The sequence below is a fragment of the Scatophagus argus genome, chromosome 22 (assembly GCF_020382885.2).
Source record: "Scatophagus argus isolate fScaArg1 chromosome 22, fScaArg1.pri, whole genome shotgun sequence".
NCBI classification, from domain to species: Eukaryota; Metazoa; Chordata; class Actinopteri; family Scatophagidae; genus Scatophagus; species Scatophagus argus.
Window position 1 is genome coordinate 9,767,560 of NC_058514.1, and position 121,896 is coordinate 9,889,455.

Consider the following 121,896-nt stretch of genomic DNA (forward strand, 5'->3'; position numbering starts at 1 on the left):
ACATTTGCAGTTCACTGCAGTTGCTTCACAGTAAAAACGCTGCAGCTGCAAGCAAGAAAGAAACATTGTCAGCAAGTGACATACACATATGCTTTTTCAAGTCAGCAAACAAGAGTTAAGTATTGAAGAATGCATATTGAACAGGTAGAATATTGCAGTTTTGTGAGGTAAGGAAAATTAAGAATGACTTTTATCTGATTACATGGCACACATAATTACTTATTTCCAAACTTGTGGAACACATTTCCTCATACATGCCCTCACACAAAGACACACACACGTTCATGCTCACACAACAAAGTCACACTCAGCAGGAGCGTGATATCATTCCTTTGCACTTTTGACACCTGTTTTGTCGCCACTGCCAAACACAAGCAGAGAGAGAAAGAAAAGAAAAAAAAGAGAGAGGCTGAATGAACAGGAGATAAACAGCAGGCAGGACACTCGTGGTGACCTAATGGCGTCCGTGTCCTCTAAAAAGCCTCTCATTTCCTCTTCTGGCCCTAAGGCGGCCCCATGTGTCACGGCGACGGCCGTCGTTACTGACCGAGGGGCGGGGTCATCATTTATCACTGTGCTGTTGCCACAGTTTCCTTTTTCTGAAGTAATTACACACCTCACAGATCGGGAGAGGGTGGTCACTTTGGCTGCAGATGAAGCACAATGCTCACACTCACAGAGAGTAGAGAAGGTGTTCCAGTGCACAAAGGAAAACAAAGCAGCACAGAAGAGATGATCAAACATTCAGACAGGCGGTTGAGTTGCGTCTCCGGGGACAGGGGCCTCAACAGTCACACACTCTCCCCATCGCCTCACCTCTCACACTAGAAATTAATGAAGCCCAGTGCAACTGCAGTCAAAGGCACAAAATGGCCACTCATTAATAGCCTGCTGTCACGGAGGCCATTATGACACAGCTAGATATTAGAAAAGAGGGATGCATTATTCCTGAGGCCACTGGTGATAAACAAATGATGATGTGAACGGTTAATTTCTGAGAATCTGCTGCAGCATATTTGAAGCTATTGTCTTTGTAGTGCGTTTCTAACTTTATTTGCATAGCTTTAAAATCTGCACGCAAACAGCACAATGCTTTTCTGCGATGCTGCCTAATGCAAAGGACTGTAAAAGCGAAATAAAAAAAACAAAAAACATAAAAAACAAAGAGATGCAAACTCAGACAGACTCTCATACAGTAACACATGCACATGTGCACGTACAAACAACCCTGGAAACAAAGTAAGACTTTTCATGTCTCTGTGGAGATAGGAGCTGGCATCGTACTAAGTGTTTGGTTGCTCACCGAATAAACTCATTAATTTGCTTAATTATAAAACTCCCTATCAATTTCCCTTCGCTGAGAACTGCTCAGTGGAGCTGTGCTGCAACATAACACATTTCGAGGCTATGTTCTCACTATCACATAATAAACAAACAGAAAATACACCAGGGCCTGATTAAAGGCCTTTGCACTACAGAGGAGGAGACAGAGGAGACGGTGTTTGTTTCTCCCCTCGCAGATGAAATTGTTTCAGCTTGTTTTTGACAGCTACAGCTACAGACGTGCTGGCTATTATTGAGGGGGGGATAGGAAGGCTGGTTGTAATAATTAAAGCATGCCACTAACCTGAATAAATTAAACCTTCCTCTGTGTGTGTGTTTATGCGTGTGAACACTAATGTGCCACTGCATGTTCAGACAGGCTTTGTTCGTCTTGATTAATTTTTTTGTTTCTTGTACTGTTTGCGTGCATGTATGTGCATGTATGTGCGTAAGTGTGTGTGTGTGTGTGTGTGTGTGTGTGTGTGTGTGTGAACATTTGAGTGTACGATAAAAGTGATGCACGCGGTATTGTGATGGGGGAGCTGTTTGCCTCCTTCTCATGGCTCACAATGCTTATCTCATGAATACAAATGAAAAGTTTTTAAGCCTTTTACTTTTCATTTTTTATTTTCCATTCTAATTACTAAGAAATAAGGGTTAGGACGAGAGCACAGCGTTTTATTAGACATACTCCAGTCTTCAGATGCAACTGCAAATACAGCTAAAGCCTAGCCCTACAGTATATTCATCTTCTATACACTGCAGTAATTCTGCATGAGTAAAATACTACCAGGAATTTTAAAACAATTGAATACTTAACATGTCAGTCATAGTATGTTCATACATGTGTTTATCCTAAAGCAGACATGTTACCAAATAAGTTTCAATCCACAGTGACAGTATTCCAAAGTAGTCCTGGACCAAAATAACTCCTGGCATGACAGTACTAATACTATTAGTTTTCTAAAACTTTAATTCTGTAGAACATACATGCATCTCAGCTTTTAACCACATGGGCAACAAGCATTTTTTTTGATGACATCCCTCATATGTTCAAGCAAGCCATTTACTCTGTAGTCCATTTAGAACAAGCTCATCCCTTTAACCACAATGGTGGTGGAGTAGCAGCGCATTTAGCCCTGGTGTTGACAATGATAGCTGAACTGGCAGAACAAAAGGACATATATGGTAAAACACATTCACATATATGCACGTACCACACTGTATACATACATGCATACACATGCCAGTAACTACACCCATAGTTAGTTTTATGTATGAGATACCCGCATTCACCTGCACACACACACACACACACACACACACACACACACACACACACACACAGAGGGGAGGGAGGGAGGGAGGCTCTCGTCAGACAGGGTAAATCCCATTATTTGGCCCTCATCCCAGAGAGTGAATTGAGAGTCAAGTAGGATGCATGTGGTAACCACAATGAAATTACAGCTGCTGTGAGGCCGAGCGCCGCTAATGCACCCCCATTGTGTCCTCGAGTGCATCTAAATAAGCAGGGGTAAAAGGCAGCCTGTGCTAGGGCTGCCAGGGTTACGGTGTGTATGTGTGCGTGTGTGTGTGGAGGTAAATGGAGACCTGCCCGTGATAGAGGGCTGTATTTAGGCTTGATGATGGGTAACCTGCGGGGACCACCTGATGCAGCTTTGTTGTACATGGGTTTATGAGGTCGAATGTAAGTGCAGGTGTCTAAATGTGTGTGCAGGCCCAGGACATTTTCCCTGTCCCACTTAAAAAGGAAATGATTCACTGTCAAGGTCTACCTATAACTCACAGCACGACAGTGATGCCAGACAAATGGACCAAAAGGCCCTTAGTGATATTTTTACCTGTAATAAACCTGTAAGTTTCTTATGTTGTGCACTCCAACAGAACTAGGCCATAGATCACAGGCCTTTGCTCTAAGACCGAGACAAATTCCACTGGATTACAAACAGCCGCGCTCTCCTACAGCACAGTAACCAGGACATCAGCCTGGGGGAGGGTGAAAAAAAGAAAAGGAAAAGAAGGATGAGAAAAAAAAAGAAAAACACTAAAACTGTCAGTTGAAGATGCAAAACAGAGATCCGGATCTATCCATTATGAATGAGACATATTTGAAAGGTGGAGACTGAATATGAACAGTGTGGAGGAGGAGGAGGAGGACACTCACTTACCCCACAATACCTGGCAACACTTAACCCTCACACAACCTCCCCCACACACATACACCCTCACCCCTTTCCCTCTCAACACAAGCTCCGGTTCATCAACAAATGCCTTTATACAGTCAACAGTGCTGTTTTTATTCATGTTGCATTTATCCTCAGAGCTGTCCATCAGGCGCGGCGGGGACGGCTGATCTAAAACAGAGCCTCACACTCATGACAGGAGGATAGAGCCGTAACTCTGGAATGCTAACCTCCGCCGTTATTTGGCCTGCGGAGAGAGCTGGAGATAGAGGGTAAAAGGGAGAGGGAGATACACAGCCTAATGACAACTACAAACACAGTCGTGCCTTTGTTCCCGCTCCATACAACAGCAGACTTCAGTGGGATTGCTTTGGCTTCCATGGGCCTAATCAAACTTGTGTTATTTAGACTTCAAACATGGCCTCCGAAGAGAGACAGGGAGCGAGTTAGGTGTGTGTCTCTTGCTAATAGCTGCTAGCATGATTCGGTTAAGCTGCTTATTTCCGACATAAATAATGCATCCAGGCAGATGCGCTTGACTTTAGTTGAATATGAATCGCTTGCATGATTGACACCAAGGTTTGTTGAGCGCCGAGCTGATTCCACAGTCTCACCTTTGGAAACAGGCCTGTCTCTTTTAATATCCCCTATGTTAACATAATTATGACAACCAGCACTGATTCATGCATGTGTCTGTGTAATATCCATGACAAAATTAGGCTACTATTTTTTTTTTTTTTTTTTGAGTGGGGGGGTGCAGGCAGGAGAGCTTTTCGTAGAGTATCAAAGGCAACTAGATTGTCTGCATGTTTAACAGCTAAGCCAAATCAAATCAGAAATAAGAGGACTATCTTCAGTTAAATTCTGGATATTTTCACAAGACACCCTACTTAACCACCCACAAACCCTGCCCCCTCTTAGCAAGCCTCTTTTTTTTTTTTTTTTTTTTACAGTCATTGATTCTAATCAATCAACGTTAATTAAGCAGGCACCTATACACATATATGTCATATGCTAATAGGGTAATGATATGGGCATTTAGTTGCTGCTTTAATCTTATGCTACTTGCAGCTAACAAATAATGACACTCTCTACCCAGCCATGGGAATATTTATAAGAGACCACTGAGAGCATGTGAACGCACGCACACACACACACACACACACACACACACAGAGGCTGGTGTTTCACTGGCTCACTGTATTAAACCTTATTTACAAGCTAACAGCTATAACCATTACAGATACGGCAGTGGAGAAACCACATTAGGTTCAATGGGCCAACAGCGTGTAATCCAAAACAATAAAATGTAAATTTGAGGCAGTCTCACACACACACACGCACACACAAAAAAAGGCACACACGGCTCATCTGTAAACAGATGAACATCTTCGCGATACAAGATGTTTTTCACCCCATTCTGTCTCTTTTAAGACCTGGCGCATCAAAGAAGGAATGTTTCTCATTTCGTTTTTAATCCCTCCTCAGTGTTAAGGTGCTGTGGATAAATATATTGCAGCAGACTCCTTCCCTTGCCTAATGCACGGCCCTCCCCATCCGAGCCAAAGATTAGCACAGTGAAATGGCTCAGAAGCAGCCGAAAGCCAGCACTGAAGAGGCTGTGTATAAACAAATGTCCTCAACTGGCCAATAGTTGAAATGTTTTGAATGTTAGCAGCGTATTTTATATACCTGTAAGTTACTTTTATATGCATTTAACCCCTAAGGTTTTCCTGTGCACCTTGCAGTAAACACACACTGACAATCACAGTGGCTTAGCCAATATCTGACCCCACACTACAGCACAGTGGTCAAGTAGAAGCTCACAGGTGCTCTGTACATTCTAGTAAAAATGTTACTGCAAACTGCTGTATTGCTGTTTTAATCTTCCTGTTGCTCTTGCTGCATTTCTGTTTTATTAGTGCAGAGAGTCAAAAGCCGTGAGCTGGATTCAAACTCGTGACGTCACAAACACAGTGTATGCTCATTCCCCTGCTGAGCCAGCAGGATGCCTCAGGCCGCTGTACTTTTTCCATGACAATATTGTGGAGGGGTTCAGGAGGGAAGGGAGACTGAATCTGTTCCAGCAGGAAGCACTTCACCGACTACGCTGACTTGTTATGACTTACTGGGGCCTTGCATGGAAGACAATTTTAAGTGCACGAGTTCAGATTTACTTCAATTAAAATGAATGGTTCAATCCAAATATTCACTGTGATGACATTCGATGTTCTAAATTGTCTAGAAAGCCTTACTTTGTTATCATAATTCATTAACATTTGTCCCTTCAGGTCTGGTCAGCCTCTCCTCTTCCAAGGTTCCTGTTCTTGTGTGTGTCATTTATATTATTCTCATGTGTGGTTTATGTTGTCAATTGAGGCAGGTCAGAATTACTTGCTTGCAAAAAAGTGAAATTACAACCGTCAAGGTTGAAACTCACCCTGATATCAGAGGTTAAGGAGGCCGGATGCCGTTCTTTCTTGCCATTCTTCTGCTTCTTCTGAAAGACAGTCAAGGTTACAGAAGAGCAAATGTAACATCATCTTTGGACAAGCAATATCATATTTGAATGAGACAAGCATAAAAGTTTTCAGACTTCACAAACACTAAAAACTAATCACAAGTTCTGTCCTTGTCTTTGCCGCTGATAACAACCTGCTTTCATGCAGCTAATCTCCTGCATCACTCTGTTGTGTGATATGCAGAAAGAACCTAAGGTAAACTCAGTGGTGTTTGTAAGGGAGTTCTCTCTCACACTCCCAAGTGATCATTATTTGATCTTGTTTAGTTCATTATTCATCTTGAGGGAGCCGGTGGTGACTTGTGGATAAATGCCATATGAAAGGCATTGTGCGCTGAGGATGCATCCTCACTTTCATCCTGGCTCCCAAAACAGATCAATTAGTAAAACTAAACAGTAAATTATTAATCACATTGCTTTGTGTCCCCGTTCCATCACCGGAAGAAAACAGTTCATTAGAGAGGGAGAGGGAAGCAGGGGTGTAAGGGGAGGGGAGGGGAGGGGGGGCAGCGTGATTGAGAGGGGCTTTAAACCGAGCTGATGCTGTGTGAACATTTGAAGGAAAAAAAAGGGAAGAATTATCAAGCATGTCCATCATTCCAGGTAACTTCCAAACCACCCCCCCGTCCTCCCGTCCCCCCGGCCCCCCTCCTAAAATGACGTGCACTCATAAAATGGGGTCAAGCAGTGGAGGAGTTCAATGTCACAGCCATCATATACATTGCCCGTTGGGGTGCGTGTGATTAAAATAACACACAGGGATGTTTCATGTCATGGTGAGCAATCAGACCATATTTGCAAAAAATATTCAGATCAGATGAATTTTAATGAGGTGTACACTCGAGGGGGATACCGCTGCCAGAGCGCAGGGGATAGAAGGTGGAAGCAAGCCCATCCCCTTATTTGCCAGAAGATAGCAAGGTACATAAACTTTTTTTTTTCTTTCTCTCTCCCTCTACTCTTAGATGAAAAAAAGAGAGACAGATCCAAATTCAGGGGTCCACTTGGTGTTCAGATTGTTCTGCTGTTCTGAGTAGGGCAATTTGAATAAATTATTCCAAATAAAAAAAGAAATCGCTCAGTGGGGTTCATTTTGTGAGAAATTATATTTTCGCAGGAAAGGTTAATTTTGAAGGGAGCTTGAATGACTGAGAACCGGTGGGGGGGCTGCAGCAGGAGAGAAGGTAGGAGAGAGAGAGAGAGAGAGAGAGAGAGAGTGAGAGTGAGTGAGTGAGAGAGAGAGAGAGAGAGAGAGAGGAATAAGCAGGGATAGAAAGAGAAATGGGGGGGGGGGGGGGGGGGGGGGGCAGGAAAACCGTGCGGCACAAGGAGTATTGGACGTCGAGGACGAGAAGGGGGTGAGATAGGGATGGAGGGAGGAAGCAAAAGAGGGAGGCAGTTATTAAAAGCGATTGCATTGCCTCCTGGATGTCTCAGGAGAGCAGAATCAGTGGAGATGTTAAACCTTGCTTGACACCCCAGTTGGATAATTGTGGGTGTGGGAGCTAATCAGCGGAAGATGTCTCCTCAATTTAAATCTTGTCAGTTAGTGAAGATTAGGCCCTCCTGTCCCGGCCACCATTAGCTTTGTTGCATGTCAATGCGCCGGTGAGGGCGTCCGCCTGGTCCGGCTGCAAGGGTAAAAAAAAAAAGGCGAGCGTGATGGAAACCAGCAGATTTATTCCAACTAAAACCAGTATGGCATTTTCAAGAAAACCCATATGAGAGGAGGGAAAAGGGAATTTATGCAGCCTTTTTGAAAATGCATTTGTTACTACTGACCTAACAGGGGGACCCTGTGGAATAAAAAATGTAGTGCAGGGATGTGCTCCAGATTTTTCTGCAAGAAAAACATTGGCGCTGTAGTTAAATAAAATGTTGTACACAAACTACAGGCCAGGGAAGCAAATTAGTGAGTGTTTTTTAAAAGTACATAAAATTAAGGGGATTTATAATTTCAGTAATGCGCAGACCAACCGAAGTCATAAAATGCATGACCAGGCTGTCCCTGCACACATGCTGTATGCTCTGTTGCTCTGAAACGTTGGGTTATGGACTAAATTTCGGTTGAAGGAAATCATAGGATCCTGATGTTAAGGCTAATAAATGACTAATAATCTGTGACAGTGTGCTCTCATTAACAGGAATGTGGGGGTATCATTTTAACCCTGGCTAAAAGGAACCAAGGGTGGAGGTTGCTAATTCAAAAAATGCACTGTAGTCAATTTTACAGCTCAAGTCTGGCTGGCTGCAGGCCACAGGCTTTGCATCCCCCTCCTCCATGGTAAATATTTGTAACAGATTTTTCCTGCAGGACAATGGCCCCTTTCACTAAGCAGGTCCCATAACCTGGGAGTGAATGCAAGGTCAGGGCAAATAAACAAGGCGGCCGTGCCAAGCTGAGCGGCTCCACCGATTCCCGGGTCGGGCCTGCCGCATACCGGGGCCCTCCGCTCTCTCCTCCACCACCACCCAAGTCTGAGTGTTGACAGATGTTTCAGGCCCAGCTTAAAAAGGAAAAGGGGCTCAGAGAGAAAGAAAACGAAGGAGGTTTACTCTCCCTCGTTCACATTTTTGCATCTTTTCCTTCTTACTTCATTCCAAGTAAGATTGGGTTTTACCAACGCAGCCTTGGCAGCTTCAATCACCTACCGCCTCAAAAAAAGAAACAAGAAAATGATTCTGAACTGCCTCTGTATAGCGCCAGCATGATTCATAGCAAGCATGTGTGTAACCTGTGAACCAGGTTATAATTAACAGCTGCATAGCCCCTGCAGTCAGGGGTCAAGAATCCCTTAATGTGTGTGTTTAAATGGGCAGGAGATTCAAAATAGAAAATGAAACTATTTTCTACAATTAGTGGTGTTGTCTACAGGTGTGTATGTGTCTGTAAATGCACACATACACACAGACCAATGTTTTCCAATACTAGCCAAAAATCCTGATGTTTCAATAGCACCAACCCCCAGACCACTTCAGTTCTGTCAAAGCAGTTAATATCAGCAGCCTCAAAGAGCGAGCCGCCGCCGGCTACCGCAAGATGTAACGAGTTCAAGACCCAAGGCAGCAGACGGTAAACAGTTGTTACCGGCTGTTTTTTTTTTTTTGTGGCTCCCAGACAAAGCCTCTCTGTGTGAGAAACAACAGCTACAGCTGGGCCGAGCAGAGTGAGACATCGATCCATAAGCTCGTTCCTTTACACCCCTCCGAGCACTCGCCTGGCAGGCAGGCAGGCAGGAGCAGCAGTGCATGCCATAGCTGGGCATCGCTCTGCAAAAATATCCTTCTAACAGCTCATTTAATCTGGTGCTCTGTTCAGTCTTTATACTTAAAAAGAAAGAAGGAGGAAAACAGAAAAAAGGAGGAAAAAATATATCAGCAGTCAATAACGTGGTGTTTAATTTGAATTCAGGTAAAACTGCATTGGAAATGATTAAAAATAATTAATGGCAATTTCAGCTATTGCCTGACAGCTTTACGGTGTTGCAGTAAAAGAAAATGCATCTCTTAAAAGCTGACAAAGAAAAAGATATCAGTGGTGATCTCCTTCCAAGCAGTGGCAGTTGACAAAATAAAACTATCTTTAAAAATGCATTCATATATGGAGTTTCCTCTTGAAATCACATTGGCCAAGAAAGGCCCAGTTAAAAGTATCAAAGAAAGGAGACAAGAGACTGGCGTTTAATCTAATCTACGTTCTAATAGTTGGGGAGCCATTAATTATTGATAAGGCCGGCAATTGATTGGTTAATAAGATAATGTAATTGAGAAATGAAAATCATCAGAGTTGAGTGTGTGTGTCGGCTCCAATCTGAGCCGCATGGGGGGCGGGGGGTTGGAGGGGGTTGTCTTAGGGGATTGCCCCTACATAGGCTTCCATCATTACTGCCACACTATAAAAGCAGAGTGGTGATTAAAAGGACTTGATTGATTTGACTCTCATTGGGATAAGTTGTCCTCGTTCCGTCAGTGGGCTCTGCCTGCAAAAAAAAAAAAAGAAAAAAAAAAGAAAGAAACAGAAAAGAAAAAAAGAAAACTGTGTGTATGATGTCTGTGCTATAAAAATGTACCCGGTGTGTTGATGCATAAAATCAAACATAATATTGAAGTAAATGTGTATGTAAATTTGAGCAAATTTATTATTATGTAAATCTGTGAATTAACAAAAATGCGAACAAATAAATAAATGCCTGTAAATCTTTATATTACATTTAAATTCAAAATATAGGCGTGCATTTGTTAATATCTAGATGTATTTGAGCATGTGTGTGTCTGGACTTGCAGCCCAGAACGAGGACGTACTGCGGTGCATGTGAGTGTGTGTGCATGTGTGTGACTGTGTATCCATGTCGTCAAGAGGTGGCCCCACTCCCCCAGTTTTCACTCGCCTTTTGTCTGCACTCTGTACTGTACTATGCTGCTCAAACACACACACACACACACACACACACACACGGAGCTCCAACCCACCCTGAGAGACGGAGACAGACCCTGCCGCCTGACACAAAAGCTATTGATTTTACTATCTGCTGCAATGAATGATCTTCCTTAGCCAATTTCTGAATTTAAAAATGAGTTCAATACTAATAACGATAGTGGAAGGATTCTTTAAACTGTTCGAGTTGAGAAAGGGGAAATTGAGAGAGGAGAAAAGAGAAGGAGGAAGAGAGTTGGAGGAGAGGAGGAAGGAAGTGAAGATTTGTGTGTGTTTGGCTTTGGAAAAAGAGAGGATATGATTTCTCGCCACGGGTGAGATTAAATAAAGATGACACCAATGGTTTTAACAGTCTAAATTACTACCCTCAAATACAATTACTCCTATTTGGCTTTCCTCACTGGGCTGAGAATGGAATAAGTCAGTGCTGGGATTTGTCCTTTTTTCAATATATACTTTTAACAACTCCCAACTTTTATATGAACAGTTTTCATCCACCTATTTTCATGCACCGCTCTTCTGCTTTTTATGATGCAATTTTCAATGTGCAGCATTCTTGCGAGCTTGCTCCTTTAATCCATTCATATATTTCATGCGCCATAAAGACGCAACTAGTTCAGTTTCTATTTTGCGTCTAACAAATCTTCCATAAAGTAAAAAAACAGGCATATAAATATTTAACACTTCCTCTGTTTAGATGGGGGGAAAAGCAATTTATGTCAAATTAAACAACAGACATGAGGAGCTGCTCAACAGGAGAGCCGAGCAGACTGGGACATTTCTTCTAATATTTCATTTCTGGATGAACATTATTTTCCTGCTTATTCAGAAAACTGCCATAAAACATGTTCAAAAGCCATGTTAAACCATGCATACGTTGATCCTGCAGTAAAAAGTGTGTGCGTGAGTTCTAAAAATAAAGAGAATGATGTGTGTAAGCATGTAAAGTTTGTTCATGTGACATTATATATGAGTTTGTATATGTCCCTTGCATTTTGGGCAGGCAGATGGTGGCTTGGCGAGGTGATGTGTGTTAATCAGAAGCCCCCCCCATTCCCCTTTTGAGGTGTTAATTCAACCCCCCCGCCCGCTACAGAGAGGTGTAGATTAATAGATAAGGGAGGTCTGAGTGAGGGTCAGCACGAAACGGCCCTGGCTGTGTTCGCCTGCTTGTCAGACACCTGCCTGGATTAAGCCGCTGGCTTCTCTCTCCGTTGTGCGCAGGTGAGAGGTCAACCATTTACCCAGTTCATTGGTCTCTCGTTCAGTTTTTCAAGGTGGGGTGGATCTGCATAAAGACTCTAACATCTGTATGCTTCGCAGGGTTCGTCTGCACGGGGGGTCCTGCACCGTGAGGTGGAGAAGCGGACAGGCGATGCAGGATCTGCCGCAGAGGATTACTGTAAATATGCTCTGAGACTCAGGAGGAGATGAGGAGTGGTTACAATGCTGGAAGTGCAGCAAATTTATTTTTTTATTTAATTAATTCTTGTTCAAATCTGATTCCAGCTGTACGGCAGCATCAACCTTAACACGGGGGGGGGGGCATTTCCTTCTTTTCAGGAATTTTCTTGGAGTAAAGGACAAGAAGATGCTCGGCAAACAGGAAAAAAAAAATAATAAAAGGTGGGGGGTAAAGCGGGTTGTGGGGGAAGGAGAAAAACGCATGAAACATGAAACTCTGCAAATTTGACTTATAACAAGCAAAATTACACCCTGCTGTCATTTAAATTATGGCTGTCCTCTATAAAGGTGTCTTTTAGGTGCATTAATTGAATTCGGCACTATTTCCCAATAATAATCTGTAAAGTTCAGCCGTCCATCCTTCATGAGATCCCTGCCGCGTACCAGAGGAGTATCTATTTCAGTGGCTTAATTTATTTTCATGATTCGCCGATAATGACGGCCATGCAGGCTGTACATCAGAATTAACCTTCATTTCACTGAGGTATATTACGATGACAGTCCCCGACACATTTCACCTACACAAAGGGCATTCTCTCCCTCTCTCCCTCACACTCTCACTTTCTCCCCCTGCCTCCTCTGTCTCTGCCCCTGCTGTATAATCATCCTCGGCAGACCAAGATTGTTTGATAGCCGATTAATTTTCATAGGAAATCAAGTGGCCAGCTCTTTCTCTCTATCGCTCTTTCTTTATTTCTCCCTCTTATGCGCCCCCCCCCCCAACCCATCTCCCACCCCTTCCAAACACATTCGCACGCTTCTCTGCAACAATGGCGAACAGCTTGTGCTTGGTGACTTTTCCTGTCAATTAGGTGTTTTATTTAATCTCATCTAACTTTTTTCTCTAATAAATTGCATCCCCGCCCCACCCCCTCTCCGTTTCTGATATCTCCAGCATGGTGGTTAATTTATTTTGGACGATGCAGACGTAACAAAAGTGCTGTAAATTAATCAGGGGACATCAAGCGAAAGGGGGTCCTTCACTCGCTCTTCGTCTCTAATTTCTATGCAAACCATTAAGTGTCAGATATAGATTCCACCATTTGCTATGGTCTCAGTCAAAAGATTTCATTAGGGACCTGACGTCACATTTTGAAGGCAGCGCCGGATCATTTCTGTCCTATTTTCTCCCTCATGAGCTCTTTGTTCTTCGCCCCTCTGTAGGATTCTGCCACTAAAAAGGCCCCTATGCAAATGACAATAATAGATTTCGCTAAGCGCCGCCGCAACGGCATGATAGCCTATTTAGAGAGAAACCAAAGAAACATTCAATTTGAGGCATTAACCACAGCACATGCAAAGGTTGCCAAAAAAGTGATTAAGAAATTACAGAATTGGTCCTCTGTGCTTGAAGTTCCCTCTTTTTTTTTTCCTCCCTCTCTCATTGACATGACATCAGTAATGAGGAGGGCTGGTAATTAGAATATTCTGGAGAGGTGAGCCCTGCTTGAGCTGGCAGCCAGAGGACTGAGCTCTCTCTCTCTCTCTCTCTCTCTCTCTCTGTCTGTCTTTTCTGTATTATTTCTTTCCTCTGTCATAAGGGCCTGGGCACCGAACAGACAGAAAAACAGCTGTCTGATGACCAGACTCTTTATGGATGTCTCTCACTCTTCTTTGTGTGAGTGTGTGTGTCTCACAGACGAGCTGTTCGGAGCCCCTCTGCCAGCAAATAAATATAATCAATCTCCCATTTACATACAAATAGGCTTCTCCCCTTCATCCTAATAATCTGCCCGGCATCCTCACAGAGGGAAAATAATATTCACTCCACATGGCAATTTCGTATTTATCATTAGATGGCTTTATTGATTGTTTTTTTTCTTTTTTTTCCTTCTCAGATAAATTTTTTTTCCACTTCATTTTATTAGGGAGATATTGGAGGCATGTAAGGCTGACATGGCACATATGCTTCATTATTTCCTGCCCAGGGATGATTATAGTTATTGACACTGTCACGTCTTCCCCCTCATCATCAGTTATCAGTGCTTACCGCACAGAGATCCAGGAAGCAGCGTACGGGGGTTTGTGGGGTTGTGTGTGGGGGGCACAGGCGTTCAGAGCATTATCATGGGCGTTTAATGGGTGTAAACTGCAGGGGTGCAGGCACGTCTGTGGCTGCGTGTCGCTAATGTGGCTCATTCCACTTTGTGTCATGTCGATGATGGGGGGGAGGCTGAGGACGCTGAGGCCCTGACTGAGTGTCAATCCCACTTTGGACAAACAACCCTTCTGTCAGTGTGATTACCAGCACCAGGGGCATCCAACATATCCATCATACACGCAGAGAAAGAAAAGAGAAGAAACAAAGACAGGTGTCGAGCCTGTGAAAGTTAATAAATGCTAATTACTTATTGCTATCTAATTAAAACTTGTCTAAGTGGGAAAATCTAGATAGAATCGGAAAGGAGAATGCTGACAGGATTATGATCTTATCTTGTCTCTGTTATAAAATAAAAGATCTTAAAGGGACACTTTGACATTTAGGTACAAAGTGTGTTTTTTCCCCTCTTTAACACAATTTTTTTCCCATACTGACCATCAGACATTGTTACATTTTCTCACTCTGACAAACATTTGATTGATTTGACATCTGATTTTAAAAAAATAAATAAATAAAAAAAATTCAAGTATCTACATGCATATAGAAGGCAGGGGTACTCTCACTCTCCTTGCAGTCAAAAATAAACCATTGCATTGTTCTCTGCAGTATGGTGACAAACATCATCACAACATATCCTGTATAATAAAACAACTGCTGTTAACCAGCTGTGGTAATGAGCGAATTAGCTGCCACAGCTATTCTTGGGGACTGCCATCAATAACAACATCTGTTAGCCAAGTTGATCTTTGGAACACAACTTGTCACATAATTAACTTGTCACTCGTTAGTGTGATTACTTTCACAAATAGGCCTCCTACACTTGGCTGGATCATGCACCCTCCTTATTTTCACAAGCAGTACAAGAAAGAGTGGTGGTGTTGCTCGAGTTACAGTTTCCACAATCCCCACTCTGCCATGTTAATTAGGCATTAATGACCATTACTGACTCATTAGCAGACATCTGGGGATCGTTCAGAGCTGCACTGACCTCAAACGACTCAAATGTCATTCTATCAATGATGTTCAACCATCTGACTGTAACCAAATTGAAATTAGCTTTTGCTAGATTCAAAAATTTTTCTGAATAATTATTCTGCATGGCTTTAGTTTAAAACCATGAACTACATCAACCCTCATGCTTCTTCAAAACATTGTTCAGTTGAGGTATTGTTTTTAGTGAGCTCAGAGAGCTTGCCTCAACAAAGATCCTGTGTTTTGCTTCACGGCATTTGCTCAGGGAAATGTGTTCAGGTCTGGAGCATGAGTAAATAATGAAAACATTTTTTTGAGATATTCAAAATGACATCCTTGAAAGCAGCAAACTCTGCGGATGAAAAATGAAGCCAACATAGAAAACTAACAACTGTAGTTCCTTGAATGGCCACTTGAGGATGGTGCCAAAAGAGAGTCATTTCTCTTAAAACACTGAATTTATCTTCACTTTCGCAGTGTATTTTGAAGTAGACAAAATACATGGTGACATGTTATTGTAATTCTCTCTTAAATGATCAATAAATTTAGGAGAAATGTATTTTACTTCATGAACATACAGAAAATACACTCCAGGATAACAGAGTGTCCTTAACCAGCTTGGTAACTTTGAGCAAGGTAGCCAGGTTTCAGTCACCGGCTTGCCTCATCTCCACACTTGCACCACCTGTTTGCCCATTTTTGGATTAGCTGGGAGTTAGGTCAAGTCAGGCAAAGATAAGACTGACGCAGCTAAAACTGCTCACAATGACCTCCACATACGGCTCTTCAGAAACCCATGGGTGACGTCAAGGTTGCTCTTTCTGCCATTTATTATACAGTCTATGGCTCCTTTCTAAGAATGGGCTCTACTTCAAAACTGATCGTGTAATCATGAGTTCCCTTCGAGATGAAAAAAGCAGTTTGATCAGTATCTAAGTCGTTCCAGCATGCGTGCCGACTAAAACAAAGACACAGCGGTGAAACACTGAGTGAAGGGTGCGGTAAAAGATCATCAACAGGCGCTGACAAAGTGGTGCAATTAAGATGAATCGGGATCTGACAAAATGTTTGTCTGAGGTGTAAACACACAAGTCAACAGTGCTGAAGATGTAACAGGAGAAACAGCAGAAATAGATCACAGCATTTAACAGCTTGTCATAATCAAACAAGATCATTAAAAATGTAGAATTTCCACGGGAGATTAGACTCCTGTTTCTCGGAGGGAAACTGGGCGTTTGTGTTGACGGGGGGAACAAACAAGCTGTTTCTTTTTTTTTGCAATTTGACTTAATTTCCTCTGTGGTGATGCAGGGGACGAAAACATGTTGAACATTTCACCCTGGAGGCCAATTCTAAACAGTGAATAAATACTATCATTGCTGCAGCCTGATGTTCTTTGACACACTAACGAACTGCTGATAAAAACACTTAAAAGAAGAACAAGGAGATACACAATTCAAACCAAAAAAAAAAAAAGAAAAAAGAAAAAAAAGTCATGCTTCTGAGTGTCTGTGATGGTGTGTGTGATGGCGTAAGTGTTGATAATTTACCTGCTCACCAAGGGCCACGATCACCTTCTGCAATTCCCCACCTGGCAGACACACACAAAAAAAGCAAATGAACATAAACTGTCATTTAGGAATTATGATGGGACACTGTGCTGCAAAATACGTATGTTCTTTGAAGTCCTTATTTCAGCAAAATTATACACACACACACACACAGACTATATATATTATAAAAAACTTTATATCTAATTAAAATGATAACTGCATTCTCATTTTTCAAACTCTCATATCCTGAGGGCCAATTGGGATGAGTGCTTTTTTTCCCCCCATGCAGCTGCAGCTTCCCTCTCTTTCTCTACCAGTCTCACCCTCTCTCTCTCTCCCTCTCTGTCTATCCCTCTCTCCCTTCACTCCACTGTGGCTCAGTGAACTGCTCCTACAGCAATATCCCATCATTACCATCTCCCCAGCTGAGCTTCAGCCAGCCATTATCATGCGGCATTATTAATCTTCTTGTCTTATCAACTTGCAAATCACAAACCATTGAGCCTTATGGCACGGTTTGGGGTGCGCCGTTATTCATTTTGTAGGTCTACCTAGCCTCCGAGTCTTTCTAATCACCTGACGATTGTCACTCTCTCACTGTTGCCCTGCCCTTCTTCTGGCCCCGGTGCTCTTGTAGCACTGGAAAGGATCCAAGTGTTTCACTCCATCTTCTAACTCAGACTGTCTCTCTCTCACCCAAACCTACAATGGCTCTACGCCTCCTCTTTCAACCATTCACACACACAGACTCTGCCTTTTACGTATCTCGCTGTCTCGGACAAACAGATGCCTGCTGGGTATCAAACCTCAGTATTTTTTCATACTGATACATAATGTATCTGTAGCAGTCTAGAGCAAAATGTTCCCAACCTCTTTTGTAAGTTGTACCCCCACAGCTTCATCTGATGAATTCAAGTACCATCACCATCAATATAACCACTTCAAATTTGTTTACTTGAATTCATTTCAAGCTGGACGTTATTTAAATAATAATCTTAATAATAAAAGTTGATATAACAGCACATGTTACAAGATTTTTGCAAATGAAGAAGTTTGCAGACAAATTTTTATGTTCACTTTTGCTTTGGTTGGAAATTTTCTGAAGTAGGCCTAAATAATAATTTTGCCTTTTTCAACACTGTTCTCAATTTAGTCAAAAAACATTCAAAATTAGACATAAAATCTGAAACAAAAAGATTGTTGTGGGTGAGTACTGATTCACTGAAACAATAATCAGCCGGGAAATCTAACTTTTAAGAATACTTCTATTTTACCTAATTATTTCCTTCAAATGCTACTCCTTCTTCCACTCAACTACATTTATCCTGTGGTTACTGTACACACCTGTACTTCATATAAAAACCACTACTACTACTATCAGTTTCTGAACTCTAAAAAGTTCACAGTTTTAGTCTGAATGAAGTAACACCAAAACAGTTACAATTAGTTAAAATCAGCTCCACTTGCAGCAGGTGAAACATTAAAATGCTGCATACATTTTAATGCATCAGTAATAATAATAATAATCCAAGTTCCATCTACCCATCATTATAATGTATAACAGCACTGAAAGGTGCCATTTTGCATAATGAACACTCTTTGACACTTTAAGTACATTTTCCTGACAAGATTTTTTTTACTTAACATTTTTAATGCAGAAATTTTACTTGTAATTGAATAATCTGAAACTTCTTACACCAGTGACCTGCTCCACATTGCGCCACCGTTACTCCCCTTTGTGTCAATCTACATTTTCACATATTATCCAATTCATTTTCTTTTGTCTATATCTACCTCTCTTCTCTTATATCGCTCTCTAAAATAAAAAAAAGACAATTTTTTAAACAGAATGCATCTTCACAAAACGCACGTTTGGTCCTGGTGCTGACAGGAGTCGACAGCGAGGAGGATAAATTTTATTAACAGGCAAGTATTAACAAGCGTCTGCCCAGAACTGACCCTTCTCCCTGACACATACGTCCACAATGTTTCTGTCATCTCCCCCTCTCTCGCTCTCCCTGCTGATATTAGTATTCCAGGGAGGAACAGAGCTGAGTAGAGAGGCGAAGAGAGGGAAAGTTTCTTTAAAGACACACCATTGACCCCTGATTCTTGCTCTCGCTCGAGCCTGCTTTTCTTCGGGGCTAAAATATTCACCGTCGAAAACGCGGCGTGGCTATGGCTGTGTTACTTGAGGAAAAATGTGTATAAGAAAATTGCAAGGAAAGTGTGTTCCAGTGTATGTGTATCTGAATTAGCATTTCCTTTGAAAACTTCACATGATAAATCACAGTTTTTCACCCCCACAGCTCATTAAGCAGCATACAACAGGTACCAGGCATGAAATATTTAGCAGAAGACAAAGTGTTTCATGTGCTCCTATGGACCCAGCTATTACCCGGGCCTTTGGCATAACATCCGCTAAAAACAGCCCACCCTTTGATCTTCATTAATATCGTTTGGTTAAATATTTCAAATATGCTTTCATATGTTTGATTAACATCTTTCAGAATTATTCAGTAAAACAGAGATTAGCTCTGAATTTTCAACTTCTAATGATGAAATTGCGATTACCCACCTGTCACTATGAATCAATGAAGTTCAGGGGTTAAATTTTATTTGATCAGTAATACATGGCAATTGATACTGGACAGTTCATGAAACTTCATGGGCAAACTTCCCCCATGCATTCAAATATATGCTTATAAGCCCTGAGAATTAATATTCACGTTGGGGTGTATTTTAGAGCACATTTCTGAGCACTGCGTGCTCAACATTGTAATTTCCAAGCTTATCTAATCAATTCTGCAAGCTCCATCGGCCTCATATCAGGCCTCATGAAAGAAATCAGCTCAGTAGCACCTTCAGAACACTTATAAATAATGAAAAACAGCTTTTAAAAAGAAAGAAGCGCTTAAGGAAAAAAAATGTTGATTAGAAAAGTGCCTTTTATCCGTGCCTTCAAATCTTTCACATTCCAAAGATGCAGAGGACTCCGGGCAAAGCACGACGAATAAAGTACCCCTATCTGACCAGGGAAAAAAAAAGAAGTATTAATTTTTGAGATAAAAAGTGCTGACAGCACAGAATGAGCCAGGTGGTATTTGGATATGAGCGGTGAAGATGAGATGAGAGCCCAGAAGATCACTTTCATCTTGTGTATAGAGCTGTCCTTGAAAACTTTACTGAACTCTGTGCTGTCTAGAGAGCAGCATGTTGCTTGTCTTGGCATTAACATCAACAGTCATTTATCTTTCTCTGTTTGCCGAGTTTGTATGTGAAACCCTAACATGTCAAAACCAGAGGTTGACCCAGGTGGTGTGGGTCAGTAGATTCACCAGATGAGGACCGAGTCGTCATTTACAAGCAGAGGGCATACGTGCAGCTCTATTGTCATGACAGGGTAAAGGAAGTGAAACATGGGAACAAAGGAAATGGATGAGGATGGAAAAGGATAAAAAAGAAAACTTTTACATGGTTAACAGCATGTGTCCCATTTTGTCATGCTGGTGCTATGCAGGGGTAGGCGGAGGGTGGGCAGGGTGAGTGAAAATACAGAGTTTTTATGCCCATCTATAAATTAGGAGTGGTGGGTTGATGAGCAGTGAAGGAGACTCGTGTCTTGCTCAGAGACAGAGAGAGGGGGAGAGAGAAAGACACTATAGCAGACAGATGATACATATCGCACGCGTGCGCGCGCACACACACACACACACACACACACACACAAAATGATACACTGAGGTCTTGATGACAGTTATCCTGTAAGGCTGTTATGGAAAAGATTGCTGGGCAAGACACGCACGCACACACACACACACACACACACACACACACACACACACACACACACACACACACACACACAGGCACTGAGGTCCTTGTGCATCTCCTCCGGTGAGGATTTGCATTCTGCTCCTGGCAGGTCGACCGACAAATTGCCCAGGCAGCCGCGGGAGACGGAGGCTCTGGCTGAGGGGAGAGACTCTGCTCAGAAAGCGCCTCATCTGTCTGATACTCTCTGTGGAGCCACTCCTGCATCACACCTCACTTCCAGAAGCAAGGCTGATAGGAGAGGACAGGCAAGGACTGTCTTTTGGAGACCGGAAGGCCTGGCGGCCATGGCCGGACCTTCAATCCCTGGGGCCAGGAGGGGCTCGGAGGCCAGTGTCCCCCCCCGAGCTCGCCCTAGGCCAGCAGCCCTGGGGCTATCGTTCACAAATCAGCTCCCGTTTTCCCAATCAAAGATGCCGACTGGGGGAAACTGGTCCAAAGTGCTGCTTGGTGCTTTGAATAATTCACCATCCGAAATGTCGTCAAACAAATGGACCATCCACAGAAATTACAGGAAAAAAAAGATACCAGGGGACGACTGCAACCCTTGTCCCGCCCACATTAACTTCAGAAATACTATATAAAAGCACATTTCAATCTTTAATCAAATGAGAATATGATTGGCAGGGAAATGGATTGGGAAATGACTAAATAGGAAGAGTTGCAAGCACACTGTAACACATCAGGATCAAAGTAATTTTTTCTAATTCATATATTTTTACATGATTAATGATTGAGGGCAGTTCTGCAGCCCTATTAACAAGCTCAAGTTAAGTAGGGGTGATGTAAAAGGACTAATGTTGAAACTGCTAGTAATAGACCGAAGTCTGTTCTTGCAGTGCTGCATTTAGTAGCTACTCCCCATCAAAGGGCGAACTTGAGGAAATACGTGCTCGGCCCTCAAAACAGGAATTATACCAAAATTAGGTTTCAAAATGATTTAAAAACTAGATACTCAGCATTTAGAAACTTAATACACTCCACACTGCGTGTACGTGAACAAAATGTGCATTCGGAAACACACACTCTCATACATTAACACGTCGAGGTCCTAGGTGTATGCTAATTAGGTGGTCAGATTGTTGCCTGCTCACACTGGACCAAGAAGTGTGGTGTGCTCCCTGTGCTGCTCGCCAAATTACCAGTTGATGGTTTCTCATGTGTGCCCAGATCACCAGTGTCAACAATTATCACGCCCAGGTGCCCACGGCCTAACATGCCTGCCTGCCAGACCGAGCAAACCGCACCTATGGACCCCAGTCAGGGGGAAAGAGAGCAGGAGAGCCGGAGCCACAGGGGTGTGGACAAAGTGCAATAGAGCCTGGAGAAAGCAGTACAGCTAGTTGACTGTTAAGAGAAATAATGAGTGTGTGTGTGTGTGTGTGTGTGTGTGTGTGTTGGGGGGGGGCAAAGGAAAGGGGAAGAGAAGAAAAATGGGCAGGCACCTATATAAGTGCCAGTCTCTGAGGTGCTGCAGGTGTGTGTGTTTGTGTTCAGTAGGTACAGTATGTATGTTCCTGGCTTCCCCCTTGTGTTTGTTGCCACACTGCCCTCTCTCCCTATCCTTAATGAGGCTGGACGCGTGGCTGCCTCAGCACCTGCCGTGGGTGGCCACAGGGTTAATCCCGCCTGACTTCCTCTCTCACTTCGTCTTCCGTCTCTCTCTCTCTGCTATGCCTCTGGGCTGCTGACGGCAGCAGGCACTGTACGACAGGGCGATGAGGAGGGAGGGGAGGTGACAGGAGGCGCAGATACCCCGGGGTTCCCCCCTCCAGCACAGCAGAATGAGTTGTACCAGACGCCGCTGGATACCTGACAAGCGGACGCCTTCATAAATTACCAAATGAAGATTGATCGTGCGCACCTCTCACCTCTTTTTGTGTCACCATACAGGCAGATGCACGCATGGACGCGGAGATGCTCAAACACACCTATGCATGCATCCAAAAAAGACAAACAGTGACGCTTGAAGAACAAGAAAATAACCCCACAGACACAGGTGTACACACACACACGCAGATTCATCTGCAGCTACTCTTGCTTGTTGTCAAGCTCCAGGTAAAAGTGATACGGCTGTTTCATGCTCTACCAGTTAGATAAAACAACCAGTCAAGTGGGCAGTCAGTTGGTCAGTCAGTCAGACTGGTGATGCAGACTCCATTACAGGTCCTGTCAGCAAGGCCAAAGGAAGCTGTTTCATTTATGGACGGCTGAAACATCTAAAGAAACTGCAAGGATGGTGTGGTGCAAATGTGTGTGTGTGCGCTCATATCAAGAATAAATGTATGGAAAGGGCCTCTCACTCTCTCTTGCACACATGGACACGCATGGACACGTAGGCATACACAAACACACTACGGCAAATGTTAAAATGGTCTCTGCACGACTAACCCTGACGTCAGTGTGTGCAGTGCTGAATGTACAACACTTCCATCCTTCTTACTCAAGTAGATACAGGGGTGGATCTGAGTGGAAGGACCAGGGCCATTCACCTGAGATTGATGCCTCTCCATCTGATGCGTAAAGATCATCTACATCAACCCGCCCCGCCCGTCAGTGTCCTGCACTGTCCCAAAACCATCCGCATCAGCAGAACGGCCACAACACGCACACACATAGCACTCACAAAAGTTAATGGACTTGTGAAATCACAATCAGAACACTGTCTCCCACTCTCACATACACGTCTCTCTCTCTCTCACACACACACACACACACACACTCACACAGTCTCTCTCCCTGATTTCTCTAACACATTTTTCCAGGGACAGTAACCTTGCCTTGTAAGTTGCTTACTCAACAGACCTTGTTACAGTGTGGGTGCTTTACCACTCCTGCCTCTGCCGAAAGGTCAGCACTGTCGCAGCCGATCTCATTTCAATGGGGCCCTGCTCCGTTATGATCGGGCCATTATCATAAGCTGATTCACAAATTGGTGCGGTAAGCGATGATGGGATGGTGGGACGTGAAGTGCTTGGAGGGTGAATGCAAGATAGAGGCTAGTGGAGAGAAATGGTTACGCAGCGCATACACACAACAAACTAGCCTTGCTCTCTGACACTGCCTGTCTTTCAACTCCTATCTGAGCTCCTCGTCATGGACTGTACCGGTAAATTGGCAGCGCTCCAATGAGAGGCAGAGACAGAGAAAATGAGGTAGATAGGGTGGAAAAAAAAAGAGAAGAGTGTAGCCTCCTAACTCCCTCCTTAAAGGGGTCTTTTACATGTGTAGACACACTAGAATGACTCGAGGGCCTGTCAGCAAGCTGAGAAAAGAGCTGAGGAGAGGAGGAAGAGAGGAACGAAGAGTCAAATAAATCTGAGTGATACTCTCCTCCGTCGGTTGGCCAAAATGCCAGATGCCGTGTAAATCATGATGCGCTGACTGTCCATCCCGAGCCGATCTGACATTACCGCACCAGCTGTCTCCGTTTTACGATTTGGCCAATCATCTCATCCAGAAGCGCAGGCACAGAGATTGATGTTTATTCAGAACCGGTGGACATATTTCAGTTACACAACCAGTGAAAAAGACACTCTAACATTAGTCAAGCCCCTGTAACTGAACCCAGGATAATTTAATATTCCATATAGGGGGGGGGGGGGGCACAAGGAGACTGAAAAGCTTTCCAGCATATCCATTTATTTCTATTGTAGCTACAGTGGCCAAGAAAGTTTAGAGAGGGTCAAGTTCGTGGTTCCTAATGGTCTGACATGCTTTAATATTCCTCTTAAATATTAATACTGTGCACATTTGATTTCCACACAGTTTCTCTAATGTGCCATAAAGGGCACCCATTCAGACCTTATGGACTGCATGTGTGGGGTCCTACTCTTGAGGTGTGCAGTAATGACAAGTTATGAAAATCTAGCAAATTTGGTGCCAGAAAGTCAACATTGCCTAAACCTCCGTCCAGGTGAAAATGCAAGAGAGCCTCAGAAAAAGAAAAAAAAAAGCTATTCTGAGAGCAATGGAGGGAAATGGTAGAATGTATAATGTCATGGCCATAATAAGCAGTATTATTACAACTATTAAACTGAAGTCTTAAGTCAGGTTCAAATAGACAAAATGGGAGGGACAAGGCAGCCAAGGGAAACAGCAAGGAAAGGACAAATTTCTTTGGCTTTTTTTCCAAGTAGCATATATTAGCAATAGTGTAAGTACTGTTTGGTGCCCCAGTTTTGACCCTTGGGAGTGCAATGACTTCATCCAGCCGTCAAGACTATGCAACCTCATGTATATTTCCACAGGTGAGCAGTTAACTGTTCCAAAAGCTAGGCTGTCCGTAATGAATTAGGGGCTGCTGTCCTCAAAACATCTCTACATAATCAAACCTCTGAGTAAAGAGACAAAAAAGACAAGAAAGGAATACACATATATATATATATATAAACTCCACAAAGTCAGAGTGTCTCCCTTCCCAACACAGAAATAACGGCAAGTTTAAATAATTCTGCACAGCGGCTGGCCAATAAATTTCCGAGCAGAGGTTAATTTAGTGAGGGGAAACCTCGCCGCAATTACCTTGTTCGATGCCTCCCCTCCGAATGCCCTCAGGGCCCCGTCTGAAATGTCACCCGGGAGGAGGGATGGAGGGCTGGAGGTTTGGCGGGATGGCGACCCACCTCAGGATGCAGCCATGAAAAACAAGGTAATCAGGACAGACTAAATGCTAACAACAATGGAGTCCTATTAGTGTCTATCACCAGAGTGGGTGAAATTACTCTCCTTCGATAATCATCCTCTCCCTTATAATTTTCATCAGATTTTCTATCTAAATTAACTTTAAGGCACACAGAGCCAAGGAGGAATAGTGGAGAAAAATGCAAATAAAGACAGAAGAAGAAAAGAGGTGAGGCAAAGCTGTAAAAATGACTAAAATGTATTCTATTTTTCAACCGGCTCAGCTAATATGATTTTAATAACAGCAGCAAAAAAGCTAATACTGACATCATAATCACATTAGTAATGCACACAGAAAAACCTCTTTCTTCTGTTTCAAATGGCATACATTTATTTTGGTACCATGACAGGAGATGTCACACAGTTAGTGACTTACCATGGGTCCTATTTCATGTGATTTTGTGGATCAGTGACAGAATGACTCCCCACTCCCTTCATCATCCACCACGCTTGCCTGCCAATACACAGGACTTCTATCTTTATCACACTCCCATAAGCTCTGGGCCTGGCGTGCTATATCTACTGCTGAGATCTGGGATGCCTGTAATTACCGCACTATCTACTCAAATCAGCCCGATCCAAATCTTTATTTCCCCGAGGTCCCAGCCAGGCTCCTAGCTAGCTCTTACCTCCCAGGAAGACATAGCCCACGTCTGTGCTTTTTAATCAGGCCTCGACTCAAGCTGTTCCAGCAGAGAGGAAAAAGACGGTCAAGCTGCGCTAGTGGCTTTTAGAAGGTGAAACTTTCCAAAATATAAACACTGACCGGCTGTTAATTCAAACGTAGCACAGTGTGGTTAGTCAGCTGGAAATACTTTTTTTTTTTATAATTGTCTCATGACACATAGTTGTCTTACTTTTCCATCTGGACCTTGTTGTTTTGAGTTCTCAAGCCATTAGTTAGCTATGGTACCCTGTGATATTACACACTACTAATGGCACAACAAGGAATTAGCAGAACTGAGATCTATTTTGATTAAGCACCTCAGTTTTATAGGGAGAAATTCTCCTATTAACCGTAGTTCTGACACAGATGCTAATATTAGCTGAAATAAAAATGCTTCCCGTTTCCCATGTTTCAATGTCAGCAAGTTATAAAAAACACATCATCCAGAACCAAGAGAGGAAGAAGCTCATTTGCACTTCAGAGCTTGATTTAGCAATCTCTGCAGGCTTTTGCTTATTTGCCCATTGCTTCCCCGCCCTTCTGTATTAAATGCTAACAACCCCAAAACTGCAGGAGTCCAAAGGCCCCGCATTAGAATTTATAAACAGTTTAAAAGAGACATAAGCAAAGGCATTTAGACAAACACCATCAATATTTCACAATTCATAACATTTCCCCTCTCGTGTGCGGTTAAATCCTCATCTGGAAATAAACGGTGCTTTAGCTTGATCCAGTTTCCTAATTGATTGTGACTGTTTGTAAAAATTGCACGAGCAGGATGTGAAGCCGCCCCCCTCCCTTCTTCCTCCTTTAGGAGAGAAAACATTTCCACTGAGACTTTTAATGATGTATGTACAAATAAAATCAGCCTATTTGATCAGTCTTCAGTGTATTGGTGGGTACATTCAATGAACGCGTCACTCTGAAGTCTTTTCACTGTCAAAGAAATTACTCAGAAAACTAGGAAGAGATGTGATATATTGCAGAAGCTGTAGCCTGTCTTGTGCTTGAGGAGAAAACTTGTTTTCATTTTGTGCTATGCAGAGTTAAAACAGAAATTTCAAAGGGAGAGCAGGCTGATTTTAGCTACAGGTATGGGCGAAACAAAACCTCTTTATCTCATGGAATAGTCTTGTCTCTCTGCCTGGAAGAAATAGGGAGAAAAAAACATAAAAACCCATCCTGGTTTATAAAAACATCCCAGCATTTACTTGACAGAGAGAGAGGACAAAAATTGCATGTACCTCAGTGAACGTGTGCCAAATAAATTAGACAAGCAGCCTGAGCAAACCCAAAGGTCTAATTAGGTACACAAATTCAAAGGACATAATGTATGAGGTGGATGAGGGAAATGGTAGGTTAATGCCGCGCAAAGCAGGAACTCACCCGCTGATTTGGGCCCAGAGTGCGGGAGAGCGTGAGAGTGTGCAGCATCCTGAAGGAGCTTTTGAAGTGAGCATTGTATTAGAGGCCCCTGCAACAAATCACCTCCTCGCTGCTCAGCACTGCCCAAAACACCCACACACAGATGCACACACACTCAAGTACATGAATACTTATAGCCAGACACACACAGAGTAATATTAAGGAGAGAGAAGTGAAAATAACAAGAGGAGAGCAGAAGAGATGAGAGAGAATAATGGAAAGAGTGGGTACTCTCTGCTAGGTAGCCTGCTATGGAAGACACCTATTTGTTTCTTTTTTTTTAACTGGTATGGAAAATGGTAAATAGACAGCTTGTGTGTGCTGTGAGGACAGTCTCCTGTGTGTGTGAGGGCATGTTTGGATGTGTGCCCCCTCTTGCTAATGCATCACTTATTTGTGTGTGTGTGTGTGCATGTGCATCTGCTGTGTGACTGCAATGATAATCAAAGCCAAACGTAGGCTTTCCGCAGAGGGATGGCGCCTCACATCTCTTAACACGGCACAGGTGGCACCGCCAAAGAAAAAAAAAAAAATAAAGACCCATGAAATTCTTCTCTTCCTCCTCCTGCTCCTGCTCCTCATTCCTCTTCTCTCAGGTGGATCGCTCATTAAAAGATTGCTGTACAGCAGGTGTTCGGTCACAGAGCATTGAAGGAGAGGGTGCTTGAAGTGGCAGAAATCACAAAGTGGATCGGAATGAATAAGGGAATGCAAACACACACACACAAATATGCGTTTGTGGGAATACACACACATACTGTAGCAGGGGAACACAGAAATATTTGGTGTCAAACACACTCAGGGAGGGAAGTGAACATCTGCTTGGAGCAGGTCCCAGTGGGTCTGACCGGGTCCTCTCCGGCCTGCTTGCAAGGGCCTGCTGCTGCTGCTGATTCTAACGTGCCAACACACGCATGCACAGAAACACAGGCTGGCAGCAAGACCAAAGCAAGAAAGAATCCCACAAAGACTTAAAGAAAGAAAAGTAGGAATGAAATAAAGAACAACAGGAAGTCAGATAAGTCACACGTGAAGGCCCATGCAGAGACTCTCCGACACACCACAGATGTCAGATGACGCCACAGCCATCATGCTCTCTCGCCACATTATGATAATGTAATAAACTCTGTAGAAAGGAAAGTCACAATAGTTGTAATTTCCTCTCTCCTGCTCAGCCTTCATGTAAATGCTGCCGTCTGGCTCCATAGGGGGGCCGGAGTGCAGCCCGCACTACTTGGCGCTGCACCAACGAGATAATAGCAAATGTGTTTGCAGGGGATGCTATTTTTACTGAGAGATGCCAGATCCCATTCCTTCAGCAGATTTCTATTTTTTATTCCTTTTAGACCCGATTATTTCCTTGCCTGTCCTTCCCTCCTATCCCATCCTGCCCGCCTGATTCAATTAATATTCAGCCAAAGTAAGTATGAAAGTACAAAAATCAATTTATCATGCTCCAGAATCAAGTCTGCTTTTCTTTTGTGATGGCGTAACGGAGGTTTACATACGCTGGTTATATCGGTGAAACCCTGTCTTGCACTACTCTGCTTTTGTCTTGCTTCAGTCCCAGGGAGGATGTTGTCTTGTCTTTGCTGTCAGGGCACTGACACCCCACGTGTGTGTATGTGTTTTTGCAGGCATCCCACGTGTGTGTGTGTGTGTGTGTGTGTGCACGCTCGTATGTGGGGACCACTTGTTATTCCCAGGGTTGGAGCTCACTGAGGCCTGTGTCTCTGTGTGTTTACAGCTCCGGGGGCTTGTTGCCTCCTGACTACAAGAACGACTGATGAATAAATAACATCCAACTCTCTCTAGCTCTCTCATACACACTCTCTGAGGCCTTGAAGTTTGTGTGTGTGTCTGCGTGTGTGTGTGTGTACATATGTGCCTGTACCTGTACATGTGTGTGTTTGCTGTTTGTGACCGCATGTGTCACAATGTGTGTGTGTGTGTGTTTGTGTCTTCGGCATCTCTCAGTGGACCAGGCTTTCCTTCATCTAGCTGATTCCTGGCCCCTCTTGGCAGGGAGCCGTCATAGAGCATTCCCTCTCTGCCGGAGCCAGGGACAAACACACGGATGGAGGGAAAAACATCCTCTTTATCCTCGGCATCAGTCGGAATATGCAGACGACTCTGTGTGTGTGTGTATGTATGTCTGTGTATGCACATGCACATGCTATCGTACGTGTGTGTGTGCCCAATTCTGTGTTAGTTGAAGTGAAACGCTCCAGGAGAACGAGAGGATAGAGAAACATCTAGAGTAAAAGAGGAATGTATTAAATAGTGTGTGTATTCTCCTGAGCCACACAACCACAGGGCTCACTCCTGGGAAAGGTCTTCATTAACCCTTAGCCTGCTAATTAAACTCCCAGAGAACTGCAGTGCACTAACTAAATGCCATTTATTTATCCATGCTGGACACACATACACATAGTCTGCATGTTATTGCCTCGGTGGAGGAAATCACATAAAGGCAATGAGATGTTAATGCCCCAACCAACAAATAAAGGCCTCTTTCCAAGTATTCTTTAAGTGATTTCTGCAATGGCCATAAAAGAGTCTCTTGTTAGTACTACAGCAGCAAGATATTCATTTGTCTCTTGCGGCTGCTTATGAAACGTGAGCAGGAGGGAGAAGTGGTTTTATTTACATGGCATTATGTTACATCAAGTGGTTGTGCTCAATTAGGGAAGCCGTCACAATGGTTTTAAGTCTCTAATACAGTGTGCTGAAAGGGACCATGACTTGCTAATAGGGTGTAATTCCTTTTGTATCTGTATCCATGTGCAGCGGTAGGGAGGGAAAGAGAAGAGGAGGGGGGCAAATCCGTATCATCAGTAAAAACAATGCATCAATTAAGCAATTAGCGAGGAACAAACTGGGCAGCTTTCCAAACCCTCCCAATAAGGCACTGTGCCAAGGGGGCTTGTAGCGTTCATTATACCCACATCACAGAGATGGAGAGAGAAACAGGCAGAGAGGGAGACAGTGAAAGAGAGAGAAAGAGAGAGGCTTGCCTTTCATTTGTAAAGTGGAGGCATTTGTCTGCCAGCATGGAGACGTTTTGTTCCGCCAGATGTGCTTTTTAGCGAGGCCACATGGTCGGTCAAGGCTGGGGAGAAGGTGTGTGTGAGTGCCAGCATGTGAGTGTGTATGTGTATGTGTGTGTGTGGGGGGGGGGGTCGGGAACGGCCTCTTCGCTGCCATCTGATTAATTAAGACTTGAAAGGGGCCCAGTGGCAGCAGGGTTTTAATTGTGGTAATTGGGGTTAATAAGGTGCCATTACATGCGCTGATCACAAGTATTGTTTCATCCAGACGGGCAAATTGAGCGGGGTTAAACACTGATGGTAGAAAGGATGGGAGGAAAAGGGGAAAGAGGTGGTGAGAGGGAGGAGAGGGGAGGGAGACTTGGCAGTCATACATGCCACTTGTTTCTGCATGTTAACACCATGTAGCTCCTGTCAGGAGCTGAAAGGCTAATACACCGGAAACACCAGTGAAGGTTTTAGATAATCAGCAAACCTGTTGATGGTCTTCATTATGGAATTACAGTTTCTGTGTTTCCGAGTTTAAGACAACACTTTTAAATACACAAATTAATTATCATTCAGAATGGCAATGAATGTTTAACTAAACCGTCTCACTACCAACTGTATCGCCAGCATCAGCGTCGTCAGGACCATCACGCTTTCACCTTACATATAAATATTCATTCAAAGGACCTTGAACTTAATGAATTCTGTAAAACACACACAGGTCAGTTTATCTTTCAACATTTTCAATAGCTACAATACCTGTGTAAACACTCCAACACTAAAATGCAGTGTTTTCTGTTGTGTTACAACAGCCTGCCACTTAAAAAATGTATTTGTATCGTTAATACTGTAGTACCGAGTACCTGAGATTTGATGAACAGTCCAAGTGTGCTCACATCGGACTAAAATTTAAGGACAAAACTATTTCAAAAGTTTCATGTAGTTTTTGATGTTCCTGCAGACAATACTTCACAAGCTCATGAACCTTGAGCTACTGGCACCCCTCTCTTTCAAGCCTCAATAAATTCCCCTCTTCTGAACCAATGGGTGAAGGTTCCAACCATGAACCACAGCGTCCATAGCTGCATCTGGCAGCAGACCTTCATACATGTTGTTCCCCATGTCTCTCTCACTGTCCCTTAATTTTCTGTCATCTCTCTACACTGCCACTGTACAAACAAAGCCACAGAACCCCTCCAACTTCAATGAAAAAAGTATTCTTTCCAGTTAGACCACAACTGCTGTAGTACTCTTTACTTTCTGACAACCTCAAACATGTAAGGTAAGATCAGCAAACGTCAAAAGAAGCAGCTCTCACCAAGATCAAGAAAAAAACTAAAATTACAGTACTACATTTCATAATGTGGCTCCACTATACACATTTCTCTCTTTGACTTTCCCATTTTGCAACAATTACACAGAGTATGTGTTTACTGAATGAGTGAAATTATGTGCAATACACAGAAATGAGGCAGTTTTTCTCTGCTTTTCACATATAAAGCACAATAATTAAGGGAAAGTGGAGGATGATAAGTGCTTTAAGATGTGGAGAAGATCCATGGTGACTCTTCTTTCAACAGGTGTGTACTTCTGACTCTGATTTAAAGTGTGAACAGTTGGGGCTTCTTGATACATTCTGAGACAAGAAAGCAAAAACTTTTTGTCTCCGGTTCACCATCAATCTACTGTGGACTTTTTCCTGTAAGTCCATTTAAAAGCTAACACTTTGGAACTAACTGTATTAGTGTCTGTTGATCATTTGTCACAAAGGCATAAAAAGAACAAAGTTCAGTTGTGTCTGATGACAAAGTGCAAAAACTAAGATTTGCTTCCAAACAATATGCCTTCAAACATTAAACATCCTTGATGTGGTCTTAACTCGTTTCTTTCTTCTGCTGCTGGAAAGTGTATGTCCCGAATTTCTTAATGAAAACAATGAACTGCACCCCCCACCCACCCCCAACACACACACACACACACACACACACACACACACACTCCCCTGCCGAGACAAGTCATTTTTTGGTGTGCCTGAGTGATTTGAGCTAACTTGGCAAAGCTCTGTGGAGTGTGTCTTCTTTACCTGCTGACAGCCAGCAAAGAGAGAGAGAGAGAGAGAGAGAGATGGATTTAGAGAGAGAGAGAAAGAAAGTGAGAAGACGGATCATCCCTTGTGGTGTTGTGCTGTCCTGTGGTCTACCTTTCTGTCAGGTTGCCCAGTGGAGAGACAGAAAGAACGCCAGGCCAATTAATCAAAGTCAGATGTGGCTGGATGCCTGGAGTCACTCATGATCCCTGTCCTGCCTCCACCCCCAAAATCCCCCACAACACACACACACACATACACACACACTCTTTCTTCCTCTCTCATGCCATTTCTTTACCTGTCTGTCTCTGTCTGGCGACCGCATGCACACAAACACAATCACACTCTTGTAAATGCAACACATGCACACACTCCAGTAGCATTTTTGCACGTACACACACAACAGCATGCAGTATCTCCACTGTATGACATTCAAATACTGTATTACTATACTTTAAGGGATCTTCAGCTGTTCTTATATTATCCATAAAATCAGGTCTTATATGTGAATCTAAGAACACACAGACTCCCGTCCATCCTCATCAAGGAAAAATCAAGTCAGCCCAGCAGGTGTGACTTGAGTGTAGTCTTTTCAGTGGGATGCAAAGCAGCGAGAACCTGTGACCTCAAAACGTACAGATCATCTCCCTCGCTTCTCCACCAATTTGTCAAAGTGGCACTTTTGCTTAAAAAACGGAAGTTTAAGAAATAGCAGATCTCACCAGACAGGGCTCACCTCCGCATTTTGTTCATTCAATCAATTACGCATTTACACTACTGCAGTCCTCACACGCGACAAAAACACTTAAACTATATAAAACTTTTTTTCCCATTTTTTCCTGAATGTATCCATTTTTCTCCCATAAATTAAATGCAATATGGCCCTGGAGAGACCTGGGGATGGTGTGACAGGGGGGTAGCACAAATTTCTGGAGCCTGTCCAAAAGCCCCTATGTGCCCCCGCTCAAATCCACAATTACTTTGTGGGCCCACTTCACGTCTTTTGCAGAAAAGGGCCCTGGCCAACTCAGGCCCCTTTTCTCCACCAGCCCAAAGCCCTTGGCCATGTGTTTCCTGCCTCAAGACGCTGCACCAGTCAACTTCCTTTCACTCTGACCTGACTGCACCACCATGCAGCATGTGATGTTCAATGGGTGTTCTGAGACAATCAGAAGATTTTATTTAACCACTAATCACAGAGGAGGTGGGTAAGTGCTTCATTCAAGACAAATGTGATTAATTGATCTTGTATTGACAATAACACAAAGGCACACTGTCCAAGAGGGGACTTAAATATGTCAAAAGGAAATATTTATTGTAAAAGTGTATTATTGACGAAGAAAGACAAACAACCTAACATCTAAAACTGCAGGACACACATTAACACAAAGGCATACACATGAGAAACGTCAGGCAGTTTGTTTTATGCTTGGCTGCTGCCCTGCTTGAAGGCTTGGATCTGCTGACATGAAGAAGGAAGTTGGTGATTATGGACATAAAGGAGAAGATAAAAAAGTGAGTCCTGGACCTTCCTGTAGATCCAATAAGTGTTGCTCTTTTACCTTCCCGCTCTTCTTTCCCTTTCTTACACCTGCCCCCCCACACCTACATACACACACACACGACATGGGAGCCACACACAGCTCTAATGAAGTATACAGGGAGCCAGCGTTTACCACATCTGATGCAAACAGGCAGGTTTTCTCTTTTGGTTTCTGTCCCACTGAGGGCCTTTTGCTCACTTCCTCTCCATGCTCCTCTCTATTACTGGATTCATCCACAGAAAGCCCTCAACGCTCCATCGTTTGCCTCGGTGACCTATGCTAGCCAAGCCTATTGGCGAGTATTTTTCTGGATCTACTTGATATGTGCCAGTGTCTAACATGCTCTATTCTTGAGTCGAGGCACATCATAGACCAGTGTTTCCCAACCATTTTTGAGGCGTGACACATCTGTAACATTAGAAAGATCGCGAGGCATGTCGTTGGGGAAAAACGTTTGGATCAGTTGGCGACTCCACCCGCCACCGCATGCTGCCCGCCCAGACTGCCGATTGGGTGAAGCCGACAATTGTTGGCACAGAGATTGGGAATCACTGTCGTAGACAACCGATTTAGATGGAGATAAGAGCTTGCACAAGGCTGGTGGGGCTTTCCATATATATGCACTTTTTTCTTACCAAAAAAGGGAAGAAACAGTGAAGGGACAAACCCCCATAGGCTGTGACAGCATTCCAAGATCTTCCACAACAGAGCCAACGGGAGGCTCCAACAGGTGAACAGCACCTAACTTTTCTGGATCCTCCTCTTTTTCCAACTCTTCCTCAACCAGCAAGTGGTACAGAACAATAGCAAGTGAATCTGACGGCGACCTACTCTAGATAGAGTGGGGCCGTGCAAAACAGACAATGACCTTTAAAAGACAATATGCTAATAAATAGCTGTGGCGAGGGCCTCGGCTCTCCACACAAAGGGACCTTGGGAAACCGGCAGAGTTTTAATCAGGTGTGCCTCTTTTTAAAAGAGCCTGTGGCCACATAATTGATCCCAAAAGGTAGGTCCCTGCGCAGAACCTTGGGATGCCATTCCATTACTATAAAGAACTAATAGCACTCTTTGTTTTGCTCTCTGGGAGGATGGGGAGATTTAAATCTACTGTATATTCTTGTGCTACAAAGGCCACAAATGGTAAGCATTTTAATGATGAAAATGTTTTGATGTCTTACACCTACTGAATATGGAATAAGAACGTGCGTGTGTTTTGCCCCTCCAGTGACAATGCATAGGCAAACAGCCTGGCCAAGATAAAAAGGCAAGACGATGAAAAAAGTCACTGAATCAGTGTTATTACTGATTCGGCTGGAAAAAATCATGTGTGCGCATCTGTGTGTGTGTGTTTGGGGGGGAGATGGTGAACTATAACACCAAAAGTGCCCTCCTTAGCTAAATGTGCTGCTACTGCTGCTGCAGCCATTTTGCCCAGAGTTCTGAAAAATAAGGTACCACATTAGAATTCCATCTGCATCTCTGTCACCTCCACGGCAATAAAAGCACCAATGCATGCACATACAAACACACATAAACAAACAAACACACACCCACACACACAAAAAAGCGGAACTGATTTCAGTGGTAGAATACGATGTTGTTCCACAGGTTAAAGACAAAAGCAAATGATCACCCATCAGTCCTACGTTAGACATCAACGTAAAAAAGAGAAGGCAGATGAATGACCCCAAAAACAATTAATCTCCGCCTTCCCCTATGAGTGCTGCCACTGATTTAGCGATAAAGATGAGATAAATGAGTGTGGAGCCTGCCAGTGGTTTCAGTGGCTGCCAAAATGCTGTTCCTGACTACAGTTAGTCAAAGCTTTTGTCTGCCACCGCAATGTAAACACATGTGAACCCTTGGCAGGGGAAAACACATCTTAGCTAAACTGTGGTTTAGACTGATTACAGGCTTGCAGATGCTGCAGATTCTGTCGGAGAAAAACAGCACTTGAGGAGGGATCCTCTCATTTCCAGTTGTCAGGTGAAACCACGGCGGCCTGCTCCTGGCACTGCTTGCTCTGGTTACATTGGCTCTGGTGTAAAGTGAGCTCAAACGTAAAGCTGGAATCTACTGTTTATGAAAGAGTGCCGCCACAGTTTCTATGCTCAGTTTAACGGTTTACGAGATTAAACTCCAAACAAAGGTGGTTTTCAAGTTTTCTATTTTGTTATTTTGATTTGTCTGCTTTGGTTTGAAAGGACAAAAAACTTCCTTGTCCAACTATTGTACAGAAAAAAAAAAAGATTACGGACTGTGGTTTTAAATGTCTGCCTCTTTGTAACTGAGGTAGTGATCTCTGGAAAATAAATCAGGTAATTGCATTACGTTTTCCAGTACCATAAAGAGATCATCTTTCCCAGCTGGGTAAACACATCACACGCAGCACAAACATCAACTTAAATGTGAAATATTACACCGATCAAAGCACGATACTCCAATTTATTCCTTCCAAGCGCAGCATAAACATGGAGAAAAGAGCAGGGACAGAAATCAAAAATATTTTGCAGTGGTCCTCTCTGAATAAAGATATTGAAGCCAGCACTGGAAGAAAGGCCCAAAACATAACTTTTTCGATTTGGAACAGTTGGATCAAATCAAATTACCTTCTCCCAGAAAAGCAAAGACTAAGGCACGCTTTCAGCCTAATTCATCACACTTGAATAAATGATGTGAAGCTTAATAAATATCACATACCAAACATTTTGTACCAGGTCGACAACTAAATGTTCCCTTAATTGTCACAGGATTGATGGACAATATAGTTACTCTCGCAATTTTCAAATTACTCAACGTTCCTGTTAATTGTCAGATTGAAAATCCAAGGACAGAACTCTTTTACAATGCCTCCATAATGCTAACATAGCGCCTTGCCTCCAAACCATCCCATAAAATCCCATCGCTGCACTTAATTGTTCAATATGAAGCCAAAGCATCTGAGGTAATTCAAATGTCTTTCTCCGATGAATATGTGCAATTGTCCTCTTTTCCTATTCTAATTTAATGCCATCTGGGGAAGGTGATTGGCTCTGTGTTGCCATTGCTGCCAACCGGGGTCAGCCTAACCATCAAGCGCTGTAATTGAGTAGTTAGTGGCAATTTTCTCCCCTAATTTCCATCTGCGAAATCCGGGCCTGGCATGGCAAATAGCGCATTACACAGGCGCGATTGTGGCAAAGTGTAATAACATCGTTTCCACAGTTTGAAAACTTCCCCTGAACAAATGAGAATCACTGCCGTACATGTCATTTTCAAAAACTCCTTCCTTCCCCCAGCACTCATCCTCCATCACACACATAAACATGCAAGGAAATACACACACACTGAGTTGAGACACCGTGCGGAATAAAGGATGTGGTGACGTCCCATTAACATATAGATAATTAGCTGCTCCAACCGCCGCCCTCCCTTCAACACTCTAATCCCCTGACAAAGCCTTTGACTACCACTATCACAAACACCATGTTGACGCCGACGCAGCTCTTAGGAGGCCATCTTGTTTGGCTTATTCACCATGACATGCTTCTATCGGAAGAAGATGAAAGAGGTGATGATTTATGAGGGTGTAATCCATAACCAATGCCATTCCTTGTGTATTTTCTGGGAGAAAAAGCCGGGGTGGAGTTGTAAACTAATGGACCGGCAGGTTTGAACGCTGCGACTTGATAACTTTGGCTTGGAGATTTATGGTGATCGTAAAGCTACGTCAGGGACAAAGAAGAGTGGAAATGTGAGTCGGACTACTAATGGCGAGGTTATCACACAGAATTTAACTTGATGCCGAACACATGCAAGCACACACAAAGGGGTTTATATTCCCATTTCATCATGTAGATGTGAATGCTTTATTCAAACTCTAATGATCTTTATTCAGAAATGTGAAAGGGATGATTTTAAGAAAATGTTATTTGGAGTAATACATTAAGCTCTGTCGGCTTGAGACACGATTCTCCCACTAACATAAATTCGATTTTATAACTCTAGAAGGAAAGACTCTGTGCTTTTCCCTCGTCTCTTCTCTTCGCTCTCTTTTTTTCAACATTTTGTAATTACTTTGACGCACTACATCAAAAGCCAAGTAATAATAGTTGTAATTTAATCTATTCACACAAGTCATTTTCATGAACTCCTGCCTCTCCCTGCTTAATGTGCATTTCATTCATTATTGATCACGCACTGATGATGTGGTAATGACAACGGCATTGTTTTTTTTTTCCCCTTTTTCCTTTAAATGTAGACCTTGTGATTCAGGGTTTTCATTACGGGAGGCACACAGGGTCTCTGGATTATCAAGGGCAAACAAAAGATAATTAACATGGGCAGGAATGCAGGACATTCGCGCCCCCCACCCTGAGCACCACCACCACCAATCCCACCTCCCCCAGTTTAACACCATCTTTCCACACAGTGTTCTTGAGGTTCACCACCATCCCGGTCCTTTGCACAGACCCCACAGTCAAACAGCATAATTACCGAGTGACTCTCTACTGGTTTTGCTCCTTTCATTCAGTCGCTCTGTCGCCTCCCTTCTCTACACCTCCATCTGTTCTTTATGAATGGAGATCAAGATAGTAAGGTTGTAGACCAGAAACCCTCTTCAGCTCAAAGATGTAGATGAAATGGAAAACTAGGACTTCAATGCATATTGTGATATGTATGGATGACAAACAGTTTCTTGTTTCCGGTTTTTGTTTGCAACTCCATATACTACATGCAGTGCGCCCCCTAGGGTTCAACTTGAAGAAATGCAATTCTTAATGGAAGGATAGAAATGCTACATTGGACATGGGAGAGCAGCTAATTTTATCCTCTAGTCTCATGGACTTTGTACATGGAGCATTATCGAAACAAAACCAGGAAAAATACTGCATGGCAGCAAATGAGGCTGGCCTGCCGGTCGTGTAGCCAGTTATGTGAAATATTTTGTCAGCTGATTTGTTTTAAACTTCCAGCGGTCTACATACCGTGTGTCCAAACTCTGCCACAAAAGTTCAAATTTTTCGATGCACTCAAGTCAAGTTCTGTAATGATAAAAAGGAAGAAGTTCCCCAAACGCACTGAAGATCATGGTGGTTACCACAGAATTGAATGGACCTTTGATTGATATGCACATGTTGATGAGCTATGTGAAAAGGTGAAACCGCAGAGAGAAAGGAATAAAGGACTAAACATTTTTGCTTTTCTCATACCTGGAAAGGTATGAGCCTTTGGTAAGTATTGAATCTATGTGGACAAAAAGAAAAAAAGAGCATAAATAGATGGTTTGCATCTCCCTATTCACTCGTTTCTTACTCTTTTGTCAGGGGTGTCCTAACAGAGCACTGTATGAACATTTTAAAAAATTCCAGGAGCTAGCTCTGTGAGATGCAGCCTGTCCATCCATCTGTCCACCAGTTTGTCTACCGACTTGCCTTCCTGTCTGCTCACCTCACTCGCTCCCTCCTGCCACACAACCAAAGACCACAGTAGTGTGTGACTGACTACTCCGAGTGAAAGTCAAGGATTTTTATTAAGGAGTAGGGACAGCATTCATTTTTTAAAACCTCCTCAATAAAATATTATACGGTCGCTCCACATTCCTCAGAATTATAATGACATGAATATTTAAATTTAAATGCATTCCGAGCACGCCGGTTTTCTCTTCTTCACGATGGCATCAGATCTCATTTTCTACTTAAGCTCCTCCATCATGTTTATGCATATCCACATGCATGATACATATCTAGGTTTTTTTAAAGCTCCTTAATGCAGGCCTGATAATTTTGCTTGACTTTAATGGGGAATGACTCCTCATTGGCAAGCTTTTCTCTTTAAGACAAAAATAAAAAAATATGATCAAATGCCTCTTTCATGTGGAACAGAGGGTGTTTTTGAAACTTCTCACTCCATCTCTGTCCCTCTGTTGCCTTGGCTGCGAGTAAATAGATCAAAAAAGGAGGCGCAACTTTATATTCTAGTTTTGAAGCATTCTGTAATTGGACGCATTTAATTGATATCCCTCAAGCCCATAATTATAATGTAACAAAGAAAAAGAAAAAAAGAAGGAAACAGTCATCGATCATCAAAATTCTATTTTACTTTTTTTTTTTTTTAAATGAATGAATACTTGATGAAAAATATGTCAAAATGGAAGAGAATTAAAGTTTATGATGCACTTTAACTCGAGAATGGCAAGTATTGATTGATAATGTCGGTGCGTATCATTATGTTCGATAACAGGAGTCCTTGAGGTTGGAATGGACCCTTGTGAGTTTCGCTCTCTGGGAGCTCGCGCTGTCTGATCTCTCCTCCTCCCTGACAAGGAGCTATCACTTCCTTTGCTGATGGAGAGGGGATGGTGCGCAGATAAGACTTTGTCATCTGCAGTATGTCTCTTCTGACATGCTGCAGATGACTCGCTTGGACTCTGAGAGATAGTTAATTGAAGGAGACATTAAAAACTCACCACTGTCAATCTGTATCTCCGGTTTCTTCTTTACAGATAGAAAGGGTTCCTCGATGGGCGCTGGCGACGCACATTTGCAATGAATGTCAGTATTTACAATGTGGGTCATATTCATTTTAGATTCACTGAGACAAAATGAGTTCTTAATGGAGATGGTATTAGCAAGGATACCATATCTTAGACCATATATAAAACAAGGAAATAAACGTGTTTTTCATTTTAGCTGATCTCTTTCACTCTGTGGTCGGTGCAGTGGGTCATATATACTGAAAGAAAAATAAAGTATATAAAGATTTAAAATCATTTGACCTCCTGTCTGGCAACCTGTTGAGCAAAAGAGTTTCTTGTCACAAAAAATAACCTGTTTGGTTTGATTTCTCTCAATTGTCAGAGCCGTTACATTTGAGAGGAGCGATGTTAAGGCCAAAATTAAGGACGGAGCGCCCATAGCGCTTCAGCCACCGGAGCTGTCACATATATGCAAGAGCCCAACGACTACATGTGTCGGTCAGAACAAATCAGGACTTAATTTTTACTACTCTCCTGAACGGATCCCTCTCTCTGTGATGCTGATGCTACACACTGACAAGTGACCATGGTAAAAATCTGAGAAGAGGACAGTCAACTCCATAATCACACCACTGTGCTCTTTATCTGTCACTGTGTCATGAACAAGAGAGAGAAATTTTCACGTGGGGAGACAGGGAGACAGAAATGACATTTCTTTTTTTCAGTTCCTCTACAGGTACCATGATACCGGACTTCTTTAGGGAACTGAACATGATGACGAGAGGCTAAAGAGGTACGAGCAGGACCAAAGAGAAAGGATCAATTTCAGTGCTCTTGATCCCGTGACCCCACAGCCCAGAGAGAGTCTCTCAGGGAGTCCTGGCCGAGTGCGCAAAGGCAGGGCGACTTTGAAGTTAGGTCGGGGGAGCCTGGGAGGATAGTACTGCAGATCGGCTGAGGACTGGAAAATAACTACCACTGTGAGTGTGTGTGTGTGTGTGTGTGTGTGTGTGTGCCCCCTGGTGAGTGTTTGTGCCTGTGGAGAGGAATGGGAGGGTTGGAGGTAAATGACAGTAACATGGCCACATCCTTGGATGAAATGGGTAGACTGAGGCAGATGGGGGTACTTGGCATTTCCTGCGCCGACAAGGCCGGCTTGTTTGTTGGTGCCTAATGAGCTCTCGGACTACTTTAATGAGAGGACTGAATCCATTATCATCATCATTTCAAAAGGAGGCCCTGGCTCTAAACAGCTCTGCACATTAGCAGGACTTACCCTTGTTGCACCATTTGATCAGCAAAGGCAGCAGGGGTTTTGACACACACACACACACACACACACACACACACAAATCCTTGCTTTTTAACACTACACACCTTTAACACGGCCTTGATGCGAACACACGCATGCAGATACAAGTAAATTACCCAAATGGCAGACAGAATGAGAAGATAAATTCACAAACAGTCGTGATGACCATTCATTTGTTGTCGTTTCTGCACAGAAATCAACACTGAAAAAGGAGAAAGAGGAAACTTTGAAGTCGAGCTATGATTCAAACTAACAGCCGGACGACGGACTGAATAAAGGACAGCGAAAGTGAGAGAGAGGGATAAAGAGATGAAGTAAACGAGAGAAGAAAATAGAGCACCTTCAAGGAGCACTGAAAGAGAGAAAAGAGCGAGAGAGAAAGAGAGAGGGGAAAAAAGGTTGTGATTCATAAATAAACACAGAGTGCATAGTGATATAATGGCATGCCAGCAAAGAGGGACAGATTCCATTTTCATCGCCTTCACCACCTTTTTCCAGCGACATCAAAGGACCAATTAAGGTCCCAGTGAAGCTGGCCGTCAAGGCTGCAATGGAGGTCCTGTCAGCGTTAGCCTGCCCTCAGTGCTCACTGTCTCTGTCTCAACCTCACTCTGCTGACACCACTGACAAGGACCCCTTACTGAACCTGCCCGCCTGCCTGCCTGTCTGCCTCAATACTGGTTACCCAGTATGTGCATTTCCCTTTCTCTCTCTCTGGCTTTGTTTCTTTTGCTCTTGTGCTCGTCTTACTCTTTACGGCCTTCTTGCTTTCTTTTCGCCACCTGCACTCCCCTCTTAAAAGTTTTCTCCTCTTACTTCATCGTTCTTTATCTCCTTATCTCTCTTAAAAGCTTTTAATTTGACTGTTTCACAGCGCCACCCCTCAGTGATACAGCACAAGGATCAGCAAACAGCTTTCTGAGAACTGAGCATCAGTGTAAGAGAAGAAGAAACACTCCCTCTCACGTTCCCCCTCTCTCTCTCTCAGTTTGATAACTTCTTCACTGCACCATTCACCCTCCCATGTCCTCCTCATGTATCTTTGGAATTACTGAAATGTTAACGTGCCTTTGCTGCCTTTGATATTTAAGACAAAAGGGTACAGATGTGCAGGCTGCACGCACACAGACACAGGGCCAACTGGAAATGGGGAAGGAGCTTTAATCTCACTCTTTGTCATGCTCCAAAGAGTTCCTCCTCCCTGTGTATTTTTCTGAATCTCTTTGGTTCATCCTTCGCCTACCTCTCTGCCCTTTTCCGTTTGCAATTCCCGCATTCATAATGGCACAGCGCAGTGCAGCACCGAGGGGTGGGCAACAATTAATGAGTGGCTGTTTTCGATCCACTGCTCACATTGTGGCTGCTACAATTGATTGCATCTCTGAAACAAAACCATACCAGGAGGTGTTATATTTTTGTGACAGAAGAGGAAGTACAAAAGAATGATTTGCAAGGAAAGATTTTAACTCTCATGGATTAAACAAACCAAGGCCAATATGGTTGCGAGACTGAAGCCTTCGGCCTTCCTGTGTGATGATATGTGATATTTAAACTTTTTATATATTTAAAGATTTCTTTTTTTTTTAGTTTTTGGAAAAGCTGTCAAAATCTTTACCTGTTTTTCAAAGGCACATGCAAACAAACATCTGCCAGCCTAACACTGACACACCATAATATCTGACATCATTGTATCGTTGTCAGTTGCCTGGCATAGTTTCATCCTGAGGACAACAATGATACCATGGCACAAAGGCAGCTGTGCTAGTCTCTCTCACTCCCTCTCTTCCTATCTCTTCCAGTGATTCACCCCCTTCTCCCTTCCTCCCTCCCTCCCTCTGGTATCTTTCTAGTGCAGTGGCCCCCGTTTACCACCATAACCCAAATTAGCTGGGCAGGCGTTATCCTCTCCATCGCTCTGTGCCGTTTGGAGAGGGGTGGTGGTGGTGGTGGGGATGTGGCAGAATTTCCTTTCTGCCTCTGTGACAGCGCTATCTGACAGCGTTTTACATCTCCCCTGCTCTCCCTTCACTACACTCCACTGTCAGACAAAGAAATTAATACCCCCAGTGACTGTGTTTTAATTAAGCAATTTCATGCAAATTACACATTTTAGATTGTCAAATAATATACTGCGCAAAATTGTAGGCAGGCTGATCTGATATGCATGGAGTGTTATTCTTCCAGGCACTGTGCATACATGGAAAATGAACAAAAATGCTAATTTCTAATCTATTATGCAAACAGTGGAGATACTTACATAGATTTGCACGCCATTCTCGGATAAATACAGCTCTTGAATTCTATGTATAGAATGACTGGGTTTCTTAAGCAGTCTGCCAATGTTATTTATCCTATTTTGTCTTTATTTTAATATCTGCTTTTTACTTTCCAGGCAATGTATTCCACTGCTCTCTGTCCCGACAAGCTGTGGTCTGTGTAGCAGGATAACATAAATAAATACATATGGAGCAAATCTGAGTCTGTCATTAAAAACGGTTTCAAAATTTCATTGACAATGAATAATGTAGGTGAGGGCTGTCTGACAATCAAAGCACAACTTGACATTCGGTAGGGAAAAAAAAATTTCTATTTGAATATTCTCTGTCCTAATACAGTCTAATGAAACATGGAGCCCTAACTAATATTAGTAATCCACACTACTCTTCATCTTTTCCCATTAGCACATTGAACTTATTTGGAATTCATTATAATCCACAAGCCTTTTAGTACACTGGAATCAGTAATGATGACAAAATGAATATAACATTATACTTTATTATAACCGACTTGATTTAATCTGGGGTTGCCGCCATATGAGAGTCCTCAGAAATACCCCTCTTGAAAACCACGGGTGTCAAAAGTCAGCGTGCGCAGGTACCGAGTGAAAAAGCAATCCTTATTAACTGAAAGCTTGAGGAGGGGTCTTGCTGTTTCTTTGTGATTCAAATTCATTTAATCAAAGGTTTGTTTCTATATGCTGCCACTTAATAGTGTATATTACCGCATACAATGAACCTCCAATGAATTGCAATCCATCCAGTGCCCCCTTCCATTTTCTTCTAAAGAGAAAAAATAGCAGGATAAGAGCAGGAGAAGGCGAGACTAATGGTAGGGTATGGGAGAGTTGTTGACGTGCTTCCTGCATATTCAGAACAGCGTGCCTTTCAATGGTTGCAGATTCATACAATAACCAAGACTTTTTTTTTCACCCAGCAGTATAATAAAACGTGGATGAACAATAGGGAAACATGTTCACCACACATTCTAAAACATTGTGGGGCAATTACAGGAGCTCTGAATATTCCTGCTCAACATGACGCTGCTCGCAGGTCCCTCGACAGCGTGCTCCTGCTGTGAGATCCTTTTTATTTTATGCCTCTCATCTCGCTGAAGTCAACTCAGGTCCAGGCCACCGGAAGACGACGGTCACAAAACAGCTTCTTGAACTCCCACGAGCTTCATCTAAGACACAGTATGGTGGCTTAAGGCTTGGTGAATACTGTACCGTGGTGGAGGTGAGAGAGGACAGAGGGGGGGGGGCAAAGCAGAGGACAGGAAAGGATGAAGGGCTTCAGGAGATGGAGATGAAAGAATAAAAGAGAGAGAAGAAAAATACAAAAGTAGAAACTGGTTGATATGACTGTTTACTTCCAAATTCTGAAAACATTAACTTTAATAAATACTTTTTACATTATTTGCATAATATACTGTCCTGTCTTCTGGACCACCTTTTAACCTCCTCTCCTCTTTTTGTTTTTGTTGTCTGTCTAGTCTCACATATCTTTTTTTTTTTGTCTACTTTATCACCATTCCAAAGTATAACTTTCTCACCTGCCACACTGAGGCGCTACCCTCCTGTTCCCTCCAAACTAAACAGTAACCTGATAGAAATTCAAAGCCCCCATCATCCCTCCGTGACTCTTGGGTGAACCTATGGAATCACTTGAGGCCGGGGAGGCCACCCGGAGGCCGCGTCCTGCAGTCAGGTCCCGTGCATGTAAACAGAGACTCTGGCGACGCACGAGACAGGAGGAGGGGGGGGTCAGGAGCTGCCGGGAACCATCAGCTGCACACTCCTCACCGGGTATTAGACGGTGATTAGAAGATTCGCTGTGCCATCTGATTACCACATGGCAACAGCCTTTATTGATCCCAGGTGGGCAGAGGGTAAATGTTTATAGTAAATCGCCTGGGTGAAAGGCAGGGGGAAAGGGATTCAAACACAGCAGTCAAACAGTGAAGCTCAGGCCAGGGACAGAGTGAGATTAGAGCTGAAAATGTGGCAGTGACAACAATTTGGCAAAGAAATGTGAATGATGCAATACGATATACAAAGAGGGTTATGGAGTGTTGGTAGGCATCACAAGGCTCCACCATGACATTATATCCCTGTAGTGTAATTACTGCAGTGATATTTCATAGATAAGGTGCCATGCAAGAGTTGTCCCACTCAAATGCCAAAAAAGGTTTTTAAGACAGCTTTGCAAAGTGAGTAATGAGGTATGCTTATTGAGTACGAGATTACTCAGAAGGTCATTAGTCACACGAATTGTTAGGCAAAATATCACAGTAACCCTCTGTTGTCGTCATGCACAAGAAAGAGTGAAAACTAAATGCCCTCAAATCAGGTTTGGTTACAGGACAGCCTCTGGAAACTGGAAATCATTCTTCATCATTTTTCCTGCTATTGAAGACTATGAAGCAAGAGGAAGACAACAACAGGCCTCGGTGTGTTGTGCTTGCTCATTAAGTCTGCCCAGAGGTAAGCCAATTGATCTCCAATTCATTCTCACAAACGTTAAATCGATGCAGAGAGACATGAAAAGCCCCCAGATTTTTACGACTTCAGTCAAAGATTCCTGAAACGCTTTGTAACGGCAGATAATGGTAATCTGCCTTGTTTGTGACTCACATCTGAGCGATCAATATGGTAAAAAGGAGGGGAAAAAAAACTCATGTGCCCCAAGAGGAAGTTGATTTCAATGAAAACAATGGAGTGCTTTTCTTTCCCGAGTCTATGTTGTCTATACCACCAAATAGTTACATATGCATGCACTGTGCTCTCCTCATTTCTCAATTCATTTATGGGGCACTGTAGAGCCATCCTCAAATCTAAAATCAACCCACTTCAAGATAAATGATGGTGCTCACAAACCTTATCCACTTAAATACACCACACTAAACTAACCCGCTAATTATAGCGAGTCCTTCTGAGACCTCCATCATGTATGCAAACGCACAAACAACAGAACTCCGCTGCTCTAAGTACAGTATGTGACACCTGAGCGATCCATTACTGCTCGTTCCATATTGATTGACAAAGCAGCAACATAAAGTAATTATAATTGATTCCAGATGAGGCTTAGCCTGCCATACACAGATCATCCTCCTCCTCCTCCTCCTCCTTTTCTTTCTCTCTCTCTCTCCATCTCACTCACTGCTTGGAATCTGAATAGGGAGCTCGGGTAATTAGGTCACGCTGTTAAATTTTTAATGATCTCTGAAATCATATTCATGCTCACAGTGTGTCAGGTACACGTACAGCCAGCCTGGAGTGATACATCACCATTCTATGACATGAACAGAAGGCCTTAGCCATTTAATTGTGTGACCTTTTCGACCGAGCACCGGGTGAAGCCATCAGGAGGGAGAGGTATTTAGTGGGAAAATGAGTGATTGGGTATTGGTAGGATGTACAATGCACAAGCTCGTCATAATAAAACAGAGTCAGACATTTTGTGTGTGTGAGTGTGTGTGTGTGTGTGTATTCTTTGCGAAGGAGGAGTCTGTGTTTGGGTAGTTTGATGGTGGTTTTCATGCTGCATTTTTATGAAGAAGGTGGTTCAGTCGGGGTCACAGTTCAGGCCAAAGGGCATTAAGGTCAGACACAGAGACAAAAGCTGGCAGCTATCCCATAATTTGTAATGACAGATGATCATCATCTGTCTGATGGAACATGTGGTGAGGAAGCAGGAAGGAAAAAAAAAATCCACCGCTTGTCCTCAGCGAGTCATCAGCAAACTAGAAGAATATGCCTCTACTAAGCCCTGAGTACTCTATGAACTTAAAGTCCCGGTTAGTGGCAGCAAACTGTCATTAATAGTAAAAGTTTATTTTCCACAAAAGCCAAATATTGTTATGGAGTACACAAGGATTACTGTGTCCACATTGAAGTGTATTGGAAATGAGTGATGAGATGATTCAGTGTGATCTGGCTGTGCAAAAACTGTGCTGCATACAATATTTTTAAAATGTTTAACATTTTTTTAATTCTATTTACTTTATTAATCCCAGGCTGGGAAATTACTTCTCTGCATTTAACCCATCACTGATTGAAACACACACACATGCAACATGCAATGAAACACACAGGAGCAGTGGGCTGCCATGGGGGGGTCATGTGCCTTGCTCAAGGGCATTATTATTAAACACTCTATCTCACCCAAATCTTTCCTGCCAGTCCGGGGTGGAATCAAACCAGCGACTCTCTGGTCACAAGCCCCTTCTTCAACCTCTAGGTCATGGCTGGCCCCCAATATGACTTTGTTGTTTCTACTTGACATTTACTCATTTATTTTATTCAATCATCTTTAAAAATGTTTATTGTTCTATGTAAACAGTTTCACTTGAGGTTTAAAGACACTGTTTTACTTTGAAGGAGGCAGACGTGCCAGTCTGTGTACATTCACTGTGTGTACATAGTGTGTTCGTAAAGTATTTCATATCTTTTTTTTCCTAGAGCTGATTTCAGGGTGGCATGATTGTACATTGTCTAAAGTGTAATGCCACCAAGATATCGTTTCAAGAGTTTGGTATTCTACTTGCTCCTGCTGTCTTTGTTTCCAGTTTTTAATGCTGGTCATATGACTCACTGAGAAAGGTGAACAGTGTTTGACCCAGTGCTTCATCTGTTTTGGGTGCTATTTTTACTTGGGAAACTCAGCAGTTCAGCTCTGTGGATGCTCTCTTGATCTCTTTCAACAGCACTTACAGATAGTCAGAGCATATGCTCTCTATACAACAGTGAGTCAAAAGACTGCACATAGACTATTATAAACCTACATGAAACAACATAGCGGAGAAGGACACAGTGAGAAACAGACAGGGAGCGCACAGGAGTTGAGAAGGAGTACCTTGTTCACCTCACACATGTAAAATCCTTCATTAGTGAGTGATTGTCTCATCCTGCAGCATGCGTCTGACAGTAACGTGGGCCTGATCCTCTATAATTACCCTTCGCATGGAAATGATTGCATCTTGAGTTTCCAAACTGACAACTCTATTTGGACACAAGTAATCCGCTTTCTTGGCTGCGGCTGATACCTGAGCATAATCTGCCCAGTCAAGCGGCAAGGAATGGCAGCAAGCTCTTTCGCATGAAACACAAACGATGAAGCCCCCCCCCCCCGTTGCACTCTGGTAATTTAGCCCATCCTGGGTTTGTGGGCTTTTTGAAAGATGTATACCCCCCCAATCACTGTGAGTGCTTGCATGGCTGGAAGGAAACAGCAATGTAAATGAGGATAGGTTGCCTGCCTATGTGGAGTCTCATGTGATCCACATATTAGCTAACTCCAGTATGGTGCAATCCAGAGATCAGATTAAGCCACATTCGTCCACTAAAAAGAGGTGGGTATTGACTGGATTGTAGACTTTCAACAGGGGATAAATTGCTCCGAACAACACTGGATACTGAATCCTTCCGCCGTTTTTTTTTCCTCTGTAAAATCGTATAGATTTCTATTGGTTTTTCCATGTAAGCACAGGAAAAGGTGCTCAGATACAGTTCTGTAGGCTTCAAACTATTTTACAAGAGAAACAAACACTTGACATGAAATTTAACGTGTTAACAAGCTGGTACATCAAGCAGACTATCGGACAGATGTGACATTTTTGTTGACTTGAGACATCCCGTGGGAGTTCAGCATGTATCAGTCACAGCCAGACTCTCGTCTATTCATAGCAATAATTTGACACAAATCTCAACGCGTTCTCACACATACAGAGGTGTTACAGCCAGAGCATTTGTGAAAATAAAATTGTGGATGTGAAAAAAAAAAGACAAAGACCAGGAAGACGAGACGGAAAAAAAAAATCAACAGAGCCTAGCAAAAAGCAAATTAATAGAAATGGCACCTTAAAACAGACTTAACAACTTGGTGCTTTCCATTCATTAGTGTGCCCTGGCATTAATACATCATTGTGTGAGAGGCATGAAGGACAGGCAGTGACGGGATTACACCCCCTTCTAATAGCACGTTGCTGAAATTAAAATTCAAAGGGAGACGATGCATCAGGGAGAAGCGAACGGAGGCAGTTGCATGATGGAGATGAGAAAAAAGAGGGGAGGATGTTGGGGTGGGGAGCAGGGAGGTAAATAACAGAGGATGAAATGACTCCCATAAATAGAGCGAGAGTCTAGAAGGCCATTAGGCGACGTAGCCAACATGACAAGGCAATGATGCCGGGTAAATACTCGCTATTTGTTCATTTAAATATCGTTTGCCTGGCTGAAATAATCATGACGAACAACCGCTGCCATAGCGGAAGATTAAGGGGCCAAATAACATGCAACGATATAAAAAACAATTTTGTGTAGCTCATTTACAGTCGGGAAAATAACATTTGACACGGAGATAGCAAGCATAGCTGATTTCATTTTCAGCAGAGGATTCTGCTAAATCAGGAGGGACTAACACGATCAGCCTTTCACAGCTTGTTTATGTATTTATGTATTTATCTATTTACATTACCAAGGGAGTTGTGGTGAATGTGTGGTTGTCATGTTTGCAAAATCCCCATTTCCTAATAAGGCTAAGCCTCTTCATATAAGCCTGGAGCCACAAAGCTAAGCTCTCCCACTCTGGCTGAATATCTGGAATCAAAAGGAAATCAATTGACTAATAAGAAAGGGTGTCACAGTGTCAATATCTGCTTTTTATTAGATGGAGACAGGATGTTACAGCGAGGCGAAAAGTCCACAAAAGGTGCGACCTTGATCTGAAGTTTGAGCGCAATTTGCCAGGCACTGAAATCCATCAGCGCTCAGCAAATCTCCATTCACAAGGTGAAAGGTGACAGAAAACTTTTGTGACATACGATCAGTTTCTGTGGATATTCTGAGAGAGACACAAAAAGAGTGTCTGGCCCTTTCAACTCTCCCCTCAAAGGGATGAGCCCCCAGAACTTCTGGTGCTGATGCCAGGACTGGAAAAAACAGAGGAGCTTTTTCCATATGCAGCTGTGGCTTTCTCTCTGTATGTGTGTGTGCGTTGAGCAGAGAAAGAACGCACACGCACACACACACACATACACACACAAAACAATCTGGAGAGAGTTGTGTGTTGTAACTTTATGATTTGATGTCTCGGGGCATCTGGGGTCACTAATAAGAATGTGTTTATGCAGAGTGTGAGTATCTTTGACTTTTTCTGTCCTCCTCTCTCTCTCTCTTGCTCCTTCGCTCTGTTTTTAATTATTTACAGTTTTTGAGGAAAAAAAGAGATATAAGTAGTCAAGCTTTTGGACATTTCTGATGCTGTGCTGCACTTTCCCTCTGAAACTTCATGCATATTTAAAGTTAATAAAGCATATTCCTTACCTTTTATCCAGGGCTTTTTAATGCAGTGCATAAAGCAAGAGAAATATGTATGTGCGTGAGTGTGTGTGTGCGTGTGTGTGTGTGTGTGCCCAATCAGTTATCTACTCAATAAGCCAACTCTAGAAAGACAAATAAAAGCCACAATCAGTACCTCTGCAGGTTACAGCAAATTCCTTGACAGTTTCATGAACTCAGACCAAAGCTCTCACAATACATACTTAATATAAATAAAGTAACATACAGCATTAACAAACCTCTGTCATTTATCTGTCACAAACAAGTGTCAAGAGTCCATTGGAAAATCATGAATAAATGAAGCGGTGGGGCAGTTGTGCCATAGGGCGGCGCTATGATGAACATCTGAAAGGTGCATTTAATGACAGCTATGTGAAGCTAAACTAAGCGAGTGATGAGAAGGTGTGTGAGCAATATGTGTGTATTACAGCTTTTATGACTACTGTAGGGCTGAACTACACTATGAATAATTTACTTTTACTTGTACTTTTGATGATTAAAAACATTTATTAGCAGAAAATTCCTTTTCATACTTAAGTACATTTAATATCAGATACTGTAAGGCTTTCACTTTCAACATGACTTGTATGGGTGAATTTCACTTTCACAAAGCACATTTTTAGCATGATATCTTTATTTTATGACGGTTGGGTACTTTTTACAACACTGCTGACTGCAGACAACAAACTACACAGCACAGACAGAGTGAGGACAGCATGCTGCAACTGATTAAGTGTGGGAGCGAATTCATGTGCTGTAGATCTGGAACAATAATAATCCATTAGTCAATCAAGAAAAAATGAACTGGCAACAATTTTATATGATTAATTAGCTTTTTAACTCATGTGTGAAGCAAAAATGCCAAACATTGTTGTTGGCTGCTGGTTCCTTCAGTGGAGTTACAGCTTTTCTCAGTTTTATATAGCTGAAAACTGAATATTTTGGGACTTTCGGATGGATCAACAAGCAATCTGAATGCATTCATAACCAAAAGTTGCCTGACTCATACAGGCATAGCCAACAGTGTGAGCCTGTTTTAGCTTATCACAGGCGCAGCAGCATATGACAGGGGCTAAGCGAGTACAGAAATACTTAAGATATGTTGTTATGTAAATGACATAGTGACAGAGTTGCCATGATAGTGACAGATTGACAATCAAAGTGCACTGAAAACTGTACATCTTAACTTTTAAAATGCCCTAAGCAGTACATATCTCAAGAATACTATGATTTTTTTAACATTCGAACATCAGCGTCAATCAGATATCCAGAATACACTGTCTGAGTGGGCTGGTCAAACTGAGGTGTGTGCACATGTAGGAGGGTGGCATCTATGCTGTGAACAAAAGGCTGCTGGATGGAGGATTTGAAGCAAAGTCTTGACTGGGGATCCTCATAAATCACTGGCCTAGCGGCTGGATTCTGACAAGCCTGTATAGCTTTATCTGCTTCTGCCGTTCGCTCACGTGCCCGCCTGCCTGCCTGTTCAGCTGCTGTTTATGCATATCCAGTGGATATCCCACCTCTTCTCTCCTCTTCCTCTCTTTGGATGGCCCTGCTCCCTCTTCCTCCCTCGTCCTCTCTCTCTCTCTCTGTGCCCTCCTCTTTACTCCTTCCCCAATCTGATCTGTTGTCTGCCTCGCTCCCTGTGATTCCCCTCCAGTAGGCCTGGTCTTCTCAAGGCCTGGCCAAGCCCAGAGCCTCCCAAAGAACCTCTTTCCTCCTCTGCCTGCTTAATTGATTCTGTTGGGGCAAGAAAAAAGAAGAGATATATACCTCATTATTTATTTATGCTGCCCTTTGATATGTGTGATATTTAAGAAGGGTTAATATGTATAGGGTTAATCCTTGAGGGGTGAGATGTGTGAAATTTTCATGAAGTACTGACCAATAAGACCAGATAAAATGAAATAAAATGAAAGTTGGAAGTTGCGGCACTGGCCTCTCTCCGTGGGACGTTGCTGCGTTCGCATACCAAAAAATGAGTCGGGGAATGAAATGAACTTTTGAGGAATTTATTTTCCCTATAAAATCTTAAATCCAACTTTCCACAGACCACCCGGGAGAGCTTGCATATTTTCTGCTGTTATTTACAAAGAACAGAAAGTTAGGCAAAAGAAGTGATGGTAAGGCAATTCTGGTATGGCAATTCTGAAGCCAAAAAAGCATTTCTTATGCCATTTACTTTCATGTGTAGGCACTACATGTGTGCGAACGCCCACGCACATGTATGTATAGACTGTGGGTGCTGACAGAGGGAGGGGAGACCATGCTCAGAGGCTGGTGCGTAGAGGCTTGTGGGGCTACGGTCCCAGCATATTCATAAATCAGGCCTTTCAGGGAGCTGTCAGAGGCTCCATAATGAGGGTCATTACTCAGGCAGGGTGTCAAAGCTACTATCACAGGGACCCGTCCCTGGAAATCACACTCACTCTGCTCCTTGTTAAATAAACAGTGCAGTATACAAAATGGCAAACAAGCTGAGGGTCAATCTGATGCAGTGCGGGGCCAGGCAGGCCTCCAGAGTAATTTACCCTCGGGGAATACCTCTCGGCTGGGGAGATGGATTATAGAAGGCCCTCGAAAAAGATTAATGGAACTAAAAAACACAAAAAGAGGAACAGCGGAAAAGAAAAAAATGAAGGATAGTGAGAAAAAGGAGGGATGAGGAATTTGGAAGGTGAGAGTGGACTGACAGCTGGATAAAAGCAGTTGTGTGAAAGAGAAAATTCTCCTGTTACACTGAAGAAAGCAAACTGTGCATGAGATTCTACATACAATCTTTGCTGCTTTATAAATAAATAAACAAGAAAAAACACATTGTCAGAGCTTGTTTTTGCTGACATGAGGAAGTGGCACCTATCTTCAGTCTGAGCTCACTGTGCTGATGCAATGGCCTGGTAATAACAGCGTTGGGATCTCTGCTATCAAATATTCATCCTTTTATTGCCTTGCTAATATCTAACACATGGCTTTATTAATTTCGGGGTGGTGGAGGTGGTGTGGCTTGGCAGGTAATCAGAGAGCTCAGATAAAGAATACGGACGTCTGAATTGTCTCTGTAGTGTGAACGTTCCCCATGGAGTACAACTACTTCTGCGTTTTCTATTAGACCTCGTCTTTATTTTAAGTTAATTATTACTAATTATTCACATTTTACTTCAGATGTCATGTCAGCACATATTTCTTAACTCAGAGTAACCATTATGCAGTAATTTCACTCATGTCAAAACATGCTCATCTCAACACACCAGTTAGAGAGCAGTTAATATTTATACCATTAATTTTGGTTGTAATATACTATATCTTATCTCTGTGCGAAAGGACACCCCACCACACCACCACCACCCCCCACGACACACACACACACACGCATTAATCAGTACGCTGTGCAAGATTCAAGAATGTAATATTTAAACATGGTTTGAGCTAAAAAGAACCATTTACAGACCCAAAAACGTTCTTAATTTCTTCCACCGAACAAAATGCAAATTATCAAAAACGTTGAATCTTCCGGTCCTTCCTTGTTCCGCAATACAAAAACAGTGCAATTGTCACATGGGGTGCTTTCAAGGACAAAATACTGAATACTTCCAACAGAAGCACGGGTGTGCCCTCTTCTCTGTTCTCCCCGCTAACCAAACAGCTAGAAGTGTTGCCTGTTTTTTTTATTTTTTTTAACCCACTGATTTTCAGCTCACCTACCTGAAGGCAAAAAGATTAATCTTTTACATCTGTGAGTTTTAGACAGGCGCTCATGCTGTGCGAGACACTGCTAAGGCTGCCAGCCCTTACGCAATGCCAATTAATGATTTTGTCATTTCGGTGATGGTGGCGGGGGGTGGCGAGGGGGTGGGGTTGCTGGGAGTTTGTGATAGTACTTTTAAGGCACAACTGCCATTGTAATTTACGGCCATCTGTTTCAGTGCCAGAGTTGTAACGGGTGCACATGGGGGGGGTTAGAGGGAGGAGAGATGGGAGTGAAGCTGTGAGGAAGACAGTAGCCGTGTGATGATGCGTTTGTGCGACTAGCTAGCGTACAGCGCACGCTGGCTGCCATGTCTTGGGGACATGTGGGGAACATATGTTGTCTTGGAGCCCCAGGGCTGACATTGAAGATGAGGAAAGACAGTACTTCAAGGCAATGTTTTCCCTGAAGTGAGGCTGCCACAGCCTATACGGCTCGGAGTATTGACAAGTCTCCCGTGGACCACCAAACGCTGAGATTTACACACAAACGTAAGGGGCGACTAACAAAGTGATACCAGCTGAGATTCCCCAGACTGAGAACAGAAGAGGACAGATGCCTCCCCAAAAACCGGATCATTTCATCAGATTAGCCTGGAGGAGATGCATAATCACACACGTTACTCTACACGCACCTGCGGCTGTGCTTGTAGCTGTAAGTGTACTGTGCGGTAGCACAGCTGAGCTGAGGTCAGGGGAACATTGTAGACTACACAGTTCCGATTCTGAAATAACATGCAAGATTGCTGTGCTTGGTGCTGTGTAATTACTGCAAAGAAGGCCTTGATGCTCGTGTAACAATCTGAAGTAATGTCGTGCAGCAAATTCAAGCACTTCTACCATTTAAAACACGAACATCTTCTTCATTGTCTTCCACTTTCATCACAGCAGTAAATGTACCCCATAATGACTCTTAGATAAGAACAAATCTGTGGGCCACATACCTTAATATGCTTAATAAAACTCAGCATCCCTTTTCTATATACCACTTTCTGAGTGCATATGCTGAGTACCTAAATTGAACTAATCAAACCTAATACACTACCTTGTGAGAGCAAAGTTAGCATGTCGTTATGTGCTGGAGCTGGACCAGGAAAACACAGCACAACTTGACACCAAAATACCGGATCCCTCTATATAATCTGATGACATAGGCAGCTAAATGCAACAAAAAAGGTTGGTGCAGACTTTTAAAAGCACTGGAGGAATTTATTAAAACCACTAGTTCTGTCTAATACATAGCGTATTCCTCAGTGAGTTGGACTTAAAAACACTTCACACTCAAACGCAGGGCTCTGCAGCTTGATGGCTGGCTGAGAGCAACATGATAATTGACCCAACTTAATATCGCTGAGGTGTTTGTATGTGAACAGCACAAGGGCCTTCATTAGGGCCTCGCTAGCGGAGGGCCTAAGTGTCTCGCTCCCTTCTCCCTTTCAGCTCCATTCAGGCCTATGATGAATGGCTACAGAGATGGACTGCTGCCGAGGGAGAGCACCTGACGGGCTCGGGCAAAGCCTTGGATGATGAATAATGACTCTGTAGCCATTTCCCCACAGGAAGCCCTCAGACATCGGTCGGTCCTTCTACAAAGGAAATCCGGTTGACAAGCTCTCCTTAACCAGGGACCCAACTTTATCACGGCTAGGTGTAGCTGGGGATTGCTGAGACAGGGTGAGACGTCACCTGCTTGAGACAGGATTCATCATCTCATCAAAGCTGGTGTAGCTGAAGCGAGTGAAACAGTAAGAACGTCCTTTCTCTTTGAATGAGGAAGAACAACTCAGCAAAAAGACAAACTGTCTGCGAGGACTTCTCAAAAGCGTTAAAAAACGGGAAAGAAAAAGAGGCAGGGGAAGAAAGAGACAAAGAGGGAAAGGAGAAAAAAAAAAAATCAAAGAGCACATTTGCAAATTAACTTTGACTGCTCAACAAGGAGCGTGTGTTGACAGGGGAGAGAGATGATCTGATTTACTGACACAGGCAAAGGATAGAATGAGAGCAAGCAGAGAGGCACGCGAGACAAAACAAATTCAATCATCTTTTCCATCAAGAGGAAAACCTTAGCCTTTCCTCCACAATAGACCCCCCCGGCTTAAATCAATTGCAAACAAACCTGATTCTGCGACGAGACACGGGGGGAATAAACAGTAGCTTTCAATTTAATTCAGCCCCGCGCCCTGGGAGAGGAAAACTTTCATCCATCACTTTCATGTGCCTCGCAAGGCAGCCGTAACTCTAAGTGCGTGGTGGAATCGGTGACAGCGAGGAACGGTAAATATCTCTCAACAAGCAGCTCCGCTGACAGTCAACGTGTTTACAGCAGTATACACTTGACAGACAGCGGCACTGAGCGGCAATACATACATGTTACGATCAAGCCTCTCTCTGCTTCTCTGTCAAGGTACAGTGGGGAGGTGCCCTGCAGGAGGTTAAGGATTTACATCAACAGTCTTTCAAGTCTTTCACGTGCATCTCAAAAGACAGCCTGTAGTGTGTTTGTCACTGTGAGTAAAGTTAGCATGATGGTGCACGTTTTTTTTGTTTTTTTTTTTACAGTGCAGAAAAGCTGTTGGTAGAACAAACGTTAACAGCAATAAGTGCGTCCGTGATGCAATTTGCACATTTGATGACATAAATGTGTATCTACTGCAACACTTCACGGCTTTGACAAAGTTAAACAATTCATTTGTCGACATTTAAAAAACTTTCACCAAGTTGACTGTGCGTGTGGAAAACATAATATCTGTTTCATCTTTATACATCACATTAAGCAATGCTCTCCTCTTATGTCCTTCATTCCAACTTTTTGGCTTTTAGCTCTTCCTGTCTTGTACCCCTTTGTAGACGTTAATTCCGCCTAAAAACAAAAACTAAAGTCCAAAGTGTTTTGCTTCACTTCGGCGCTCTCCACCTGCTTTCATTTACTGAGCCTCAAACTATTTCTTAAGGGCCCCTGAGCTCTTAAAGGCAGCACTGCAGCCCCCTATCCAGCATCCTGTCCCCATGCATTGTGTCTGAATGAGTAGGTGGTCTATGCAGTAGCTGTCTCTGCCAAGCCTGCCGAGCTGAGAGCTGGGTCATTAACCTGCCCTGAGTGATGATGAGCATTAGCATACAGCACATAGCTGGTGAAACCTACCTTTAAGTGGTGTGTGTGTGTGTCTGTGTGTTTGTGTGAGAGAAAGGTAAAAGCGAGTGTGTTTAAGTGGGCTACTGGTGTTAAAGCGCATGCAATGTTGAACACGCGTGTGAACGTTTGCGCGGGCTAGGTGGTGCGCCTGTGTGTTCGTGCGCGTGCATGAGTACGACTTCTACCCCTCCTGCTTCATGACTTTGTGCGACCACTTCCCCTCCACTTCCCGTCATTAAGAGACGCTCAGCCATCCCTTCCCTTCCTTCAAAAATATTCTCAGCAGTTTTTTGTCAATCCAGTAATAATTCAATTTAGCAGGACTGGCCGGGTTGGGACTGCCATTAGTTTGGAGGAGGTGATTTAAGATTGATGACTTGTGTCCCCTGGGAGTTGATTCCTCATCTTTTGCAAGGAGGGGAGGGAAGTTTGAGGAGAGGCGGAGGGAAGCCCACCGGTGGCCGGGTCTCTTCGGCTGCAGCGGGCGTGGGAGTCATCGAGCGAATTAAGGTTCCGAATTGATTTCCTCCAAATTTGAGCTGACTAATGTGACAAGTGGCAGCTGTGAGCGCCTCACCGCCGCGGCCTCGGCTGTCTCCTCCGGGCTCCTCACTGTGACACTGTGCCGATGCAGGCAACGTTGGGAAAGAGCTGCACCGCTGTTCATGCTCACAGGTACACACACGCACGCGAGCACACAGACACACACACACACTCTCACACACAGAAGCAAGAAAACACACACAGATGCAAGCACACACACACCGTAACAGGTTCACATGGCCACATCTCAGGGTGGAGACAGACAAAGACATGCAGAGGCGCCGCGGAAAAAAATACGCACACACAACGAGTGCGTACACATTTACACACGCACACACACCGCCACTCCACCCCTGTGACACAGTGCTGTGCGGAGCTGCTCACCCATCAAACTCAAGTCAGTGACACAAATTACAGCCGAGGACTGGATGAGGAGAGCGTTGCTTGGCCCTGACACAGACACACACGGATGCACCAACACAGCTGCAGCACTGACATACGTACGTACACACACACATACACACACACACACACACAGCTACAGCACTGACAAGGAACAGGTCAACATGATGACACTGGTGAATAATTCAAGAGAAAACTGAGAGTGAAAGAGAAAGCGCAGTGCACAGAAAGAACTGAGAGAGATGGTTGATATATACAGTAAATAAAAAGGAGGCACGGCATCACTGAATGCATACTGTACATACTGTATTCACACACCTTGTCATAGAACTGTATACGATCACAAAAATGTTTTATTCAGAGGCTGATAAAGAAGGTAAAGACCCATTAATCCATGACTGCGGTTATTTTCCACTGTTTTAGGACAACCTTTGCATTACAAATGTGCTTCCTTCAAAAAACAGGGAGAAATTCACTGAAGGCAAACCGCGTTTTCTTCCCCTGCAACAAACTAACGGGCAGCTGACGCTGTATTTGTTTTTAGCAGCTCTTCATCTCACCACTCTAAAAGTCACCAGGGGTCTGCCTCAGCCCCTGTGACAGGTTATAGACAGCTTAGAGGAATAGTAAGCAAACAGTGTCTTTTATTTTTAAAGAAAAAAAAAAAGTGCAGCCCTTGACGAGTCAACGTTGGAATTGGTTTCACGCATGAATGCAGCCTTTAAGACAAAAGCACCTCAGGAGATAATTACAGTGTCAAGCATACCCTGCCAAGTGCCTGACGATTGCCCAATATTTAGCTTTAATTAAATCAAAGCAGAAATGTAATTTCTCCCGAGTGAACTCCACACAGAATGGATTCCCAGAAACATACAACATGGCTGACTAATGCATTTCCTTTGTCCCTGTCACATTGCCTATCTCTTGTTATGACCCCCAAACCCTCCATGTCCTGAAGGTAAACTAACTCACTTCTTCCTCACGGGAAAAACTTTAAAGAAAAAGCAGCTTTCTCAGCTGGTGTGTTTACCTAATTGGAAAGCTGCCGCAAATTAGCCGTAAACAATTGGAAATTGAGTCCGGGAGCATTTCAGCACCGTTCTTGAGGTGAACAGTGTTGAAAGACCTCATACTGGGATGTGGCTGATGCTGCTTTTTCAACTGAAGCCATTTGTTTTGTCTTAAAGCACCTAACACCTGCTTTGTAAAACGTATTTTAACATATTTGACTAATTTCTCTTGTAACATACTTAACAGTAGCTACTTTGTCATCTGTGAAGCCAGTACAATGTGCCTACACGCTGAGGTAGGAACAATCATGGCTTAATAGCTGCAACACTTTATACAAAGCATAATATACTTTTTTTCCCATCAACATTTTAATATGAATACAAACATGGGGATATATGCATTAATATCCTATGCTGGATGAAGTGGGAACAAGTGAGGTATAAAACCTGCAGTGAGAGCTTACATCAGTCTTGATGATCAACGTCAGTGATAAAGTTAAGCTGAGGCTGAGAGCCATAATGTCGTGCATGCAAGGCTGCTTAGGGCACCAGATTTTTTTCATTAATGTGTGCATGCAAGTGTATGTGTTTCTCTCACCTCGACCAGGGAATTAAAAACAGCTTCCGACTGTTTGGACTGCTGCACAGAGCCTGTGGATGGCAAAAGGTCAGCACAAAATTAATATGGGCATTAATATTCGTAATGCAAACTTACAGCACTGTGTGTGTCAAAGTTTTGAGTGAGGGCTGCACAAAGTTTAATAAGACCTCAGTGTGTATGATATGTGCACACCACCTGGCAAAGTTCAGTTCACAAGCTCGAGTAAATGCACACATGTGCGCACACGCACACACACACACACACACACACACACAGGTATAAGCATGAGCATACAAACAGACACACACACATATGCACATTGTGAAACTCTGAAGCTACGTGAACATTATGAATGTTTTTGAAGATACTGATCAGCACAGAGTGCAGCAGTGCAGAGGGGAGGGGGTCCACAGGGTTTAATTGATTGTAAAACAGTTTAAAAAGTGCTTGAAGTGCAAAAAAGACTGGAAGGTTGTGTCGATTGCTAAGGGATGTAATTACTGTTATGATGTGAGGAGGGATTTCACTCTACAAATTCCTTTAAACTGTCGAACACTGTATGTAAACACAGAGGTGCTGCTGCTGAAAATACCAAAAGCAGAGTCAAACAGAGTAAAAAGTGCGACCGCATTAAGTCGCTAATTTCTGCAGCTCAGCGTATCACGTTATAACTGCAAAAAAAAAAAAAGAAAGATTTTTTTTGTGCTTTATGGCTGAAAAGAAAGGCCTTTCAGTTTACGTTTGTGTTAATTTCCCATGAACTAATGCAAGAGGTTTGAGGATTCCCATCTGTTGGCTTCTACCTGGTGATATTTATGTGGGTCCTTGTTTAGGGATGCACAGTGCACACACATGTGCCTAATTAATCCAGCTGACAATTAGATATTGTTTCAGTTGCAGCTGAGTGCAATTAGCACGTGGCGGTCGCATATGCCAGCTACGGTGCAGATTAGGCAGAGATTCAGACGCTTGTTAAAATCCTTTACCTCAGGCCACTTATGCAGAACTCCTCCTAATGATCCTCTAAATGTTGTTGATGGAGAAATAATCTATTTTCCTGTTGTTAAGCAGGGCCTTTGGAGTTTGGAAACCCGGTTAACTCAATAATAAACCACTTCATTAGTATTCTCTGATTACCTGGCACACTTGTCTGTGGCATGGAGGAAAAAAAAACAAAAAAACCAAAAAAAAAAACAGGCCTGGTTTTGGGAAGAGATCAAAAAGCTTCCAGATTGATGAAGATCATTACTGTCAGCAAAGCCAGATTCAACATTTTCTTCCCACAAGCCTACATGAAACCCTCAAAGTTACAACATGCAACTTTTGTTCCAAGTGTGATCTGAAAAAAGACAACACAGTGAAGCATCCAATATGCCTCTCACTAACTCATTATATTCTGCGGGTTAAAAAAAAAAACAAATCCTGTTATTTTACTCCTCACCAAGAAGTTTCTACTATCATCCTGTGACATATGTTGGAGGTCCCATTTGTGAGGTCTCAAGAAGAAATACAGAAAAAGTAAAGCAAGAGAGGAGTGAAAGAGAAAGAGCTAAGCTTCAGAGCTTCACACCCCGATCAGGCTCGCCTGGACTGTAGTTTTTTTTTTTTTTGCCACAGCAGTTGCCTGGGTGACGCTTCACAGACCGTGCTGACCTTCCACAATTTCCAACCGTCAATCTAAATGGGAGCCCCTTATCTCATCTTCTCCCCCGCGCACACCCCCTTCTTTGTAGATGTGCACATCTTTTTATTCTAAATCCAGTCATTATTGTTCCTCTCCACTGGCCAGCAGGAAAAGCCCTGCTGAAGTTGGAGAGTTAATTGAGCATGTCTCTCTCACTGCCGGCTCTGAGGTCTGTAGCAACTGGCTCCACTGTCTGGGCTGCTTGGCTTGCTGGCTAGCCTCTTTCTGCTCGACGTATTTGCCTAGATTGCCAATGCAGGGCCTGGCTGAGGATGTCTTGTCTGCCGGACTTCACTTGAGCATTCATGTCTCGGCTGCGGCAGCATCCGCTCATTACGGAGGGAGAAGTGTCAGAACCGGAGAAACCAGACGGCTAAGACTCCTCTAATGTAATCTGGACACAGAACTTTTTCCTCCTTAATGATATGATAGCCTGACTTTATTTGAACTGGTGCCTTTTCAGGCCTAACAGCTTGAAGTTATAGGACCACGGAGCTCCTTGTATTGCAGGATGGAAGACAGAACTTAGCCGAAACTGCTGTAATATGCAAGTCTTTTGTGCTTTCGTGATTTAAAAAATTCACATTATCTAAGCAGAAACAATCTTAGGTACGATGTTACCTCAGCAACAATTAAACACACACACTGAACAGTCTGATATATCTCTGAAAGATTTAAAGCCTAATCTGAAATGTTTTTCCCTCCTTGGGGGAACTAAAGGTGAAGCCAGTTATCTGCCATTATTTGGTTTAAAACATTCCCAGCAGTATCCAACATCTCTGCCTATTTGATTCACTTTGAGCATGTCTCTCTCCTGGATGCATTCATCCTCCCTAAACTCCTGAGTTGGAGTGGTTCGCCTCAGGCAGAGGAAGCAATAATGTGAACCCTGGAGAGCTATTCAGAGTGAAGAGGAGAGTGGAGAGGAGCCTCCTCCACTGTTCTCCTCCAGCGGGCCGTTTGGGAGGCTAAACGGCGCCGATATCCCTTATTAAACCATCTGGCTGATGCTAATTAGATTATCAGAGATAAAGAGAAGGAGTTTTCTTTGTACATTTTAATGAGATAATGTGTCAAGCAATTGCGAGGAGAAGCGTTATTTTCCGAGTGCAAAGACTTTTCAGGTGAAAGTGTACAAGGATGAACAGATGCAGGGGAATGATTAATAGTGCTTATCTGGAAGCATCTTGCCTACATAAGAGGAAAAAAAATGATTAGGAGAGAAAAAGTATTTCAGTGGCTTTCTAACTACATAAGTACAAAAAAAAGAGCCTTCCTTGGCTTCAAAGAAAAGTTTGGCAGTTGTTTTGTGGTATCTGACCAAAAACAGTCTGACCGTATCCGTTTAGTTTTTTGTGAACTCATCGACGGCAGCGCATTTGAAGAATTAGACCACCAAAGTGGTCCGAGGGCCGCCCGGGAAGATAGACTTCCAGGCTAAAGATAGTCTTGGAAGCCCTTGCCCCTAATGAGAGCGAGGAGGGGGACTATTGATTAGGCTTGTCACCAGAGAAGAACATAAAAGTACACATTCAATAAGGGACTTCATATCGCGTCCAGCTAGTGTAAAGGTTAAGTGCTGGAGAATATCGTCAGGATCAATAATTGTCTGCAACTTCACGTATGGTCCACCATCGGAGTCTACCCCCGCTGCTGCAGCTCAGCCTTCACAACACTGAGTGGAGTCACATATGAAATGCCACAAGAGGCTTATGGGACTTTGTAGCCTCTGTTTGACAGACCTATTTAAAACAAATACAAATTTTACATGCTGCAGCCCCCTTACTGTACATGACTAATACTCTGAGGGTGCTGTAATGAAGAAAGCTTCGCAAGCCGTCAATGCATTGTAACAGTAGGCATTGGAGCTTATTAAGATTTAATAGCCTGCGTACATAACCGCTGCATATTCTCTTCTTACAATAAATAAACTCAATTTCCCTATGGTAATGGAAGGAGAGAGGCTCCTTAAGCAAGACAAATGAAGGGTTTGCAGCACAGAATAACAACATTAGCTGGCTAATTAAACAACAATGAAGATGCCGCTGACTCGCCATAATTATGCAATGCGGTTTAATGAAAAAGGTTAACTGTGCAGAAGAAACAGAACCTCACAGTCTCTCTGTGCCGGAGCAGAGCACGGCTCCCAACAAACAATTCCTCCTATTTGTCTCCCTCTTATCAAGGAAAAGTGATATGTGTTTCTGCAGCTGCATTGTCTCCTTCCTAATGGCAACTCTATCTACTTCACAGATGAATGCCCGATGAAATGGAGAGAGCAGCAGTATTATGTGGCCCACAGTATTTCTGGGGTGACTGCAGTGTTCACAGAGGCACAGCCAACTGTCAGTCTGAAAGAGGAAAAGAGGCAAATGCACATATAGAAGTTATTTAAAGCACTGTTCAGCGATAGAGATTGGTGTTCAGTGAGTGCGTCATTGTCTTATGTGCTCTGCAGTGGATGTTGTATCAGTTTTGCTTTTCTGGGACTGTAAAAGACCGTCTGGGACTGTGGCAAAGGAACAACAAACACTGCAGCCTATTGGTCTTCTCCTCCAGTCCCACCTAAACACAGCGATTTTGACATGAATTCAAACTTGAAGCAGATGTGATCTGACTGTGCTTGTAGTAATAGGATATGAAGGTTTGTTCTAAGCAGGGGCCTTTCCTGCTCCCTCTCAAAATGCAGTTAATTGTGGCTCCATGCTGTGAAGCTATTCCATGAGGACCCATCTTCACACAGGCACTTAAATACTCTATTAATTGATAATGTAAATACCCTTTGGGTAAAGAGGATCTCAAATGTATTGCCAGCGGAAGAATGCAACTGCATTTACTCAAGTACTTGAGTAATTGCAAATATTTCCATTTTTACTTCAGTGCAATTATTTGACTGTTTTAGTTACAGCATAATTCATGTTAATATGAGTACTTTTAAAACTTTAAGTATGAATGAGGGACTTTCACTTAGAATATTTCGAAAGAGGGGTACTCGTACTTTTAAGTAAAGGATATGAACACTTTCTTCACCACTGCTGCAGAGATGTAGATACCTCCATGTGGTTGTTTATCAGCGACAAAAACAGAGTGAGACACCGAAAGAAATCACCTGCTTTGCTCCTCCTTCCTGAACGCCGTGACCTCCAGAGATGTGGGTGTGAACCTTCAGATCACATGAAGGCTGTTTTCTGCATTGCGGGCCATGTGCCCATTAGACATGCTTGTGAATGTGTTTTTATTGGGATAGAGGTTGCACTTCCAACAGCTCAGCATGACCTCTTTTCCCAATAAAAAACCTGGGGAATGTTGGGTATGAGACGCAGGTGATGGCATGTCAAACAGACGGAAAAAGACAGGGGGGGGGGGGGGGGAGTAAAAAGATCAGGTAAGAGTGATGTCAACTTCAGTTTGCATATACGGCCATATGCAAATGGTTGATGTCACATGTTTATCTTTTGTGAGGAAAAAGAAACTTACATAATTATAATTAATAAATTATAGTCCCACGACTGTCACAATCTGTCCACAAGGATCTCAGGAAACATGTTTTGGTATTCTGCTATGTTAATCACTCCCTCTAATAAATTCATTAATTGTTTAGCCCATTAACTAACATGATATGTTATGTAAGTTGTTAAATAATTAGATCAACAAACAGTTAATAATTTATCACAAAGCAAAATGTAAACATCTTGGCATCTTTAAGACACCTGTGAAAATGCTGCTTTGGTCAAACACAGTCCCTAGTCTGAGCAGACATTAAAGCTCCAGCTAACAGCATCTAATACATCAACAAATGTTTCTTAACTAGAAACTAGAAATGTACACTCATTTCTACGGCTTTTCCTCACACCCCATGCTGGCATCATTTCATTAACTTTTGCATCACAGCAAAACATGCTGATTTCACATCAAAACGATCCAAAACATAAGAATATACTCTATGGAGACGTCACCAGGGTCGTGTTTTATATCTATATCGCATACTCGGTCTAGTTTTTGTTGAATTACATTCTGAAAAACAGGATGAAAAGCAAATATTCAAACTCATGCCTCAGATGAAGTGAGGTGCGCTAGTTGCCTCTGGTGCGTGTCGAAGGCTCTAAAAGCACTCGCTAAACAGAGCCAGTGTACCGCATGCAGTTGCCCGCTGAGGCAGCCTGTTATTTATTCACAGCAAGCTGCTGCCGAGGAAGGATTTAAAAAAAAAAACAACTGTGATAATCAATAATACAATTCTTTGATTGTACATATTGTATAAGTGTTAATTATTCACTAAACAAAGTGACATGAAAGTCCATTAGCCTTCCTCTTCCACAAAACAAGAAATTACTCCGAGCATAAGCCCGGTCTTATGAATTATGTTTTATTGGTGTGGTGTTTAAAAAATGCATGATACAAAATATTTATCTTTATTTTTCAAAGGCTTGGGATGCAAATCTCTTATGATGAGCTCTAAATGGATGATGTCTTTTCAAAAATGTATGCAGTGCACAAAGCCGTCTCCCAGCATGCAGTTTGAGAGGCTTTTTTCATGAATTTGTTATGAAATGTGGGTTGACAAATACGAAAACATAAATATTGAAAGCATTTACAGCATTTTACTTTATGAGTTGACACATTTAATATGCTGATTAAAAGCCTACAGTTCTAAATTACTCTGCGTGACTGAGTTGGTGTGCGCGCATTTGTGCATACGTATTGTGTGTCTCAGGCACTTAAAATGCATTCTGCAGAGGGAAGCTCACTTAGAAAACATTCTTGTAGCTCAAGGCTTCATAAACACTCTTGCACTACATAGATAAGATGCTGCCGTGCATATTGCACTTCTTCAAAACATGCACTCATTGCATTCATCAAAACCCCCATGTCTTATTAGAATGGAAGTGCATTAAGCTTTAATACAGACGCCTGAAAAGCCTAAACACAAGCGAACAGCTGAGTCTACCGCGCAAGCACGCACACAGCAGCAACACGGACACAAAAGGCAGCCGAAGATTACCATTTAAATGCTTTAATATAACCACACACATTTGATTCTTGGAAATTATAACAAAGCAATGAGACAAATGTTGAAAGAACACATTGATAAGCAAATTTGCAATGATGTTCTTTTGTGTTTGTGATAGAATGAGCCACAGTGCAAGCTGCAGTTTGACTATTTGACAGAAAAATACAGAACAAAAGATGCTAACGGATACAGTGACATTTCAAGGGAAAAAAAAAAAATTAGAACAGAATTATATTTAATAGAGCACATCTACAGTAATTTTGAATACTCACTCCCCCTCACTCTTTTGCGGGTAATGCACCTCACTGCAGGGAATTCCACTTCTTACTTTTGACTCTTTTAATATTCAGTGTTTGACAAAAAGGAAAAGAAAAAACGAAGCCCACCTCTTTGCTCAGAAAGAAAACCGGTAGATTGTAAGAGAAGAAAAACGATAAATAGCACTACAACTGGTGTGATTGAACCTTGTTGTGTGAAGATCAGAGTCCCCAAATCACACCTGACAATTCAAACACCAAAAGTTATACACACACACACACACTTCATGTGTCCCCTGTCTTGCTCTCCGGGGTGCTGCTTTATTAATGAGTTCGACACATAAAAAGCATCCCGAGGAAGGGAAGTGTCACTCATCAAAAAAGGCTGTTTTTGAATAGTCTTGGCGCATGTTAAAGAATTATTCCCTTTCATAAGGACAAGAGACAATCAGTGATTGCCAGGGTTTTTTTCAGATGACCAGACCGTGAATCCTCATCCTCAGACATGGCATGAATATTGTATGTAAAGTGTGCAAAGTTGGCCTGCCTGGTGGGATGGAGGGAGGACTGAAGGCTGTAGACATTTGGTGCTGTTCATTATGACTGTTTGCAAAGGGAAAGAGTGTGTGGTTTGTCAGCGTGTATGTGTGTGGTTGTGAGAGGAAAGGACAACATGAGAGAGTGATTAATTTCATTGATTTAATGCAGTGTTTTGGGTAAATACAGATAGGTGTAAACCACAAATGAGTTGAACAGATCAATGGGATTGATTTTTTGTGAATAAACTTTCAGTTCTGGCTCAATAAAAGCTGCTTTCTCAAGACGAACCTGCCAAGGCCAGTAATAACAAACTGCGATATGACAGGTGAGTGAAAGCCTCAACGCACACACACGGCCTACACCATCTAATCAACCTGCAATCATCCGGTCCTTCACCTCCCAAAGAAACACACACAAACACGCGCGCCACTCTATAGCTCACACTCAACGCGTGTGGCAGTTCATGCAAAAAGCATGCGTGTGCATCACAGTCCCACACACACAGTAAAACTGCCAGAAAATGCCCACACGCTCAAGCACACACAAACACACACACAGCAGTGTTCCTGTGTGATCTTGCCTGTGCCTTCCCAGACTGTGGGATTTTGAAACTCTCCCTGTCAGTGACACTGTGTCAGCTCGGCATCTCCCTCTACCAAAACACACACCTTTGCTCGCCCCCTTACTAAAACAGCATAGGGAACAAGGGCTTTGAATAATAAATACTCCCAAGTTTCCACACGACTCCGGCCAGAGATGCCCGTCCAGCAAACGATGTTGATGTGTAGAGGAGAGCCATGGAAGAAGCCCGGATGAATACAAGATACATGTTCAGACACAACACAGGAACTGAACAGGGGGCTTTCTGGGAAGCGAGTTGGGCCTGCAGAGCAAGAGAGCTTGTGGCCTGAAACTTCAAAATCACTGTGTACACACACAGACAACTGACATCCTTGCAGAAGGTGGTACAACTGCAACATGAGCAAAAAAAAAAAAGTTTAGCTTATATTTTCTCTTGGGAAATTTGAAGAGAAATTGGAGGAAAGGAATAGAAACAATGCAGAAAGAGTGACCAAACCCCAACATTTTGAAGATGGTTCACACTTGTTTTCATGTAGTGAGAATAGAGTAGAACTTTTTAGCCACCTGATGCATATGTTTTCCCAACTTTTCTCTCCAAACCAGAAGTCATCCTTAGAGAAAGTATCTTTCCATTTTCACAGCCAGTGTTAAGAGTCTTGAGATCTTGGCACAACTTCCCAAAGGCTATGAGGCATACAGTATGGAAGACAGAGGACTGATAACAAAGTGGCCCTCCATGAGCGGCACAAGGTGGCCCCATACTTCACTTTTCTTTCAGGGGTGTAGCAAGGGAGGGTGAGGCTTTGCTGATGAACGGTGGCCATTGTAGTGGTTGATGTGTCCATCGTCGGCCGATATTTAATCCTCTGGTTCCGCAGCGTGGCCTGTACATGACAGAAAATCATTAGCCACCGTGGGCCGTTAACTGTCACATGAGTGATTGAATAGGCAGCGAGCCATGGAGTTTTGTATGGCAGTTAAACGTCTGTCCCGAAGACTCGCGGTGGCGGTCCATTGAGGTCAATGATGAGGCAGATTTGGCAGACAGCCACTCCCACTCTCTGAGGGATGAGGTTCCTTGATGTCTCGAAACTGAGGTGGGAGCAATTTGGGGTCAAGTCGGCAAAGTATACATCAGTGGTGGAAAATACCTCCAGAAATCAAAAGTGCATATACTCAATTACTAAGGTACGTTACTTGAATGTTTCCATTTTCTGCTATTTTATACTTCTACTGCTCCAACATTAAAGTGAGTTTGAATGCATGACTAACTTTTAACAAAGAATTTCAAGGCTGTGGCATTGCCAGCTTTCCTTAAGTGTAAGTTAAGGTGATCCAATCAGGAGTTGAGTTTTTCATATATGAGACTGCAGTAGTTAAAACAGCAAGTTATTTTCATACTGAGGCTGGCATAAACATCACTAAAAGAGAGGGATTTATGACAGAACCCACACATTTTATGCATTACATACATTGGCATGACAGCCTGGAATGAAAACCACTGCACGCACACGCACACTGAGACATTGCATGAGCTGCCACAACACATTCGACATATCCAAGTAGGTAACAACATTGTTTCAATGGACAGTCCAAAAAAAAAAAAAAGATTCTATGTAAAATTTTCCATCTAACATTCACAGTCTCTACACCTCATTTCCTCTTTTCTTCAGCTGAGCCTTGACATCCAGACCTTAGTCTGAGTAACCTATACATAAGATTGGTTGTGTTATCCACCAGGGCTGGATCTCCATAACATTCCCTTGTGGCTTCTGTCTGTGCCTTGTAGAAAGTAGGAGGCCATGCCCCCCCCCTTGACTGTGTGTGTGTGTGTGTGTCTGTGAATGTATATGTGTATGTGTGCGTGTGTGTGCCAGGGCTTCCTCTGGGGTAACACAGTCCAGTTTAAAAGGATGGATCACAGATGCCATTAATGCAAGATAATTCTGCCTCTCCTTTTCGCCATGCTACATGTTCATTAGAGTCACTGCAGTTAAATGTTTCTCCCTATTTCCTCTCTATTTTTTTTTTTTTATTAAAGGCATACATGAAAGAGAGAGAAAAAAGGTGGTAGCAAATTGTCAAATTATAAATTAAGCTGCTGCTTCAATTATTTGCTTGGTTTGATAATAACGTGGTTAATTTTTGAACGAGGTTAATTACATGAGGGTTAATGATATTCTAATAAAAACCAAGAACTCATCACATTTTCCTGCCTAAATTACACTGACATGTCTGAACCAAATATTTTCTTCAATTAATTCGTAATTGTTAATAAATATCTTACAATTCAGGGGCACGCGGGCTGAGGCCGTGTTTTGGAATGACATATTTGAACAGATTCTCGACACATTCTGTAACAATAATTGCGATAGCTGACTTCTCACCGGAGGTAATCTAACTCTTGCTGTCTTTGGTAGGTGGCCAATTTATTTCATGAAGTGGGCCAGATATTGCACTTGCTGCACATGGTGTTACTGAGTGTGTGTGTGTATGTGCACGTGCGTGTGTGAGAGAGAGAGAGAGAAAGACAGAGAAAGGGAGAGCGAGAGAGGGACAAACAGGGGGCAGGTAGGTGTGATCGCTCATTCACACTAGAGCTGCTTGACGTTGAGCCCTACGGGGCATGATTACAAGGCCCTGGGTGATCCTTCAGCTCTCCGCCTGACACTTGCTGCCGCCCCCCCCCTCTCCTTTGCTTTGCCTCGCTCTCCTCGCATCCCACGTCCCTCCCTTCCCCTCTCTCTCCTCATCCATCTCCCAATAGCTTCTTTCTTTAACTTTGTCTCCCTTTTTTATCTTCTCAGTGTTTTATGTACTCCTGTGGACTTGCATCTGTCTTGATAATGCGTTTCTGACAGCTTGGATAAATAAATAAATAAAGTTGTTTGTCTTTTTACAGTGCCCAGGACACTTACAGTTAATGTCTCTCGGTCCACCTCGGCTATTTATCAGACTTCAGACATGCGTTTACTGTTTATGCGAGTCCCCCGCGGCACATTTCAACAAGGCTATTAGATTTCATGTGCTGTGGAAAAAATGGTATCTATACAGGCTTTCAAGGTAAGTATTTTCCCCTTTTAAACAGTAAAAGAAACATCTCTACATTCACATTTTAGGTATTTAATCAAAGCGGTCATCCAGATTAACTTACTCTATGATGGCGGGTGCTTTCTTACCTAAACATTTCCACTACACTCTCATAATCAGTGAGGTGGCTATCAATGCTGACGGCTGCACATCTATTTTATTGTCATGAGACAGTTTTTACAGATTGCTCTGGGAGTTTGTTTGTCCCAGCAGTGTTGTTAAAACAGGCCCCAGGATCTAGTCTTGCAGGGTGAACATTTTCTTCTACAAGTTCCGTTCACATTCAACGCAAGGAGTGATCAGATAGCAACTCTCTGGTGAGCAGCAGCTGAACCACTCCACTGGAGGTATCTATCGATGCACTTCTGCAATAAATTAAAGAGCCTTATTAACTTAACATTATGGATCAATGTTGCAAGAGGACATACTGTAAGAATTTCTACATCGCACTCCTGTAGCACTGTTTTATGTAATGCGTCAAAGATCAGCTGACCAGCAGCAACAGCAGTATTAAAGTAGTTTTCTGCTGAACAAGTTTTTTCGTAACTCACACTGTGTTCTAGATCACATGATGGCACCCACGAATTAGTATCGTGAGCACTTTGTCAGCAGAAAGTTGCAAATCAATGCACAGGCTCAGTTTCAGTTCAACTACAAATGTATATCAAAATAAATTTAGACATTCTGATAGAATTGAAGTTTAAGTCGTGAAATTTAAAATAATCAGTGACACAAAATTCCTTTAAGATTTGTCACAGAAATCCCAAAGCCAGGTTCATGAAAAGTAAAGTAAAGATACAAAGACAGCTGGAGCCTCGGTGAGCAAAAAGTTGGATGGAGAGCAAGCTGATAAAATTGCTTGAATTGGAGCTCAAAGTTGTCTCAGGGATTAATCTCGCCTTGTTAGAAGGACACAAGGGACTTGCGGTGACTTCTTTAGGGGGCTAAAATATTTCCATGATAGGCTAGCAGCATGCTTTCATGCTCTATCCAACAGAGTTCATATAGACATGCTTGGCTTAAAACCACCTTGTTAACAAAAAAGAGAGTGAACAAAAAAAAAAATGCACCCTGTAAAAATCCTGACACTTGTGCAATGTGCGTACTCGAATTTTTTCAAACACTTGTCTTTTCTTTACCATAATAGATGTCAGTTCTCTCTGATGTAGCTCAAGCAGGGGAGGCAGCACGTAGGGTCTCACTCTTTCTGCATTTGAAGCTATCACTCAATAGCGGATCTGTGTTGTTCGACATCAAACGAAGGAGACATTCGTGGCATCACCTGCAGTGCGCTCCAAAGGGATGAAGCAAAATATCTTCAAATCACTTGTCCAAGACATTTCCCCCTATTAAGGCTGCCTCCACACAGGCTTTAAGGCGGAGACAGGCCCTTTAGATAAGCTAACCAAACCCGAGTGTTACAGCTGGGAGATCAGACACACAGTCTGTGTTCTCTTACAGAACTCCCTTACAATGGCATGCCATTAAGAAAAGGGGATTTTAAATGAGTAAAATCATCTATGTTATATGAAAATAAGCTTAATAGGAAAACCTTAACTTTACCCACAAATGATCACACAGTAGATCTGTTTGACCAATTGAGAAAAAAGAGACTGTAGGCTTCTGTTATTTTGTTATATATAATAATATCATATGCTATCATTGCAGTTCTTTGAGTTTTTTGTTCACATAATAATTGACAGCTGACAACCTGCATACAATACATTTGAAGATGTGAACAGAATCTGTCAGCTGCTTTGTTTCTGATTTCTTTTCCCAAAATTTGAGAATGCAAATAAAATTAGGAGATTTCTGGTCACAAAGGCTTAGTTTTTCAGACAAATAATCTACTGTCACTTTCAGTAAAATGTAAAAACCTCTCAACTCTTCACTGCATGTGTGTGTGTGTGTGTTTCTGTCTATCTGTATGAATGTGTCTGACTCCCAACAGTGAATATGTGGTACCAACAATACAGTGCTGGATGCGTCTTTGGTGTGTGTGTGTGTGTGTATGCGTGCGTGCGTGCGTGTGTGTGTGTGTGTGTGTGTGTGATTGTTGTAATCTCAGCAGCAGATCATGTTTTCCAGGCCTCAGATGAGGCAAAGCAGCTTTGGCAGCGGGCCGTTTCATCTCAGGCACTGGGGCCCAAAACAAAGAGAAAATGATTGATTGGATGATGAATTATTTAGAGGTGGAGGGCTGAGGAACGAACCAGCCGTGCTGGAGAGAGAGAGGGTGAGAGGGATAGGGAAAGAGTGAGGGAACAAGTGAGAGAGAGTGAGTTCAGCTTCCCTTTATCACTTTCCCTCCATGTAGAAGATGGCAATCCAAGTAAAAACTTGCCCCTAATTGTACTAATGCATGTCACCGCAAATTTGCCAAAATAAAATATTGATGTGGACGCAGTGACAGGGCTGCACAGTGTGAAGCACTGATTGGAGAGGAGAGGCGTTTGCTCAGGGATCTATAGGATGTTTGAACCTACATGTAACGCTACACCGAAGACAGAGGGGGGAACAACCCTGCTCAGCTCCAGACATCCATCCTCTCACCGCACCCTGTTGGCATCTCCACACTTTTAGAGAGGAAATCACCATTGTTGAATGTTTGCCTGCAAGCCTAGCTGTAGATAAGCCAATTTTATTTGAATGGCAGCATGAAAACAACACACTTCCTAAAATGCCAGCGACAGAGCTCCGTTCACTTATAGTGCCACAGACCATTTATGTGATGCCCAGTTGGACCACAGGGGGCACTGATGTGATATGTGAGAAAGAGAGAGATGAGAGTGAGTGTGAGAGAGAGAGAGAGAGAGAGAGGAAAAGAGAGTGGGGGAGACAAGAGAAGGGAGAGAGAGAGAGAGAGAGAGAGAGGGAGAGGAAGAGAAATGCAATGAGGCAAGGCTACAGGGATGAACGCAAAGCGTCTCTCTCCATCCATTTTTTCAATATCCCCTCCTCATGAAATTTCATTTGGATTGTAAATGTTCAGTAATTTACCATCATAAATGTGTAATGGGCCCCTGAATCCAATGACATTGTGCTGGCTAATCAACTCATTTGAAAATGAATATACATCTATTAAATGGAACTCAGCATTTCTCCTTTGTGAAGACTGGCATGCTGTCAAACATGGGAACACTTCCTAAAAGGGTTTTTTTGGGGGGGAAAAAGAGATCCTCTTCAGAGAAGAAGGAAAAATAATCTACTCATCAGATGTTTTGATCTTAAATAGAGATGATGAATGCGATTAAGTGCTTGTGCAGAATTTGTGATTTGTTTTGTCATTAGAAATCTGACATGTAATCGACTTAAGAGAAAAGGGGCTCATTTAAAACCTCATTCAAAAAATAAAAGCAGGGACAGGAAGTTAATGACACTTCATTTTCAGCTGGGAAAATACAGCAAAATTAAATTCTTGAATTTTAAACTGTTCCTTGGTCCCACGGCAGACAGCCACAGAATCATCCAGAAAACACACAAAACACACACACACATACACACACACACACACACGCACACACCAGGATTACTGCTTCTTATCTATGTGAGACGGGGCCCGAGGCGCTACCTACAAACACTTAATCAAAAACCAAGTTCAACTCATGGCAGCCAGTGACTCTTAAAAATAGAGAGTAATGGAGAGAGTGCAGAATGCAAATTGCAAAATGTTGGGAGTCTGTCAACGTGTGTGTGTGTGTGTGTGTGTGTGTGTGTGTTTAGTATGCTTGAGTCTCAAAGCGAGTAAATCAGCCCCTGGTAAAAACCAAGTAAATTACAGTGTATGTGAGTGAGCATCAGCATCAGGCACTTTGAGGATCATCCTACAAACTTTCTGCAAGGCCATAAGACAACTCATGAACAGAGACAATTGGCTCAATTTACATATTATTCGTAAGTCAAAGCAATGTATCTTTTGCAACTTTTCAGGAGGTGATAAAGATTAAATACTTTTATTATACTAAAAGCGACTTGACAAACATGGATTTCTCAGGCTAACCAAAGCAATTTGAGAAGTATTCTTCAGCACATGGATCACCAAGCCATTGACAGCCCTGCACAATGTGTTTGCAAGTGTGTCAGCACAAGCATGTAGTCAACACGAGTCACATCCCATCACATGACGTTCGAGCTATTCCACCAATTGACGACTGCCGGCAGTAAAACGGGAGGAAATGCAGCAATGCGCAAACAAAGGCAGCGAAAAAGAACAACACTACTGTAGCAAAGGTTTTATGAGGAAATAAAGGATATATTAAGAAACTGAACAGAATTCTAACTTTTGTTGGCTTACAAGAAAACTCCACATTATACCTTCAACTTGCATAACACTAAGTTACAGATTAAAGTTCTGCCTTTCAAAAAGGATAGAAGAACAAGAGATTACATCAATATGCACAATATAATAAAACTGTTTTGACTTGTCAAAACCAGTTTTTCTTCTTTGTCTTCAGTTTAACATCAAAATAATACTTTAACTTCGTGCACCTTGAGAAAATATGGAAGCAGCATTTCCAAGTGTGTATGGGAACCTAGCAAGTCAATGAAATGTTTGTTCAGAAATCAAGGGTTTCTGTCCTCTGAAACGCAAGAAGGATGTTCATTTGAAATGGAAACAGGAAGTATTGCATTTGTATGAACAGCTTATTTCAGTAACTTTAAAAAGGGAAAATGGTAGCTGATAAAAATGAGGTTTCATATGAAAGTATTGTGTGTAACATAACAGACAGCACAACCTGCACCAAATCATATTAACATATTAAGAGAGTTTTCTCTTCTGGACGTCAGTCAGAGTAGTATAGTTGGCAATGTGTGCTAACTCATAGCCAACTATGTGTGCTAACACAACGCTCACTCTGAGCTAATCGGCTATCCTGGTGCTCCTGCTAACTAGCAGCATGCTGTTAAGTCGGTTCACATAAAACCCAACCAGTTTAAGTTTCTACACCTTATCGGCACCCAAATGCAAACCAAGATATAAAAAGACTTTCATAAGTGTGTGTTCACACCAGTTGCAACTACAAAACTACATCAATTTTCATATTATCATACAAGCTTGCATATTTATATATAAAAAAACGCAGAAAGACAACAAATCAAATTGTAAAGACAAACAGGCCTTACAGAGAGACCAAACTGAAAGCACAATCAGAGGCAGCCGCCCAGAGTTATGGCACCAGCCTTTATCATGACACCACTTTTCACTTTCTCTTTCTCCCCAGGTCTCTTTTCTTCCTCTCTCTTTCACTCCCTCCCTTTTCCCTTTCCCCTCTGCCCATTTCCTGCTCTCAGCCCTGATGCAGCAATCAAGAAAAAGAACTCATTTATCAGGTCTGATGGCGGCAGGGGGTGTATTGTGCACTGGTGGGGGGGGCGCTCGGTTAGCCTGAATGCGTGGCTTTAGGCTACTGCCCTGTTGTAAGGTCATTGTAATTAAGTCCTGGCTCACAGTTGTGGACTGTGCCTTTGGGGTTCAAATGTCTTTCCCCTCCATCCTCAAAAGTCCTTTCCAGCACCATTTGCTTATGAGATCATACAAAAAGTCTTATCCAACACCAAATATTAGGCTCTGTCTGTGAATATCGATTTATCTGTGGACTCAGATGGGCTGGAATGAGTTCGATTCCCCTAACTTCCTCAGTGATTACTTTGTGGAAATAGAATATTAGAGTTTCAGTGATTGCTGCAGATGGAAAGCGCAGGGCTCGACTGAACACTTAAGATTGCTAATCTCAGATCCTAAACTTGCTCTAACTTCAATTACAGGACCCTGGGGTGTGAAAGAAAAGAATAGGGATGACCTATTGATAAATGTACAGTATATCTATGCCATCACTCTCATTTGTTTCTGCACTGCCCCTTGAATCCTCCTATCTCAACCTGAAGTCCAAAAGAAGTAGAGAACAGATGATGCAAGCAGCATTGACCACTCCAGTTCTTGCTCTTGACCCTGTCCAAAAGTCAAAGAACACAAGTAGTAAGCCCCGTGAACTCAATGAGGCCGCTTCATAACGGCAAATTGGTCCAGATGTGGCTGCTGTTTGCCAGTTCCCACAGCCAGCATGTTTATGTGTGCATAACTACATTGAGTGACCCCAGGTGTTATGGACAATTTTACATCTAGACCCCGCCATGTTTTCTTTTGCTCTCTATCTCTTTCTGTTTCTCTCCCTGCCCTCATTCTCTTTTCCTACGTAAACAGTTTTTGCACTTTAAGCAGGAAAAGACCTTGTCTACCACCAATCTCAGTGAGAAAAAAGTTTTTACTAAAGTAACTGAACTGCTGACTTCTACTGTAAGTCAATGTGATTGTGGAGTGGCTGCTCTCTTTATCTCAAAGTGCATGTTGCTCTCCTGAATATGGCTCATTACGAGAGCTCACATTCAGCATTTCTGGTAACACAATGCTGGGTGCTCACGCTGATGCAGCTTTTAAACAATTACAATTTAAATTCTGCCCAAATGCTTCAAGTATGTTTATGACCTATACAATAGCCAGAAATCATTGCCCCGATGGTGCAGCACATTTGTGCGTCATTTCTGAATGAAAAGACAACCTAACAACATAGCCTGACAAAGAGAAGATGCATGACATACAGTCAGCTAAATGAATCCAAGCAGTTTATCCCATTTCAGAAACCAGATTTCCTGGAATTAAATTGTTTGTAGACCCAGTAAATGAGACATCAATAACAAGTCCTCAATAAGTCCAGAGTGAACAAGGATGACAACCTGTGGGAAACACTGATAATGTATCCAAGCTTCAGTATGTGAGACAGTGTGACAAAAACCATAAAACCACAGAAGACATATGGGATTGCAGAACAAATTACACACCACAAAAGAGGATTCGTATAGTTTTTCCAGGATAAAACACATGTTCGGGAAAAACCCACATTGTTACATAACACAAGAGGCTGAGTATAGGGGCCACTGGTTGGTGAAGCTCCTCTATAGGGTATGCTCCCTTCTACTTTCCAGGACACAAGCACATCAATGTAGACATCCGCACACACACACAAATAAACACGGACGGGAAGGAGGTCCATGCACAGTGAATTTTTCCGTGACCACAATGATCACAGTTACTGGGAAGTTACTGTTCCCACAAGGAGAACAAAGACTGCCAGATGATGCAGAAGTCCAGTCTAAAGGAACTCTACCAGAATCAGGCCTCTGCATCAGCACTCCTTTCTTCTAAGGTGGTCAGTGATGGTCAGGAGCTCTCCGTCTGGCACACGTCAGACAACCGTCAGACAACCTCACCAAGTGTCGGACCAAAAGGAAAACGCTCCTAGGTTTTCATGTCATTTTCTTGCACCATTGAAAGCGAAATTAACCAAAACTGACATCAGTAGTATATGTGTTGCTGTATGAAGACAAATAAACCAACTGAATCTGACGACTGCACATAACATTCATGCTATTATTTTCTCTTTGAAGACAGTTTGTGGCAAACAATAATGGAGAATTTCTGCAAAAAAAACCTCACATTTTGAATTTATAGCATATCAGAAACAAGTTTTACAATCGTTTGTGTGATGTTTGATCTTTATGACATGATGAACACAGGCAACCGACAATTGACAAGGTTCTTATTCCGCTTACATAACAGAGTGGGATTATAACTTTTTTTTTTTTTTTTTATGCTTTGCCTCAAAATGCTCTTCACACGTCTGACAGTGGGCTGAGCTGCATTTCAACTAGCAGTGTACTGTGGCGTATCTTTGAACAACCAAACAACTCAAGTGAAGTGCCTGCAGTCCTTTAAGCACTTTATCCTTTGAGCTTCATTGGGCAACAGACAGTGAGAAAAAAAAAAAGAAAAAAAAAAAAACAAGACAAAAAATGCAAATGAACTCTTCAACACTTCTACACACCATGCAAAACCACCACAAAACAGGCAGAGTACATTTAAAATGTTTAAGAATGCCAGACACATAACTGCACAATGCAGCAATGTGTGTGTGTGTGTGTGTGTGTGTGTGTGTGTGTGTGTGTGTGTGTGTGTGGGGTGACAGACAGCGAGAGACTTAGAGAGATACGTTCTTTTCTGAGGCTCCTCTGCGTTGCGTTGGGGATTCCATGTGTCTCATCGTCTTGTTTAGAGTGCATTAGCAACCAGTGACACAGCCTCCCCTCCCTACTCATCGCTCTAGTTTTCTTGTTGTCGGGGAAAGTGACCTGAGGCAATAACAGCAACCATCAGCACGCCTCCTCCTCCTCATCCTCCTCCTCCTCCTACACCTCCTCTTCATGCAGAGATACGCCAGGGTCTAATTTTCCATCAGCAAAGCATGAAATCAAGAGAGAATGCCACACAACAAGCACTCTTATGAGGGGACACTTTCCAGTTCGCCCACCCATATAAGCGCATGCACACAGATACACACACGCACGCACACAAACACACATTTGCGCATGAACACTGACACACGTGCAGAGACACGTCCTAACATCTGAATAAATTATGAAATCAAGTGGATGCTAAGCTGAAGTGACAATCAGAGGCTTGTTGATGCGAGCACAAATGTGACTTTGGGAGATGGCTTTTCATTAAATTAGTTGCAGTTTTTTGTTTTCAGACTTTGCTTTCCTTTGACACAAAGATCACCGTGTCCAAATTCTTGTCATAACACATTGCAACTGAGACAGGAAAAGTCCAGAGGCTTGTTTAGGTGGTTTTGCTGCACTATGAAAATGAGCAACAAAAATTCACATATTTACAGATAAGTTACAAATTAAATGAAATGATTCAACGACTGTCATGTTCATCAAAATGCCACTAGTGCCTGTACTGTACTGCAAATATAAACAAGACTGTACCCTAACAGACTGAGGCCGGGGTTGAAATTGCCTTTCAATGCTGCTTTTTTGATTCCTCTTGCTAAATCCCCACACAAACCTCTTAACACTGATGTGTCTATACAGACTGTGATCAGGTCTATCTTCCATGCATAATATTACAACTAAGCTTGAGTGACAATATCACAGACAGAATGCCTTCATATTTGTATTCTTTCATATTTGCATGGCCTGGGGCCCATAGACCAACTATATTAGGGTTAGTGTGGGAGCTTTGCAGGTTTGGTTTGTGTGTTTTTTGTCTCCTAGGAACAGCAGATCTTACTTTAAACAAGTTTAAATGCTGTATGTAGTACCAAAAATTTATGGAACAAAATGATAGAGTCACAAGAGTCCAAGATCATGTCCACATGTCCACACATAACTCAAATGTGATCAGGAATGTCAAACTAGGCCACGGAAGTACACCAATACTTATTTTTTGTGGTTTCTGTGACTGGATGCATTAGGTCACAGATTCACACCACAGCCAGACAGACTAATTATCTGTCTGACCCAGACAGCAAAAATAAGATAATGACAGAAGAGCAGAAAAATAAGCTTCTTTGAGTAGTTGTGACTCAAGAGGGCCAGCACTGAAATTTCAGATATCACGCAGCCAAGCAGAGGTATATAGAGCATATGTTATCAGAGACCAACTGCTAGGCTAAACTGAACAATACTGTGTCTCAGTTTTCTATTAACTGAAAAATAAGGCAGTTAGTTATTAGGACAGTAACACTGACAAACACCACAGAGAGTGGAAAACTCTTTCCCTACTACACACACACAAACACAGAGAGAAGAAACAGATCTCACAGTGCCGACTGACAAAGATGCCCTGCAATATAGATGACGAGAACAAAGCTCCCCATAACAAACTCCAGTCATATTGAGACGATTTCCTTTTCAATAATGAATCGCCATCAGCATCGGGCGTCAATACTGCCTCTGTGTGTTGTGCACGCCAGCATATATGTGTGTGTGTGTGCGCGCGCTCATGATGGGGAAAAGAAAAAACATCTATCCTCAACGAGAACAAAACTTCTATATTTAATCTGTGCTGAGAACAAGCAGGCATGCAAAGTCAAAAACAAAACGGGGATGGCAAGCTGAGGCTTTGTGTGGCATGCAAATCACACCCGGACCAACCAGCTGCTGTGAGCTTATCCCCCACATCTTTGTGATTGACAGGATTTTTAAAATGTGTAGATTATAAATATTTATAATTGACTTAATATTGACTGTATTCTCTCTGTTTGGTTGAACTTGTATGGGGAAAAGGAAAAAAAAAATAAGGCTTCAAGAAAAAAAAAAGCTTTAATTTCTCAAAAAAGCACAATACTACAACGCAGTTCATCTGTAGCTCTGTCTTCACATAAATTACCCTCCCTGTGCGCCCCACAGTATGCATGTGAATGTTCAGTAGCCTGTTTTCCTCACTGAGAATAATGAGCATTACTTTGAATTTTCTGGAGTTGTCAGGTCTCCTTGAGAGTTCGACTGGTCTTGGAGAGGTCAGCGCACAGCACACTGTGAAGTCTGCTCGCCTTATAAAAGGTGACATTTGGAAACATGGGCCGGATCTCCAAAAATTACACCAATGAAAGCACAACGACCTCAGCCCAATCATGGCTGGGACAGGAGCCCAGTCTGAAGAAAGGGCAAATATTTAGAGTGGCGCAGCAGGGGCAGAACTCGCCCATTTTCGTTCCACTTGTACCCACTGAGCTACGCTACTGAGCATTTCAGCACCAGTGTGCAGCTGCAAGTGGCTTCCTATCCTCATGTCGCTTATAATCCTGTTGATAGCACACTGATTTCCTGTAAGCACTGGACTTGCAATCCGAAAATGTAGCCGATCTCAACAGCTTTCTTTATTCTGCTTTGGTTCTGACGAGAGGAGGACATTTTAAGACTTTCTTCTTGTTTTTGCTTATATTTTGCTCACATATCGAAAGACAACGATCCGCTGAGGACAACAAGGAAACAACTGACTCAAGAACGCCGAGGTGCTATCACACAGTCCGGCTCCAGAAGAGAAGCTATGGTTGGATGGAGGACAAGTGCAGGAAACACTGTGCCAGAGCAGAACTGGGATGGGCCCGACCTCTAAGAAATTGAAATAGCTTTTGGCCTTTGATTGAATTGCGCTATGTGAGCTCGCTACACTGTATAAGCCCTCTCTGTGTCTCTGTCTGTCTAACTCTCTTTCAGCTCCACATCAAAAAGGCCATCTGCAGTAAAAAGGCCAGCCAACACACCATGCGCTCCCATCTCATCCACAAGTTTCCTCTGCCCAGCATCCAGACACGGCACTGCCCACCATCTCATCAATTTTCCTCTTTGATTTAATCACCTGGTGAAACTAAAGTGGCATTACAAAGTTTTATTTTGCAACAGAATAAGTTTTTTTATCCCCCCCCCGAAAACTGAAACTACGTTAAAAAAAAAAAAAAAGAAGAAGTTATGATCAAATATAACAAAAAAGAAGTCTGTTCCCTAAAAATGTGGTGCCAAACAAACACACAAGGATTTATTTTATACTCTCAATAATGCAAACTGCTTTCAATCCCACAGAGCATTAGGATTTAAAGTGAGCATGAAACACAAACCCTTCAAGCAGATTAAATTTCAAATCAAGCAGGCCATGTAAATGATGTGGTGACAGGGGGCCCAGTGCAATTAGCATGCCAGGCTAGTGTTAAAGCAATTAGGCAAAACAGACGGCTAGAGCGCCAGGGCTAAGCAAGGGAAGGGAGGAAGGACGAACATTTCCATATTGTTCTTCAGGACATGAGTGCATGAGTGTGTGTGTGTGCGCATGTGTGTGTGTACAGTTTTGTTTGAGGTCGTTTGGCACTCGACTTGTTTGTGGATTTCTCTGAGGGAATCGGAGGTTAATGGGAACTAGACTTTGTTTACAGAAAGCCTATCCAGCCATTTTGGAGAGCAGTGGAATGAGTGTGTGTGTGTGTGTGTGTATATGTGTGTGTGTATGTAAATAAATTCTGTGTTTCTTGAAACAAAAAGAAAAAAAAGAAAAAGGAAACAGAAAACTCAGACTCTCATGTTGCTTCGGGGGAATCGCAAAAACATTTACTGGTAAACAAGCCCAGAGCGGAAACTCTGGGAACCACTTCAGGGAAAAAGCAGACACATTTGGGCAAATCTCTCAGGTGGAGCCATCAAAAGCAGTGTCGCCTTGTACACGGAGATGTGGCAGAAAAGACCACCTGGAGACGAGCGATGACATTCGTTTGAGCGTAAATTACCCAAACAAGCATGCCGGGGAATGGCATTTAATAGTTGATGTTTCCCCAGCGGGTAGAGTGTCGGATGCCTCTAATTCAAACAAAAGAGTTATGATTTACAAACACGACTGAAAACAAACACGCCGTACATGGCACGGTTAAGTTGTGTACGATGAAATACGGGCCTTTTGGGATGCAAAGTAGGGCAGCGACTCATATGTGTCTCAGCAATGTGGGAAGAACAGCAGTAATAATGAGGAGCAGGGTGTAAAAATAGGATTTTACTGTAGTGCCTTTAAATGTTATGTATCCACTGTGCTCTGTGCACAGTCCAGGCACACGAGAGCATACAATCATCTGATATGACCCAGTCTTTACATTTCACACAAAGCCACAGTATCACTCACGGCAGGTATCTCAATAAGAAAATAAAAAGGTTTTAACATCAGAGTTACCGGTAATCTTCAGATTTTGTTGTTGATTTATTTGCATTCTATCGAGAGGTGGTTCAAATATTCTGGGTCTGTGTGCATCTAAAATAGGGTAAAGAAAACGTAGAACAAATGTATTAAACAACAATGTATCAAGAACCAGTGACAATTATCTTGTAAATTGCAACCTAAAATGTAAAATGAATTTATGCAACGAAAATAACTACATAACTTGTACAAGGGTTACACAGACAGCATAAACCCACTGAAACCAAACTACTGGTATTAATCTGTATCTGTTTCACAATCAACAGGCGTCTGCAAGCGCAATGAAAGACAGGAAGGACGAATGACGAGATCAACAAGGAAGTGACACATGCCAGGCGCTCTGATATATGCTGACTCTCAGATTTTCGCTCTTTGTCTGGTGGCAGTCACATGTTTTTGAAGACATAAAGACAATATGTGAGTGACAAAAAAGTGTCTGTGTGTGTGTTTTCCTGTCATATCTCCCTGCCATTAGTGAAGTGAGTGTGTGACCTGACCAACCAGATGAGAACACAAGCCAGGACATGTTCAGGAGTGAGTGTGTGTGTGTATGCCAGGGGTTGCTTAGATACCACTTCTCTACAGTGTAATGAGGTGAAACCTAATTACAGAAATACATGTGCATTAAGGAAAGTAAATAATAAACTTCATCTCAGGAAAACCTGATGAGCCATCAAGCACACCAAAGACAAACAAACTTGTACAATAAAGGTAAAGTTCTTGTCTATGTGTTTTTCATACAGGAATTAAAATGGCCTATCTAGACTCCTTACAGGATTAAAAAATGCCATTATGCAACCATGAAAATAAATGTAATCACAGCAGGAGAATCACAAAAATTTGTAATATCCCTCTTTTGCTATCACACATTTTGACACTGCTACCAATGATTAATGTGCGCCAAAGAAATGCAGCTCATGGTTTAACCCCCAAAGAGAAATTTCCTCTAAAACAGCCTTAATGTACACAACTCAATTAACTGAAATTAAAGATTAAATGGATTTTCCAGAGACTGTACTAATTAGTTCCTGTTCAAGTCACCGCCATGAATGTATGCTGTGTAGTACAACCCATCAGACTATGTAGCGCCATATGGTCGACATGGCCTATGGGCTTTGTGAGAATTACTTCATGGAGAGAGTCCAAGCCAAGCAGGTGAAGCAGTGTTTTGGTTTGCAGCGTAGCAGCAGATTTTATAGACAGTGAGGGAGACACAGAGCGCATTCTTCTATGAGTTCAAAAGTGTGTGGGGGAACAAGTCTTAAAGAACATGCTACATGAGAAAGTTTGCTTCAGGCTGAATGGACAGAGGCAGGAAGACAGTAAGAAAAACAGACTGAGCAACAACACAGTGAAATCTGGCTTGCAGCCAAGTGAAACAAATGACATGATGCAGCTGATGACTGTATCCTAGTAACACAAAGCACAAAGAAAGAGAAAGAAAAAAAAAACAACAACATGAATACAAATCATTCCCTAACTGGGTAATTTTCCCTCCACAACAGGAAAGATGACATATATTTTTTTACACTACACAAAGCATGCTGACAAGCTTGATGCTAACTTTTTAGCATGACAGCTTCGACTTTTACCAAACATGTTAGTGCCTAACCTTGGTTGTGAGACCTTTAAGTGACTAAAACACATGAACACTGAGAGACTGCTCATTACTCATCAAACTGGCTGGCAGTGCGGACTAAAAGCAACCTGGACAAGCACGGAAATGTTTCTTATAAGGCCTGAAGACCAACAGGATTTCATTTCACTGACTCGGCTACAAAGACAAATTTGCAGTGTTAATTAACTAATTGCGGAAGATTCAACAGTGACTTACTTGTTACCAAAGGTTCCGCTTTACAAGGCCTTCGTGTCGCACATCCGTGGGGAACAGGTAAACAATGGTTTACTCTTTACACAAATCTCCAAGAGTTTTCTTCCTCTTCTTACTTTTCTTCATGAAGACATTTTGTCATTGCAGGAAAACCACGGGTGGAGCTGGACATCAAGCCATGCCAGTCCAAGCAAGCCCAGCATGCATCACACCAAGCATCAAGAGAGCAAGAAAATGTTGTCTTTGTTAACTTGACAAATCCCTACTGTGATGTCAAAATGTCTGCCTTGAAAATTCCCCAGCAGCTATCCAATGCAGAATTTGCCAAATAAAATTTCACAACAATATGTCACAATGTACAGTCACAAAAGTGTCTAGTGTATCAATAAGCTATGATTTTGCCGTCACTGATGAGGATCCCATGCCCAAATATGCTGGTAGTTGCATTTCACATTTGTTTTTCTTCTGACTCAAGTGCTGAGTGAGGACACAACACTCTTTATACACTCTCAAGTACAATTACAGTACTGTTTATGAGGCACGAAAGAAGCCCATTTGAGTCCTAGTCAGCTCTCTCTCAGTAACTACAAAATTGCGGGGTACTGTACACACAAATGTCCTGGGGTGTAACAAATCACTGTGATTACACATCTTGAATTTATGCCCATTTACACATAGAACCATCCCACAATGACCAAAACCATCAAGTCATCACCTTGCACAATATCGTGCAATTTGTCAGCTTGACTTGATAGAAGTTTAAAACTGTATTTGTGGTCAACAATATTGTCGTGGTAAGTCTACTGAATGGTCTCTGACTTCGAGCTGGAGCATCCCATAATGAGCATGTAAACACTGTACCTTGGGGATGGAAAACGGCATATTTGAGTGTAAACCGATAATCATCTGAGAGTTCTGTGGAATTATTTTGGGGCTTGCATGAATGTTTTATGACATGAAATGCCCATTTTAACAAGGAATTTCTGCAGTTGGAGGCATGGTGTGATCCCACGGTGGAAGCAGAGCAACCCATTTTATCCATCACCACACACTTTGATTATACAATTCTAACAGGAGTAGTATAATGTTACACACTACAAACAAGCAAGAATACAGTGAAATATACACTCCAACCGGAGCCTGGCAAGACTGGCACGATTTGTGGAACAAAGTTTGGTCAAATTATACAAGAATCAATCTCAGGTGCAGTCGGAGAGGGGAAGAGAGTGGATGTTTGCCTTCACCTGTCACACGCAGCCCTTTCCTAATTTCCAGACTATCATGAACAAGGCTCAGGCTCAGAAACAAAGGGCCCGCTAACAAAGCTTCCCATGGAGAATTGGCTGCGGTCTTGGTTGCTATTTACATACAGATGCATTGGTGAGAATTTGCATAATGTTTTTTGTAGATGGGTGCTCAGGGGAGCAGCATTGTAACATATTGGTGCCTAATGAACTCTGAAAAAAATTGATTTTCCACAGAGTAAATTAAGAAATGCATTATAGCTGTTAAAGCAATCTTGGGGGAAATCGGAGCCTTCCTCTACTAAACTAAGCTTGATAAGTAATAAATTACATGTTACACTTATTTGCTTTAATTCATGGTAATTTTGCCCAATTAATGTATCACTGTGGTTCTGAAGGCAGCCACTGGAGATTTAATTATTTATTGGACTTTGGTGTGTATGTGCTTGCGTTGTATTGTTGGCAAATGATGTGTGTATGAATATAATAAAGGAATGTTTGTGGATATTGTGTTGTAGAACATAAAATTGCATTTGTATTTGCAGGTTTCTGCTGTAGTGGTAAATGCTTGTATGTGTGTGTGAGCGTCTATCAGCAACAGAGTCAAATTCCACGTCTGCCGGGACTTCCTGACAGAAGTCTGATTGTCTGCGGCTGCAGATTCTCTCTCTCTATCTCGCTCTCTCTCTTTCTCTCTTCCTGACCCTCACACACACACTCGGACGAGTTTTGGCTGCCTTCCTCCCCTTCCTTCCTTCCTTCCCCTCCCCTCCAGTCCCTTGCTAGCTCACAGGGTGAGTCATTGTTTACAGGCCTTTCACTCTGCTGTCCTATCACTGCCACTCCTGACGCTACTTTTCCATTCAATCAGAGCCCCTGCATGTGGTGACATGACACCAGGTCAGGCCTCGCCTTTCTTCCCTGAGACCCGACAGTCAGCTTCGGTCCACATGACTATTTGATTGTAACCGGCCACAGCTTTTCACCACTTTCAGCCTATGCTTTAGGCTGGATCCTTTGTGAGCGGGTTGGGGCTTCAGTGTGCTGCTCAGGCATTTCTGCTGGGATTAAACCTGTGACCTTCCACATCCTAACTAACCACCTATTAATTGAAAAACACAACAGAGAGCAAATTTCTAAATATGAAATAAGTAGAAAAAGTCATATTTAACAAAATGCAAAGGGGAAATTGTGACACATTACTCTTATCTGAATATCAACTTCCATATGTACACACACCTTATTGGAAGAGGGAATGGAACGCCAGGCTCGCTGCTGAGTGTTTCTATCCGTAAGTTTGGCGAAGCAGCTGGAAAAATTTACTGTTGAATTAGCCTTTTGTTTTAGCAGGCTGTAGCAGAGAATAGCCCTCTGTTTCCCTCCTCATAACCTGCCACTGAAGACATTTCAACAGCAGAACTTGACACGACTATGCGCAATCAGAAACTAAATGCAAATGCGAGTTGCACGACGGACATCGGCAAGCACAACTGTAAAACACACAAACAAGGATGACATGATGGCTTAGTTACCCATCATCCAGTTGTCAAACCTCATAGGAATTAGAAGGAGTTAACGCTACTTTGTTTCTCTCCCCTTCAAGTACTCCCTCTACCCCTGGACTCACTTCTGAGGCATCCACTAAGTATCCACCCTCATCACGCCAATATTAAAAAGCTTAGCTGGTGATGGTTTTTCAAGTAAATTAGAGAAAACAAAATCTCTCAGATTAGTCAATTAAGTGGCACATTAGCCCGAGACTTAATTAAAAGATAGCGGGGCATACAGTCTTTAAGGATATTGAGAGGCGACGGGAGTGTTTAAACAGCAGATTGAACAAATGGCACTTATTAAAAACTTGACTGTGAGTCACTTGACACCTCACATATCCCCTGCACCTTGAGCTACATAAACAGAGTGTCAACTCCCTGGGTTCCTGCTATGCAAATCTCGCGGATGAGGCAAAACGAGAAAGCGCACTCGTCACGCAGCACCCCCGCCTGGAACGTCAAGATGCCCTCCTACAATCAGCGGCTTAGCAACCACAGCAACCGGAGCAGAAATGTAGCATTTACTATCGCACACTTTTCTTTCAAACTACACCATTTCTGGATGGCTGTTGCCAATGTGTCTGAAGGCCAGGGGAAAATGAAACTTAAAAAGTAAGTCGAGGTTATAATGCATCTCTTGCCTGAACACAGAAAGTGTGTTAGTAGGTTTTTTTGGCAAAGAAAATTTATTCACACGAACACAAACCCCTTCCAAGATAATGTGTGCGTGCGTGTGTATGCTTAATGTCAACCTCTCTTTGAAAAGCATCCTTAATTAAACCTTTTGTTCTTCCAAAATGACAAAAAAAAAAAACAGAGCCTGGGTGAGCAAAAGGCAGTTATTGTGTCAAGAGTGCCAAGACTGAAGAGCAAGGTACACTAAAACATCACAGTTCACTGCTCGTGTTGCCATCTCAGCGTCACTTTCTATCCGGAACAATGCGACAGCTGACAGCTCGCACCCAAGAATTATCACGCTAAACTGAATTATTTCTGCCACGTGTTAATTTATTAACAACCTGTGCATGCTCTAATGTAGCCTGCATTTGCATATACATTTTTAACCTGCAAGCTCAACTGTCTTGAATATTCTTTTGGGGAGAGATGAGAATATTTCAAGCTGCCTTTTGTTGCACCACGAATGAATTTTGAAGATCGAGGTGGGAAAAAAAAAAAAGGAAGAAAGACACATAAATCTCATACGTCCGCAGGGCACGTATTCTTTAAGGGCAGATATCTGCACCTCATCACCCTGCAACATATGAGATGTGGCATCTCCGATCTGAGGCCTCCTCCTCCTCACTTGTTCTGCCCGTATCTTGCTCCCTCTCTCTCTCCATCTGTCTCAAAGAGGCACCTATGCCTGCTTTCAAATGCCTTCAAATACTGTGAGCTGGCTTGTTTAGATGGGCTCCCCGGGACTTTTCTGTTAAAGAAGAGCAAACATACAGTATTAATAAGTGCCAATGAACTATTCATATTTGGCTTCAATGCACTAGATGCAACTGTGAATACTCCCAGATGCGTCTCGTGGATTTTAATATGTAAACTTGTCTCTGTTTGTGTTTTTAAAGTTGCGTTTTGTACGTTAAAAAAGAAACAACAGGTTAGATGTTTATTTAAGGAGCGGCCATGTTCTAACAAAGCACCCAGATATATGAGAGTGTGTCACTTATCACCTGACATATAAACAAAGACGACAGAAGAAAACAGGTATCTGGGTGGTAAAGAAGAAAAAAAACCACACTGGCACTCTGTTGCCTTAAGAACCTCCTCGGCTTGCCCCAGATGTACCGTCAAGCATGCAGAGAAAATGACACATCCCACCCAGCTAACCCACTGCCACTCAATATCACAACAAAAGTTGTCTTTAGAAGTCACTGATGAATTTATAAAAAAAAAAAAGTAATGCATGTTATACTCGCGACATTTGCGTTCATGTTAACATCTGCACCAAAGTTCTGTTTATCCAATGAAACTTAAAGGAATAGTGCATCCTAACAACTTCTGCAAAGCACAATTAAATTACTAAGAAGAATGCATTTTTTGTTAGCTTAGTTTATTTTTGCCCTCAAAGATATAAAATATAGTTGCGTGCATTTAACTTTGAACCTTTTTATTCATAAAATATTCAACAGCAACATTTCTTTCCATAATCACTGCAATTTAAGATAAACCTCATTGTGAACCTCAGTGTGAAGAGTTCTAACTGGAGCTACTTTCTACTAAAGAAATAGTCCCCATAAAAACTGTTTTGAAGAAGAAATGAGGACACTGATTCTGACAATCTGTGAGCTGATTCTTCTAAGAGTTTTCTCTCTTTTTTCAGTTCTGTGAGCACCACAAACAAAATCCCAGTCACCCTCACTGTATTGGCATGGATACATAAATTATAAAGACAGATTATTCAGAACCTGCACAAATAAAGCCACATCTATATCCATGGTAAGAAAGCTCTCGAGGTAAGTGACAAAATGTGTTCTACTTTTCCATAATTTGGATGTATGAACCCATTGAAGCTTAGTCCCAAAGCACAAAATGAACCTATGCTTATATACTATCACTTGCATGTGCTAATGGAATGCATGAAATAGTGCTTAATTTACTCCATATTACACACGTTAATTTACACTTGAGGAAGTACTCTTCCGGATGAGGATGTGAGCAGGTGTTGCTGATGCACACCTGTAAAACTTTCCAATTCCCGGCGGCATGTGTACGAAACATCCCGCCAACGCCTAGTCACCCTCTTTTTAATCTGCGCTGCACACTACACACCATCACAAACACAGTGTCGCAGAGGCAGTTTGTTGCTGAACGGCGTGTAAACAAAGATGCAACAGGAGATGTGTTTATTTGTAACAGACGAAACAATTAAGGACACCTGACAGGCAAATAAAAACATGTTGAGGCAAAGCATCTGGCAGCATGGTGTGTGTGTGTGTGTGGGGGGGGGGGGGGGGGGGGCTTCTAGAGAGAAGTCTAACAACCCAAGACACACTGTACAGCAGGAAAAAAAAAAAGATCAGATCTGAGAAACAATTAAAGCTTTGTTTATTTATTAGAGGAAAAGAAGAAGTTTTCCTGAGAAGATGGGAGGAAAAAAACAGGTGAACATGCCTTGTTTGATCTTGTGTTTTTGCCTGTTGTTAGAAAGCATCTTAGAGACAACCTATTTTTGTGTGTGTGTGTGTGTGTGAGAGAGAGAGAGAGAGAGAGAGAGAGAGAGAGAGAGAGAGAGAGAGAGAGAGAGAGAGAGAGAGAGAGAGAGAGAGAGAGAGAGAGAGAGAGAGAGAGAGAGAGAGAGAGGCTTTGCCTGTCACTCATGTTAACTCAATGTGAAGAGGCTGCTCCAAGCGGAAAGTTGAGTCCTATATATTTGCCACAATGGCTGGTGTTATTAAGACCTTGATCCGTGTTTTCTTTCTGCATGGAGGGAGGTAAGCTACTAGATGCTGCCTCTCTCTCTCTGGGCGTGGTGGCTGGTTTAAGAGACACACACACACACACTCTGACATGCTTGCTCTGTAAACATCCATTTTTCAAACCACTGTGAATGTTCCATTTTTGCTAGTTTTTATGCTCAACTGCAAGCACTTTTGGCAAAAGCTGTGAAAAATAAACATGGTTTGAGGTACAAAAAGGCCTCTTTTGATGTCAAAAGTACATAAACAGTCTGATGCATAAAAAATAGAGTATTATGAGACAGAGCAATCTTCTTTCTCTGCCAGTTTGAACTCACTTGGCAGTACTAGAAAATCTAAGAAAATTGTTCAAGAAAACCTACCGATCAAAATCCAAATTGCAAACGACGCTTTCATTTCAAGAACAAATATCTCAGCATGTTTCTATATAACACAATTGAGCAGTTGACTCAATCATAAAACATATCCCGCTCTGTATGTGGTTGTAAATGCTAAGATAAACTGTTAACAGAACAAGCAAGGCTGCCAAACAACCTGCCAATCACATGTAAGATTCAGATGACTGGAGGCCAGCCGAGTCCGCGTTCATCTAAGTGATGTTAAGAACAAACAATCAAAAGTGCTGCTCGGGAGACCGCAACACGTCCACATCAGCAAATGACATGTAACAATGGTGACATCTAATTTATAGCTCAAGGAGCGTGTACAAGCAAATAAACAGGCATCCCTGGTCTGCACGTCCCTCTCAATTTGCCTCTCACACGCTCCATTGCCTTTCAGACGGAGGGGCGGAAGGAAAATAGAAAAGTTGAAAGTGCACAACTTCAGCTGATGTCTTATTTACAGGTCCAACCTCTCTGGAAACCCGTGCAGGCACCCGTAATACCTCCCCAAACACAAGCGCACAAATAAAAATATTCCACCTGCACATGTAGTTTGAACTGGGGGGAGGTGGGGGTGAGGAGTGAGGGGATGTTTTCAGCACTGTCAAGGAAGAAAGGAAAGGATTTAAAAAACATCTCAGCCTCTCTTCTCCCCTTTCTTTCCTCCTCAATTCCTGTGTTGTCTGAGGCAGATGTTGTCGGCGCAGACTTCATGGGGGCACGACACGTGGCGGAAACTTTGAACCTCACCGTGCCCCATTCCAGGAGGTTTTCAAGCTCCAGCGTCGTGATCTTGCCGACTGCCACGTTATCCTTGCATCGCTGTGGCGACGCCTCCAGGTAACAAGGAGATTAGAAGCAGTCAGAGGCCCATGTAGCACAGCAAAGCTTTAGCAAAAGGGGGTCTTTAAATATTTAAGGTATGAGTACGATCACACATCGTTACTCTAAGAAGAGAGGGGGAACAAAGAACACAAATCTTTCACTTGGAAATCATTTACATTTCCGTTCTGAGGCAATTTTTGAGTGTTGAGTTTTATTGTATAAAAAGCAAACTTAAACAACATGCGGCACTTCCTGCTGACTACAAATAAACCAAAAAATAAATCATTTTTCATCAGCATTCTGTCACTTCTTATGCATTTTTTATGCACTTTCCATGTAGGCAACCACATCAATAATTTGTGCGACAGAAATGATAAGCAAACAAATAACATGCGGTGTAAAAAGGCAGGCTTCTTCGGCCTCTTGTCAAAATCAATTAGATTCCTCAGGTAATGACCCTATTTGCATTGTAAACCAGGTCCTTGTGAGAGAGGGCTAATGGGGCCACTACCTGAGGAGACTAATTGAAAGTGACATCACTTGAACTCTTTTTTTTTTTCTTGCACAGCCATCTGAAAGATCGTCTCATCTTATTTTAATGTCATGCCACAAGTCTAAACAGCGAGGTCGAACCTTTTCAAACTCTGACACAGGTGAGGAAGAGGAGAAGGAATTTAACAGTGTAGCGGCAAACTTCTGGGTGAACTGCTTTAGTTTGTGACAACCACAAACAGTATTATGTTTACAACCCATTAGCACACATGTCATAATGCAACAATGCGTGTAATTTTCTTGGTGTGCTCAGGGATGCTGTCAGTTATTGTATCTGTATTATTTCCCCACTGCAGGACTAATAAAGGCCTCTCTTATCTCATCTTATCTGATCTTAATGACTCACAACACAATATTATAAATACATCAAAATGGATCACATCCATGCTAACAGCCAGGTAATGAGGGCTATTATGGATCCTATGGATTGACAGGAGACTGGGGGAGGAGAAGAGCCAGTAACAAAAAGAAGCATCGATGTTCCATGCGGGGGGAAAAAAGGAAAAAAACAGATGGTGAATAAAGAGAGGTGTCACATCACTGCCAACCCCTCTTGTCCTGCCGAATTAGTCATATTATATGTAATTATAATATGATGATAATCAGCACACAACTCTGTCCAATATGAAAATGAAGCAAACACCATTAACGTAAGAGTCTGCTTTTTTTCCCCCTCAAATCCATCAACAGCAAAAGCAGTAATCTGTTCATGTGGCCAAGGGCAGGAGACTTTCATTTTTCTGAGTGAAAGAGTTGTATAGCACCCAATTGAGCAGGAAGAAGGGATGGAGGGATGGATGGATGGATGAATACACAGCTAGTCACAGGACATGGCCACCGCCATACTCCTAATTTATTTAATATTGTAAGAGAAATGACCTTGGGATCAGAGAAGTGCTGAATTTCTCCCCAGACGGCAAACAGAAACAATGGCGCCGTCCTAATTGTGACATTACAATCCTGCACACAGCGAGCGATCAGAGGGGGATTGATTAGAGGAGTGGAAAGGTGGACGACTTTGTGAAAAGGTCACTGCACACTCTACCTGGAGTTTTTTAATATCTCCAGCCTTCTGTCTCTGCTGTGAACGTGGAATAAAGTGAAAGTAAGAAAAGAAAAAGAAAAAGTACAACTCCTGTGTGATTACAGACTTTCTGGACAGTGATATTTTCCCCAAAGCATTAATGAAATAAGATGGTAATTTCCTGGGGCCAGGGTGTATCCAGGCAGAAAATGATAAAAGGAAATAAAGATAGAATGGAAGAGTGAGTGGGGGGGGCTTCCTCTCTGCTCTTAAAGCAAGGGGGGCGACATGGAGGTTAATTGAGGGGTTAACAGGGGGTGCTGTCGGCTGAAGGTCAGACTGCTGTTCCAGCCAGCGGGAGGTCCCTGCTCCCCGTTGACCTCACTGAGTGTTGTTGGCCATGTTTCCATGTTAGCGCTAACGCTGCTGCCAGGTGAGCACCCTCACTAATAGAGAAAGGACCAGAGGAGGAGGGCTGTGCAACCTGGAGGTGTGAAGGGGGCAGAGGGTTACACATGTGGTCACCATGAAACTCACACTTTCTTCTGCACGGCAGCCACATTCGCAAGAAGAAAAAAAAACAAGGAAATACGACTCACAAGTCTCCCATTAGAAACATGCAGATCTGACATTATAATTCAAGACTGCAATGTCCTAAACTGATTGTTGTAACAAACGCACATGTTGCATGATCTCAAACAAGACTAAAGGTACTCTGAATATAGAGGATGGAAAAGGAAATTGACACAAAATCAACAGCAGTAGAGCCATCCTTTACAAAAAGTAGAAGAACATGGCAACAGCTCCTGTAACCAATAGTCTTTAATTTGCATTTATTATCAGGACTTCAGCTAGCAATTATTTTTATTACTGACCAATCTGCTTAAGAGTTTCTTGACCGTTTGCTGAACAAACATCAGAAAATAGCAAAAAATGGCCATTATAATTCCCCAAAGCCCAAGAATATGTATTCAATATATCATCAGATGTGACGAAAAGTAAAATATCCTAAAATCTGAGAGGCTGGGACCAGCAAATGTCTGCCATTTAGTTATTATTAACCAAATAGTTGAATTTTTTGTCAATCGTCTAATTTCCGAACAGACTAATTGCTGTAGCTCTGTTTGATATAATTAATAGAATATTTCCAGTTGTTACTGTGAGCTCTCCCTACTGTCAGGTGGATGTGTGATAACAACTGTCTGAACCTTAGAAATTAAAACGTGCAGTAAATTAGTCAGTGGACTGAGTGTTCAGGCATGCATCAGTAACAGTCAAGGAAAAGATTTTCATGGGACAACAGTGTCTTCAATAGTGTTAATGCCCTTGAGTCTGCCATACAAAATGTAAATTCTAACATGTCAAGATGCAAGATGTGCAAGAGAGGAATATTTTACATATTATGACTTCTGTAGGGCTATTAATGTTGTGAAACTGTCACACTTTGGTTGAGTTTAGGAAACAAAATGACTTGGATAGTTTTAGGATCAAATAAAAAAGCTGAATTTGAGAACATCTGCTCACCAACACGAGGCTCAAACCCTCGTCTCATGGGGAAAAGTTCTGTGTTTGACCCATACAACCACCCCGATTGCCTTCCTTCTTGGACTTTACACTTTTAAAATACACTAGAGATTCGCCTCCAGCAATGACACTCGAGGGGTAACCACAGCACTATACTCAGGAGCACAGGAGTACAGGGACATTGTAAGTGAGAACACACCGGCTACTCTAAAGACTGGAACATGGACGCATGACGTACTGTTAAAAAGAAGTGTGCAAAACAATAATCATATACTTCTTTGGTAATGTTTTATTTTTTAAAACAATTTCTCTTTGAGACTGAACATGATGTATAAAACTACTAAAATGAGTTGTGAACTCCAAGTTCAGAAATGATGCATTGAGAGGAAAATGAGAAGAATCTGTAAGGCACAGAATTAAAAGAAGGAACATACAACAGTATAGTAGAAGAGGACAACCACTGTAGCTACATGTATACACTTTTCCTTTTTAGATAAATTCTTCACATTATCTAGATAGTGTTTTCTTAACACTCTTTAGCCCGTAACAAACTTGTGGCGCGAGTTAATCACAAACATTAAAATGAGGTTTACTTTCTGCACATTATCTACTACAGAGGTGCCTATCCAACCTTCTTCTACACAATAACAGTGCGTCATTAAGACGAGCTGTACATGACAGCACATTATCTTTGTTGGTGTTAGGAAGGGACATTTTTTTGTTACCATTTAGCAAGCAGTGCTAATGAGGGCCAGCATTAAGTATCATCACTTAAACAACATCAAAGCGGATCTCCGAGACAGGGAAATGACTCCATTGGTGATTCACCACAAACTCATCCCGAGATACACAGAATTAAGAAGCAGAAAAAAAGGAAAAGAAAACTGCCTTTACCCTGCATTAGTTTACCATTTCAACATGACAGCTCATGATTCCTTTTTTGTATTTTGAGCCACTGGGCTTGATACCCGAAAGCCGCTTATACAGCGACCAAGGTCACCATTTTTTAATTTCTTATCAAGCCTTTCATGCACAGAGTGCAGTTTAACAAGTCATACTTACACACTATGTATATAATACAGCATCACAAAAAAGACCGGGTACCATATGCAGCTGACACAGTCTAAGCATTGATGGGTAACATTAGGGGAGGTCTCCTATAGAAATTAAGACACAAGGTGCACACTTTAAATTTTAACATTGCAGAAAATCGCACAGTGAAGTTGGTCACAACCTTTATTCTGTTAAAAATGTGAGTATCTGCACTGTAATTCCAGTAAATCCAAGGTTCCAAATACTGCCATATCAAGAGAGAGATGAGAATCTTTTGTACAACATGTTTTCATAGGCCTTCCAGTATTTACCAAACAATTAAGAGCTTAAGAGCAATTTTGTGCAGATTTTCCCTCCAAAAAAAAAAAAAAAAAAAGCCTGAAATGTAGGCACCTTTGGTTTTACAAAGTAGCAGATTATGTTATTCACCTTTAATAATAATTCACCAGTTTCAACTGTTCTACAGTGCTACAGTAGATTTGTGTAAATGAAAGTCTGTGTCGCAAAACTACAGTATGCAACTCGGAATGTGTCACACGAAGCTTTTACAGCATTGCACAGTACACTAAGATCGCAACACTCAGTTTTTGAGCATTAAAAAAAACTTACTGAATGTCATTGCTTTGTTTAGTGTATGCAACATGTCTAGTATCAAAATGAACAAAAAGAGGCAAGATACAATTAGACAGTATTCCTGATGTAACAATTAAATTTGTAAGGCGCTGTGATAATACTTTTTATGCAAAGGATAGAATATTCAACAGATAAAACTTTATATACGCTGAAAATCTAACTCACATGTTCCTATATGTGGAGTTACTTGCATCCGCTGCTGAGCTGGTTTTGATGGAGAGGCCCAGTGTCAAAATACGTCTTTTAAAGCATGCTTTACTCAAGCTTACACACACACACACACACACACACACACACACACACACACACAGTCTGCTGCTAAGTTCAAAATGACAGCAGCAGCAATTCCTTCCATTCTTCTGTCCAGGGTCCAGTTATCCGATCGCAGAGGCACCCTGGTCAACACCAGCGCATGTCTCCCTATGTGGGGAAGCAGATGCCACAGCACTCCATACAGATTTCGAGGCAATCTGAGGACTCGCAGCAGGCATCCATGATGCCACAGTCCATGTCACAGGGGCAGTTGCAGTCGTCGCCCAAGTCATCGGTGCAGCAGCAGCAGCAGCAAGCCTCCGATGTGCATGCCCCGCACGAGGCCTGCGCCACCACCATGTTGCAAAGTGTCAGGAACTCACAGAACAGGCAGGCCAAGATGCAGTGGACGCAGCAGTCTGAGTCAAAGTCAGCCAGGACGATGAGTTGCAAGTAAAATAAGCATATGAACAAAATAAATAAATCAAGAAGAACAAAAACACAAACATGAAACACAGAAATATACAAAATAAAAGGGATTAAAATGTGAATACACTAAATTTGATGTTCACTTAAATTAGTACGTATTGATGAAAACTGTGCAGAGTAGAGTAAGTGGGGACTTGCATGCTCAGCAGGCTGACAGGTGGCACGGAGCAGGTAAGTGGTAAAAGGGCGAGGGCTAACTAGGCAGGGGGGCTAAAGGAAGTAGGAAAAATTCAAAGAAATGAATTCCTCTCCTGCAGTTTTGATTAACGGACTGTTAAATAATTGTGGCATTATCATGCAAACTGCCAGGTTGATCACACAAAGATGATTAGCAAAGTCCAAGAGTCTCCCCCGGTAAATAGGTGGATTAATGCTGGCAATGCTCACACCTCTGATTAACATTTAACCTCCTCACAGACCTTCTTTAAAGAGCCAGTGGCATGTTTCAGCTTGTTGTTTCACAGCAATAAAGAGTGCCCCTTTAAATTACCAATATATCTATTAACCATCACGTATCTGTTTTTCAATGGCCGAATTAGTTGCTCCTGTGCTATACAGATAATGAAAAGAAGCAAATTTAATTTTGACTTAGAAACTTACACTGACACAGTATTTTAGTTATTTTAGTTTAGTTTAAGTTATCTTCCAACTGGTTCATTTTAGAGTAAATCTCTAAATGTAACATTGGTTAAAATAAAGTGGGGTAAAAAGTGTTGGTACGCAAAATGAGATTAAATACAAAACAGAGATTGCAAGCCACAGACAGGCTGCCGCACTAATAAGAGATAAAAGTAAACCATTTATGTTGTCATCAATCATGCAGCTCCACACCACAACTTCTGTAGCTGTATCCAAGTCACTACATCATGCTAAATACGATTCCGTAAGTGCGTCTGGCATACACTCCTTGCAGCTGTCTCCCTTTTTGAACCAAGGCCAGCGCAGCACCACTGCTTTGGAGTGTTAAAAAGACATGATGTGGATGTATGCAGAAAAATAGCATTACAAACAGGCCACATTTGCATAACTTTCATCAGCCCATCTTGAGCTGTCAGAAGGGGCTGTTACTGATTGGGTTAGAGGGAAAGCGAAAGAAGGAGAGTGTGGAGGACGACACGGGAAGGCAAGCTGTGGACCGCTGGATGCTCATGTTTGATTAATCAAAGTAGAGGGGATTTTTTTTTTCTTCCTATTTTTGCGGTGCTCAGGGCTGTAGAGCTGACCAGAAACAGCTATCTGACTGTGATACAAACAAGATAGAGAAGCGAGCATGAAACGAGCAAGTGTGTGCGTGCGTGTGTGTGCGTTGTGCCTGAAGTTTGAATGCATCTTATTATCCTTATCTGAGGCCATAACACTGGCAGTGATGGAAGATGCATGACAATAAATCCTTCACTGATGAGCATTTAATGTGGACATGCAGTAAATTACCGTAATTACCGTGCTGCAAACATTGTAGATTTGTTTCATGTTGCAAAACAAAACTTATACCATATTTGAAACTGGCAGTGTACTGGCATCTGAGAGTGACAAAATGCCAGTGAGAACAATAACAACTGCCTGGCCACAGCTAAGCAAAACCTCAAAGTTCAGCCTAACAAACTTTGAAGGACCCAGAGGGTATAGACATGCCAGCATTCAGAATGTAACAGTAGACTGTGAATATGATATAAACACAGAATGTAGGCATTAAGCAGCGGCCAGCCATCTCAGCTATTCACTTGGATGTATAATTCAACACCAGCGATTAGTCTGGATCTTAGAGAATCCAGCAAGAAGGAGGGAAAAGGGGAGGGGTGGGGGGTGGGGGGTCGTATACTGTACACAAGAGAGCTGGACGCAAGGCACATCTCCATGAAAACAGAGAGAGGCAGACAGAAAGGCGGACAGAGACACTGAGTGAAACCAAGCAACAGACAGACATAACCGCACGCGCTGACACTGCTCCTGTTTAATGTCAGCGAACGGCGATGAAGCCCAGAGTTTGCAAGGCCAAGAACGGCGTCCGGAGCCTCTGAGGAAATAGTTTGAGACATCTGGAAAGCCAACATTAAAAAAAAAAAAAAAAAGGGGAGCAGCATGACACAAAACAAGCCGGATGAGCCTCAGAGCGGCAAGCTGTTGCAAAACATTCAAACTCACAAAGAGGAAGAGAGACGGCGAGATGGCTAGACAGAGAAAGATAAGAGAGAGATTGATTAGAAAAAGCCTTGGAGGACATGGGAATGCACAGAAGGCACACATGGGTAAAGAGGGCAGAGGATGTGCGCTAGATAGTGGAGGTCTACTACATGCACTTTAAAGCAGGTTTGTTTATAATACACGACTGAGGGAAAACTCAGAGTCGAAGGAGTAGTGCTTACACAACACATCGAGGTTTACAGCTTCGGCAAAGACTACGCTTGCGGCCTTGGCCCCAAATCTCTAAATGAGGATAAACCAGCTTGGAGGCCTTAACTGATTACACACAATTAACGGGAAAAAAAAAAACACACTGTAGATGACAACAGTTGAGACATCCCACCCGGCTGAACAAAAGCAGTGTGGTAAATGACTCCTCAGAAGCTGTGGCGTTATCGCAGATTGGCTACGGTGCCAACGGCATGTGCCAAGAAACACAGGGAGCGGCAGGATCCCCAGAGCTAGCTCCTGCTAGCTTACGCCTTTTATTTCCTGTGTTCAGGGGGCTGTTTAGGAGGCTAATTTCACAGGCAAACAGATTATGTTAATCCGTGTAAACATTCAAACACCACAGCTTGGCTGTTTTCCGGGGGGAAATAAATAGTTGAGAGCGAACATATTGATTCTGAGAGCTCTCGCGTCTGCAAATAAGCAACACAAAAGCCATAATGAGACAGACTTGTTGAGCTGCTGTTGTTTTTTTTGTTTTGTTTTTCTGCACCCTCCTTCTTCTTTTATGCTCTTTACCAATTAAGATGCTGAAAACATGACATGTCTGTGATATATCTGGTGGATGCATCCCTCCCTTTCTCATGATGTGTGGATGTACACGCATGTCTTCTTGTTTTGTTCTGCCTGCAACTCAATCTGATGCATATTTCACATAGAGCATCATAAAATAAAGATGTGACTGTCCAATTTTCTCCTTCGATTAATGTTATATATCAACCTGACTATTGTGAATCTACACACAATAGAACACATATTTCACATCTTTTTTTTTTTTTCATTTTCACCTTATAGTAAAAGTCCGCATAAAAGACAAAACAGCGAAGGCCTTGAGCTGGATAAATAGGTAGAAACTGCACATCTACTCTAAAGAAACATGCCTTAACCCTCAAACTGTCCATCCTGCAGAACACAGAGGGAACACATGCGTGTCCATGTACACAAGCACAGCCACAAAGTACAATAGCTGGAGGAGGGATGAGATGGGGCCCTGTTAATGAAGGCCAGGGTGGTGCTGACGGGATGTATAGAGAGCCAGAAAGGGCCCAGAGAGGTGTGAGGGGCCGTGAGGGGCCCGAAGAAGGCTGGTCACGTCTTTTAATAGGCACCCTGTGCTCTCAGGCCTCGTTAGACGGTCACACCTATCTCCCCAATGGAAGAGGACCAGCCAACCACCTTCATTACTGGACTCACCTCAGCCTTGCACCTGACAAAATGATGGCTTCCCTGCATGGCAAACGGACTCTCTGACTTGTTGTTAAAGAAAATAAAAGCCACAGGAGCGAGATAAGATGTCATTTGCTTGACGGGGGTGATAAATATGAGAGGTCATGTACTCCAATCATTAAAAGGTGAGAGAAGGTAAGAATTTATTATCAATTTCTTATAAAAGGTATTATTTCAGCAGTGCCTCCCAAGAATAGACCCCTCAACAGAGAAATCATTTTGATGATGTGTTTGCTTCTTATTCCGATCAGGTCAGACATGATATTTTTCTAAATAATGCAGCTACGCAGTACAGAATTGTTCATTTTATGAGACCAGGAACTGCTTGCTGAATTTTCTTCTCTCACTAATCTACTAATCGCTGCTTTTTTATGATATGGTAAAATGTAACAAGGTATAATAACAGTGTGTTCTTTCATGTGAGAAAAATAAGCACATAACAAAAATAATAAGTATATCATAATTATTTTCAAGTATTTTCAGGCAGTGCAATTCTGTGGCTTTGAACTCTATCTTGAGCAAAATTCGATTCCAGAGTCATCCCTACTGCCAAACGAATGAGTTTATGATCAACAGAAGGTGGGATGCAGACAGAAAAGCATGCAGGCAAACTAATGTTAGTATACGTATACTTGTGTGTAGGTTTGTGCTGTCATTGTTACCTTGTGCTTGGATACTCACCCTCTGGTAAAGGAGGCTTCTGTGACCCTGTCGAACTGCCTTTGCTGCGTCGGCTGCTGTCACTGTTGACCGACAAGCTGGACCTCAATTTCCTCTGCATCCTCTGAGACACGGGCATGGACGGCTGCTTCCTGGGCTGCTCTGTCGTCGTCGACGCGGTTGCCACTGATCTCATGCCAGGACCCGACCCGCCCGTGGCACCCACGCTGATGCTGGCACCGCAGGAGCATGTGCGCGTGGCCCCGGCCCCACTGATGCCAGGGTGGATTCCGTTGCCGTTACTCAGCGCGGGCGTGCCAGTGCCGTTGTGGAGAAAGCCATTTTGGTCCTTGCCAGCGTCCCCATCGGCGGGCTCAGAGGACACTGGCTGAGACTCAGACTGAGGTTGAGCTGGAGGGAGACATGAAGAAGAGAGGATTTCATTTTCTGTCATGTTTCATAAGTTGGATGTGCAGATTCAGCACTATTGCGTAAATCAGTATTTCAGGCAACTGGAGGAAATTAAGGCTTTTAATCGAAGAAAGTCAAGTAAAACTCAACAAAACAGAATTCTGCTTTGTTTATTACTGTTTATTCAGATTTGTGTTGCGAAAGCAAAGGGAAAAACCCTGTCAAATATCAAAACATAAGAGTGTGAAAAGGAACAAGTAGTTTACTTAAATAACTTACTTAATATTCGTATTGTCTATTTTTATGGAAAGAGAAGTCAATTCATCTTAGCCTTATGGTGGTAAACGCCTGATAATCCTATGACTTTATCTTAACTGAAAAGAACTTTGTTGGCACTCTGTGCACCCAGTACTTCATGCCTTTGACTCACATATGAAGTGGCTGTCGCTTGTGATGTTCAGCTCCTACAACCCGAACACACCACTCAGCTAAATCATTCTCAGCAAATCTTGCCACCATTTCCTAACATGATAATATCGATCATATGGCAAACATTTCAACCCGCAATGACAAGAGGAAAGCAGAGAGATACAGAAACCTTATATGTGACAGGTTCACAAAAGCCACTGCTGTAGGCAGACAGACGTTTGTGGGAGCAGTACCCAGGTGAGTTAAAACCGTGTGTGTGAGAAAGAGAGATTAATGCATTTAAAAGAGAAAGAGAGCCTGTGATACTGTGCATATACAAAATAGCTGCTGTCTGCAACAGTAATGATCTCCTTTCCTCTGAAAGCTCAGAGATGGCCTCAACTAGTCTTTCTAAGAGTATGTGTGACAGCCACAGAAAGTCAGGAGACAACGACCTGTCTGATAAGAAAGAAGGCGAAGGATGTGAGTGAGCAAAGGAGGTGGCATTTTACTGAGAGGAACACCTGCACATTCAGCTCTACTGGGAGTTACTCCTACATTACCTTCCCTCCACATCAGAGCCACTGTGCATGTGCACTCAGCGCCAGTGCATGGTTAACTTGAGTTTGTGAATTATTCATCTCTTCTTAAGACTGTCTGAGAGAACCACACTTTTTCATTTCTTCCTATGCTATACCTTCTGTATATACGTTGAACATACAGTATCTCCGCCACCAAAATCTGCCTTTAAAAAAAAAAAAAAAAAAAAAAGCTGTGTTGCACAGGCTGGAGAAAACATCTGCGGCTTTTTTGGCGTGTTTTACAGCTGTGCAAATATCAACAAATTTTCCAAAGTGGATGCAAACTTAATATAGAACTTCGCAATTTCTTTCCATTTCTGTTTTCTCCCTGTCAGCTCACCAACAAGTGCAATTACAGTTAACAAGAGAAGGAGAGAGTGTGGGAATCGGGGCCTCGCACTTTTTAACAACACATCACCCTGGGAGAGGCCGGACGTGAATGTGGATGTAAAACAAAGCAATTAAATACACACACTGGGTTTTGCCTTCTCCTCATTCAGGCTTCTGCATGCTGCTTTAATAAACAAATATAGACTTTAGGGATCAGGATTCCATGCAATTTGAATTAGACAACTGGGTAGCACACGATAGAATTCATTATGCCGTGATTTAAGACCAGGTTGATGGATTTTCCTCCACAAAAGACAAAAGCCTTGCAGCCTTGCCCATGACAATGTGGGGAGAGATTGAGGCTTGCTAACAAGGAGACTCAGAGTAGGCTGCATCTGCTGTTGTTCTTCATTTTTACCCAAGACAGCTGCAACTTGCTTGATTTTTCACTCCTTTTTAATAAATGCATCCTGCTACTTTTTTCACCAGTCTTTTTTGTTTTTAATGCTTAGCAAACCATTATCATAAAGAATGCTAGGAACACACACACCACAATAGGGTTTTCTTTATACCAAACCAATGAACCTTACATGGGGGGTCAAGGATGATTCCTTCCTAACCAAGAGGACGCTTCTTTTCAAACTTAATCTCTAATTTATCTAAGTAGAATTACATTGTTTAAATATGGTTGTGCAGATGCATGTTTTGGTTTTATTTCCCAAGTCAGATGATTTAAGCGAGCTCACTCAGTGTTATACTGAAGAGGAACAAACCAAAACTTTGCTATTCAGCAAGTTGTGACCTAATTCAAGAAACAAAACTTTGCAGTGACTTAGATTCATTCTGTTATATCTGTGTTATTGCTATTGGCAATACATGTTTTAACAGTGGCAGAAAGCAGCAATGAAAATCAGAATCTCTCCTCATCACACCGCTGGTGTTTTCTCATGTAGCTACAAACACAAGAAACACAAGAAATTAATGGGAAAATCCCTCAACATAGCTAATGATCAGCTTGTCTGAACTCATGTGCAAAGACGCCATATACACACAAACATAGCACAACTAGCAGCTAACATTACATAGTTTCAATTATAGTCAAGTCAATACAACAGAAGCAGTCTCCTGTCTGGAGGATGACAGTTCCTTGACAAATCAATCACCCATAGCATCTCGCATAATAATGCAGTTGTTTCTTTTTTTTCCCCCATTTAGGTTAAACGAAACAGCCACACACGCACACTCACATAAACTCATGTTCATGCACAAAAAGGCCAAAGCAGACTCGGAGGCATAATTACCTTTCCTTTTGAGGAAGTCAAGCTTTCAATTTACCAAAGTATAAACAGTTATTAAGAAACCACCAAGTAAAACACGGCACATAAGCGGCGACTCAGGTTTCTCACATGCTGCAGAGCCCTAAAAAATGGGTTCAAGTCTGCAGGGAAGTGTGCTTCAGCGGCAGGTTCCTGGATAAGGCTTTTCGACAGTCCCAGTCTTTATTTTTATCCCAATGAACATGGTGACTGAGATGAATGGACACAAAGGAGCAATATTCATAATCATTGATCATGATAATGATGATACTGTCAAGGATGGCAGTGACAGACTTGTACAGTCACCATGAAACAAATGAAGATGTAATGAGAGAAAGCAGAAACACACTAAGTCCTGTTGGGATTTTGCTACTCTGTTCAGTAAGGGCGTCAAAAACTTTCACTTAATATGCAGCATAGTGAGAGAACAATGTACGGCATAAGCTCCGACTACCTGCTGAGGAGAATGGACTTGTTCACTGTGGACTGTAAGCCAACATATAATACAGGATCAGGAAAAACACAAAATTCATCAAGTCCACTTCAAAATGTAACGAACAATCATTGAACATTTTTGAACTGAATAAAACCGAAATGTACCATTTATTATAGACATTATATATGTATGAGTACACTGTACATGGGTTTACACAAGATTGGATTTAAAATAATACGATAAGAGATTAATTTTTGCGCAAAAAGTTTAATGCTGCATCTGAGGATTTAACTTAGCTTGTAAATGCAAATATGAGCTGGGCCAATTAATAAATCTTGACGGGGCAACACAGACACAGCTCTATGGCACTGTTTTTTGATATGAACAACTCCCAGCAAGTTTTTTAAAAAAAATCATACAAGTTGCGCCGCAAGCTTGCGGAGATGGGTGGGTGTACGGAGATAACTGAATGCACACAACCTGACAGGTTGCATTAAAACACCATGTTTTGGCGGAAAAGTCTGGACACACATTCACAGACACTTCAAATTGGACTTGCAACCTCCCTATGTCTAGCATATCAACAACTGTTGAGAGTGTACATTTGTAGCTGAATAAAACATGGTACTCCCCTACACACGCTGTCACACACATCACAGGGGAAACTAGGGGGTGAGTGGTTCTTGACTGTCTAAGCAGCATCCCAATTTGGTCCCAGCTACTAGTAGCTGACAGCCTCAAATATCTGGGGAGCATTTTTAAAAGGCCAGTGTTTGATGGATTCATGAAGAACACACAAATATAATTGCCATTTGTCACTGAGTCTTCAGTGGCTGCGCCACACAGGGACCGAGCACCGGAGTGCCTGGAGAGTGCTGGAGCTGCGCCAGAGCTGTGTGGGGGATTGCTCTGTATGTAAAACTGAGTATATAAACACCTCCGTTTTTGTCACAGAAAATAGGTCCTACAGGAGGGAGCTGGAAATTGCACCCAAAAGACAGAAGAAAGGAGGAGCATATATAAATATATATGTATATCACAAGCCTACTGGATCTCACATACACACACAGAGGTAGACCTACCAGGAAGGAATATGCATGCACGCATGTCAACTGAAACAGAGCTGTATAAACAAGAATTCTAAAATAGTCAGGAACATGAAAATATAACACAGAGGTCAAACAGGGCAGTATGGAGATTCTAATTTGCACGCTGCTATGCCGAGAGTCGCAGGTAAGGCAGGGAGCGGACTGAACAACCACACAAGCTCTGTGTTTCTAAAGCTCAATCCTTTTTAATATTAATGCCCCTGAGACAGAGAGAAAGAGGGGGAAGAGAGACGAAAGGTGTTTGCATAGCCTTATTAGAATGCCCATCATAGTGAGCATACAGTTATTCAAACGTCACATCATGTCAGCCAAATAAACACCACAATCCAGATCTTACATTTACCTCCTAATAGCCATTATTACACAATGCTACAAGTTTGTGGGTTAACACTGAATGGATTATGAGAGCGGAAGAGGAACCTTTATTTTAGCTATGAGTCCCAAACAACAAATGGCAGAATACACAGCGACAGTTAGCTCTGAAATGCTAATTCTACTAACACGGCCAGCATTTTGTTTATCTTTTCGTGCCTTGTATTAAAAAACATGTATATTTTCTGCTCGGCTGGCCATGTACCTGCATGATTGAAATGCTAATTTGTAAATGTGCAATGACCTAGCCAGACTCCTCTTTCCACCGCCGCTACCACCACCACCCCCTCCTCCTCTCTCTGCCAAAACAGCCTGGGGTATCATCTCTCCTCCTAACAAACAGCAGCGTGTGGAACAGGCCCTGCCTTTCAATCCAAAGGGATATATTTTCTCATTAGAAATTATACATCTTCCCTGTCCATATTTATAGACGCAAAACCAGGGGAATTATACTGCTGAGTGTGTGAGAGGGACAGAGAGAGTGAGAGAGGAAAATAGTACAATGAATGTTATTACAAAGGGCTCTGATTGAAAATTTCCTTGGGCGTATCAAAGCCTCGTTTACCGTTTGACCTTCCAAACTATGGGACAAGGACTTTCTTTATTGTCTAGAAGGACGCATCGGAAAGGAACAGACAAGCTACTCAGGGATCATTATTTGAGTGTCCCAGCACAACAAACCCCACTAAGTGTGATTAGCATCAATATAGTGCAGATATATATATATAGTGAAATTGGTGATGTCAACCGGCAACCAAGAAGTAGCATTCTATTAGAAAATTAGATTCACGTTACTGCAAAGATGTGGGTGCAATGCCAACTCTGTTGTCTTGTCTCGAGCATTTGCGCAGAGTGGACAGGCTAACAGGCATGTCACTTGTTCCAACAGACATGAATAAAAATGTGACTCTGGACGTCACACAGCTATCCTGGCCCTGTCAGTTCAGACACACGTGCCACAGTGTTTTATATTTATCCAAGATAAAATGGTGATGATGGCGGCGGCACGGATGCTGATGACCGCTGAGGATAGCTAAATTACCTGCTCTGATATTGGATCCTCATCAGCAAAAGTGACATGCTCTGTATGTGTGCGTGGGAGTGTTATGGGAACCTGCAACAGAACTCTATTAGCTGTCTTCACCTGTCAAGGCTGATCATATTGTGTAGCATCTCATTTAAGCAGGAAACATCACATTTTTTGTCTGTTTTTCTCTCCATTTCCAGGGCACTCGGTCTACATTGCTCAGCTCGTTTTCAGTAGAGACACACTTATTTTCTGCCCCGTTTTAATTCTCTGTGACAGTCATTCAAATTTGGCTCCTCCAACCTGCTGAAGGGGAAGTGACACGTGGAGACAGAGCTTAATATTATTTCCAACCAGCCCCCCTCCTTACCACCACCGCCTCCATCCAACAAAGAGAGAAGCAGGGCGTCAGGGATTTACTAATTTCAAATTTTGCTGCTGATTGAGTGGAAAAAAATAACCCCTCGGACCTTGTTCTGCTTAATTACATTTTACAGTAGCAAAGGCAACTTGAAAGACAAGAGCTTGATTTGACGACACGCAACTCTCAGCGTACTGCGTGAGGCTGGTGAAGGTGTATGTGCGCTGGGAAGGGGAGCTGATGGTGGGGAAGAAGGGGGTCATCAATTATCCTTTGATTTCAAAACGGAACCTTTTCCCAGATTAATATGTCTGACTGCTATCTAAATCACTGAAACTCCCAATGAGATGCCATTTTCTCTTACATGAATCATCTTGAGAGGAAGTCATTCACACTCAACTCAGCTCAGCTCAGCTCGCCCACCCCCCCTCCCCCCAAAGCTCCGACCACAGAAGTCTCTGGTCTCTCCACTGTTGTGTGGAATTTGGCATGGTGCTAATTTGAGTGCCACTAATGTAGCAGAACACATCAAGGAGCGTTCAAAGCCTCAAAACCTGGCTGCTGTGAGAGACACTAAATGGTGCCTTATATTCTTCCTCTCCTCATTCCTGAGATGAAATTGTACGAGCCTGTTTCTGCATTAAGCTTTGTCAAACGGCTTTTATTCTCTCTCATCTGTTCCTTACCATCCGAGAGGGGAGAAAGAGTGTAGTAAAAAAGACAGCCGAGTGCAGGATCTTTAAAAAGCTGCAACGTCTTGCACGGATTTAGACTTTACACGGCAAGCTACCACAATTTCTAGAAAGATCAATTATGACGTGACTCAGAGCAGGCCTGAGGGAGCTGCCAGGCTCCATACTCCAAAAAACGTGCTCCACCCTCTCCTCGCTGACGACTCAAAACAAAACAGGAGCAACAGAGCAGGAGTGAAGGGGTGGGGGTGGTGGGAGGGCAGAGGGTAGGAGGGGAGTGGAGGTATTTTCAGTTTCAGTTACATCGATGACTCAAATATTCCACCAGCTTTCAAAATCTCCTCGCCGAAGTAGAAGTTCCACAGGAAACTCACTTGTTTGAAATTCAACGACAGGCGCGCAGACGTGCACATGCGCACATTCGTACTTGTGCACATATACACAAAAGGCATACACATTCAAAACGGCAGACAGTCAACCGCACACACCAAATAAACACAGTGTGCAGTCAGAGATGAGGATTTGGCAGTAGCGCTGCCACTCCCTAAAAGCCAAAATACAGCTGAAGGTCTGCCTCCGGGTCAAAGAGGGGATAGGCAGTCTATCAAAATACCCACACACCTAGTTCCTTTATTTGCTCAGTATCAATCTCAGCATTAACCCCCTGCTAATGGGACAGCTGTGGGTCAGCGCCTCGCATCTTCGGGATGCCAATCAAAGCCTTAAGCTGAGAGATCAGCCTTTGGGACAGAGGTGCTCGTCTGCCTCAGAGTGGCTTTTTAAACACGGAGACGCCCGTATCGATTTTAGCTCTAGCCTGAAAGAGAGGAGGGAGGGGTGTGTTGCACTAGTCGGGGCCTGTGTCGACTCTGGCTGTCTGTGAGTCTGGACGGGAGCCATCCCCTGGTCCCCGGTCACCCTCCGCTGATCAGGGGGCCTGACAGAATGACCTAGCAGAGAGGCACTGAACCTGCAAACACGAAGGGGGCAAGGAGCTGGAAGCTCAAGGGGGTCGGGGCTGGTGGGGGCAACATCAGCAGAGATCTCAGTAATAGAAAAGGGTTTTAACCTTAATGTTGAAGCCAAAACCCTGTTAGAGGCCAAGTAATCCCGCCTGCGCTGCTCTCATTTGAACTGGCTGATTTTTTTCTCTCTCTGCCTTTCTGCGAGTGGCTTGTGAAAGGCACCGACACAGCATTGTGTGACACTGGTTAGGGAGAAGGTAAACATGAGCTGAGAAGTCCACCTACCTAACCTGTACCAAACAGACAGGCAAGATAAGGTCAAAAAGACAGAGGCCAGATGCAAAATGCAATTTCTAAAATACTACAATTTACTTCACATTGACTCTAAAACATTGTCACTTATTCCACTACAAGCTACCATTAGTTTGACTGCTCAGTTTCTATTTACTTTACCATAAATGCATGAAATTGACTTATAAAATATGATGCATCATTAACATTTCAACAAACCTATAATGTAGAAAGTAGTTAAAAGTTGCACCATCGCCACTAACTATATTAAATTGCTGGATCCACGTCAATGGCTACAAAGGCTTGGACGCAGATCTGTGTTGCACAAGAACCATTTTGACATGAGGGTCCATTGGTGTTCAAATGACTGGGAAAGATTACTGTTAATGTTCAAACTCTCCACAAAAACGCACTTTTCCTCCACAATCAAAATCCATATGTGTTGTCTTGTATCGGACATAAAAGACTTAAAAGATTGCAGTCCACGAACTGAGGCATGCATATCTAATCATTTGGCTCAAGTATTTTGAATATCTTTAAAAAAAAAATAAAAATTAACAGTGAATAGGCTCGGGCACTTCGGGTAAAATATGCTAATTAACACACTTGAAATTTCCCATATGAAATCTATCTGCACCAAGACAATGAGAAAATAATTACAACAGAGGTAGAATTACAATGGCCATTTTAATCAACCCCTACACTAGCATTTCACCCTATTTATACAGTTTTTGATTCCATGACCCACTGGTAAGTAATCACTTGAAAATTACGGTTCAGTTTATAATGGGTCTATGCTTTAGACACATTATTTCTGTGGAGACAGGGCTCTGAGGATTACAATAAAGATATGAAGCTTGCATAACAACAATCACCATGCACTTCCTATAGCTGAAAAGAAAAAAACATTCTGGGAAAAGAAAACTGGCATGAGGTTAAAAAGCCTCTAAGTACTTAAGTAACTTTGGAATATACATGAGGCAAAGTGTGACGGTCTGAGAATGTTGATTCCACACAGCAAAAATATCTCAGCGCTGATGATCAAATGATGATGGGGACGCACTTGCCCTTTCGTTTCATCTTAGGTCTGACTCCTCCAACTGTCGAGCATCATAACACTTTATAGTGTTGTACATAAATCTTAATTGTTGCACTGTCAAGGAATCTTTCCTTGCAAGAGAGGCTCAAGTATGGTGCAAGTATCTCCATTTAAACAATCCCTTTTTATTGCATTTATTAGGGGTCACAAATTCACTTCCAAAAGGTCAATTCTGCACACAGGTAATAACCTTGAAGGTGTGCCACTAAAGAGCCCAATCAGAGATTCACACAAAGGCCAGACTAATGTCTTTCTCTCAAAAAAAAAAAAAAGAGAGAGTCATGTTATTTGACCTTCTTTTCTCACGACAGAATTTCACTGAGATAAAAAGAAAAACAGACCTGTTCTTTGGGAGCTAGTAAGGTCATCTTTATCAAACACAGAAGCATTTAAAAAAAAAAAAAAAAAAGTATTTGACAATCTGGTGAATAATGCGACGATTAAACTCCTAAAACTGGTGATGGGTGGGAGCAATTTATTCTGAGGCATTGGCTGGAGAGCTGAGGCCCTGTTTGCAGGAGATATCAGCTGCTTGAAAACCCAGAAAGGTCTCTTGAGGAATGTCTGTCTCCCCCACAAGATTCTCACTCCTCCCCGAAGGACGGCGGAGCCACAGAGGAACCGTTCCCTGACAAGGGCCTTACAGGAAAGGCAGAATTGTACTTTTTTTTGTCTAACAAGCCACAGTGCTTGGCATTCATGGGAACCATTACACTTCAACCGTTTTTTCCCCCCCATCATGTGAATTCATGAAACTTAAGTTTATAGTGACAATTTCAGCTTTCTAGATCACACTTGATGTTTAATTGTGTGACTAATCTGTGTTTAATGTTCTCTCAGTGAAGAACAGCTTTAAATTAATATGGAACCGCTGCCATGTTTACTTTCCTGTTTTCAGGGACACACGCACACTGGTTCAGAAGACAACTTGTCAAAACAATGTTATCATAACTGAAATAGGATATATGCTGTTGTTACAACATTACAATAGGTTTCCTCTTGTTGTGAAAAGTCACCATCCACATATATATACAAGCTTTAAATCATGTTGGGGGGGGGGGGGCAGGATGTAGGCAGGCAGATGATTTCTTATTGATTTCCTGTTTCTGCTGCGAAGAGGGCTCTCAATTACTGGTGCCACTAGGCAATCTGATTGGTCAACTCAACAAACAAAACCCCAGTGAGACTAAGATACAAATAGGTTTAACTTGAGCCCCCCTAAATGTAAGAATTTCCTGCTTTGATTTAACTACAAACAGACACGGGTGTATTAAACTCTCACAAAAATTATCATAGCACATATTTGGGGTTTTGCTTTATTTGACATGACTATTTTATGTTCTTGTAATTCAAAAGAGAAGAAGCACATCATCTTCCTTCTAAAATTTTCTTACCAGACAGTGTGTGTGTGTGTGCGTGTGTGTGAGAGAGAGAGAGAGAGAGAGGGAGAGAGTATGTGTGGATGTTGAGGGGGGTGGGTTGACATCAATTACAACGCAAAACTGTTGTCACAGGGGCTTATCTGCTGAGATGAAAGAAAAGCATGCTTCCCTCCAGAAGTGCAATATTCCACACACCTGCCAAGCTAGAAAGACCTCTTGACAGAAAATCTTTTTTTTTCTTTCGCAAAACTGAATCTCTTTTCCTTGCTGATTTGGTAAACAAGCCATTGGCAAGTCATTAAGCTTTTTTTAAAAAAAAAAAAAAAAAAGAAAGAAAGAAAGAGAGAGAGAGAGAGAAAGTCGCCCTGGAAAAATTAACAACCTAGAAACAAAAGAACTGTTGTGTCAAATGCAAACACAATCCTTATTATAGCTCGGCACTTATGTGGATGGAAGCAATCAGCTGCTGTTAGCCGTTGCTGACATATCTCACTCTTAACAATAAAAAAATAAAACACACACACACAAAGCTTTTAGTCATTTCCTTTTGTGACCTGCAATCCATAGCAGAGTATCAAGTCATTTTATGGAACAAGAGTGCATGTTGACTCAATTAGACCTGCTAATAACTCAAAGTAGTTTAATGGCAAATACGTGAAATCAGAATAAAGATGCAGAAACCGTAATTGTCAAATATAAAATAGGAACGTACAATCCTGCAGTGCGGTTTTAGCCTTAAAATTGCACGACACTGAAGGGGCTGTTTAACAGAAAACTGCCTCTAGCAGCTAGCACAAGTACTCTTCAATAGGTTAGAAGAAAAAGATAGAAGTTTGGCATGGAGTAAAGAAATAAAAACAAAAAAAAAAAAACACTGTGGCTAAGATGCAATCAGTGTGTTCAAACAAGCAACGTTAGAAGCACAAACAGGAATTCCCCACTTCCAAAACAGAGGGCTGAGGGTTGGAAGGAGAATCAAAAGTGGAGAAACGAGCGAAATCCAAGGGCATGATGGCTGAATGATGCATGTCACCACTCACTGGCCAAAAGACCTCCGTGCTATCTTGATATTATTTCAACTGGAAATACTGAAACTAATATTTTAGTTGGCCAACTGACCCTGCCTCACTCATGTACACTGCGCAACTGCCATAATAACAACTATTCTTGACACTTGGAGTGCGTTCATGAAAAAAGGATTAAATTACAATGGTTTAGGTTTTAAAGAAAATATTGATAAACAGCAGTTAAGTTTGGAAAAAAAAATCCTTTTCTCTTTCTCCAATTAAAAGGCTCATTGTTGTTCAGCGTTAAAAAATAACACCAAGATATAATGCTGCCCCCCCACAGGTTTCCCAGGTTGTTGAAACTTACTTCTTACAGGCTCGCAATAATTGGGCTTCTCCTCAGTCACGTGACTTTGTCCTTCGGTGGCTGGTTTCCTGGGAGATGGTGTTCTTCCTGATGAGTCACTGTCACAAGCATCTGGGGTCACAAGCATTCAAAATTAAACATGGCAGTGGAAGGAAAACCTGTTGCACACAGAGTTAAAAGCAGCAAAATATTATGCTGCATAGTGACAACCAAAGAGGGTTTCGGCTGTTTACTTTAATGTTATCCTATTACGAGCTCAACTGTTCTAAATTAACATGTACTACAGCCATTCCTCCAAAAACAGATGTAAACTTTTAGCGGAGGGTCAGCCACAGTGGACAAAATATCAGGGACAGCTGGAGGAGCCAGAGGTGCAGAGGGCACTTCGCTTGTTTTTGCCAGAAAAAGCACAGACCGCTGGCAAACAGTTGCACAACATGGTGGGGCAGTTCAGGTGAAGGCCTTGCCAGAAGCTCTGGATCTCATTTTCTCTCCTCCTGTTCCCGGGTGTGCTCTACCTGCCAAGCTTCTTTTCTCTGCCATAAAGGCTGCATTCATCTAAATTGGAAAAAGTATGTGGGCAAAAAACTCTGGGCCTGATAGCTGAGCAAAAACACGAGAGACAGTTCCACTCATCTTTCTCTGAGCCGTGTCCTCTGGCTTCTTGACTTCAAGACTCACTGACGCTTTACCCTTTGCACACTGCTGCTTTGTTCAGTAAATAAACCTTCCACAATGACTTTATTCACTGGTTTGGTGCCAGAAGCCTGCTCATAGCCCACAATTTTTTTTTTCTTGAAGCCTGCAAGTTTTACAGTAAGATGCTGTGTGGTGTACTTGAGACACTTTTCAGAGGAAAAAAAACAGTGAAAGATGATTCAGCAAAACCTAGCAATCATGTTGATTGAGTATCACGTTGACTTGATGCGTTTGTTCCAATGCTACAACGCTCTATTTGTAAGCAGTGATGAATGGCAGAGTGGGACTGATGGGTGGAGGCCAGCAGCCCCAAATAAATGTGGCACATATCTCAGCTTGGAGCTGATGTATGGTAGTCGCAGTTGCGTTAGCAGCAGTACTGTGTGATGCATCGCAGTATTTAGTGATCACAGTTTGAAATAAATCGGTCTTTTCTCAGTACATCCACAGTCCCCTGAGAGGGGAAATCCAGTCTTAACTGCAAACGCCTTTGAAGGTCCAGCGAAAATCCATTCGCAATCCAGCAGCCCCAGTGATTGCTTACTTTGTCCTACTTTGCTATTTTTTGACAGTGCCATAATGATGCTTGGTATAAATAGGATGGTTAACGGTTCATTGCTTGTTTGAAGAAAAATGAAAAGGGGGTGTGGGGGTAAGCTTATTTTACATGTGATAATCTTAGGGGCAACTAGAAAGTTAATTAAAAACTATAATTGGCTGTGGTTGCTGTTAATAGTCACCAGGGCGTTTCTTCAGACTTTATAGAGGAAAAAAAAAAGCAAAAACATTATCAAGGCTTAACACTGGAGCAGAGGCAGCAATGTATTCTAAAAGTCACATGAATATGATTTAAAAAGACAAGGCTGATATTGTCCCAAGCAGACTGATAAATGCTGATATGGACTCCTTTGTTTCCTTGCATGTCTGACTATAGAGGCAACACCAGTACTTGACAAAACATGTCACGGATATTTATAGCTCAGTTTTATTGATGGAGAAAAAAAAAACACTCCATAGCAGAAGTGTGTGACCTGACAATTTTAGATTGTGAATAATCTCGAAGGTGTCTACAATAAACCATTCAGGTGAACTGAAGAGATTGTGTTATTTAATGCCCTCTTATTTCTGTTTCCAAACTTCACAGCCTCACTGACTGTCAGATTTGTACTGCATGAACATACCAGCAGAGTGACGTAGCTAACTAGATGGCTGTGCAGATTTGATGAAATAGTTCACATGGCTCCTCCTCATGTGGCACAGAAAATGTAATATTGTGCTTTAATAATGAAAACAGAAGAATTCATTGGCTATTTGAAGTCTGGCTATAGTCTACAGGGCATTTTGAAATTACCCAAAATCACAGTTTGGTTTATGATTGTGATTAACTAGACTGTGATTCTATTTTTCTGGCCAGATCGCCCAGAGAGACCTTTGTGTGTACACGTGAGCCATGTAGCAGGGATTCCTGAATGTTTACAAGTCACAGAGCGACTTCAACACACATTTTTGGCTCATGGACCACAATAATTTGCAGAATGATGTTGTTAGGTGTGAACGGGTGAAAGGCCAGACACATTTATGCTATCAGAGGCAACTTCTTGTCACTATCCTCCCATTAATGAATATTAATGAAATGACACCTTGCTGAAGGACCTCTGGGACCTTCTCATGGTCCCCAGGGAGCCACAGAACACACTTAAGCAACCTTAAATGTAACTTTTATTTCCTATGCTACTCCTGAGTGCCCTTACCTTGTGAGGCAGACAGCAGGGGACTTGTCTCTTGCTGAGGGCCCTTCCCAGGCCCTGCCGGCCCATCCGAAGGAAAGACGGTCTCCTTGGACATGAGACAGTCGTCTTTTTTGGGGACACAGCAGAAGAAGTTCCTCCCTTTCCTCAGCCCTCAGCTCTGTTAAAAGCAACGTCTCACCATCAGCACAGGCTTGAGGACACAAAGCCACACCGTGCAGGTCATTACTCAACTTGAAACAGCCGTATGCTTATTCACACGACGAGAAAGTGACGTCGAGCTGCAGTAAAACTTAGTGGAAATTTCCCTTCTCTCGCCTTTTTTACATAAACTTGCTGAAAGACTCCCATGTGCAGCCCATTTGTTCACACGCTCACGTTTCTTTAACAAAAGTCGACGAGGGCTTGTTTATAAGAAGTTCTGTTTATGGCTAAAGCGGACATGTTGTTCATATAGTGTAACTTACCTTTCAAACATGACAACTCCCGAGCTTCAAATCTGATTTATTCCCATCCTTCCTTCCTTCTTCCAAGTCTTGCTCCGAGACGTTGGGACAGAAAAAAAAAAAGACGCGCGGTGAAAAAGTAATTTCGAGTTCAAAAAGTTTGGACTTCCAGCTCCCACCCAGTCCGGATTTTGTTGACGCATAAAAAATATCAATAACAATCCTCGCGAAGCCTTAAACGTTCAGTGGCGGTACTCGGCTGTGGATAGTTGAGTCTAAAACATTTTCATCATATCCGGATTCCTGTAGTGCAGCCAGTCAAGCCTCTGTTCTCTCACATTGCCTCCCTTGGCGTCGGAGAAGTGAACAAAGCCCTCCCTGAACGTTTGTCCTCAAAAATAAAGTTTTTTTAAAAAAAAAAAACAACAACAACAAAATTCAGTAAAGGCAAAATGTTTTGGAGCTTTTTACGTTGTATATGTCACACTAAAATGCGTGAAAATGTTGTTAATCAAAATGCTTAAGTAAAGTGACTGAAGTATCTGTCAAAATATCACATTCAGTGGAGTCAACTAAAACATGACATAAAAATAGTTTGACAGAGGAAATTCAAAAGTCAAAATCCTTCCTCAGCATGTAGTAGCTCAGTTGTCATGGAGTTAATTGTTACCACGTGACTGAGGAAGGCCACGAGATATTGTAGTGTAGGTTTGGCCTTGTGTTTAGATTTATTTGTTTTTTCCAAAGTCAGTTATAAATCTTAATGCTCAAAGTTTAGACAAAAGACTATAGCCATAATAAAGCCGCCAATAGTGATAATTCAAAAGGCAATTCCATGAAACACTAGGATATTACCGGCTTTTATTGCCCAATAAATGCTTAAAAGAAAAGTTGCAATATGATTTAAGAACCATAATGCTGGGGTCCTCTTTAACAGCTCAAAACACATTATGTAACATAGTTTTATCAAGTTATGAGATGAACTAATGTCGTATTTCACAAACTCACTCCAGAGAAGGTCACATTACTTGGATTTCCATGTGCTTTAGTCTTTGTCTACAATTGCACAGTCAGATTGTGTTACTTTTTAAGCAGCATTAGCCCTCCAAAATCCCAAATACAGTAAGCAGGATTTCTGTTGGTTTTAGAACAGTTTGTTTAAGATTTAAGTTAAGTAAAAGTTACAGAGTTAAACATCTCCTAACATAAATTAGGTTACTCTGTAAGATAACAAAGTGTGCATTTCTTTGGCAAACATGGGATTTTGTTTGGTTTTTTTTTTCATATAAAACATGAACTGTTTACTTATTTGGCGGAACCACAACGCTTCATAATAATTACCAACTTTATCAGTTTACAGCAGTAGGAAGGGTTTATCACTTTTGGACTTTTCTACACACTGTGAAGTCAGTGGGAGTACAAACATGAAGAAGGTAAAGCCAATTTCAGCAAAACACAGCTGGTTTAATTCTTGCTCCCCATAGAAGTGTACTTCCATGAAATTTTCAGTATCTCAAATGTTGTTGGTTGGATCCTAGTCAGTCTCGGTTACAAACCCTGGCCCACTCTTTCCCTATGAAGAATACAAGTAAAACTGCTGGAAAGCTAGTCAACATGAGTTAAAAGTTTGCAGAACTCTAAATATATGCCAGAATTATAATCTAAGCAACCTCTTTAGTGCTAGCCTCACCTTTGACTGTTCTCCATTTCAATTCATATATAATTCATTTTAAATAAATATAGAAGCAACCCCATGCTGTGTCCTCAGCATAGTCAGTAGACTATTGTTTAGTGCAGTATCTTGCTGATTGCCATCATAGCCAATGAACCCTACTGGTAACAGTATAAGTGAGATTTAAGCCTTGGTAACATGAGAGTGTGGAGGTGATTGATGTGAAATATGCCCTCCCTCATTGACTGGCTGAACTCCATTTTCTGCTCCTAATGCAGAAATCACTCCGGGTCCCCAGCATAATGATTTACGATGAATCTGTGTCAATGTTGAACTCGGCAAACCCCACGTAATCCATCTTGCAGATATACCTACCTACCCCACCCCACCATGCCTGCTCTCACCCACCCGTCCCTCTGCCTTCGCAATGGGAAGGTAAGGAATGCAGCCCCCCACCACCACCCCCACCCCCTTCTATAAGTGTTGAATCCATTACAGGGCTGATGTGTAATCACAGAGGACCTCTGTGCCCCCTCAAACTGTAATTACCTGGATACAGATACTCCCTCACTCCATCCCCTAGAGCTGCTCAAAGCCAAGAACTCTGTTAACCAGCATGCAGTGCTTTCAGCCTGCCTATCTGGGTGGCAATGCGGAGATATATTTGAGAGATGGGGCCTGTAAGAAAAAAAACCATGGATAAAATTGCATTTAAGTAATGGGATTTTGACCTTGCAGTGTGTAATGGCCATAGTTCACCTCAGAGATTGAATCATGCACAGACCAAATCAAAGCTAGCACCTCAAAAAACTGACTGTGGGCCCCTCCACCCTCCACCCCAACATATTGTAATCTTTTGAGGACTGTACATGCAACATGACTGCACCGTGAAATCAACCCCCGTTTGTCTCTTTCACATAGTGACATCGCTGTTGCTCCTGACAAACATTATCTCGTGTGTGATCATGTGCATAGTGTCATCCCCCACTCTTCCCCCCACCCTCCTTGAAAATAAGTCAAAGTGGAGCTGGCTGTGTAGACACAGTAGGCTGTCACACTGTGTCAAGCGTCGGTGTCAGCGCTGCATCTGCTGCAGTCACATCTCAGAAGACGCAAGGAAACGTCTCTCTGTTGACTTCATCTGTTTGTTTGGCAGCCTGCCTGATTGCTGAAGTGTGTACTGCAAAGGGAAGCTCCCGGCTCAGTCGATGCACATGCTGCTGACAAGCCTAATCCTCCTTTGGCTGGCCCCAAACAAACACGCATCTCTGTTTGTGGCTTTCCCTGGCACACATACACGTGCACACACACACACACACACAAACACACGCGTGTGCACACACAAGCCCATATCCCAAAAACAGTCCCAGTGCAAGCTCCCACTCTGCAGTAATCCAAGTATCCTAAGTCTTTGCAGTCCGTCTTGGATGAACTGAATGACATAAAAAAAAAAAATTGGTTTTAAGAAAGAGTTTGACAAAAGTTAGTTTTGTATGCTGGCATTGGATGGGGTACACACTGGGCAGGTCACTAGTTTGAGCCAGGTTTGAACCCAGAACTTTCTTGTTGTGAGACAACAGTACTAACCACTACACAATCATATGTCGTTTATGTAATCCATACAAAACCTGGAGTGTAAAAACAATTATGTTTGTTTGTATATGTGAGGTTAAGCCAGACT

At 42.4% G+C, this 121,896-nt stretch overlaps 1 protein-coding gene across 5 annotated transcripts; it reads right to left on the bottom strand.

Annotated features, from left to right (window-relative positions):
• Nucleotides 1-5,966: 5,966 nt before the first annotated feature.
• Nucleotides 5,967-118,939, bottom strand: mdfic (MyoD family inhibitor domain containing). Of its 5 annotated transcripts, XM_046379332.1 has the most exons (7): nucleotides 118,565-118,937; nucleotides 118,101-118,257; nucleotides 115,651-115,761; nucleotides 103,518-103,907; nucleotides 60,672-60,724; nucleotides 16,571-16,611; nucleotides 5,967-6,027 (listed from the first exon to the last, which is right to left on the bottom strand). In XM_046379332.1, the coding sequence occupies exons 2-6, from the start codon at nucleotides 118,192-118,194 to the stop codon at nucleotides 16,591-16,593; spliced, it is 669 nt and encodes a 222-aa protein (XP_046235288.1). In that variant the 5' UTR covers nucleotides 118,195-118,257; nucleotides 118,565-118,937; the 3' UTR covers nucleotides 5,967-6,027; nucleotides 16,571-16,590. The 5 variants fall into 5 exon arrangements, with proteins under 5 accessions (XP_046235288.1, XP_046235286.1, XP_046235287.1 ...); XM_046379330.1 differs by lacking the exons at nucleotides 5,967-6,027; nucleotides 16,571-16,611 and adding an exon at nucleotides 45,064-45,191 and having other exon boundaries at nucleotides 118,565-118,939; XM_046379331.1 differs by lacking the exons at nucleotides 5,967-6,027; nucleotides 16,571-16,611 and adding an exon at nucleotides 51,855-52,981.
• Between the last annotated feature and the right edge of the window lie 2,957 nt (nucleotides 118,940-121,896).

Bases quoted from the DNA above. Each gene is read 5' to 3' on its own strand.
- mdfic (XM_046379329.1), bottom strand. From the start codon at position 118,194: ATGTCCAAGGAGACCGTCTTTCCTTCGGATGGGCCGGCAGGGCCTGGG. The intron at 115,762-118,100 runs GTAAGGGCACTC...TTGTGACCCCAG, and splicing joins CCTGCTGTCTGCCTCACAAG to ATGCTTGTGACAGTGACTCA. The intron at 103,908-115,650 runs GTAAGTTTCAAC...GTCTCCCTCCAG, and splicing joins TTATTGCGAGCCTGTAAGAA to CTCAACCTCAGTCTGAGTCT.